Source organism: Squalius cephalus (assembly GCF_949319135.1).
Source record: "Squalius cephalus genome assembly, chromosome: 2".
Taxonomy (NCBI): Eukaryota; Metazoa; Chordata; class Actinopteri; order Cypriniformes; family Leuciscidae; genus Squalius; species Squalius cephalus.
In genome coordinates, this window is record NC_137123.1 from 4,619,367 (window position 1) to 4,763,545 (window position 144,179).

General features: G+C 36.5%; 4 protein-coding genes across 4 annotated transcripts; 2 read left to right on the top strand and 2 right to left on the bottom strand.

The window, feature by feature from the left end:
* Positions 1-12,656: 12,656 nt before the first annotated feature.
* LOC307154476 (polymeric immunoglobulin receptor-like) lies at positions 12,657-23,577 on the bottom strand. Its single transcript, XM_079864462.1, has 10 exons — positions 23,351-23,577; positions 22,935-23,252; positions 22,056-22,391; positions 21,639-21,944; positions 21,227-21,541; positions 18,113-18,415; positions 17,745-18,044; positions 14,453-14,548; positions 14,248-14,294; positions 12,657-14,143 (listed from the first exon to the last, which is right to left on the bottom strand). Exons 1-10 carry the CDS (start codon positions 23,406-23,408, stop codon positions 13,895-13,897), a joined length of 2,328 nt encoding a protein of 775 aa, XP_079720588.1. The 5' UTR covers positions 23,409-23,577; the 3' UTR covers positions 12,657-13,894.
* A 15,784-nt stretch (positions 23,578-39,361) lies between these two features.
* Positions 39,362-43,165, top strand: LOC307154529 (polymeric immunoglobulin receptor-like). Its single transcript, XM_079864542.1, has 6 exons — positions 39,362-39,985; positions 40,578-40,928; positions 41,040-41,342; positions 41,488-41,802; positions 42,379-42,438; positions 42,604-43,165. The coding sequence occupies exons 1-5, from the start codon at positions 39,943-39,945 to the stop codon at positions 42,405-42,407; spliced, it is 1,041 nt and encodes a 346-aa protein (XP_079720668.1). The 5' UTR covers positions 39,362-39,942; the 3' UTR covers positions 42,408-42,438; positions 42,604-43,165.
* A 6,245-nt stretch (positions 43,166-49,410) lies between these two features.
* LOC307154574 (glutathione hydrolase 1 proenzyme-like) lies at positions 49,411-78,254 on the bottom strand. The gene is made up of 14 exons (XM_079864577.1): positions 78,128-78,254; positions 77,593-77,679; positions 76,017-76,190; positions 75,771-75,901; positions 73,308-73,397; positions 71,402-71,591; positions 70,811-70,977; positions 69,803-69,952; positions 65,154-65,284; positions 62,898-63,085; positions 56,276-56,391; positions 56,027-56,154; positions 51,539-51,646; positions 49,411-51,295 (listed from the first exon to the last, which is right to left on the bottom strand). The coding sequence occupies exons 2-14, from the start codon at positions 77,601-77,603 to the stop codon at positions 51,152-51,154; spliced, it is 1,728 nt and encodes a 575-aa protein (XP_079720703.1). The 5' UTR covers positions 77,604-77,679; positions 78,128-78,254; the 3' UTR covers positions 49,411-51,151.
* Positions 78,255-95,294: 17,040 nt separating this feature from the next.
* Positions 95,295-97,297, top strand: LOC307150359 (uncharacterized protein). The gene is made up of 8 exons (XM_079857528.1): positions 95,295-95,323; positions 95,456-95,487; positions 95,559-95,606; positions 95,859-95,976; positions 96,142-96,203; positions 96,312-96,403; positions 96,492-96,607; positions 96,713-97,297. The coding sequence occupies exons 4-7, from the start codon at positions 95,911-95,913 to the stop codon at positions 96,596-96,598; spliced, it is 327 nt and encodes a 108-aa protein (XP_079713654.1). The 5' UTR covers positions 95,295-95,323; positions 95,456-95,487; positions 95,559-95,606; positions 95,859-95,910; the 3' UTR covers positions 96,599-96,607; positions 96,713-97,297.
* The last annotated feature ends 46,882 nt before the right edge of the window (positions 97,298-144,179 follow it).

A 144,179-nucleotide genomic window follows, 5' to 3' on the forward strand; every position in this document is an offset into this window, starting at 1 on the left:
CAATCAGACATGGAGTCATTATGTTACGTTAGTGGAGAAGAAAGGTACGTGTGACACTTTATAACTTCCTACAGCAATTATTTATTATAGTACTATTAAAGGTGCAGTACGGAAGATTTTGAGTAAAAATTAACAAAAATGAATTACTGAAAAAAAAATCAAAACAGTTTCCATGCCTTACAAAACGGTCAGATTATAATAATAATCCATAGTTTGAACTGTCAGGTTTGATTATGCAGGGAAAATGTCAGTTTTAGGTTTTATGTCTTTGCATGTTCATGTTTCCTCTGTAAAAAGAAAAAAATATATGTAACTTATTAATTCAATTACATTAATTAATAACTAATTAATTCTTATTAATTTATCTGTTCAGACATTTTCAGATGTGTGTTTTTCTGTCAGTATGTCTTGACGTAGGATGTCACTGCTCTGATCTCAGGCAACTATAAATATACCTAAAAACAACCACAATACACATTAAAAGGAAAACACTGCAAGGATCATGACGTTGTATGTTTCACACAGAGATGGCGATAGAGAGGCCAAAGTTCCCTAGTGCACCTTTAATAACACTAATAATATTTTAGATTTAAGTTCATGTCACAAGGTTTTGTTGAAATCATTTTCAGAATCTCGTTGTGGAAAGTCTGTTATCCGGGACGGGTATCTTGGACAAAAGACGATCACTTTCCGCTGTGAATATGATGAGAAGTTTAAAACACACACCAAAGTTTTCTACAGACTGAACGAGGATCCTGTCCATGTTCTGAACAGTTCACGATCATCACAATCATCTGAGGAGAAGTTCAGTCTGTCTGACAGTCATGAAGATCATTTTACTGTGACCATTAGAGATATTTCTGCAGAGGACGGTGGAGTTTATTTATGTGGAGTGGAGAGAGACGGATCAGATCATCGACCTTCAGAAACATCAATTACTCACATAACCTTCATTAAAGAGATTCAGCTGAATGTTTCAGGTGAGTTTAGTTTATTTTAACTAAAGAATCATTACAGCTCTAAATAAGAAATGTAAATCCCTCCTGACTTTTAATAATGTAATAAATTAAGAAATAAATCTTGTTTTGCAGGTCAAACGTCTGTCCAGGTTCAGGCCTACTCCAGTAAATCAGTCTTCATCACGTGTAAATTTCCACAAGAATTCAAAGGAAACAAGAAGTTTATCCAGAAAGATCCACCACAGAAGATCTTCGTTGATGGACAGAATCAGTTGGTTCATCGTGATAAAACGCACATGTTTGATGATTCCAGTGAAGGACGTCTGAAGGTTTTCATCAGTGGTTTAACCGCGGCTGATGAAGCGACGTACAGATGTGGAGTGAATATCTCTGATCATGATCTGTTCACTGAGATTAAACTGACAGTAAATCAAGGTAAAGAGCTTCTGGGAGGACCTTCATTTTAGAGACTTACAGTATAAGAAAGATACGTATTTTTATATTGTATATTTTTCATTGTTTTGTGTGTATAGTTGATCATTTTCCTGCATCAAGCAACGCATCTGCTATTATTGGTGAAAGTGTGAAACTCACCTGCAATTTCCCCGAGAAACATGACGAGACCTTCACACACATCTGCAAAGAGAACAAGGAGAAGATCTGTGAAAGCATCAGTTCATCAGAGGAGAAACGCTTTGAGTTTTCTGCCGGTCCAGCAGGAGTTTTCACAGTGAGCATCAGTAACGTGAGCGTGAGAGATGCTGGAGTTTACTGGTGTGGAGCCGAAACCAGAGACACTCATCTGACTTCTGTCTCGCTCACCAATCAACATCAACTCACTCCAACTAGTACGTACAGCGACCATAAATCAAATAACATATGCATATATTACAGCATATAAATACTTCTCCTTTTCTTTGACTATTAGTGCCTCCAGTGGTCAGACGTGAAGGAGATTCATCTCAGATCAAATGCCCTTATGATGAAAACCATTCAACAGAAATAAAGCATCTTTATAAAGGAAAGTGTTTCACTAAAGATGCTCAACATATCATTCGATCCGATGAATACCATGTTAATAATCCAAAGATTTCAGTAAAGGACGACACTGACCTCAATCTCTTCACTGTGACCTTGAGTCACCTGAGAGCAGAGGATGCTGGGATATACTGGTGTGCAGTGGGAGAAGCGTTTAACCTTCCCATTAAGCTCATGATCGTCCTGAAAGATGGTGAGAGTGTTTTCTGGGGATCATCTCAATGTTTTCTGTCATCATCCTCATGTGTTTGTTCTCTCCAGCGCCCATCACTCATGAAGCGTCTGTCGGAGGATCGGTGTCCATCAGCTGTAAGAACATCAGGAGTCAAACACAGAGGCTTTTCTGCAGAGGAGATCAGCCCAACATCTGTGTCCGAGACGGAGTTCGTGTTTCATCCGATACGAGAACAAACGGCCGATTCTCTCTGACGGACGAAGCCTCAGCTGGAGTCTTTACTGTGAACATCACCAATCTGACAGAAGAGGATTCTGGGAAATACTGGTGCGCAGAGGAGACTTCTGGGTCGTTCGTATTCACTGAAGTTCATCTACATGTGACTCAAGGTAAAAGATTGATTAAACTAATAATCACAATTGTTTTGCTTAAAAAATATATATAACTGCGATCATTTGTCACGATTATTCTAATTTCAGAAATGTATTTTTTACATTTAATCACATTTATTGCACACACAAGTAAGCAAAAATCATTTCTCACCTTTCGCCGCTTCTATCCTTTCGGGTAGCGGGTTTCTGCCTGATCTTCATCTCAACCAGACACCTCCATCTGTCGCGATCGTCTGTATCTTCCTTCTCTAAGCCACACCACTCCATGTCTGTCTTTATGGTGTCTTTCCAACGGTGCTTCGGCCTTCCCCTCTTTCTCTTTCCTCCTACTTGCATCTCCATGGCTCTCCTTATGTCCGCCTCTTCATCTTTCCGACACACGTGTCCAAACCACTGTAGCCTTCTTTTCCTCATGAGATCTTGTATTGGCATTACTTGTGCTTGCTTTCTTATCTCTTCATTAGTTTGGTGTTCCTCTAGACTTATTCCAAGACAGTACCTCAGCATCTGCATCTCACAGGATCCAATCTTGTCTGCCAGGTTTCCTGTTATGGGCCATGTCTCACTTCCGTATAATAGTGTCGGTCTTATAGCTGTCCTATAGATGAGTGTTTTTAACTTTGTTGGTATTTTCTTATCGCACAGAACTCCTGTCAGCTCCCTCCATCTATTCCATGCTTTGCTTATTCTCGACTCTACCTCTTTCCCGCAGCCTCCATCTTGGTGGATGGTAGTTCCCAGGTATTTGAAGGCTGTTTGTAGGGGAAGATTTGCGTGCTCTGTGCTGCCGTACTCTCTCAGTCTTATTCGCTCTTTTTTTCCCGTAGGTGGCAGGTGTTCGGTCTTGCTTCTGCTCAACTTCAGTCCAGCTTCTTCTAGTTTTTCCCTCCAAATCTCCAGTCTCTTCTCCAACTCCTCTCTATCCTCATCACTTACAACAATGTCATCTGCAAACAGCATTGCCCATGGTGTCTCCTCTCGTATTTCTTCCGAGATCACATCCATGATTATTATAAATAGTAGTGGGCTCAGTGCTGAGCCTTGATGTAGTCCAACCTCAATCTCCATCTCCTCTGTCTCTCCAACATTGGTAATAACCTGCGTCGTACAATCCTTGTACATATCTTTGATTATGTCAATGTATATCTCTGGGACCTGTCTTAACCTTAGGCAGTGCCAAATCAGCTCTCTTGGTATAGTGTCATATGCTTTTTCCAGATCTATGAACACCATGTGTAGCTCCTTGCTAAATTCTCTATATTTCTCCTGCAACATCCTCAGGCAGAACATGGGCTCGGTGGTCGATTTTCCTTTCTGGAATCCATATTGGTTGTCGCTGATCTGGACTACACATCTTATTCTTGCTTCTATCACCCTCTCCCATAGCTTGAGAGAGTGGCTAAGAAGCTTAATTCCTCTGTAGTTTCCACAGTTTAGGGGGTCTCCTTTCTCCTTGTATATGGGTGTGATCTTGCTTTTCCTCCATTCAGATGGTATGCCTGCCTTTCCAAATTCCCTCAAACAAGATGTCATCCATTTAACCCTCTGGGGTCTGAGCTGTTTTCTGGGCCCTGGAGGTGTTCTGACATGCTCTGACATTTGTGGTTATTTCTGTTACTTGTGACATTTTCATGGCTAAAGTCTGATTACACTGTATTCAGCACAAACTCTGCTACAATAATATATCAACAGCATGTATGTAAAAGTTTGTAGTTTTGAGATAATTGCATTTATGCGTGGTTTGTGAAAATACAAAAATAAATTCTCACTGAAATAAGGTCATGAAACCCCTACTGATTATTTCTTCACAAGACTTTTGAAAATTGTATCACGTAGCCTAGAATATTTGCTCTAAAACTATGTGAGAATCACCCTGACTGCTCATTCAGAGAAGACAATATATTGATTTAAAAATTTTACGACGTGTTTTGTGTTAGAAAGCAATATGCGAAGGGGCGGATCATCTCATTAATATGAAAGCTTTCCACACCTGAGAAAGACAAAGAACCTCCCTAATGGCCCTATTAGGAGCTTATCAGGGCCCATCATTCTGACCACCCTTGCACAAAGAATGAGGAGATTTAAAAAAGAATGGCTTTTAAAATTGTTTGGATTTATTTACAACACAACATAATCCAAAGATACACAACAAAAAAGCACTTATTGAAGAAAGAGACCTTTGTGCCATTCCTAAAAACATTGTACATACCTTTCATTTTCACTTTACCATGTTCATGTACAGAGACATGTACTGTGAATGTTGAAGTCAGCAGGACTCAGTGGCATCTGGGCCCTGAAAAAAAAAAAAAGAAAAAAAAAGTGACCATACTGATATCAAGAGAAAGGCCTGCACGATTTTGGGAATACATTTTAGATTTTTCTTGTTAAAATTGCTTTTTAAAAATCACAGAATACACACACACACTCACACAAATGTTTCCAACAATATATAATGAACACCAGGTTTGTTGTGCCTTGTAGGTATAGGCTATGCGCAGTGCTGCATAAAATAATAACAATATAGCAGCCTATATATATTTTCAAAAAGATTTCAGTAACAACTAAGCTAGAGAAAAATATATTGATTATCATGTTACTTCAAATGTTTCCATTCGTTATGATGATATGAAATGAGATAATAGTAAAAACATGAAGCCGTTTGGAGCGTTTTGCTTTTCCAAAATATGATACATTAAAACGCGATCGCGATCAAAAATATGATACATTAAAACGCGATCGCGATCAAAAATATGATACATTAAAACGCGATCGCGATCAAAAATATGATACATTAAAACGCGATCGCGATCAAAAATATGATACATTCAAACGCGATCGCGCTCAAATATAAAACATTATGGTTAGGCCTACCATATTCATATCTACGTTTGAGCAGATATCCACAAACACAGTAACAGTAAACACGGGTCTAAATATTATAATATTCACCATATATCTAGCAACAGTTCAACTGCAATGTGAAATTTATGCAACAATAGCAAACTAATATGTAAGAATTTCTTACCTTATCTTTCTTGTCTTCAAATATCGTTCTTCTTCTTCTGATGTAAATCCAATGTAAGCTCAGGCACGTCTTTCAAACTCGACGAAAAGTGAAGTGAAGTGTTTTGTTGTTGAGGTAATGAGGGCGATCGCGTTCCATGTGGAGATTTGCATGTGAATATCTTTTGCGCGAGTGGGCGTGGTAAATTAAAAAATAATTAGGAAGCGTTTGAGAAGCTGGACATCTTGTTGGTTTTATACAAATTACTTAAACAGAGAATATTTGTTTTCGTTTTGAATCCGATCATTTAAAAGTACACACTTAAATGTTTATAAAGGTGTATGGCTCATAAATGTGTGACAAGTATTCGCTGAGTTTTGTTTCAGTTTATAGACGTGCTCAAGAAAAAAAAGTTCACCGCGACGGAGAGGCAGAACGCACACCCTGTTTATTTTCTTTATTTTACAAAAGCACAATGTTTTGATTTGATTGGAAGTGGACACATACAAAAGTAGAAATACCACAGATTCTTTTTTTATATTTCTTTTTTCTGTATGACCATAAATGACGGAGAAATTTAAGTTTATAGTGCTACAATGTGGAGAAAATCCAGCAAAACGCGCCGGCGCGTTTGTCGACCTCAGAGGGTTAATCCCTGTTTCTTTCAGCATTTTTACTAGCTCTATCGGGAGTTCATCTAGTAAGCAAGCAAAAATCATGATTTATTATATTTATCATATACATTAACACTCTCAAAGCCTTAAACATTGAAATTCCTAATAATAATAATTCCAAATTATGCTAATATTGCACTTTGTATCGTCACACAGAGATGAATATAAGTGCATTTATTCAGCAGCCACAATCACAAACAATAGAGTCGAGATCCATTTGTATTTATTACAATTCATCAGTGAAGGTTTGATCGCAGATTAATTCTCACAAGCGGCTCGTGACAGAGCAGACTGACTGAACGACACTTTCATCTAACAGAATATCTCAAATGGAGATCGAGAAACTCCAGCTTGTCTGTCAGTGTTTTCAGATCTGGGATATACAGCTGTCGATCACAGTGTAGAGAGTGTGTGTGCCAATGGTTGACAGATTGCAAAGATAACGTAAAACTAAGACATAAAATGTTTCCTTTTTAAGAGGAAATGTTTGGGGATTTAAACTCTTGACATCTGGCAACCGCAAGCATGAACGACTGTGAAGGCTTGTTACCAATGCAAGATAACTGAATGTAAAAAATAAATAAAGTTTTCAGAATAAATAACAACGGCCCAATATTGCAACAATTATTTTTAGAGAAGCAGAAATCGTAATCATGATACTTTCTACAGCTTTATTTCTTCAAAAAAAGAAAGAAAAGTTTGATCCTTTTTGTATGTACTGTGTCTTTAAAGCATCATGTGTGGGAAAGTCTGCAGAGTCATCTTCACACCAGCTGAAGACCACAGACAACATGACGCATCAAAAACCTGCTTGTTTAAGTAAAACTGGCTGCGGCTTTTGTGTAGTAAGTGCTGTCTACAGAAGTGTTTAGATCTGCCTGACTGTGTGTTGAAGCTTTTTGTCTGTGTGGAGCACAAAGGATATTTTCTGAACATTCACGCAGATCTTATCTATAGGATGAAAATACAAAACTGATCCAAATTTAAATCGTTATGCACTGAAAAGCTTAGGTCTGGACAGGTCTTCTGACCGATGATAGCATGTGTATATGATGCACAAGAGATTTTAATGATGAATTTGTGTCCGTTGTTTCGTCATATTATACTGCTTCACAAGACATGAAATAAGTCACATGGGCAGTTCTGTGGTGCTTTTTTAAAGCTTAAAGGAGAACTCCGGTCAATTTTAACATTGAGCTCATTTTTTTGTACATTTGGAGTGCTGTCAATACAGAGAACAACGACAAAAATCGGTGTTGCCTACACCGAGTTATTCTATTTTTAAAATTTGCACCCTGTTGACTTCAATGGGGCAAGTACTAAACCTGCTTTTAGCCTCTTAACATCCTTGATGTGTCATTACAAGTGCACAGAAAATGTGAGTGATTCCTTCTGAGTGAACACGAGTGAGTCTGACTGCAGTAGATGTGAAAGATATGTATAAAAATGATGTTATTTAAGCCAGCGCAAATACCTTTGTTTACATCCTGTTTTTCGGTTGAAGTCCAAAGTAGTCGATTGCCGAGTTCACGCGCGTGATCATAGGTATTAAACCTATGCGTGTGAACTCTGCAATCGACTACTTTGGACTTGAGTCCCCTTTAAGGAGTTCTCCTTTAACAGCCCCTTTTTATACTCTGCTTTTGTAGGACATTATTGAATGGAAAAAGGAAAGTCTGGTAAGATCCAACAGATCCGTTGCTCAGTTTGAGTTGTGATCTGAAACTAGTGTTTGATGTACAGTGTGTGTATGAATGCTTGTACATGATGTCATAGTCTCACCTTGACAATCCCTTTGTGTGTTTTCAGGCTTTTCTGGTTTCTGTTTGAGGGCTTGATCCGGCTGGCTGAAATACAGCTGTTACCATGGTGAGATGCACACACACACACACACACACACACACACACACACACACACACACTCTTGTACATCTATCTTTATGAGGACATTAATTGACACAATGCAATCTCTAGCCCCTTACCCTAACCTAACACATTCAGTTTAACCTCGCATTTTCTCTGCTCTTGTTCACATAGGAATCGTTTCATCATGTGGATCGACTCCAGTCCAGTTACCCACAATCCCCTCTGATGAGCTCCTGTACACGTCTGTCAGTTTCCAGAAGCATGAAGAGTCTCTCAGTGAAGCATGATCTATATGCAATTTAAATACATAAATCTTATGTTTAGACATTTTTTTTTTTTTTTTTGAGTGTGTTCACGTTGGCCTAATTGGATTAAATTGACATTTTTAATGTTTTTGTTTCGTTTACACTTTCATAGAGGACATCACAGCAAAATAACTATGTAGGGCTAGCACAAGATGGGAAAAGTTTTATTAATTCTTGTTTACTTGTGTTCATTTAATTTATTTTTATTTTAGAGCATTTAATGTGCTTCTTAACAATATTTTATTTATTACACACAAGTTAATATATATATTTTTTTTTTACCCATCAGCCCTCTGTGTCTAAATAAGAAATGAAAGTCCCAGAGTTAAAAAATGTGTAAAACGAGCCTGTGTGTGACTTGGTATGACTTGATGACTAAGTTGCGACTTGACTTGACTTGACAAAGTGTATGACTTGACTTGACTTGACTTGATTTGACTTGACCCTTACAACAGAATGACTTGGCTTGACTTTGACTTGCAATGTTAAGACTTGGACTTGACTTGAGACTTGAATTTAGTGACTTACTCCCACCTCTGGCTTTAGCACTCTCTCGATTCCCAGTAGGCTACAGATATTTTCAGTCAGAGAAACAGAGGAAGCTCCCGAAATAAAAGTTGCTTTATTTTATGATAGTCCGGTATAAAGAGACGAGATGTAGGCTACTGACAGATACAATAAAAACATCATTGTGATAGCCATTATGATTGGTCTGATTTCTTCTTACCATGTTTACTATGGTAATGGTTACCGTGCATAGTCTTTTGCATCGGTATAAATATTTCTACCTTATACGGTGATCAGAATCCACATCAGATCACAAACAGAGGTTATTCAAACATGAAAGTGAGTTTTGAGGTAAACTATTTTAAAAGTCTTCAATGCTGATGTTAGCTGACAGAATCATCCGGCGCTGGCGTCTCCAGACTCAGGTAAACTCCGCCTCTGTTCGTAACCACTCCTCTAGCCCGAGCTGGCCCGCTGTGGACCAAGGTATTCGACGGGCCAGAAGATCCTGGCCGTTGTGTGCCGTGCTGCTTATATTTATCACACAGTAAAAATTACGTGAACGTCATCCAAAACGTAAACGTAGCCCATGCCTGTAATGTAAATTGAAATATCTGAAATGTGTTTAAAAATCATATCACCGTTATTGAAAAAAATTATATCGCGATATATATTGATATTGAATTATTGTCCAGCCCTATAATATCTGTTATTTAACAGTTGATATGGTTCTTTAATGCTGATCTAACTAGCAGAAAACACTTGTCAGGTTTAAATCCCAGTTGCGCTGGAGGGAAACATTGTAACACTGCGTTACAATGAGCCCCTATTAGAAATATGCTATTCTATTCTATTCCATTCTACAGTATTCTATACTTTTATGAATTCATTTGAGAAACCATGAGAAAAAGATGAATAAAGACTGAGTCAATGTTCAGAAATTATTCATTATTATTTTGTTTTGAACTATGCTGTATAGCTGTGTTTTGCGGTGTGTTTGATTGTCACAAAAATATTTTATTTTTAATGATTTAAAAAATACCATTATATGAAGAAGTTAAGAATTGTATTTTATTGACAAAATATTTGAGTTTATCTTGGATATGTTTTTTTTATTTTATTAGAGCAGATAACATTTTAAGCTGTCACATGGTCATGTTACAATGTGCCCTTCACATGTTAGGTGGGGCATGTTGTCACATTTCATTTCCATTCTTTCGGGGTATATCAAGAAAAAAGTATACACTGTATTAATGAAACAAAACCACATAATTGTACTAGACTTGTGAAATCAATGCAGGGAAAAATAAATACTCTGAACACTAAGCAGGTTTACACAAACTGAGAAAGTCAAAAAGTGTTAGGTTGTGGCCCGATCTCTTTGGCATTGATTATTATAAACTTGTAATCAAACCAAGACCTATTGAACCTTTAAATCTGGATACCAAGAGTGATCGATGAAAACGGCGGCGGGATTGCATAAATATACATTTATTCAGCAGAGATCTTTATTGAAAATGATGAGAATAATACAGACATATTGCTAAATCAAAGCAGAACACAAGCACAATCATTTATACAAGTTACTAACAGTATTTTAATTTGTTCTTTTGAAGATTGAAATGTATTCTGCTGCTCAGTATTAGCAAGTTACAATGTAATTAGTTACTTTTTTTAGTTTAAAAGTAATGTAATTAAATTTTTTAAATATCTATTACTGCCTTTCAGGCACTTCACTTGAGTTTCACATTTCTAAAATACATTTAACCCTCAGGTGTTCTTCGTTTCGGAATCCCACTTGTTATCTTCCCGGTCAGAAGTGACCGGACACCTAAAAATGAAACATCCTCCACCCCAGTAAAACCAATGCAATTTATTTTTGTTCAATAATATTTTTTCTTTTGTATTTTGAGAGGATTTGATGGTAATTATTCATATTTATGCAATATTTATGGTTAATTTTTGCCATTGAAAATAATACACAATTTTTTTTTTTCAATTTTTTTTTACAATATTTATTCAATTATTGCAGTATTTCAGATTAATATAGAGACTGGGCCTTTTAAATATATATTTTTTGAAGTCAGATTAGCGCCACCTGTTGATAAAAATTAAATATTACATGTTATTGCATGGGTTTACCACTAGATGCCTGTATAGCTCTCTATGGAGAGGTTTGTGAATTCTCTAGTTGTTTTGGGACCAAATTATTACTTTTAAGATGTGGATTTGAATGTATTTTTTAGAAATTCTCAAATAATTTTTTTTGCCAAGGTTTATACATTTTTTTTTTTTTATAAATTTGAATTTGTTTTTTTTTTACAGTCAGACCTGAGTACAGAGAAAGCATTTTGTTACAGGTAACATTACGATTCGTAAAAAAAAATTATACAGTAATATATTCATTATAATTATTAATTATGTTATGTTTTTCACTATTGATGTTTTAGAGTGTCACCCCTTCATTGCTGAGCACTTTTATTCTGCATCGTGGCCGATTTGTAGTGATTTTGTGTTTTTGTCAATTTCATTTTTGACCAAAGAGCACAAGTGTGACAAATTTTTTTACGACCACCTATCCTGCTCGAATCATGTTTCGTAACATTCCGATGAAGCTGTGATTTAAAAGATTTATTTTTAATCACAATTCATTGGTGTGTATGTGTATAAAAGTGTGTTTGTATGTGTGTGTGGGTGTGTCTGTTTTGCACTCTTGATATTTTAGAGTGTCACCCCTTCATTGTTGAGCACTTTTTTTCTGCATCATGGCCGATTTGTAGATTGTACACACACAAATTCTCAGAATTTTGTGTTTTTGTCAATTTTCCATTAATATCCTATGGTCGATCATTTTTGACCGAAGAGCACAAAAGGAACTACATTTTTTTACGACCACTTAGCATGCTCGGATCATGTCCTCAATGTTTTTGTGTGTTCACATATCTAATGCCATAAAAGTCACCAAGTTTCATAACATTCCGATGAAGCTGTGATTTTTAGAAATTCAAAACAGAACATTTTTCGGTCAGAAATGACAGAAGAGCACCTGAGGGTTAACCTGTTAAGCTGCAACGCCACTTTTGAAAAATCCCCAGAAATGACATACCCAAACTGAAACAGATACAGTTCATGAACCCTTTGTACTAAAAGCACAAGTATGATCTCGTTTGAAAGCTGACACCTGGCAGTTTATTGTAAATGTAGAATTAATTATTGTCGTAATGACAAAAATTGTTATAAATAGCTTCAAAGTTTTGTAAAGTTATTAGAAATTATTTTTTATGAAACATCCTCATGAAAATAAAATTGAAGTTGGCACTGGAGCAATCTAGAAATGCACTACAGCTAAAGCCACATGTCTAAACATTTTATGTTTAAAATCTGAAGATAATAAGCCCAAAACTCTGTATTTAGTTAAATGTTTTTCAAGACCATGTCATGTGACTAACAGTTAGGGCTAGCTAGCATGTTAGCTTAGCACACCATCAATACACGACAATATATGAGATTAAAACCATGTTTATGCTCAAAACGTACTTTATAACTCAAGCCGAATGTTTTAAATAATCTTCTGTGATCTAATTTAGCTTCAGATAAAAAAATCAGACAGAAAATATATTATTTGATAGTATTATGCACAATGATGAAGTCTATATAGATTAGCATTACATTATAAATATAATCTTTTATTATGAAAATACCTGGCATGGCTTGAAGAACACAGGCAAATCAGATATCATTGCAATCATGTTTATTGTCTTCAAAACATCTGTATCTGCATTTTACAGCGCGAACTCTGTAGCTTTGTGTGTGTTCGAGGCTTCCTGGAATGTCACATGATCATGGCTCTTCTTCATGTTTCATATATGGACTATATTACTGTGCATATAGCGCCCTCAGGCTATTGGTATGAATTGAAAACACTGTGAATTAGAATACCAAACGCTCATAAAGATTACATTGACGCATTTGGGTATAAATTCAATAAATATTATTCCTGTCTATAGAAATATGATGTAAATCTAAAAGAATCTATCAATATTTCTCCAAATCTGCACATTTTTGAGCTAAAGCCCTGAGGGACGTTGTTTTGTGTATCGCTGTCATGACGACAGCACGGGAGTTTATTATGAATGGGAGCGGCTGACGCGCATAATTCATATTAAAGGTATCGACTCATTTTTTCATTTCATAACTCCTGACACAAATTAAGACATAACTGTCACTATGAGTTTCTCAGAATACAATAGTGGTCAAATACTGAAACTTGAGTCTTATATCTTTTTAATGATGTATAGTTTGTCAAGGTATAACATTAAATCTGATAGTAATTTTGAATTAAATAAATAAAAAACGCTTCAGTGCGCCGACGCACTGGTGAAGCTTAACAGTGGAGAAGGCTTCTGCATGATAGACATCCCATTAAAACACTGACATTTATGACATCAAGTACATTTATAATCGTTATGAATATTGTCTTGCTCTTCCTCCGAGCTGATGTGCTCATCACAGATTGGCTTATTGCTCACAACATAATGCGCCACTTTTGGTGACTGATGCTGACAAAGATTAAAGATGATTTTTAAAAATAAGTTCTGTCATCAGTTTAACATTTTCAGGAGAAGTCAATGTTTCCTTGTGTCTCTGAGAGAAACATTTCAGCTTCTTTCCCAACAGTGACCTGTAAGTGTCACAACTGATCCATAACCTGTTCTAATAACTGATCCAGAACCTGTTCTAATAACTGATCCATAACCTGTTCTAATAACTGATCCAGAACCTGTTCAAATAACTGATCCATAACCTGTTCTAATAACTGATCCAGAACCTGTTCTAATAACTGATCCAGAACCTGTTCTCATAACTGATCCAGAACCTGTTCAATGACACTGAATTATTGCACGTGGCTCAGTCATTATTCTCAGTGACTGACACGGTTCTAGATTTGAGTAAAACACAACTCTAATGGTAAGTTTAGTTTGGTGTGTTGCTGTGTTTGACAGATGCATAATCAGAGTGAACCTCGTTCTTGCTGAAGGAGACTGTAGCGTTGCTGAGAGACTCTTCATGCTTCTGGAAACTGACAGATGAGTAAAGGACCCTGTCAGAGGGGATTGTGGGTAACTGGCCTGTCGAGTAAAGTGGATTCTGTGAATCAGAGGGGATTGTGGGTAACTGGCCTGTCGAATATAGAGGAGTTGATGTAGGATCTGAGTCTTGAACCTGTAAGAGAAGCAAAATCCCCCAAACATGAAGTCTCAGTTCAAAGGTACAGCAAACATGCCCACTTATCTGACATCATGAAGTAGATCAGCTCTGAAACTCACCATTTCATGATCTCCGGTCTCTCTTCTGTCTGATGATGAAATGATGCCTGTGTGAACAAGAGCCACATCTCAGACTGAGACAATGAGAGATCATTTAACTGTGTGTGTATTTCAGAACAGCAGAGGGCGACACACTCAGATGTACTAAATCTGCAGTGGTGTGTGTGTGTGTGTGTGTGTGTGTGTGTGTGTGTGTGTGTCTCACCATGTTTACGGTTGTATTTTATTTTGAGCAACATGAGCACTAAACACACAGCCAGCAGGATCAAACCCACAGATACAGCAACTATCACAGGGGAACCTGAAATCACACAAAGGGATTTTCACAGAGAAACAAGGTGAGAATGTTACGTTCAACTACATTCTTACACATGCTGTACTTTAAATGCTTGTTTATATCATGAGATAACTTTGAACTCAAAATGCGAAACGGATATACCAGACTTATCCTGGAATGTTTCTCTTTCAGGGTCATGTGACATTGTTTCTAAAAATACACAATCATAGCGCGCTGTTGGTCAAATTTATTAGAGAAACAAATTCAGTCATTATTTACTCAGATCATCTGTGGAACACAAATGTGATTATCTGAAGAATATTTTCTGTAGCAGACAGCAACTAGTCAAGCTCCCAAAAGGACAAAAAAAAAAAGCCATAAAAGTGCCCATGTGACGTTTCATTTCAAGTCACATTTATTAGGCTAGTGCTTTGCTTTGAGAGATTTATTGTCTTCTTTTATTTGCAGTTGATTTCAGGCTGTGTGGCTTTAAGTCAGTTGTAATAGTTGAGTTTCATTTTCTGAGAGTGCAAACATGACGTTGAACCAACATCACATTGTAACAATGATTCAACACCATTACCATTGATTTATGGATGAAAAAAAAAATCCACATTAATTGCTGGAGCAAAAGAGATGTTGATTCAATACAGTTAACATCGACACATTAACATTATTTTGATGGTTGCTGTCTATCTGGGACCCTAATCAAACACACCTGAACCAGCTAATCAATGTCTTCAGGATTACTAGAAAGCTACAGACAGGAGAGTTTATCAGGGTTGGAGCTAAACTGCAGGACAGTGGCCCTCCAGGACAGCAGTTGCCCATCCCGCTGTAGGAGAATGGTGAGATGTCACTGTGATCATGACCCCAAGTGTTGACTGGGAAGGAAACATCTAAATGTGTCTGGTGTTGGGACATCTGCTAACAGTTTATCACTGCAAAGGTATTTCAGAATTCTTTTTACCCTTGAGCGAAGACAAAGTTGTCACATTCACCGTCTGTCATCGTCCTGTCTGCACTACAGTTCCCAGAATCCTCCTTGTTTCCACACCTGAACTCACTCCCTTCATTACCCGCCTGTTCGTCATCATCATCTGCATCACCTGTCTTGTGTTCATCTGTCTGTGTATTTAAGTTCCTTCTGTTCACTCATCACTTGTCGGTCAATGTTTAATGTTAGGTTATCTTTGTTCTGAGTGCACGCTCCCTTTTTGTTTGTATTTGTTTATATTTAGAATTAAAACCTTGGAATTCATCATCTTCGTGTTCGTCTCCTACTTCAGCCTACCCAAGAAGCCTGACAAAAGTAGTATGTTGCAATGATTATATGAGGGCCGTAAAACAGCTTTATAAAGACAATAGAGTCAGTATTCAGCTCAATTCTGTTCAGTGTTGATTCAGTTCAACAACAATGTGAATGTTCAAATGTATGATTAATTGCAAATACAGTGCTATGCATAAGTTTAGAAACTAGTGGTGGGCATAGATTCATTTTTTTTAATCTAGATTAATCTCACTTGTAATCTTGGAATTAATCTAGATTAAAATGGCTCATTTGAATTCTGCAGAAGGCATTCAGAAGATGTGTGCTACCCAAATAATGACAAAAGGGCATGTGTCATTTAAAAGAACTTGTGAACAAATGCCAGAGATTTTTTTTATTTTTTTTTATTAAAACTAACATAAAGTACGATTTTTTTTTTTTTTACTTTGAGCGATGATGGAGCTATAATAGACTCTTCTTATGAGCATATAAAACAAAACAGCTCCTTGGAAAAAATTAAATGTAGCCTAATATTGTAGTAGTTATAAACAAAGGTCTATTTTTAGTTCAGATTAACATTTGAGGGCAGCAATTTTATTCATAATGTCAAAATAAAACCAACGTAATGTTACTTGAAAGCATTATAGCCTATTCCTGCCAAACTTCCATGGTTGCAGTGAGTGTTACTACAGTAAATCCATGGTGAATGTTGCAGATCTGTGGACACTGGATAGTTCGTTCATGACACAATGTTTGTTCCTGGCTTCCACGCACTGTTTGATCTGTTAATAACGGAGAAATGAGAATGTTTCTCACTAGATCTCGCAGCGATGTTATTACTTCTGTGGCGAATTCAAATGCTTTCTTTACTGGATCTCTTATTAGCGCTGTGTAGTAACAGTGTCGCATGATCACGATCGGCTCGCGCTGCACTGGTCCAAACTGATAAACAACGGTCCGTCAACCACACAATAACGAGCAGTTTCGTTCCGCTTGCATCACGTTTGCCATTTGATGTCGGACAATGTTGTGGTCGCGCCAGCGTCTCTTGAGCGCGCTTGTCACTTGTCAACTTTAGCATGGGTGTCTAAACTTATGCATAGCACTGTAGCAAATTCGTATCCGATGATATCAAGTATGTGCCAAGACATCTTTACAGTGCATAACAATTTTAATTCAGATAAACTTATTTCAGTGTATGGAAAAGAGCAGCAAGAATGTTAAAAAACATATTTTGTGCTACAAAAAAACAAAAAAGTGTGTTTGAAATGACAGTAAGGTGAGGGTTTTGCACATCTGTAAACAGAAATGCTTTCTCTGTGCTAAACTAAAAAAAAACTAACACACAAGTTGTACTATGGTTTTGGTAGCTTCCGGTTCTCTGTGGTTTTCATGTTCATCAGGCTGAATCTGCAGACTTTACCACAGCATGTTGCTTTAAAGGGACAGTTCACCCAAAAATGAACACACTGTAAGAAGAAAAGCTGCAGAGAACCGTGTGTGACTCAAGCATGATCTATACGGAACAAAAATATATGGGAATATACTGCAAAATATAATGTGATATATTTACATAATACATTTACATATATGGGAAACTAGTGCATGTTTTTCAATATACTGCAATATGTTAATACATATAAGGCATTTATAAATTAAGACAAAAACAGCATTACATGTAATAATCAGAAAGTTTTATCCTTTATTGTGTACATGTATTGCACATTCATATTCCCATCAATTCTAGTTCCCAGCATGCTTTGCTTCTGACTGTTAAAGGAGAGTATGTTAAAATTAAGAGTTATTTAATGTTTTTAAATAATGTTTTGCTCAATATTAATATAGGGGGAGATTTGTTAGTGTTTCATTTTCTATTATTTTGGAATTTAAAAGGTTTTCTGGTATGTCTGAGTTTTTTCTTGGTCGCCATTATGCTGAAAGATGTTTTACCTTCAGTCACACGTAGATGAATTTCAGTGAATACGAACGACCCAGAAGTCTCCTCTGCGCACCAGTATTTCCCAGAATCCTCTTCTGTCAGATTGGTGATGTCCACAGTAAAGACTCCAGCTGAGGTTTCGTCCGTCAGAGAGAATCGGCCGTTTGTTCTCGTATCGGATGAAACACGAACTCCGTCTCGGACACAGATGTTGGGCTGATCTCCGCTGCAGAAAAGCCTCTGTGTTCGACTCCTGATGTTCTTACATCTGATGGACACCGATCCTCCGACAGACGCATGAGTGAAGAGCGCTGGAGAGAACAAACACATGAGGATGATGACAGAAAACATTGAGATGATCCCCAGAAAACACTCTCACCATCTTTCAGGACGATCATGAGCTCAATGGGAAGGTTAAACGCTTCTCCCACTGCACACCAGTATATCCCAGCATCCTCTGCTCTCAGGTCACTCAAGGTCACAGTGAAGAGATTGAGTTCAGTGTCGTCCTTTACTGAAATCTTTGGTTTATTAACATGGGCTTCATCGGATTGAATGATATTTTGAGCATCTTTAGTGGAACACTTTCCTTTATAAAGATGCTTTATTTCTGTTGAATGGTTTTCATCATAAGGGCATTTGATCTCAGATGAATCTCCTTCACGTCCGACCACTGAAGGCACTAATAGTCAAAGAAAAGGAGAAGTATTTATATGCTGTAAGTAGGGCTGGGCGATTTAAATCGCTATATTGTTATGCGCATCTCGTCAGTAAAGCCGGTTCCTTGATTAGTAGTAAATCGCCATCACCTGCTTTCAGATGAAGCGGCATTTACTACAAAGAGCCGTAGTTAACTGACAAGCTGAGCCATATCGCATTAATATCGCGGACGTATCGCCAGCAATAATTAATGCGATATGGCTCAGCTTGTCAGTTAACTACGGCTCTTTCACAGCAAAAACTCCAGTGTTAATTTAACACTCCTGGGAGTGTATGAGTCCACACTCAAGAGTGTTTAAGTTAATGAGATAATTAAGTGATTAATTTAGTGATGATTGAGCATTATTGAAGACACCTGATGTTAACAAGCAGAATCACTGAAGGAGAAAATCACAAATTGTAAGTTACCGTTATGACGATCAATGGTTGCTTTAGTTGGACTCTAGACCCATATATTATTAACTTTAGATTTCGTTTGTCTGTTGTTTCTGAATTATAATCACCAGTTGAACAAAGAAAAAAGTGATCTGATGGTGTTGGTTATATTATGACAATCATCATTTGAACTTGGTCACTGAACTCATTAAAATCCTTCTTTCTGACTTCGATTTATGTTGTTGGTTAGTGAATCTGCATAAATGCCCAGCATTTTTTATATAATATAAAGGATTTCTTAAAAGTTGTTTAAAAAAATAAAAAAAATTATTTTAGACACACACAGATGTCAAGATTCAGTCTATGCATCTCAACAATGGTGAGGAGCAGAATATTCAATTAGGAAAAGTAAATTACATAGACCAGGGGTGCCCAATCCTGCTCCTGGCGATCGACTGTCCAGCACAGTTCATCTCCAACCCTAATCAAACACACTGACAATTCAGATCATAATTTATTCATACCGCAATGTAGGGCTGCAACAAACGATTATTTTGATAATCGATTAATCTAACGATTATTAGAACGATTAATCGACTAATCGTCGATTATTTCGCCGACTAATCAGTAAGATTGGAACGATTATTCAGCTTTTTCAATTAGTTAAAACACTGAGTTATACATATTCTAACTATAATATAAAAAAAGAAAATCACTTCAGCTTTTGAAATGGTTGTTTTAATGAACTTTGAGCAACTAAACAGGTCATTCTCTTTAAGTTTTCAGATTTCTGTCCAACTCAAATCACGCACAAATGCTCTAAGCATTGGTTAAATATTCTGTTCTCTTTCAATAGAAAAAACTAAACAAAAAAATAATAAGCTGCATTACAGAAAAACTTAAACTGCAAACAATTATTATAAGAATAAAAAATGACATGACAATTGAGCTGAGCTGACAGAGACACTCATTCACCTTTTAATTTAGAGAATAAAAAAGTAACTGACATGATATTCTTCATAACATCTCCTTATGTAAGTCTTAATGAATATAGAACAAAATACAGGCAAGTGATAAGACTGTAATACCTAATAGAGTTACAATAATAAAAACAGCCCTGACTCCTAAGCTCGATCAAGCTTTATTCTATGCAAAAATGAATCATCACATTACTGTAATTATATTATTATTGTTAATATTATTGCTAGTATTAGTAGTATTGCATTCTCTAAAAAGAGATTTACTGCTAGTTATTTAACTCCAGCTGGAGAACATTCACCTCTCACTGGCTCGTCTTGTGCCGGGGTGTTTCCTCTTTAAGTGCTTTAACATGCATGTTGCGCTCCAGTGAAAAGCAAGTTTTGCCTTGCATGTATTACACACGACAGTATTCTTGGTTTGAAGTTTTGTGAAACTTTCACACACCTTGCTAGTTCGGATTCGTTTGCACTCCGTCATAATTCGCGCTGTGTTTTCTTCTACCGCAATAGCATTTGTAACGGCTGCATTACACTCTAGCGCTACAGCGCCGTAGCGGTCAAATCACGATATTGCAGGCCCTTACATTAGGTCACGTGGGATCAAACGACTACTCGACAACAAAGATATTTGTCGACAATTTTTTATTGTCGACGTTGTCGACAATGTCGACTAATCGTTTCAGCCCTACCGCAATGCATGATGGGAGCCATTAATGAGTTGTGATTGGTGGCAGCCACTGCAACATGCTTTATTATTGTCACCATTGTTGAGATTCACAGGCTGATTATTGATGTCTGTGTTTTAAATGCATTTATCTGAATGTCTTTTGATCAGAACAATGTTTATTAAATATTTTGAATTATAAGTAAAGTAGCCTACTGATAATCATAGGCTGAAGAATCACTAAACTGCTGCTAACAAGTTAAACCAAACTATCTCAATAAGTTTCCTTTTTCAGATCACAGCATGATTATGTCAAAACATAACCAACACTATAAAATAACATTTTACTTTGTTCATTTAACTGTTATAAATCAATAACAGCAGACAAACAACAGTAAATATTAAAGTAAACATATAATGGTCTAGAGCCCAACTAAAGCAAACACCCATCAACTTAATGGTAACTTACAATTTGTGATTTTCTTCTTCAGTGATTCTGCTTGTTATCATCAGGTGTCTTCAATAATGCTCAATCATCACTAAATTAATCACTTAATTATTTCCTCAGCCCTAAATGCCGCTCCATCTGAAAGCAGGTGATGGTGATTTACTACTAATCAAGGAACCGGCTTTACTGACGAGATGCGCATATCAATATCGCGATTTAAATCGCCCAGCCCTACTTAGTTTAAAATAAATATTTATATGCTGTCATATATGCATATGTTATTTGATTTATGGTCACTGTACGTACTAGTTAAAGTGAGTTGATGTTGATTGGTGAGCGAGACAGAAGTCAGATGTGTGTCTCTGGTTTCGGCTCCATACCAGTAAACTCCAGCATCTCTCACGCTCACATTACTGATGCTCACTGTGAAAACTCCTGCTGGACCGGCAGAAAACTCAAAGCGTTTCTCCTCTGATGAACTGATGCTTTCACAGATCTTCTCCTTGTTCTCTTTGCAGATGTGTTTGAAGGTCTCGTCGTGTTTCTCGGGGAAATTGCAGGTGAGTTTCACACTTTCACCAATAATAGCAGATGCGTTGCTTGATTCAGGAAAATGATCAACTATACACACAAAAAATATGAAAAATATACAATATAAAAAAAGCTATCTTTCTTATTTCAAGTCTCTAAAATGAAGGTCCTCCCAGAAGCTCTTTACCTTGATTTACTGTCAGTTTAATCTCAGTGAACAGATCATGATCAGGGATATTCACTCCACATCTGTACGTCGCTTCATCAGCCGCGGTTAAATCACTGATGAAAACCTTCAAACGTCCTTCACTGGAATCATCAAACATGAGCACTTTACCATGATGAACCCACTGATTCTGTCCATCAACGAAGATCTTCTGTGGTGAATCTTTCTGGATAAACTTCTTGTTTCCTTTGAATTTTTGTGGAAATTTACACGTGATGAAGACAGATTTACTGGAGTAGGCCTGAACCTGGACAGACGTGATTTTACCTGCAAAATGAGATTTATATGTTGATTTATTACATTATTAAAAGTCAGGAGGGATTTACATTCCTTATTTAGAGCTGTAATGATTCTTTAGTTAAAATAAACTAAACTCACCTTGAACATTCAGCTGAATCTCTTTAATGAAGGTTATGTGAGTAATTGATTGATCTGACCCGCCTCTCTCCACTCCACATAAATAAACTCCACCGTCCGCTGCAGAAATATCTCTAATGGTCACATTAAAATGATCTTCATGACTGTCAGACAGACTGAACTTCTCCTCAGATGATTGTGATGATCGTGAACTGTTCAGAACATGGACAGGATCCTCGTTCAGTCTGTAGAAAACTTTGGTGTGTGTTTTAAACTTCTCATCATATTCACAGCGGAAAGTGATCGTCTTTTGTCCAAGATACCCGTCCTGGATAACAGACTTTCCACAACGAGACTCTGAAAATAATTTCAACAAAACTTTGTGACATGAACTTAAATCTAAAATATTATTAGTGTTATTAAAGGTGCACTAGGGAACTTTGGCCTCTCTATCGCCATCTCTGTGTGAAACATACAACGTCATGATCCTTGCAGTGTTTTCCTTTTAATGTGTATTGTGGTTGTTTTTAGGTATATTTAAAGTTGCCCGAGATCAGAGTCGTGACATCCTACGCCAAGACATACTGACAGAAAAACACATCTGAAAATGTAATCTGAACACAGAAGTTACATATATATTTTTTCTTTTTACAAAGGAAACATGCAAAGAAGAATGACACAACATAAAACTGACATTTTCCCTGCATAATCCAACCTGACAGCTCGAAATATGGATTATTATTATAATCTGACCGTTTTGAATCAGTGTAAGGCATGGAAACGGTTTTAAAAAAATTTCAGTAATTCATTTTTGTTCATTTTTACTCAAAATCTTCCGTACTGCACCTTTAATAGTACTATAAATAATTGCTGTAGGAAGTTATAAAGTGTCACACGTACCTTCACTCACCACTAACGTAACATAATGATTCCATGTCTGATTGTTTCCACATGTATATTCCCCATTATCCTCTCTGCTGAGGTTCCTGATAAACACTGTGAAGAATCTGCTGTTTTCATCATCATACAGAGCGAATCTCCCGTTATAAACCCATCGCCTCTGAACATCAGCACTGATGCTGCTGATCTTACAGCTCCTGTCTCTGCAGAAACACTTCACTTTATGTTGATCATCTGTCTCTCTCTGGTTTGAGATCATGCACTTGAACATTAAACTCCCTCTAGTGCATCCAAACACTCTGAAACAAAGTACTTGACCTGCCAAACACAAGATCATTTGCTCTGGGTTATTATATATCATCAATCTGGGTAATATAGTGTATTATTTGACCCAGACTGAGCAGTGAAGGACTGACCTGAGATCAGGCAGAGGGTGATGAAGATGAAGATGAAGATGATGATGGCAGCCTTCATTCCAGATTGACTTCAGTCTCAGATATCCAGAGAAAAACCAGATCTGATCCCGATCTAGTGAAAGCAAGAACTGATCAAATGTGTTTCTTGAATGTGATGTAAGTCACTATCATTAGAAGTGCACAGATCCTCCGTCAGTCTTTCTCTCGTTTCTTCTTCCTTATTCTCTAACGGTTCCACCCAGATCTGCACTGCTAACAGGGCGGAGAGTGTTGAGATATGTGTGAAAGACAAGCAGAGCAACACAGATGACAGAGGACACATCCGTATATTAATATAAACATATACATTAGAGTGACAGAAGGGTGTAAAGACTTCATCCGGCATTCATCATGAAAACCACAGAGAAACTGACGTGTGTGAAACAGTTTTAGTGGACCTCAATCATCTTCAAACATGCCAACATTTCCGGTAATTGGGCATACAGACGCACTGTGAGGATCTAATGTGCTTTAGATGTTGTGAAAGATCTCTAAGAGATTACTCCTGATATAAGAGCACTTCTAGGCCTGGTTTCACAGACAGGGTTTAGATTAGGCCACGATTAGGCAGTGGTTAAATTAGGACATTTAAAGGGATAGTTCACTTTGAAATAAAATTTTGGTATGTTTTAGCTTACCTCAAGGGCATCCAAGATGTAGGTGTCTTCTTTTCCGCAGTAGTTTCAATTTTGATATTTTTAGGTCAAACCGTTCTTGTCTGACAGTCATATAATGCAGGTCTGTGGTCACTGTCTCAAAGAGCATGCACAGAGTCCAAATTAAAACAATTCCCCATCGTCCAAATTAAACAATTCCCCATCGTAAGTACACATTGATGGCCTAAGACACGAAATGAGCGGTCTGTGTGAGAAAACGAACAGTATTTATATCGTTTATACCTCTTGTAACACAGCCACGTCCAAGTGATCTCAGGGCGCCAGACACAATAGCGTTTATCCACCTCTAAATAGCCAATAGTTCCTAAGCCATTTTAAATTTAGCTTATGTCGTGTTAGTTTTATATTGTTCATTATTAGTTTCATAGGTTGTTAAACCTAAGACGAAGTCTTTCATATTATGCTGCATTACTGCATCAGTGCGATATCATTAGTTTGTAAAGCTGTCAATCAACCACGTGAACCACATGACCATAAGGCTGTCCTTCTGCAATAACGCTGTCTGCGTATACTTCCTCATTCTGAGCTACGAGACAAGCAAAACTAAACACATCTCTTCATCTGATTCAAGAAGCCAATAAATGCAGGATTCAAGTATATCAAGTATATCTGGTTTGTGTGTGTGATTTCTGTTCGATTTTGGTTATTTTATAGGAACAAAGAATGTTTACAGTATGCATGCTAGTAAAGATAGCCCCTAGCTTAAGGATCACTTTAAGCCCCTAGCTTAATCCTCAGACAGTCTTCGTTTCGGAGTCACACCCTGGGCCTTCCCGGTCAGAAGTGACCGGACACCTAAAAATCAAACTTCCTCCATCCCAGTAAAACCAATGCAATTTATTTTTGTTCTATAATATTTTTTCTTTTTTAATTTTGTATTTTATTGAATTTATTATATATATATTATTATATATTATTTATTATAATATTTATGCAATATGTATGGTCTATTTTTGCCATTGAAAATTATAAAAAAAATGATATATATATATATGTATTTATTTTTTATTTTTTTTTAATGCAGTATTTTAGTTTAATATAGAGTCTAGGCCTTCAAAAAAAAAAATGTTTTAAGCAGATTAGCACCATCTGGCGAGAGTATGGAGAAGCACCTGGCTGCAGCCTGCAGATTTGAGCGGGGGTGCACCTGGGGCGGGGCTGCACGTCTCTTCCCGCCAACATCTCTTCTCATTGGATAGTGGCGTGAAGTCATGACGTCGATTCTAGCATGTTTTCATTTCCGATGTTCATCGCTGCATGGTGAGTAATTTTACCAATTTTAATTCTGAAGTGACGTTTAGTGTGATGTTAAAATGAAGTGGTGTAAAAATGAGATTGTGTAACTTTACTCATCATATCACACAAATAACTAGGACAGCGTAGGTCTAAGTGTGTGTGTGTGTGTGTGTGTGTGTGTGTGTGTGTGTGTGTGTGTGTGGTGTGGGTTGGTGTGTGTGGTTTTGGTGGGATTAGGATATAGTGTTAAAACCATAGGTTAAAACAAGGCCCTTAAAAAGAAATACAGTGGCAAAACTGAACCAGGAGAAGAAATATAGGATTTAAGAGTTAATAGTAATATAAAAATACAAAAATGGTGTGCACATCCCAAACACCCAGATTGGGCGCAGGTGCAGGACAACTAAATAATATAGACAAAATAAAGAAGTGTGAAGTCCGCACACTGAAAAATAATGCTCCAAAAGAGTTTATTTTAGCAACGTTTCGACCCTCAGGTCTTCATCAGGCTCAGTGTAAATGTAGTAATGAAGACAACTTTAAATAGACACAGGTGATCACCTTAATCAGGCACACCCAAGAAATCATGACAAATACAAGTCATGTATGTCATGTGACAAATACAGCTTAAAAGGCTTTTCCCTACCTCCACGGATGACAAGTAGCAACCAGGGGATACGTTAATGAACTTCTCAGATAAGTCACTTTCAAGTTCTTGTATGACTGCTCTGAGCAAGGGACTTTCCTTTATTCCTACCACTGAAGCTAATGATTTTGACACTATGATTGACTTTCAAAAATTTTTCAGAACCCTGAGACTTCGGGAGTTCTTCGGCAGAAATGAACAGTCGTTTCCATCTAATGATGTTTCACCCGCTACCACACAGCGCAGTGTTACTCTTGAACAGTCTATTACTCGTCTCCCTTTCAAAAGAAAATCTACCTTTATTCCATCTAAGAATAGAAATTCATCTTTAGATACTTACTGTAGACTTGTGGAATATGATGTAAGAAATGTACTTAAGAATAAAAGGCAATATAAAGTCTACAATAACATGTCAAAAATGGAGAGGGATGCTTTACTTGATCTTAGCAAAGACAATACGGTGATAGTGCGTCCTGCAGATAAGGGTGGAGCGATTGTACTTCAACGAGCTTCAGATTATGAAAAAGAAATTCGCAGACAGTTGAATGATCATGCTTTTTATAAATCCTTACCTGCTGATCCTACTAACAAATTAAAAGCATGCATTGATTCTAAGTTACTGTCACACTTTGAAAGGTGAGTTTAGTAAAAATGAATATAAATTTCTGAAAGTAGATTTTCCAATTACACCTATTATATACACTTTGCCTAAGGTTCACAAAGGACTAGACACCCCTTTGAAAGGCCGTCCTATTGTGAGCGGTATTGGTAGTCTTACTGAGAACATTTCTTCTTATGTGGATTTTTATATCAAACCATTTGTACCCACGTTGTCATCTTATGTAAGAGATTCTATGGATTTTATTGAATCATTATATGGTGTTGACTTTGCTGTTGATGATGTGCTTCTTGCTACTTTTGATGTTCAGAGTTTATATACCAATATCCCTCATACTGAAGGTTTACTTGCTTTAGAACAATTTTTAACACAAAGATCTGTGGATGTAAAACCTAGTACAGCATGCTTATTGGATTTAGCAAGTACTGTCTTAACTAACAACTTTTTTCGCTTTCAGGACGATTTTTATTTACAAGTTAAAGGTACTGCAATGGGTAGTAAAATGGCCCCTAACTATGCTTGCTTGTACATGGGAGTTTTTGAAAATGACTTTATTTTAAATGAGTCAAATTCTTTTTTCCCTAAGATCTTGCTTTACAAACGGTATATTGATGATATTTTTATGATTACTAAGGCCACACCTGCAGAGATGTTGACGTTTTTAAATGATCTTAACTCAAGGACTGAGCATGTGAATTTCACTATGGAATGTGATCCAGTAAGCATTAGTTTTCTTGATTGTTCGAGTATATATATGTGACGGGAAACTCCATACCGATCTGTACCGAAAATCAACGGATCGCAATACCATTTTAAGAGGCGATAGTTTTCCATCCTAGACCTCTAGTTAAGAGTCTACCTATCAGTCAATTTAAGCGTGTGCGTAGAGTTTGTAGCACGGATGAATCTTACACTCATCAATCTAATGATTTAACTAAAAGATTCTTGAATCGTGGTTACCGTATTGAATGGATCGAAAATGCCAAAAAGAAATTCAACGAGACATCCTAAATGCAGTGTTTGCGAACAAAACATAATAAAATGCAAGTTCTTAATGCTCCCATTTGCACGACGAAGTACTCCGCATTCACAGCAAAATCCCCAGTGTTAAATTAACACCGAAAAGTGTGAATTATATAAACTCTGAGCAGAGTGTTAAATGAACACTGAAGCAGTGTTAAAGTTAATGAGATAATTAAGTGATTAATTGAGTGATGATTGAGCATTATTGAAGACACCTGATGTTAACAAGCAGAATCACTGAAGGAGAAAATCACAAATTGTAAGTTACCATTGTGGCGATGGGTGTTTGCTTTAGTTGGGCTCTTGACCATTATAAGGTTACTTTAGTTTTTGTTTGTCTGCTGTTATTGATTTATAACAGTCAGATGAACAAATAACTAATATGATCTTATGTTGGTTATGTTTTAACATAATCATGTTGCGATCTGAAAAATGAAACTTAATGATAAATTTGGTTTAACTTGATAATTATAGCAGCTCTGTGATTTTACAGCAGCATATAATTTTCAGTATTTTTAATATAATCCAAAATAATTAATAACATTGGTCTGATCAAAAGTCTGTAACACAGACATCAATAAACAGCCTGTGAATCTCAACAATGGTAACAATAACTTTTCCTTTGGCTGCCACCAATCACAACGCATTAATGGCTCCCATCATGCATTGCAGTATGAATAAATTATGAACTGAATTATCTTGGTAATTTCCTTTTCCTAATTGTATATTCTGCTCGTCACCATTGTTGAGATGCATAGACTGAATCTTGATGTCTGTGTGTGCCTAAATGAAAGATTTTTTTTTTTCAAAATAGAAATTCTTTGTACTATATCTAAAATTCTAGATATGCAGAATCACAGTTATGCTGTAATCAACAACATAAATCTGAAAATCAACATAAGTCAGAAATAAGGGTCTCAATGATTCAGTGAATCTAATCAAGTTCAAATGATGATTGTCATAACATCACTTTTTTTCTTTGTTCATCTGGCTGTTATAAATCAATAACAGCAGACAAACAAAATCTAAAGTAAACATATAATGGTCTAGAGCCCAACTAAAGCAAACACTATTCTCCATAATGGTAACTTACAATGTGTGATTTTCTCCTTCAGTGATTCTGCTTGTTAACATCAGGTGTCTTCAGTAATGTTCAATCATCACTAAATTAATCACTTAATTAGCTCATTAACTTTAACACTGCTTTAGTGTTCATTTAACACTCTGCTCAGAGTTTATATAATCCACACTCTCAGTGTTAATTTAACACTCTCAGTGTTAATTTAACACTGGGGGATTTTGCTGTGTTGGGTGCGGATTTTCGTAGAATCCTAAATAAACATTGGCATATGATTTCAAGTGATCCTAAATTATCAGGTGTCTTTAAAAATGGTCCGAAATTAGTCTTTAAACGTCAAAACAATCTTCGTGACTTGCTTGTAAAATCTGAATATCCGTCAAGTAAAAAACAAGGTATTCCAACTCTTTCTCCAGGTAATTATCGGTGTGGTAAGTGTGCTCAGTGTGCTTTTACACACAAATGCAAATCGTTTAGTCATCCACGGACTGGTCGTGATATTCCGATACGTGGTACCATTACCTGTGCTTCTACTCATGTTATTTATCTAATTCGTTGTCCTTGTGGTCTTGCATACGTGGGTAAAACATTCAGACAATTACGCACGCGTATTAGTGAGCATCGCAGTAACATTCGAACTGGAGATATGCGCAGTCCTATAGCGTCTCATTTTAGACAAGTAGGCCATAATGTCAGCGTTTTGCAGTACATTGGTATAGAAAAGGTAACAAAACCCTCAAGAGGAGGAGATTATGAGAAGAAATTATTACAGAGGGAGTGTTTTTGGATTTATACCTTAAATACTTTGTCACCTTTAGGGTTGAATGAGGATTTTGATATTAAGCCATTTTTATAGTTTTTTTTTATTTTTTTTTTATTTTTTATTATTATTATTAATTAATTAATTAATTAATTTATTAATTTATTTATTTTTTGGATTTGTCACATGAGCTGTATTTGTCACATGACATACATGACTTGTATTTGTCACATGAATTGTATTTGTCACATGATTTCTTGGGTGTGCCTGATTAAGGTGATCACCTGTGTCTATTTAAAGTTGTCTTCATTACTACATTTACATTGAGCCTGATGAAGACCTGAGGGTCGAAACGTTGCTAAAATAAACTCTTTTGGAGCATTATTTTTCAGTATGCGGACTTCACACTTCTTTATTTTGTTAATAGTAATATACTAATATATATTGTAGGATTTTTTTTTTCCTATGAATAAATTGATTAAATGTATTTTGATATTATTGTTATTAATATATATATATATATATATATATATATATATATATATATATATATATATATATATATATATATATATATATATATAAGGTTATGAAAACCTTCAAGCTTTTAAAACTATTTCAAACTTTTAGGATAGGCTTTCTCAAGCCAAATTAAAGTTAGTTAAAACTTTTTTAACTAGTTTGTTGTTCATAAACAAAGTCTCTAAGGTACTTTACAGACAAAGCCAATAACACTCAAGCATATCTTGTCTAACATTTTCCTATAATATGTTTAAAATGTATTAACAAGAAATTCCTTGTATGACTGTACTATGTTAATGCCTCTCTTCAAAATTATTCAATATTGTTTGTTCTGTATTTTATCTAAATTAGGTGTTGTGAAGTGTGTTGTGTTCTGTGTAATTGCACTAGAGGGCACTAGTGAGTTCAAGTGCAGAGAAGAAAAAGAGAGAAGAAGAGAGGAAGGAAAAAGTAGAGTACTGTTTCTACTAATTCTGCTTCAGTCCACAGTGTTGCAAATACTGAGCCCGTGGGGTGTGTGAAAGGCTTCATGCATAAGGTCAAAGCTCGTGATGATGCGGTACCAGTTCAACAAAAACTCCGTCGACTTCCCTTTTCTGTACGTAATGCAGTCTCAGAGGAACTACAATCTCTGCTGAATCAAGGTATTATCGAGCAAATTGATGCTTCTCCCTGGGTTTCGCCAATAGTAGTCACTACAAAAAAAGGAGGAAAAATTCGACTTTGTGTTGATCTTCGTGAACCGAACAAAGCCCTACTAGTTGACAAACACCCATTACCCCATATGGAGGAACTATTGAGTGAGTTGAGGGGTGCAGCTATATTTTCGACTATTGATTTAACATGCGCGTACCATCAACTACCCTTACATGCTGACAGCCGTGACTTAACTGCCTTCATCACGCATGATGGTCTTTTCAGATTTCGTCGTGTTCCTTACGGACTAGCTTCTGCTCCTTCAGCTTTCCAGAAAATGATGGAGACGGTTCTAAAAGGTGTTCCAGGTGTAAGAAACTATTTGGACGATATAATAGTTTACGCCGCTTCACAGATTGAACATGACAAAACCCTTCACACTGTCATTCAGAAATTGGCAGATGCTGGGTTGACACTGAACATGCAGAAATGCACATTCAACAAGACCTCCCTCAAATTCTTGGGTCATGTGATCTCAAAAGAAGGAATCTTACCAGATACTGCTCACATCGAAGCTATAGTCGATGCTCCTACTCCACACGACTTATCTTCTCTTCGTTCGTTCCTTGGATTGATCTCGTGGTACAGTAAATTCTTCCCAAACTTTGCCACGGAGGTGGAACCATTACGTGCTCTTTTGAGAAATGCTCCTGAAACTTTGTTTGAATGGACTGCAGAAGCAGACCGATGCTTTAACAAACTGAAAGCTATACTGGTGGAGAGCCCAGTGCTTGCACTTTTTGACCCTTCTCTTCCTACGATCGTATCAACTGATGCTTCGGACTATGGCCTTGGGGGAGTTCTGACACAACTCCATGCAGATGGTGTAGAACACACTGTCGCTTTTGCCTCACGTACGCTTAGCGCGGCCGAGAGAAAATACTCTACAGTGGAAAAAGAGGCTTTAGCTTGCGTGTTCGCTGTAGAGAAATGGCGCCCGTACTTATGGGGTCATCACTTTACGTTACGTACTGACCACAAAGCATTAACTACTTTGCTGGCTACAAAAGGAATTGGACGTGCTGGAATGAGAGTAGCCAGGTGGTCGGCTCGGTTACTGTGTTTTTCGTATGACATTGAATACCGCCCTGGTGCTCAAAACCAGGCCGCAGATTGCTTGTCAAGAATACCCTTACCGGTGACAACTGAGCACATTGAGGAACCAGAAATGGTTGCCGCAGTCCTTGCAGGGTTACATTCAGTATCCATGGAGGATTTCACAAAGGCTTCCGAATCTTGTTCTGAGCTGAGTTTACTTAGAACGCAAATACTGAATGGATGGCCACACAACAAGACGGATGTAGACCCAGCTCTATCATCATTTTTCTTCATTCGGGATGAACTGTCTGTATACAACGGATTGATCATGCGAGGCGAACATCGTGTCGTTGTTCCTGTTTCTCTTCGTTCAACCCTGGTTAAGCTGGCTCACGAAACACACCAAGGTTTGGTCAGAACCAAACAAAGGCTACGTGAACTTTACTGGTGGCCAAAAATGGATGCGTTAGTTCACTCAGTAATTTCAACCTGTCTTACTTGTCAACTGAACGATAAATCTGCAAAGACAGCTCCTGCTCCATTACAGCCTGTAGATTTGCCGGATGGACCTTGGCAAAAACTGGGTCTTGATATCGTTGGACCTTTCGAACATGCTGTATCAGGTTGTCGTTTCGCAATTTCTTTGGTGGACTATTACAGCAAGTGGCCAGAAGTTGCTTTTTCTTCACATGTCACTACTGAGGTTGTTACGTCTTTCTTACACTCTGTGTTTGCACGAGAAGGAAACCCTTTGTTTGTGGTTACAGACAATGGACCTCAGTTTCTTTCTTCAGTTTTTTCGGATTTCCTTTCTGAACGTGGTATCAAACACCTGCGTACAAGTGTGTATCACCCGCAGGGAAATGGTGCAGTTGAACGTTGGAACAGAGTACTGAAAGAGTGTATCTTATCGGCGGAACAAATGAGAAAAGCTTGGAGACCGTCAGTAGTTGAGTTTCTTCAGAGTTACCGTGCTACTCCTCATGCTACTACCGGTGTATCCCCATCTGAACTTTTGCATAACCGGAAACTGAGAACGAAGGTAGACATTTTTCCTGTGAGAGAGAAAAGTGACAAATGTGCTGATGTACAAGAGGCTGTCAAAGAAAGACAGGAGAAAAGTAAGAAATACACAGACAGTAAGAGGAGAGCCAAACCGGTTTCTTTCAAGGTCGGGGAACAAGTAAGAGTCAGAAAGCCAGGTCATGCTCCTAAAGGAAGTCCTAAGTATACCTTACCTTTGTCGATTCGTGAAAAGATCGGACCAAGTTCATTTGTGCTTAGCGATGGAAAGAAATGGAATGGACTGAGACTGACAAAATTCCCAGATCAAACTGAAAAAACTGTTCAGGGATCCAATCTGCCTGCTCAAAATCACCCAGTCACTCTCAGAAGGAGTGAAAGAGTTGTTAAACCACCAGTTTGGATGAAAGACTTCATAACGTAGTGAAGTCAAAAGACAACATGATTGTGAAAGAAAAAAAAAAAAAAAAAAAAAAGTTGAAACCACATGTACTTGTTCTTTGGTGTTAAGGTACTTGATTGGTATTTAGAATGGTATTTCTAAATAATACTGCTTAGGTTAATCAAGAGGTTTAAATAATGACTCACAGTGATGCAGAATGTTAAGAAGTGTTACTATAGTATTGCTGATGTCTTAAAACATACGGCCTTATGGGTTAAATACTGAATAAGTCACCTACTGACTTTATGTAAGGGGGGAATGTTGTGTTCTGTGTAATTGCACTAGAGGGCACTAGTGAGTTCAAGTGCAGAGAAGAAAAAGAGAGAAGAAGAGAGGAAGGAAAAAGTAGAGTAGTCATGGTTGATATGAGTTTGTGAAGTAGTGTAAAATAAAGAAGTTAATTCATTCTACTCACCTCGTCTCTACGTTGCTGTTCTAAAGTGAACTGTTTACATATTGCTGAACTAAAATACAACAAAGTGGAGTGCATTTTCCAGACAATATAGGCAAGAGTTCCGGGTGCCCTACTCGCTGACTCTGTGCTTGCACTGCACTGAAGTACACAAGGACTGCCCACCTGGGTCTGTGGGTGATGGCCGAAGGGGAGTCCTGCGGGGACTTTATTCTGAGAAGGAGGCTGAGGGCTGTTGCTCGGTTGACTGTTTTTTTTCTTTCAGGCTGAGTAGATTGTGTGTGTGAGTGTACGTACGTATGTGTGTGAGTGTACGTACGTGTGTGAGTGTACGTACGTGTGTGTGAGTGTACGTACGTGTGTGTCAGTGAGTGTGAGTGTTTGTACGTGTGTGAGTGTACGTACGTGTGTGTGAGTGTACGTACGTGTGTGTGAGTGTACGTACGTACGTACGTGTGTGAGTGTACGTACGTGTGTGTGAGTGTACGTACGTGTTTGTTTGTGTACGTACGTGTAAGTGTACGTACGTGTGAGTGTACGTACGTGTTTGTGAGTGTACGTACATGTGTGTGAGTGTACGTACGTGTAAGTGTACGTACGTGTGAGTGTACGTGAGTGTGTGTGTGAGTGTGATTGTACGTATGTGTGTGTGTGAGTGTACGTGAGTGTGTGTGTGTGTGAGTGTACGTACGTGTGTGAGTGTACATATGTGTGTGAGTGTACGTACGTGTGTGACTGTACGTACGTGTGTGAGTGTACGTACGTACGTGTTTGTGAGTGTGTGTGTGTGTGTGTGTGTGTGTGAGTGTGTGTGAGTGTACACGTGTGTGAGTGTACGTGTGTGTGAGTGTACACGTGTGTGAGTGTATGTGTGTGTGTGTGTACGTGTACGTACGTACATGCGTGTGTGTACGCACGTGTGTGTGTGTGTACGTACGCGTCTGTGTGTGTGTGTACGTACTTGTCTGTGTGTGTGTGTACGTGCACGAGTGTGTGTGTGTGCACGCGTGTGTGTACGGTTGATGTACGTGATTATCTGTATGTGTGCATATCTCTTTTTACACAATTATTTTTGTTTTGAAATAAAAGTTATCACTGGTATGAGTTTGGTTTTTTGAGTTGGCATGCATAATATGGGATACAGAGATTGACAATGTAGTTAGTTTAACTTCAAACTACTTTATTGGCATAAATGAGGTTTTCTAATAACCTAATGCACAAAAATAAACAATAACTATTACAGAGGAATGATTAAAATAAGAAATATATAAGGTAATTTACACCGTGAAGTGCAACAGAATGTGAAAAACTTTTAAAATACTACACAGATATTTCACAATATATAGTCTACTCTGTAATTCCTTATGTTTACCTTAGATCAGGCATAGTTAAAACTATGGATATGCGCTCTACCAATTTTTGCTGCTTTCATTATTACTTTAGAGTTGTTTTAATACTTTATCATTTTATTAAAGTATTATTTCAAATTTGCACATGCGTTTTCAAGACGCGTGACGTCACCACTTAACGCAAATACGGCGCATGCGCTGTCAACGCGATATGGCGAATGCGTTTTCAACCGCATTTCCTGTTTACCGTGGCGTCGACGTCATTACTGTGCCACTAACCAATGAGAAGCACCAGGTGCGGCCCCGCCTCGATCGACGTCATCACTTTGCCCCTAATCAATAAGAAGCGTTATGGGTGGGGCTGCACATGCAGCCCCGCCCCAGGTGCAGCCCCGCCCCGATCTGCAGGCTGCAGCCAGGTGTACTTGAGAGTATGAAGAGAAAGCGTAGAACCATGGTGTAACCACTAGATGGCATCTACAGTTCTCTGTGGAGAGGCATGTGAATTCCCCAGCTGTTTATGGACACATTTACTTTTTTTTTTTTACAGAATTTGTAACAAAAAATGTAATTCATTCAATTATAACACTTTATGTAAAATAATATTTAAAACATTTTTTTTGGGGGGGGGTTTGTCAATTTCCCATTAATTTCCTATGGGGGTCATTTTTGACCGAAGACCACAAGTGTGACTATTTTTTTTACGACGACTTAACATGCTCGGATCATGACCTAATTTTTTTTGTGTGTGTTCACATACCTAATGCCATAAAAGTCACCAAATGTTTTAACATTCCAATGAAGCTGTGATTTTAAAAAATTCAAAACAGATTTTTTGTAATCAAAATTTATTGGTGTGTATGTGTATAAAAGTGTGTTTGTATGTGTGTGTGTGTGTCTTTTTTGCACTCTTGATGTTGTAGAGTGTCACCCCTTTACAGCTGTATACTTTTTTTTAGGATTGTGGCCGATTTGTAGATTGTACACACAAAAAATCAGAGATTTTTTTTTTTTTTTGTCAATTTCCCATTCATTTCCTATGGGTCGGTCATTTTTGACCGAAATACCAAAATCGTTACTATTTTTTTTACGACCACTTAGAATGCTCGGATCATGACATCAATTTTTTTTTTGAACACTCTAAAAAGAGATGTGTTAATAAACAACACACATCATGTGTTGATGGTATTTTGACACATGTTGTGTATATTTTAACACACAATGTGTGTTAAAATGTAACTCTAGAATAGCACTGGGTGGAGGAGAGTTTGTGTTTATGAAAAAAATTATAGGTATATTTTATATGGTATCCCATAAAATACTCTAAAATAAATAAAGCAATACATTCAAATACATAAATTAAATCTTAATTCATGAAAACTTAAAGATTAACGGGTGTTTTTTGGCAGCCAATCACATCATGCCTCTTTTTCAATGTCTTTTTCAAATGCTGCTTTCACTTGTTATTAATAACCAGATTAACTTTATTTCTGTCAGACTCTACAGAAGCTCTTATTGAGAATTAACAGGTTTTGGTGTTGACGATTCATTGAATGTTTCATTTAAAGTCACCAGAATCGTGATTAGTGTCAGCTTTATTTGGGCTCTTGACCCTTGACTCTTTAACATTATTTTTCTCTGATTGCTGTAAATGTGTATTTATTTTAACACATTTGAAACAGCAGAAATAATCATGAGAAAAATATGCTCAGATGATAATATTATCATCATGGACATGTAAGATTGATAAGTTCAGCAAGAGTTCATTATTTGAAAGATGAGTATTATAAATTAAAGATAATTTTTAAAAAGATTAACATATTGCAATTGAAGGGTTAGTTCACCCAAAAATGAAAACTCATGTCGTTCCAAGCCCGTAAGACCTCCGTTCATCTTCGGAACACAGTTTAAGATATTTTAGATTATGTTCGAGAGCTTACTGTTCCTCCATTGAAAGTCAATGGACAGCATACTGTTCACGTCCAGAAAGGCAATACAGACATCATCAAAGTAGTTCATGTGACATCAGTGGCTCAATCTTAAGTTTATCAAGCGACGAGAATACTTTTTGTGCGCAAAAAGTAAACAAAAATAACGGCTTTATTCCACTATTCATTTCCTTCTCTCTGGTCTCGAGCTATTTCACGTAGTGTAACTGCGTAGCGCGTCTGTGTTGTACGTCACACGCATCACACATGACCAGCGTCGGCCAATAGTGAGCCTCAAAAATGACCGACCCATAGGAAACGAATGGGAAATTGACAAAAAAAAAAATTCATTCTCTGAATTTTTGTGTGTACAATCTACAAATCGGCCACAATCCTAAAAAAAAAGTATACAGCTGTAAAGGGGTGACACTCTACAACATCAAGAGTGCAAAAAAGACACACACACACACATACAAACACACTTTTATACACATACACACCAATAAATTTTGATAACAAAAAATCTGTTTTGAATTTTTTAAAATCACAGCTTCATTGGAATGTTAAAAAATTTGGTGACTTTTATGGCATTAGGTATGTGAACACACACCAAAAAAATTAGGTCATGATCCGAGCATGTTAAGTCGTCGTAAAAAAAATAGTCACACTTGTGGTCTTCGGTCAAAAATGACCCCCATAGGAAATTAATGGGAAATTGACCCCCCCCCCCCCCCCCGAATTTTGTTACAAATTCTGTAAAAAAAAAAAAAGTAAATGTGTCCATAAACAGCTGGGGAATTCACATGCCTCTCCACAGAGAACTGTAGATGCCATCTAGTGGTTACACAATGGTTCTACGCTTTCTCTCCATACTCTCGCCAGATGGTGCTAATCTGCTTAAAACAGATGAAGGCCTAGACTCTATATTAAACTAAAATACTGCATTAAAAAAAAAAAATACATATATATATATATCATTTTTTTATTATTTTCAATGGCAAAAATAGACCATACATATTGCATAAATATTATAATAAATAATATATAATAATATATATATAATAAATTAAATAAAATTCTCTCAAAATACAAAATTAAAAAAGAAAAAATATTATAGAACAAAAATAAATTGCATTGGTTTTACTGGGATGGAGGAAGTTTCATTTTTAGGTGTTCGGTCACTTCTGACCGGGAAGGCCCAGGGTGTGACTCCGAAACGAAGACTGTCTGAGGATTAAGCTAGGGGCTTAAAGTGATCCTTAAGCTAGGGGCTATCTTTACTAGCATGCATACTGTAAACATTCTTTGTTCCTATAAAATAACCAAAATCGAACAGAAATCACACACACAAACCAGATATACTTGATATACTTGAATCCTGCATTTATTGGCTTCTTGAATCAGATGAAGAGATGTGTTTAGTTTTGCTTGTCTCGTAGCTCAGAATGAGGAAGTATACGCAGACAGCGTTATTGCAGAAGGACAGCCTTATGGTCATGTGGTTCACGTGGTTGATTGACAGCTTTACAAACTAATGATATCACACTGATGCAGTAATGCAGCATAATATGAAAGACTTCGTCTTAGGTTTAACAACCTATGAAACTAATAATGAACAATATAAAACTAACACGACATAAGCTTAATTTAAAATGGCTTAGGAACTATTGGCTATTTAGAGGTGGATAAACGCTATTTCCGAATTTTGGGAGGTGCGCAAACGGCGTTTACGTGCGTTTAGTCTCCACTACATTCCTGGTAACAACGTCCACCGGTGATCTCAGTCATGTTGTCTGGCCTTGAATGTGAGGTCGTAACACTCAGAGGACACAGAGAATCCCTAGACATCCTAAAGTTTTCACGCCTCTCCTCGGGCACGACAGTCACACACACAAAGTTATCCCAAAATCTCCGCTCGAGTTTCGCCGCTGAACAACAACTGCGAGTAAACCTCCGTCTCCTTTGAAGAAAAGCTATATCTGCAGAATGTACAAACTGACATCACTCTTTAACAAGGCTGGCAAAGCGGAGAGCAGCAAAAAACAACTCCTGTACGATGTCGTCCACCATCTTGGCTGAATTGGTCACATGACTGCATCACATGACTAGAAATGCGTCATCGTCTTCAAAAAGCCTCCGTTTTCACAGTCATCACACATGGTGATGGAAAAACTGTGTTTTCAAATTCATCAAATTTGGAGAGTGTTTTCAAAACACTACGTTTTCGTTGACTCAAAACACCGACTCAGTGTTTCGACGTGACTCCTTTTTTTAAAAACAATTGTTCGCAAAATGATAGTCAGCGATTCAAATTTCGTGCATTTCCTGTAAATTAACAAGTACATTATTAAATAAATGAGTAAATAAACAAGTATTCACATATTTGGATGTGTCGCCTGCCTTAACGTCTGTTTTTAAATGAAACTTGCGCTGGTTTCTCTGCTTGTCTTTCACACATATACATTTCACACACATCTCAACACTCTCCGCCCTGTTAGCAGTGCAGATCTGGGTGGAACCGTTAGAGAATAAGGAAGAAGAAACGTGAGAAAGACTGACGGAGGATCTGTGCACTTCTAATGATAGTGACTTACATCGCATTCAAGAAACACATTTGATCAGTTCTTGCTTTCACTGGATCGGGATCAGATCTGGTTTTTCTCTGGATATCTGAGACTGAAGTCAATCTGGAATGAAGGCTGCCATCATCCTCTTCATCTTCATCACCCTCTGCCTGATCTCAGGTCAGTTCTTCATTGCTCAGTCTGGGTCAAATAATATACTATATTACCCAGATTGATGATATATAATAACCCAGAGCAAATGATCTTGTGTTTGGCAGGTCAAGTACTTTGTGTCAGAGTGTTTGGATGCACTGGAGGGAGTTTAATGTTCAAGTGCATGATCTCAAACCAGAGAGAGACTAATGATCAACATAAAGTGAAGTATTTCTGCAGAGACAGGCGCTGTAAGATGGGCATCAGTACTGATGTTCAGAGTCGATGGGTTTATAACGGGAGATTCGCTCTGTATGATGATGGAAACAGCAGATTCTTCACAGTGTTCATCAGGAACCTCAGCAGAGAGGATAATGGGGATTATACATGTGGAAACAATCAGACATGGAATCATTATGTTACGTTAGTGGTGAGTGAAGATACGTGTGACACTTTATAACTTCCTACAGCAATTATTTATTATAGTATTAAAGGTGCAGTACGGAAGATTTTGAGTAAAAATTAACAAAAATTAATTACTGAAAAAAAAATCAAAACAGTTTCCATGCCTTACAAAACGGTCAGATTATAATAATAATCCATAGTTTGAACTGTCAGGTTTGATTATGCAGGGAAAATGTCAGTTTTAGGTTTTATGTCTTTGCATGTTCATGTTTCCTCTGTAAAAATAAAAAAATATATGTAACTTATTAATTCAATTACATTAATTAATAACTAATTAATTCTTATTAATTTATCTGTTCAGACATTTTCAGATGTGTGTTTCTCTGTCAGTATGTCTTGACGTAGGATGTCACTGCTCTAATCTCAGGCAACTATAAATATACCTAAAAACAACCACAATACACATTTAAAGGAAAACACTGCAAGGATCATGACGTTGTATGTTTCACACAGAGATGGCGATAGAGAGGCCAAAGTTCCCTAGTGCACCTTTAATAACACTAATAATATTTTAGATTTAAGTTCATGTCACAAGGTTTTGTTGAAATCGTTTTCAGGGTCTCGTTGTGGGACGTCTGTTATCCAGGACGGGGATCTTGGACAAAAGACGATCACTTTCCGCTGTGAATATGATGAGAAGTTTAAAACACACACCAAAGTTTTCTACAGACTGAACGAGGATCCTGTCCATGTTCTGAACAGTTCACAATCATCACAATCATCTGAGGAGAAGTTCAGTCTGTCTGACAGTCGTAAAGATCATTTTACTGTAACCATTAGAGATATTTCTGCAGCGGACGGTGGAGTTTATTTATGTGGAGTGGAGAGATACGGATCAGATCATCGACCTTCAGATCAATCAATTACTCACATAACCTTCATTAAAGAGATTCAGCTGAATGTTTATGGTGAGTTTAGTTTCTTTTAACTAAAGAATCCTTACAGATCTAAATAAGGAATGTAAATCCCTCCTGACTTTTAATAATGTAATGAATCAAGAAATAAATCTAATTTTGCAGGTCAAACGTCTGTCCAGGTTCAGGCCTACTCCAGTAAATCAGTCTTCATCACGTGTAAATTTCCACAAGAATTCAAAGGAAACAAGAAGTTTATCCAGAAAGATTCATCACAGAAGATCTTCGTTGATGGACAGAATCAGTGGGTTCGTCATGATAAAACGCACATGTTTGATGATTCCAGTGAAGGACGTCTGAAGGTTTTCATCAGTGATTTAACCGCGGCTGATGAAGCGACGTACAGATGTGGAGTGAATATCTCTGATCATGATCTGTTCACTGAGATTACACTGACAGTAAATCAAGGTAAAGAGCTTCTGGGAGGACCTTCATTTTAGAGACTTACAGTATAAGAAAGATACGTATTTTTATATTGTATGTTTTTATCTTTTTTGTGTATAGTTAAAAAAATTCTGATATTACATATTTTTCATATTTTTTGTGTGTATAGTTGATCATTTTCCTGCATCAAGCAACGCATCTGCTATTATTGGTGAAAGTGTGAAACTCACCTGCAATTTCCCCGAGAAACACGACGAGACCTTCACACACATCTGCAAAGAGAACAAGGAGAAGATCTGTGAAAGCATCAGTTCATCAGAGAAGAAACGCTTTGAGTTTTCTGCCGGTCCAGCAGGAGTTTTCACAGTGAGCATCAGTAATGTGAGCGTGAGAGATGCTGGAGTTTACTGGTGTGGAGCCGAAACCAGAGACACACATCTGACTTCTGTCTCGCTCACCAATCAACATCAACTCACTCCAACTAGTACGTACAGTGACCATAAAAAACCTGCTTGTTTAAGTAAAACTGGCTGCGGCTTTTGTGTTTTAGCTTTTTAGTGTAGAGACAGAACTGTCTACAGAAGTGTTTAGATCCGCCTGACTGTGTGTTGAAGCTTTATTCTGTCTGTGTGGAGCACAAAGGCTATTTTCTGAACATTCACGCAGATCTTATCTATACAATGAAAATACAAAACTGATCCAAATCTAAATCGTTATGCACTGAAAAGCTCAGGTCTGGACAGGTCTTCTGACCGATGATAGCATATGCGAGTTATGGATATGCATGATGATTTTGTGTCCGTTGTTTCGTCATACAGTATTAAACATGAAATACACGTGCAGTTCTGCTTTTTTAAGCTTAACAGCCCCATTTTATTCTCTGCTTTTCCTCTTTTGTAAGACATTATTGAATGGAAAAAGGAAAGTCTGGTAAGATCCAACAGATCCGTTGCTCAGTTTGAGTTGTGATGTGAAACGAGTGTGTGATGTACAGTGTGTGTATGAATGCTTGGACATGATGTCATAGTCTCACCTTGACAATCCATTTGTGTGTTTTCAGGCTCTTCTGGTTTCTGTTTGAGGGCTTGATCCGTCTGGCTGAAATACAGCTGTAAACATGGTGAGAGACACACACAAACACACACACACACACACACACACACACACACACACACACACACACACAAAATACTGTACATTATGTAAATCTGAGTTTGTCACCCTCTGCTGTTCAGAAATACACATTCGTTTTAACCTCGCATTTTCTCTGCTCTTGTTCACATAGGAATCGTTTCATCATGTGGATCGACTCCAGTCCAGTTACCCACAGTTACTCCGTCAGCAACGAGGAGATTCACTCTGATTACACCACGGTCATTTACCACATCATGCCGAATTAATATTATTATACGAAGAAACTCTGGGGTTGCTTTACACCTCCACACTGATGCCAATACATGCTTTCCCTTAATATCTGCTGTTAGAAATCAGTCCTGCTGTTTTATTCTTTCTGAACAGAGCTGGCGACACCTAGAGGCACTGTTGGGTAAAAGCTGAAATGTTTCTATCACTGACTGACTGCTTTAAATCTGTCAAATCTTTACGCAGAAAGCTATCAGAAAGCTAATATAAAACTAAATGGCGCTCTGTGGCGCGGCAGAATTTTGAAAAAGGGCCTGAGCCGTTGCTGGGAATAGAGAATAATGTGTTCAAATTTTAAAAGACATGGTGATGTGTGACCCCTTTAAGTTGTAATGTGGACTCATGCATTTTCTGTAAAGCTGCTGTGAAACGATGTGTATTGTGATTGTGAAAAGCGCTATACTAATAAATATGAATTGAATCATAATGAACTTACACTGATTTAAACCCAAAATTACTTATTTATGATGAAGGAGAACAGAACTACACAGAATAAGAAAATAATTGCAATTTCTGAGAATATTAATACACCGGTAGATATCAATTACAGATATAAAATAAACATATGATTAGGCGCATTTATGTTTAAATTCTTTACCGTAAGTATATCATTACAACACATTACCAATATCTAAAACTTAAATTTAGCTGCTTGATTAAAACAAATTTCAGAAATTAAACATGATAATGTGATACTTGTACTCGTAAGCATCATTTAAGTGTCCAGCATTGAAAATTAAACAGGTTGACTATGGTTTTATTACAACTATCACAGTAAAAACACAGCTGCTGTAGTATGTAAGGGATAATGTAGAGCGAGGCAGTTGTTATAGCGAATACAACCCCGACAGGCTGATCAGGACACCGATGCGAAGCGGAGCTTGAATCAGCCTGAAGGGGTTGTATTCGCTATAACAACCGCCTCGCTCTACATTATCCCACTTATTACATGGCTACTCACCAAATAAATCAATAATTTGACACAAAATATTGTTTTAAAAAGGAGTTTATTGTTTTAGAAACGACTGTATTGCTTCCGCTAAAGAAAATAGTCTGTACCGTCTCTATGGTTAGAATCCTGCGTCCATTGCAACGCTCTGTTTTTCATGGCAACAGTGAGTTACCCTTAGCAGCGGACTGTTATCAAGAAATAACACACCGCATAGAATTCAACCAAGCCATGTAGTTAGGGAAAGTTAGGATTTTTTTTGCCAATCTGCAAAAAAATTTCTTACCAATAGCTTTTTTTACCATGTGTTCCTATAGGTGTCTAGTAACACCTCCCAATTTATCCACGGCCAAATCCTCGGGGAAACGCCTGGAGAGGCAATCAAAGTTGGGGTGCCCAGACGGCCTGGGTAAAAATAATTACCTTTTTTTTTTATTTTTTTTTTATATATTACCTTTTGAGATGTCTAACTAGGGGTTTTTAGGGGTGCCGAATCTCTCCCAGCTATTAGTTTTGAGTAAAAATGACTCCAAGTCCATACAAAAACCACATAAAAATGGTTTTATTGAACGATTACAAAACAAAACTTACTAAATCGGTTTAAGGCCAGACACTACAGGAAACTTTCCCACACTCTTAAAACGGATGTGTTAAAAACAACACAACCTGTGTTATATCTTAACACACCTGTGTGTCTAGTTAAGGACAACACATTTTGTGTTACTTTTAACTCAACCAGTGTGTTATTGTTCTTAACACAGTGAGTGTGTTAAAATATTTAACACACTAATGTGTCATAAATCACACAATTTGTGTCATAGATGTGCTATTTGTGACCAATTAAAACACTCTTAAAATGAATGTGTTAAAACAACACAACCTGTGTTATATCTTAACACACCTGTGTGTCTAGTTAAGGACAACACATTTTGTGTTACTTTTAACTCAATCAGTGTGTTATTGCTCTTAACACAGAAGTGTGTTAAAACCTTTTACACACTAATGTGTTATAGTTACACAACTTGTGTCAGATATGTGTCACATCATGTGACTGTAGTCGGTGTGTATTTGCCAGAGTCACTTTCTGTGTTTTTACAACTGAGTGTTTGGATGAAAACTGAAACGTATTGTTAACTTGTATTTCTGGAGTCCAGTGACGTTTAATAAAGAGTTTGTTTGAACATTTGGATGTTTTACTGTGCGTTCACACCGGACGCGAATAGCGCGTCAAATTCGCGCCTGCCGCGTCTATTTATACGCTTGACCACTTTGTGTGCATTCGCGCGCATCAAGAGCGAAATTGACGTGCGTAAAATCAAAAGTTTGTAGCGATATTTACGCGCGTCAGAGGTGAAAGTTTCGAAAAGTGTTGGCGGCCATCTTTTTTTAGATGTTTATCGAGCATTAGCATTAGCATTAATCGAGAGAGTCACCGCTCGTATATGCTCTGGAGAGCAGAAACAGCTGCGTTGGGGACATCGTGGCTGTACTCGGGTCCACCAGACCCTCCGGAGGGTTTCAGGAGTTTCACAATTTGCTCCAGGAGGTAGGTTCGGTGGACCTAACGATGAGGACGCTGACGAGGACAGCGTAGGCCGTATAAGCCTCGGCCTCGAGTGGTCGCTGCCTGACGAGCCCACGCTGTACAGCCCGGCGCGAGGTTCACCCTCTCCCGCACCTAATCTGTCATTTATTTTTGTTTTGATAATAAATGGAGCCAGCCTTCAAAAGTGAAACCTGTCCTGTGATTTTGTTGTTGTTTTTATACACTAAATTGTGTTTGTTGTCTTTACATTAGATTAATAATGTCTCATATAATCTAGAATAGATATGGAATAAATAGCATTCAATACAAAATGAGTATCTCTCATATTGAAATCGAGTTTTATGTTTTTATTTGCTTTATTGTGCATTTTAGTCATATTACAAAATAATTTATTGAGGCCAAACATAAAATAACATTATAAACTGTCACTTCACCATGTGACAGCAGCATGCAAGCAGGCTCCTGATTGGTTAACGCGGCGCGAATTGACGCAGAAATTCAGATTTTTCAACTCGGGCGGCAGACGCGAATTCGCGTCAAACACGTGAATGCACAAATAGCACTAAATAAAATCATTCGCGCGTAACGCGCTTAACGCGCCAGACGCTCAATTCACGTCATTCGCGCGAACTTGACGCGCGAATGAGGCGAATTCGCGTCTACCGCGCCGCGCTAAACGCCTCATTCGCGCCGCAGGAATTTTTTACGCGCTTAACGCGTCTTTGCATTGACTTAACATTGAAATCACTCGCGCCTGACGGGCTATTCGCGTCCGGTGTGAACGCACCATTAGACATCATGAATCTACATAGACAAACTCTTATTGAGAATTAACTGAGGTTTAGATGTTGATGTTTCACTGAATGTTTTATTTGAAGTCACCAGAATCGTGATTAATGGCTCCTTTATTTGAACTCTTGACCCTTTACTCTTCTTTTAGTTTTTCTCTGGCTACTTTTACTGTATTTTAATAAAATACATTTATTATGGCAAGAGATAATATGATCAGATGTTTCTTGATGATGTCATAATGAACAAGTGCAGCTCTGATCAAGTTTATAAATATATGGATGGTGTGCATTTAATTTATTTATGTGCTGTTGTTTATAGCAATCTTGTGACACGACATCATGCTATCCATCATATTAACAAATGTTTTCCAAAAATTGTAATCTGCAGCAGATACTAGACAAATACAGACCTCAAGAATCAGCACATGAATCTCAACAGTGGTGACAAACGAAAAGCTTCATGCCGCAATGCATGCTGGGAGTCATGGATGAGATGTGTACTATGGTGGCACCCAGCATGCATTGCGGCATGAAGCTTTTCATTTGTCACCATTGTTGAGATTCATACTCTGATTCTTGAGGTCTGTTTGATACCATAGTCTGTAAAGTCCTCTACGAACGATTTTTGAAAACAATTTGAAGCTAATTGTAATATGATAATCCTTTAAAAGTACATTAATCTTTCAAATATTTAACTCTTGCTTATCTTAACAATTAAACATGTTCATGGAGATAACATTATTATCTGAACATGTTTTTCTCATGATTATTTCTGCTGTTTCAAATGTGTTAAAATAAATACACATTTACAGCAATCAGAGAAAACTAATGTTAAAGAGTCAAGGGTCAAGAGCCCAAATAAAGCTGACACTAATCACGATTCTGGTGACTTTAAATGAAACATTCAATGAATTGTCAACACCAAAACCTGTTAATTCTCAATAAGAGCTTCTGTAGAGTCTGACAGAAATAAAGTTAATCTGGTTATTAATAACAAGTGAAAGCAGCATTTGAAAAAGACATTGAAAAAGAGGCATGATGTGATTGGCTGGAAAAAAACACCCGTTAATCTTTAAGTTTTCATGAATTAAGATTGAATTTATTTATTTGAATGTATTGCTTTATATATTTTAGAGCATTTTATGGGAGACCATATAAAATATACCTATAATTTTTTTCATAAACACAAACTCTCCTCCACCCAGTGCTATTCTATCCAGAGTTACATTTTAACACACATTGTGTGTTAAAAATATACACAACACAACATATGTCAAAATACCATCAACACATGCTGTGTGTTGTTTTTTAACACATCTCTTTTAAGAGTGCAGTTGATTACCTATATTAAGATGAGAAATAAAATGTATTACAAGTTGTCTGTAATTTAATGTTTAAATATGCAAATTAGGCAATATCTAATTAAATATGCGCTAATTTGCATATCTTTAAAAAAAAAAAATCTGAGTATTGGATAAAGCCAGGTTAAAAATTATTTTTTCATTGTGTTCACATATTAGATGGGAAAAAAATTACAGAGGGATTTATGGATATCTACTTTTGTTATCCTGTAAATCAGAATATACTGTCAATAGCCTTAAAAAAATTATTTTCGCCATGTTTTTTGGAATAAAATTTTATATAAATCAGGCTAGGAATAATATATCTACAAATCCCTCGGTATATGTCTTCATAATATAACTAGGTACAAGACTGGAGAGTTTGGTGTATATCGGTGCTACTGAAGTGGAGATTTCAGAGAGAAAAGTCATTTTGAGAAAACGGGCTTTAAAGATTTATCATCAGCCAATGAGATTGCGCATTCAGCCCTTTTACTTTCAGATTGGTTGCTGATAAAAAGGAAATGACCATATTTGGATCTGACAGTTGGATTAGAGTTACACCAAACTCTTCAGTCTTGTACCTAGTTATATTATGAAGACATATACCGAGGGATTTGTAGATATATTATTCCTAGCCTGATTTATCTAAAATTTTATTCCAAAAAAACATGGCGAAAATAATTTTTTTAAGGCTATAGACAGTATATTCTGATTTACAGGATAACAAAAGTAGATATCCATAAATCCCTCTGTAATTTTTTTCCCATCTAATATGTGAACACAATGAAAAAATAATTTTTAACCTAGCTTTATCCAATACTCAGATTTTGTTTTTTTTTAAAGATATGCAAATTTAATTAGATATTGCCTAATTTGCATATTTAAAAAATTAAATTACAGAAAACTTGTAATACATGTTTTTTCTCATCTTAATATAGGTAATCAACTGGGAAAGTTTCATGGTGATATCTGCTAGTTAAAAATTTGACTCTATTCACCTGTAGTGTCTGGCCTTAAACCGATTTAGTAAGTTTTGTTTTGTAATTGTTCAATAAAACCATTTTTATGTGGTTTTTGTATGGACTTGGAGTCATTTTTACTCAAAACTAATAGCTGGGATAGATTCGGCACCCCTAAAAACCCCTAGTTAGACATCTCAAAAGGTAATATAAAAAAATAAATAAAAAAAAGGTAATTATTTTTACCCAGGCCGTCTGGGCACCCCAACTTTGATTGCCTCTCCAGGCGTTTCCCCGAGGATTTGGCCGTGGATAAATTGGGAGGTGTTACTAGACACCTATAGGAACACATGGTAAAAAAAGCTATTGGTAAGAATTTTTTTTGCAGATTGGCAAAAAAAATTCCTAACTTTCCCTAACTAATGTAATAATCAACGGTAAATGTGTGTTTACAACTACAATTATACTATTATTTAATATTACAAATACCCAGGCTTAACTATGGTTACTGTGGTAAAATCATGGCTAATTCATTTTTTTAAATGATAAATGCAAACAAATAGTTAATTTAAAGCTCATTAAAACACTGCAGACCGAAAATTAACAATCACACAAACAGTTAAAAACAACACACCTCAGTCTGAGCCATAGACAGTAAAAGAAATGGACACAGCGACCCCATAGACTTCAGTGGAGAAAAGTGAAGTCAATTAGAAGCTCTCACTTCCTGATGGCTGAGCGTACTGCGCAGACTCAAACTGAGCTTGATGACGTAGATGTGACGTGAGCAACCCGTCTGACAGTTCCCAGTAAACAAAATTGTCCAAAAGACGTCTTTTCAAAGTCTTTGTCACAAAAGCGTATAGGCCTACGTTAAAAAATCCATTGATGAGCCATAATGAAAGTTTTTATGACGTCTTTTTTTATGTGTTCTGCACGTCTGATATAGACGTTCATCGAACCTCCATATATAGGGTTAAAAACTGGTTCAGATGTGGCCATTGTGGATATATTTTGATCATTTATGGTCTCATTTAGATATATTTTATACTGTTTCTGGACCAAATAAATACTCTCAGGATGCATTAAATTAAAACTCACGTTTATTTCAATCAATGTTATTTCCTTTTAAAATTGCAAATCAACACACAGACAGTTTGTGTTTGCCCAAAAATCATGAACATAAAAGACACATCTGTAAATCACACATCAGACACTTGTGCTGAACTTATTCACAGACATAAAATACAGATACTTTGATTATTTCTGTCAGACATCTCCAGAAGATCTTAGTGAGAATTAACAGAGGTTTAGATGTTGATATTTGTTTCATTTGAAGTCACCATTGTGGTGATCAATGTTTGCTTTAGTTGGGCTCTTGGTTTGTGTTAGCTTTTCTGAGGCTGCTTTAACTGTGTTTGTAAAACACATTTGTTGTGGCAGAAAAAGACAATATAAAGCTAGATCAGCTGTTATCAGCAAAATCTTTTCAGATGTTTTGGCATTTATTGCTGCCTATTTTGTGGAACTGCAATATTGGTACCAATAGAACATAAATGATCACTTTTTTTTTAGAAGTGGATGTAAAGCATGTCCATACCATGTTTTTAACAAGTGTATCATATAGTCACACAGACATCAAGATTTTGCACATGATTCACAACAATGGTGACAATAAAAAAAAAAAAGCACCATGCTGCAATGCATGATGGGTAGCTTTCAAAGTACAAAACTCATTCTTGATTCCAAATCTTTTTTGTTTTGATTGTCACTGTTGTTGTGATTCATATACAAAATCTTGATGTCTGTGTGACTACGAGAAATATTTGCTCCAAACATTAGCACATGCTTTTTATACACCTTCAAACAAGTGATCATTTTAATGCTCTGCAGTTATAAACGCAAAACATAATCACAAATCTTTAAACATAACATTATGTCATCGTCAACAAGGAGCTGATAACACCTGATCTGACTTTTTCTTTGCTTTTTCTGCCATAACAATTGTGCTATATAAACACAGTTAAAGCAGCCTCAGAAAAGCTAACACAAACCAAGAGCCCAACTAAAGCAAACACTGATCACCACAATGGTGACTTCAAATGAAACAAATATCAACATCTAAACCTCTGATAATTCTCACTCAGATCTTCTGGAGATGTCTGACAGAAATAGTCTTTTTCTTTTTCTTTCATTTTTTTTTTGACAGAAATAGTCAATTTCTGTCAGACAATTGTATACAGATACAAAAGTATCTGTATTTTATGTCTGTGATTAAGGGCTAATCTAAATGAGACCATAAATGATGTTGAAAATATGTCCACAATGGCCACATCTGAACTAGTTTTTAACCTTGTACGAAGGTTCGATGAACGTCTATATCGGACGTGCAGAACACGTCAAAAAAGACGTCATAAAAACTTTAATTCTGGCTCCTGAGTGGACGTCTTTTCAACGTCAGACTTTTGTGACAAAGACTTTGAAAAGACGTCTTTTAGACAATTTTGATTAGTGGGATATATTGAGTATATAGCAGATATAAAAATGCTAATGATAGCAATAGATAAACTAAAATAAATAAAAAAAAGGTACAAGCTGGAATACTAAGAATATTTGCAGTATTTTAATGAGCTGTGTGATATCATAATGCAGGATGGCTGAAACAATGTTATGAATAGCTTTTTGCACGTTCCCTGCTCAAGATTTATTGGCACCAATAAAACACCCCAACAAAGTCATCTGAATCTGTCACTAGACAACGCTTTTACTTTTGCTGGATCAAACACAGATTTGACAACATCAGCATGAGCACAGGAGCAGTTCTCAGTATCCAGCAGGACGACCGCCATTCCTCTCGTCAGATTCAGCACAGAGTTTGTCCCCCTCTCGCACAACCGCCTGGACCGCTGTTAATTCAGTATTTACACAGATTTCATGTTTCTTCTCCTTCAAGCCTTTAATTACATCCTGAATTCATAAACACAGAGAGAAAATTTAATATTTCTCACTTTGTGAATCTATTTTAGATGTATGCATTTACCCAATGCAACTTCCATTGCATTTCAAGGTACACCTTTACATTCTTATCAGTTCTTGCTTTCCCTGGGAATCGATCCCATGACCTTGGTGTTGCAAGCACCAACGCTCTAGTGTTTGAGCTACAGGAAAGCTGTATTTAGATGACAAACGTTTGTTGTGTAAGAATCCTACCATATCAAAATAATCATCTACATTTGTCTCCTTCATCTGGGTCTGAACTCTGGGGTCTTTAACAGCTTTCTTCAGGTCATAATCAAAGAATAGATAGTTTAGGATCACCTGAGATGAGAGAGACAGAACAGAGAGAAAAGTGTTTTTAGATAAAAGACAAATACATTTAAAAATCACACAAACTATTAGTGGCAGGGTGCAGCGGGAGAACGAGTGCGGAGACGAACGGGAACAAGGAAGTCAAGTGCATGACATGTGTCTCTAATGCCTGGCTCACACTACAGGGGTTTTAGGCAGATTTATCCCCGATTATCCCCTCCCGAGAATATGAGAAAAAATCTTGTTGATGACCTCGATCGGTTCCGATGTTCGGCGCAGATTATCTGGTAATGTGAGGCATTCACAGATTGAATCTTGCAGCTCCCGATCTGCTCTCACACAAATCAGGCTCGCCCCGATCATATCAAACATGTTTGATATTTAGGATTTTAAATTGAGCAAGACTGAGATTACGTCAGTACTGTCAAAATAGCCAAGAAACAAGAAGGGCTGTCGTGGTAAAGGAATTTCCCTTGAGGTAATTTTGAATGACTCAACAGCGCGATATGTGTTTTAATCTCCATTTATTCACAGCAAACTCCCCAGTGTTAAATTCAGAGGTGGAGAGTCCAGGGGTCAGAAAGTAAAAGTCCTGCCATATGTTTATTCCACACATGAACTCACACAGCAAAAACTCCAGTGTTAAATGAACTCTCCTGGGAGTTTATTTGGCTCCAGACTCAAGAGTGTTAAAGTTAATGAGATAATTAAGTGATTGATTGAGTGATGATTGAGCATTATTGAAGACACCTGATGTTAACAAGCAGAATCACTGAAGGAGAAAAATCACAATTTTAGTCACCATTATGGAGATCAGTGTTTGATTTAGTTGGGCAGTTGACCTTCAAATGATTATCTTTAGATTTTGTTTGGCTGTTGCTCTGAGTTATTACAGCCAGATGAACAAAAAGAAAAGTTGATCATGGGGTGTTGGTTATATTTTAACGTAATCATAATTTGATCTGAATCACTGAACTCATTTAGAGCCTAATCTCTGACTTAAATGTATATTGGTCATTACAACATCACAGTGATTCTACAGAATAAGATTATCTTGATCTAAGATTTATCTTGTCTTCAATAATGTTCAATCATCACTCAAACAATCACTTAATTATCTCATTAACTTTAACACTCTTGAGTCTGGAGCCAAATAAACTCCCAGGAGAGTTCATTATAACACTGGAGTTTTTGCTGTGTGAGTTCATGGGTGGAATAAATATATGGCAGGACTTTTACTTTCTGACCCCTGGACTCTCCACCTCTGGTTAAATTAACACTCCTCAGTGTACATATAGATCCAACTACAGCCTTTATTCTCAATTCCAGTCCTCGTGACCCACTGCTCTGCACATTTTGTATGTCTATCTTATCTGACACACTCAGTTCAGTTCATGGAGTCTCTCCTAACGAGCTGATGATCTGGTTCAGGTGTGTTAAATAAGGGAGACATACAAAATGTGCAGAGCAGTGGGTCACGAGGACTGGAATTGAGAACCACTGAACTACAGAGTGTTAAAATGAACACTGAAGTAGTGTTGAAGTTAATGAGATAATTAAGTAATTAATTAAGTGATGATTGGCCATTAGTGGTGACACCTGATGATAACAAGCAGAATCACTGAAGGAAAGAGAAACAATAAGAACAGAAAAAAGAGAAACACAAGAATTACTGACTTCGAGACATTACACATTATTGCTCTTAATATTACCAGATGGCCTTTATTTCTGTCATACATCTACACACGCTCTTATTTAGATTTAGAGACGCTTAGATGGTAATGTTTAATGGAATGTTTAGTTTCATGTCACCATTATGGTGATCAGTGTTAGCTTTAGTTGGGCTCTTGACCCTTTCCTTTTTGACATTAGTTTTTCTCTGTTTGCTTCTCTGTGGTGGTTGCTGTCTATCTGGGACCCTAATCAAACTAGTGATGGGAAGTCCGGCTCTTTTCCGCGAACCGGTTCTTTCGGACAGTTCGTTTCAATGAACCGGTTCAAAAAAACGGTTCACCAGTTCTTTTACGTCATCACGTAATGACGTCAATTCTATCATCCCGGCGGATAAATATACATTCAAATAAAGGCATTTGTAATCATAACTTCAGTTAAATAATAGTACTCATCGTCATAATCATCTTGGATAGGTTTCTTACATTTACGTTTTGAAAATGAACCCTGTAGTAGGCATAAGGCCATGCGCAAACGTGGATGTTTTACATGTCTTAAAGTGAATAAACTGGTCTTCATCATTTTTATTTTATTTGTAATTAAATAAACTTACATTTCGCCGTATTCGGCCCCTCATTCAAGTCCTTGGTTCACCTGTGCTCATGTATCAGCACGGCACATAGACAGTGTAAACACAGCATCAGTTAGCCAAAAGAAAGTTCGGTTCAGAGACGGTGCTATCACGCATGCGCAGTCTCTCCAGCTCATCGGTTCTCCGTATCGAACGTGTCCGAAAGAAACAGTTCTCGGTTCTGTACTGGTGATCCGAGAACTGCTGCAACAACCAGTTCTTGACGAGAACCGTAGCATATGCCTGTGTGTGAGCTGAAAACTGCTGAAACTTTACTATAGCATACAGTCGACAAAACTAAAGAGTCGATGCATGTCTCCAGTATTTTTAATACGTTATGTTTTGATTAACACATTATAAACATTTACTTTGCACCCTTTAAAACCTTGGCAAGAGTTTACGTCAAAAATGTATATCAACTTACTTAGAAATTAAACAATCTGTTCCAGAAAATAATGTTTTAGTATAATAATAAATGTTTAGTTTTACAATCCATTCATTGTGTTTCCAATCTTTAAAATAATACAGTGAAAAGGCAGTAGCCTATGTGATAAACATGTTTCTAACATGTTTTATTTTGTTACACTTATTAATGTTCAATAAAATACTCAAGAAACATGCATTTCGTCCCTCTGAAAGAATTGCACGCATGCTCAGCTCATCAGCTCATCGGTTCTCCGTATCGAACGTGTCCGAAAGAAACAGTTCTCGGTTCTGTACTGGTGGTCCGAGAACCGCCGTACCTGTACGTTCGGTAGTGCGCGCATGCTCAGTATCAACTGCTCGTGCTCATCACTTCTCTCAGCACAACATGTCTCAGTTCAGTGAACTGTTGGATTTACTGGAGTAACGTATGTATGCCTACTCCAGCATATTGGTTTATTTTGAGTCGAAGAGACTGTCAGGACTTAGGCATGTCCGAAAGTGAGTAACTTTAGTAACTTGTGGATCAGTGCTGACGAAAGACGCGAACTGTTTCGAACGATTCAGTCCGATTTAGTGTACTGGTTCGACCAGTTCACTAAAAAGAACCGGTTCAAAAGAATGATTCGTTCACGAACCGGACATCACTAAATCAAACACACCTGAACCAGCTAATCAATGTCTTCAGGATTACTAGAAAGCTACAGACAGGAGAGTTTATCAGGGTTGGAGCTAAACTCTGCAGGACAGTGGCCCTCCAGGACAGCATTTGCCCATCCCTGTCCTAGAGTTTCTTCTAATGAGCTGATGAGTTGAATCAGGTGTGTTTGATTAGGGAGACAAAGAAAATGTGCGGTGTTGGGGGTCCTTCAGGAGCAGGGTTGGCAAACACTGCTGTAGTTGGACATATATGTACACAGAGGAGTGTTAATTTAACACAGGGGATTTTGCTGTGTTTCTTGCTAATAAGCATTACGCTGTGGTCAGCTGGCACAAAGACGAGTACATGTTCAGTAATGAAACCGAAACTAAAAAGTGTGTTAAAACGAAGTGGAGTAAAATGAAGATACAATGTCAAAATAAGGGTCGGGTCCACATAATATAATAAACACAACATAAACCTGACAATGAGCTTGTTAGGCCATTGTTATATCAGTTAGTTCCTCAAATCTCACTTTATGAGAGGCTTTCTGCTGATATTTCACCAGGCATTTAAAGTCTCTGCGCATTCTAGACAAGCTGTCACTCAGTCATTAAACTGTTCATTCAACGGAAATGTAAAAATGAGGATGCATTCAAAGATAGATGTAATGAAACAAGATGTTAATTATTTTAATATTTAATTTAAACTTTGAGCTCCACTTTACAAGGCTCAGCTGAGCAGCAACGCTAAAGCTGATGTGTCACTTCATGCTCAATGGCATTGATTCATTGTTTTGACCAGCGCTGACGCCATTCATTAGACATATCCTTAAAAGGATGATTTTTGAAAGATTTCACTTTCCTTGGTCACGGCTACCTTTTCACAAATATGACTTGATATGAAGGACAGATATTGTGTTTACATGCTTTTACGCTTCAGATCTGCTGCGTGAGATCACGTGAGACGTTGTTAAATTGAGCAAAGTTTTAATTGTTCATCGTTCATCAGTGTGTTTTGTTACCTGAGCAGTTGCAGTGGTGATATTTGTCCCACCTGAACCTCCAACCACCATTCTGACTTTTTCCTCATTTTGACTTCTGTTTTTGTCTAATATTATTGTGGGACACATTGATGAAGGTGGCCATTTACCTTGTCAAAACAAATAGTTATATATCTTACATGTGAACTTTTATATTTATATTGGTGGTTTTACTTGTTCTTAACATTGTAACTCATTTAAACTCAAGCCAAGGCATGCCATTTTCTTTACCTGGTTTAATTAGGTAGTTTTTGTTAACTCCATTTTTCCCCTTAGGATCGATGAAATCCCTCATTTGGTCATTAAATATAATGCCTGTTGAGGGTGATATCACTCCAGAGCCAAACCTGTGAGGACATAAAAAAGATCCAGATAACAAGATTGAGAACAACAGCAAAGCAACAGTGCTTCATAAACTACACTGTTAGACCTTACCAGCCTTATGTGTTGCCAGTAATTTACTGTTAACTGTACAGTTCTTTAATATAATCTAATCTACAGTATGTTACTGTAAAAATACCATGCACTAAATTAAAATTTGAGTTAACTAATTTCACTTGCAGAAACCGACTGCCTTAAATTGACCAACTGTCATTTAAATGGATTAATTAATATTTATAACGCACTGACAATGTGAGCTAAAAATACTTCTCATTCAGTTTAATCCAGCATCAAAAATGTTACTTCACCACCACTGTGAAACTACAGCAACTAATTACAATGATGAATTGTATGCACACTAGGGCTGTGAGATATATCGCACGATATTGTTATGCGCATCTCATCAGTAAAGCCGGTTCCTTGATTAGTAGTAAATCGCCATCACCTGCTTTCAGATGGAGCGGCATTTACTACACAGCAAAAACTCCAGTGTTAAATGAACACTCAAGAGTGTTAAAGTTAACGAGATAATTAAGTGATTAATTTAGTGATGCTTGAGCATTATTGAAGACACCTGATGTTAACAAGCAGAATCACTGAAGGAGAAAATCACAAATTGCTTTAGTTGGGCTCTTGACCTTTATACATTCACTTTAAATTTTGTTTGTCTGCTGTTATTGATTTATAACAGTTAAAATGAACAAAGAAAAGTGTGATCTGATAGTGTTGGTTGTGTTTTGACATAATCATGCTGTGATCTGAAAAATGAAACTTATTGAGATTGTTTGGTTTACCTTGTTAGCAGCAGCTTTGTGAGTCTACAGCATATGATTATTAGTATATTTCTTTTAACCCATAATATTTAATAAACATTGTTCTGATCAAAATACTTTCAAATTTTTTTTTAGAAACACAGACATCAATAATCAGTCTGTGAATCTCGACAATGGTGACAATAATAAAGCATGTTGCAGTGGCTGCCACCAATCACAACTCATTAATGGCTCCCATCATGCATTGCGGTATGAATAAATTATGATCTGAATTGCCTATGTAATTTACTTTTCCTAATTGAATATTCTGCTCCTCACTATTGTTGAGATGCATATACTGAATTTTGACATCTGTGTGTGCCTAAAAGAAAGATTTTTTATTTTTTTTAAACAACTTTTAAGAAATCCTTTATATTACATCTAAAATTCTGGATATTTATGCAGAAAAACAGTTATTCTGTGGTCAACAACATAAATTTAAGTCAGAAATAAGCAAATAAGGAGTTCATTGATCAAGCTCAAATGATGATTGTCATTATATAACCAACACCATCAGATCACTTTATTCTTTGTTCATCTGGCAGTTATAATTCAGATACAGCAGACAAACAAAATCTAAAGTAAACATATAATGGTCTAGAGCCCAACTAAAGCAACTACCCATCACAATAATGGTAACTTACAATTTGTGATTTTCTCCTTCAGTGATTCTGCTTGTTAACATCAGGTGTCTTCAATAATGCTCAATCATCACTAAATTAATCACTTAATTATCTCATTAACTTAAACACTCTTGAGTGTGGACTCATGCACTCCCAGGAGTGTTAATTTAACACTGGAGTTTTTGCTGTGTACAAAGAGCCGTAATTAACTGACAAGCTGAGCCATATCACATTAATTATCACTGGCGATACATCCGCAATATTAATGCTATATGGCTCAGCTTGTCAGTTAATTACGGCTCTTTGTAGTAAATGCCGCTCCATCTGAAAGCAGGTGATGGCGATTTACTACTAATCAAGGAACCGGCTTTACTGACCAGATGCGCATAACAATATCGTGCGATATATCTCCCAGCCCTAATGCACACACACAAAAATTGAGCTTCACTGCTTTATAGAAACACAGAGATATCAGCACATGAATCTCAACAATGGTGGCAAAAAAAAAAAAGTTCACAATGTTTTAATGCACTAGATGATAACTGATTACAGAAACATTTTTAGATCTCATGCTGTATTCTCAGATATAGGATTAATAAATATTAAATAACTCTAAATTCAAAGCTTAGACACAGAATGAGATCAGAATATCAGAATGTCCAGAATGATTATGGCATAATCACAACAGGCACAAACAACTGATTAATTAAAATGGCTTTTTCTTGCCATAACAAATGTGTTTTATAAACTCACAGTTACAGCAGCATAAACTGCATAAAATATAAGCAATAATGGTGACTACAAACTTTATTATTTTCAATAAAACATCAACAAATAAATATCTGTTAATTCTCAACAAGAACATTTGTTTAAATTAACACTCTCTGTGTTCATATGAGTCCAGACTCAGAGTGTAACCAGAGGTGGAAAGTCCAGGGGTCATAAAGTAAAAGTCCTGCCATATGTTTATTTCATCCATGAACTCACACAGCAAAAACTCCAGTGTTAAATGAACTCTCCTGGGAGTGTATTTGGCTCCAGACTCAAGAGTGTTAAAGTTAATGAGATAATTAAGAGATTGATTGAATGATGATTGAGCATTATTGAAGACACCTGATGTTAACAAGCAGAATCACCAAAGGAGAAATTTTTTTTTTTTTTAAGTTACCATTATGGTGATCAGTGCTGACTTTAGTTGGGCTCTTGACCCTTAAACTAATAACTTTAAATTTTGTTTGGCTGTTGTATCTGAGTTACAACTCTCAGATGAACACCAAGGAAAGCTGATCAGGTGGTATTGGTTATGTTTTGACATAATCATCATTTGACCTGAAACACAAAACTCATTTAGAGAGTTAGGTTTACCTTGTTGATTGCAGCAAGCCGTAATTCTGCAGTTTACTATTTTGAGCATTTTCAATATTACCCAAAAGATTGCTTAAAACTTGTTCTGATCAAAAAACTTTGCAAAAGTATTTAAATTGGACACACAGACATCAAGAATCAGCCTGTGATTCTCAACAATGGTGACAATAATAAAGCATGTTGCAGTGCATTCTGGGTGCCACCAATCAAAACTCATTCATGGCTCCCATCATGCATTGTGGTATGAATCAATTATGATCTGAATTGTCTTACTAATTTCCTTTCCCTAATTGAATATTCTTTTTGTCACCATTGCTGAGATTCATACACTGAATCTTGATGTCTGTGCGTGCCTTAAAGAAAGTTTTTATTATTAGTATAATATCAGAACAACTTTTAAGAAATCTTTTGGATTATATTGAAAAATCTGGATCTTATTCTGTAGAATCACTGTGATGCTGTAATGACCAATATACATTTAAGTCAGAGATTAGGCTCTAAATGAGTTCAGTGATTCAGGACAAATGATTATTGTTAAAATATAACCAACACCACCTGTTCACCTTTTCACTTTGTTCATCTGGCTGTTATAACTCAGCTACAGCATCCAAACAAAATCTAAAGTTAATAATATAAGGGTCAAGAGCCCAACTAAATCAAACACTTATCTCCATAATGGCGACTTAAAAATAGTGATTTTCTCCTTCAGTGATTCTGCTTGTTAACATCAGGTGTCTTCAGTAATGATCAATCATCACTCAATTCATCACTTAATTATCTCATTAACTTTTTATCACTGGAGTTTTTGCTGTGTATGTTTTAGGAGAACATTCTGGGAACCAAAATAAAACTACCCGCTGAAAACATTATTAGAACTTCATGGTAATGTTCTCAGAACGTTTTTAGAACAAAACATTTCTAGCTGGGACATCACTTATTAATAATTTATGAACGCATAGTGATGTTTCGTAAATAATTAGTTAATCATTTACTAATCACTTGTAAATGACTTGTAGTGGAATTTACAAAACATACATAAAATGTTAGCATATCACTTGCTAATCATTTATGAATGTTTTGTAAATGGTTAGTTCATCATTAACTAACCATTGACTTATAAATGACTTACAACTGAACGTTATTATAAAGTGTTACCAAGACATCTGATGTTAACAAGCAGAATCACTGAAGGAGAAAATCAAAACATTTTGGTGTCACAATTGACCATTATGGTGATCAGTGTTTACTTTAGTTGGGCTAATTACCATTAAATCATTACACTGTAAACCCTAACACTTAAAAAAATAACTTGGTTTGAGTAGGACAAACTTAAATTCAACTAATAAGTTCAGTCCAATTAACTTGTTTGAGTATTTAGCACTTTCTTTTTCTTTCAAGTTCACAGAACTGATATATTTTATGTAAACTGAACTGTTTCATTGTTTTGAGTTTTATGAAATTATTTATTTTAATTTAGACAAACTTAAGTTTAACTGAAATGACTGGGATGTCTATTTCCCAGCATGCTTTGCCGATGGCACTAGGAAGGGGGAGTAAATGCTAAAATTAAGTGTAATATAATGTTTTTTGTGTGTGTGTGTGTGTGTGTGTGTGTGTGTGTGTGTGTGTGTGAGAGAGAGAGATTAATGTTAAATGTGAGATTTAGTAGTGATTAATGTTTTGTTATGCTAATTTAGAAGAATTTCTGTTAATGTTGGCTTTACACTGTAAAAAATCAAATCTTAAAAAAACGGTCAATGACTGTCAGCTATGGCTGCCAAACAAAAACCGTAAAAATAAAGTAAAATATCCTTATTTAAATGAAGTGCAAAAAACTTTTACAGAAATTTTCCTTCAATGTTTTACAGAAAAACACTTATTTAACAGCTATTTGCTGAATTATTACGATCAAACACCTTCACTGTAAAAAAAATCCCATAAAAAAACAGTCAAATGACTGTCAGCTACGGCTGCCATACAAAAACCGTAAAATTAATGTAAAATATCTTAATTTAAATAAGTGCAAAATATTTTTACAGAAAGTAAGTTTTCTATATATTATGTAATCTAACCCAATATAATCATGCTTGACTAACAGATCAGCAAACCAGATTGTCATATGATGATTACAACTTCACCATCAACTGACCAAGATCATCTGATATGTTCTCACACATTTATTGCTATAACAAATGTGTATCACACACACAGTTAAAGCAGCCAGAGAATACTACAGTTAATAACTCAACGGTCATGAGCCCAACTAAAGCAGACACTGATCTCAATCATGGTGACATCAAATTTATTTTAAAGTTTTTTACACTTTATTTAAATTTGCATATTTTACTTTAATTTTATGGTTTTTATTTGGCAGCCGCAGCTGCCAGTCATTTGACCCTTTTTTAACAATTTTTTTACAATGAAGGTATATGATCATAATAATGCAGGAAATACCTGTGAAATAACAGTGTTTTTCAGTTTATTTAAATTAGCATATTTTCATGGTGACAAAGTGGTGCATGCTGCTTGATTTAAGAGCAAATAATTCCTTTACATTGTTGCGCTCATACAGCAAGTGATTCTGTATAACATACTATTGTTAATATGTTAGCAAATTAATATGTTAGCAGATTAGCTTTTAAAAGCTAAATTTATACTAATAAAAGTGTTCACATTGAGATTAAATGAAAGTTATAAATTTAATGTATGAATTAATGTACTGTGAGTTTCAGAACTTAAACAAATTTGAGGCAATTGTCAACTTATTCGGGTTTACAGTGTACTTCATAGATTTGAGTTATGTTAATTGAATGGACTAAGTACTAATAACTTTATTTATCCAAGTTATCTTAACAACAAGTTATTGAGTTACTTGGACACAAATCAAATATTTTTTTTTATGCTTAAATTGTTTGAGTTAATAAACTTAAATGATTTAAGGCAATCGGTTTCCTCAAACGGTTTGAGTTGAACTAACTCATCAGGTTTTACAGTGTAGCAGTAGATGTTGTTTGGCTGCTGTAACTTAGATGTAACTGCCAGATGAACAAGGCAAAAAGGTGATCTAATGGTGTTGTTTGTGTTTTTATATAATTATCATTTGACCTGAATCATCGAGCACACATAGAGCCTAATTTCAGCGTGAGAGTTATATTGTTGATTACAGCGTTGATTGCTGTGATTCTACAGCATAAGATCCAGCTTTTGCAAAAGAATACAAAGGATTTCTTAAGTTGATGATACACAGGGCAACTTTTTGAACAATGTTGCTGGGCAATGTTGCCGTCAACGGGCAACCAGATGAGACACAGGGCCCACGACTGATCTAAATGATCTAGATAGAAATGTATTGCCCAATTTTAATGGGAATGTGCTCAAGCAACAATCGCTCAGCAAGATTGCCCAGCAACATTGCTCAAAAAGTTGCCCTGTGTATCATCACCTTTAAACATAAGAATTAGACTCTAAATGAGTTCAGTGACCAACAAAAACACAACCAACATCAGATCACCTTTTCTCTCTAAAATCCAAGGAGAGTTAATTTAACACTGGAGTTTTTGCTGTGGGTCTGTGTGTGTGTGTGTGTGTGTGTGTGTGTGTGTGTGTGTGTGTATTAGATCAAGACCAAGATTAAGAAACCTTGATCTCTTAGTCTCTTTATATTTCCCTTACTCGTTATTGATACTGCTGGTGACTGCCACTGCACTCCCATCTTCTGCGATAATAGACAGGTGAGATGTGCCATGGTCATCAGGCACTGTATCAATGTCCTCATCACCATAGCTGGTTTGTTTGATGTCATCTTTAATCTTACTCCTGATGTGGTCCGCAAAGCTTTCTGAGGTCATATTTTTGACCAACTGTGAAAAAAAATTGACTAAACACATAAATATAGAAACAGGGAAAAACTTTAATAAAATGACGTCTTCTATAATCACAACATGATCGATCACGATGATTCAGTCGCATCAGTTTGATGTCACTAACTGCAGGTGTTTTCAGATCTTGTGTGTGTCATCCCAGCGGGCATCTTGATGTCAAAATTACGTCAAGAAATAGGTCAAAAATGAAAGTCAAATTGACGTCAAAGTGTTGATGTCAATTTGATGTCAAGATTTGACCTCTGCTGATGTCATTTTGCAAAACAAAAAGGTGAAATGCATGACCGTACACTTATTACCAGCTTCACTTAAACTAACCAGATTTACTTTATTTAATTTCCGGTTTAAATAAATATAATATTTAAATAGTTTAAAATATATTAAACATATTTTGATGACACCATGATGGTGGTTAGCGTTAGCTTTAGTTGTGCTCTTGACCCTTGACGCTTTAATATAAAATTTCTCTGGCTGCTGTAATTGTGTTTATAAAGCACATGTGTTGTAGCTAAAAAAGCCATGAAAAAATTAGATCAGGAGATGTTGGCTGTTTATTGAAAATGATGATATTATCAGTGTCTGATGTTTGATTATATAGGACTTGTGATTTTAATGTTGTATTATAATAGAAGCCATTTCATTTTACAGCATGAGAATAATTTTTTTAATTAATAAAGGATTTTAAAAACATTTAATGCATTTAACTCAACATTATTACTTAGCTATCAAGAATCAGTGTATGACTCTCAACAATGGTGACAATCAATGAAATGCTTCATGCTGCAGTGCATGCTGGGAACCACCAATCAAAACTCACCCATATCTCCCAGCATGCATTGCGGCTTTAATAAATTATGCAGCTGGAGTTGATCTGATTATCTGGATATTTTGTTTGATTGTCACCATTGTTGAGATTCATATGCTGTTTCTTGATGTCTGTGTGCAAATAGATGTAATGCCATAGATGAAACGTTTTTGTGCACTAAATAGTTATTAAAAACCAAGTATATTATTTGATAACATTGATAGACATGCTGTAGAATCAAATTACTTTTATCATGAATAAAATCGCTTTTATACCACAAGTCCTACATAATCAAAGCATTAGACACTAAATAAGCTCAGAGATTCAGGCAGTTACATGATGATATCATCAATAAACAGCCAACATCACCTGATCTCAGTTTCTGATGGCTTTTTTAGCCTCAACACATGTGCTTTATAAACACACAATTGACAAGGGTCAAGAGCCCAACTAAAGCAAATGCTAACCACCATCATGGTGACTTTAAAATACAAAATATGATTTCATTAAACTGGAAATTAAAGAAAGTAAATCTGGTTAGTTTAAGTGAAGCTGGTAATAAGTGTATGGTCATGCATTTCACCTTTTTGTTTGGCAAAATGACATCAGCAGAGGTCAAAATCTTGACATCAAATTGACATCAACACTTTGACGTCAATTTGACTTTCATTTTTGACCTATTTCTTGACGTAATTTTTACATCAATTTGATGTCATATTGATGTTAAATTGACATCAAATGCCCACTGGGATGTCACTGCTTACATCACATTTGGTTCATATGAACATTATCAGTGAATTAACACGTGATTTTCAATCTGCTTCTCACACACATCTATTGTATGGATTCGACATTTGAAAAAAAAAGTGGACAAGTCATATGGAGCATTTAAATGGTACATTTTTCAAGTACATTTTTGGTCTTTTATTCCTTTATTAAACAGGACAGTGGAGATGAGACAGGAAACAATTGGGCAGAATGAGTGGAACAGGATCGGCAAGGACCTTGAGTCTGGATTTGAGCAGCGGTCGTGCTATACATCAGAATGCTATTACGTCACAAGGCTTTTGATCCAACATCTGTGGTACATATTTGATGTGTTTGGAGCTTGAAAGGGTCACACTGAACTGCTATAGTATGTAGGGAAAAGTTTCCCCATCTTGTCTCATTGGGGTCCCAGAACTGTTCTTTTTTGTTGAATGATCTCTTTAAAACCATAAGAATCCATAAAGTTGAACTCACCTCAGTGATGTTTTCATAATGTCCCAGTTTTCTCTTTTGGACATCAGCGAAGCGGAAGGCCTCTATCATACGATGATACATCAAAGTCTTGTTTTCTCTTGTGGACACACTGCTGCTTGAGATGTTGTAACCTGCAATTACAGGGTTTTTTTCAACTGCTTACAATCAAAATCCTTATTTGTCACACAATTTCTGAAACCTCAAACACCAGAACCACACATCAAATCTGCAAAACCATACACTAATTCTCGGCCTTCGACTCACTTTTCAATTTCATAAAACACTTTTTGCAAACCACAACACACAATTCTTTATATGTAACACAAAAATCTAACAAGAAGTCTCTTGTTTTGCTTTTTAAACACAACCTATCAAAATGCCACAGTAATTCATCAAAGCCTCACACACACTCCTCACACACACACTCACACATGTGCAATCACTCATCGCTTTACTGAACACCAACCAATCATGGCTTTAGAATAGGCCTATAAAAGGTCAAAGGTTGAGTTATAGGTCTTTCGGACTGTGTAATACTGTATTCACAACCACAAATGCTTACAGTAAAAAAGAAAATAGTTTGGTTTCAATCTTGCTTTTGTGTTAACCGCAAATTTTTCAACATCTCTGCTGATTACTTTCAATCTTGTACAGAAATGTACATATGAGCTCACGAAAGAAGAACTTTAGGTTTTGAATAACCGAGTGCATATGATATATCCAAATATGTAATATTATGGCAAAGGTGTTTGCAAAACAAATGTTTGCTTTTGAGATGTTTGTGATATTCTGAATGCAGTGCATCATTTAGCAAGAGATGTGATGCATTTTCCATTTTGTGTGCAATTCTTGGATTTGTGTGTAAAGTTTTGAAAAAAAAAAGAGGCAAGGTTTTGAAAATGTGTGAAAGCAGTTGAAAAAAACTCACAGTCAACACATTGATCTCACAGTGATCTCTCCATATGACCACAATGTGAGTTCACAGTGAGTTAAAAGTGTAACCGCACAGTGCTCTCACTGTGTGCTCATATTATGGACACAACCCAGTCAACACGTTGATCTCACAGTGATCTCTCCATATGACCACAATGTGAGTTCACAGTGAGCTAAAAGTGTAACCGCACTGTGCACTCACTGTGTGCTCATATTATGGACACAATGTGAGTCACCCCAGCTAGAAATGTAATTGGACATGGATGGACACAAATTGTAAGTTACCATTAAGGTGATGGGTGTTTGCTTTAGTTGGGCTCTAGACCATTATATGTTTACTTTAATATTTACTGTTGTTTGTCTGCTGTTATTGATTTATAACAGTTAAATGAACAAAGTATAATGTTATCTTATACTGTTGGTTATGTTTTGACATAATCATGCTGTGATCTGAAAAATCGAAACTTATTGAGATAGTTTGGTTTAACTTGTTAGCTGCAGTTTAGTGATTCTTCAGCCTATGATTATCAGTACTTTACTTATAATTCAAAATATTTTATAAACATTGTTCTGATCAAAAGACATTCAGATAAATTAATTTCAAACACAGACATCAATAATCAGCCTGTGAATCTCAACAATGGTGACAATAATAAAGCATGTTGCAGTGGCTGCCACCAATCACAACTCATTAATGGCTCCCATCATGCATTGCGGTATGAATAAATTATGATCTGAATTGTCTATGTAATTTACTTTTCCTAATTGAATATTCTGCTCCTCACCATTGTTGAGATGCATAGACTGAATCTTGACATCTGTGTGTGCCTAAAAGAATGATTTTTTTTTTTTTTTTACAATTTTTAAGAAATCCTTTATATTATATAAAAATTCTGGGCATTTATGCAGATTCACTAACCAACAACATAAATTGAAGTCAGAAAGAAGGATTTTAATGAGTTCAGTGATCAAGTTCAAATGATGATTGTCATAACATAACCAACACCATCAGATCACTTTTTTTCTTTGTTCAACTGGTGATTATAATTCAGAAACAACAGACAAACAAAATCTAAAGTTAATAATATATGGGTCAAGAGTCCAACTAAAGCAACCATTGATCGTCATAACGGTAACTTACAATTTGTGATTTTCTCCTTCAGTGATTCTGCTTGTTAACATCAGGTGTCTTCAATAATGTTCAATCATCACTAAATTAATCATAATTTCTAAACATCGAAACTTCCCGCTATAACTGTCTAAGAATGTTAGGGGGGATAATGTTCTATCAATGTCATCACTAAACATGTTTGAAATGTTTATAGAGAGTGTTATCCTACCTTTTAGGAGAACATTCTGGTTACAAAAATAAAATTAGCTACAGAAAATATTACAAGAACATAACATAACCCAGTGGGCATTTGATGTCAATTTAACATCAATATGACATCAAATTGATGTCAAAATTACGTCAAGAAATTGGTCAAAAATGAAAGTCAAATTGACGTCAAAGTGTCGATGTCAATTTGATGTCAAGATTTTGACCTCTGCTGATGTCATTTTGCCAAACAAAAAGGTGAAATGCATGGCCGTACACTTATTACCAGCTTCACTTACACTAACCAGATTTACTTTATTTAATTTCCATTTTAATGAAATCATATTTTGTATTTTAAAGTCACCATGATGGTGGTTAGCGTTTGCTTTAGTTGTGCTCTTGACCCTTGACTCTTTAATATAAAAATTTCTCTGGCTGCTTTAATTGTGTGTTTATAAAGCACAATTGATGTAGTTAAAAAAGCCATCAGAAACTGAGATCAGGAGATGTTGGCTGTTTATTGATGAAATCATCATGTAACTGCCTGAATCCCTGATTATGTTCAGTGTCTAATGCTTTGATTATATGGGACTTGTGGTTTAAAAGCGGTTTTATTCATGATAGAAGTAATTTGATTCTACAGCATATCTAGCAGTGTTGTTTATCAAATAATGTACTTGGTTTTTAATAACTATTTAGTGCACAAAAACCTTTCATCTATGGCAGTACTTAGACGCACACAGACATCAAGAAACAGCATATGAATCTCAACAATGGTGACAATCAAACAAAATATCCAGATAATCAGATCAACTCCAGCTGCATAATGTATTAATGCCGCAATGCATGCTGGGAGATATGGGTGAGTTTTGATTGGTGGTTCCCAGCATGCACTGCAGCATGAAGCATTTCATTGATTGTCACCATTGTTGAGAGTCATACACTGATTCTTGATAGCTAAGTAATAATGTTGAGTTTAATGCATTAAATGTTTTTAAAATCCTTTATTAATTTAAAAAAACGTTATTCTCATGCTGTTAAATTAAATGGCTTCTATTATAATACAACATTAAAATCACAAGTCCTATATAACAAAACATTAGACACTGAATAAGATCAGCAATTCAGGCAATTACATGATGATATTGTCATCATCTTCAATAAACCGCCAACATCTCCTGATCTCATGGCTTTTTTAGCTACAACAGCTGTGCTTTATAAACACACAATTACAGCAGCCAGAGAAAATTTTATTTTAAAGAGTCAAGGGTCAAGAGCACAACTAAAGCAAACGCTAACCACCATCATGGTGTCATCAAAATATGTTTAATATATTTTAAACTATTTAAATATTATATATTTATTTAAACCGGAAATTAAATAAAGTAAATCTGGTTAGTTTTAAGTGAAGCTGGTAATAAGTGTACGGCCATGCATTTCACCTTTTTGTTTGGCAAAATGACATCAGCAGAGGTCAAATCTTGACATCAAATTGACATCAACACTTTGACGTCAATTTGACTTTCATTTTTGACCTATTTCTTGACGTAATTTTGACATCAAGATGCCCGCTGGGAATGCTCTCAAAACATTCATAGAACAATAACATTTCTAGCTGGGATGAGCTCATATTGTGGTCATAGTTTGAGCACACAGTGAGAGCGCTGTGAGGTTACACTTTTAGATCACTGTGAACTCAGATTGCTGACGGTGTGACCACATGGTGACATCACTGTGAGATCATAGTGTTGACTGGGAATGTGAGTCACCCCAGCTAGAAATGTTATTGGACATGGACTCCAACATCGTTTAGACGTCACATTTTGGTTTCCACACATATGACAGAAATAAAGTCTGGTTAGTAATAGCCTAAGTAAAGCTGGTAATGCTGTTTGTGGAGTTGTTTAATGATGTTGGAGTCTGACATCATGTTTAGACGTCAACCCAGTTTTCATTTTCAACCAGAGTTTGACGTCTGAGTGATGTTGGAGTCCATGTCCAATTACATTTCTATAATATATATGAGCATACAGTGAGTGCGCTGTGCGGTTACACTTTTAGATAACTGTGAACTCACATTGTGATCATATGGAGAGATCACTGTGAGATCAAGTTGTTGACTGGGTGAACAAAGTAATAACAAGGATGGTGACCATAAAACTGAAAAGTCGTATCACGTTTGACACAAAAACAATCCAATCGCGCTGCGAGTTCATCTGTTCATTAACCGGCAGCAACTTTTATATCTGCGTGGAGAATGGAGCATTTGAGTCATGCACAGAACACAAAACACAAAACTGAATTATGTGTGACTAACCTTATTAAGGACTGAAATATAGGACTGACAACCTTATTCTGGTTCTGTGTGAACTTTGTCATAAGACACACACACACTGACCTTTGAGTATGTTGAGTATCAGAGCGAGTACAGGTCCACCGAATGGAGCATCAGGAGCAAGAAATGTGTATTTCCCCACAGTAAAGTTTAATGCATACTCAGTCACCACTGGCTTATAATCCAGTAGGTCCTCACGTGTTATAATGCCTCCTGTGTAATGAAAGATCACAGTTGTTTTCACACTGCAGGATTATCTGGGGAACATTCAGTCACTGCTGTGTTCACACTGCACGATGGATCGGCAACAGGAGGTTTCACACTGCATGACTTTACATAAGAAAGAATCGCAGACAACTTCTGCTTCTGGTCTGCAAACTACGTTTCACAACCAAACACACGTGAGAAGTGATCAGGAAATAACGCAAGATCACGTGTGCGGGAGACAGGAGTTCTCGCGCAACACTGAAATTGTTATTAAAAATGATAGCCTGCAAGAAGTTTGTGATCCAAATTGTCTGTGTGCTGATTTGCAGCGAAAAGGAGGAAGTAAAAAAAAAAACAGATTATGGAGGAGGGAATGGTTGGGGAGACGAGGGGAGCAAGGATTGTGTTTCAGCAAAGAGAGTCGGGGTAAATAAATAATTTTGCAATGTGCTGATGTTCAAGCAAATGGTTCTGCTTTGTTTCTGATTTATATATTTGTAAATATATCTATTAAAATACTGATATTCTGGTCTATAACTCCGAACTCCCCGCTGCTCTGTATCTTGCTCTGATTGGCCATCATCGCCGATGTAGTTTTCAGTCAGAACAAATTCACACAGAAGGATTTTGAATCGCCGACAGGTCCAGATATTTAGCATGTCAAATATCTTGCGTCTTTGATAACTCACACTGCGTGAAATTTTTTAGTGATTGTCACTCCGTGAACGAGCACTGATTTGCCTATGATTTCGGGCATTTGTCGGGGATCTCGCAAAACCGGTTGGCGAGTGAAAATCGGGCCTAAAATCGTGTAGTGTGAACTCGACATTAGATGAATAAAGTCAAATTTAAGCATGAAATAACCTGCAGCCTTGATATCATCCACTATAGTCTGAGTTAATGACCCATTATAAAAGACATCTGCTGATCCATTTGCAATCTTCTCATAGGTGTCAGCTAGTTTGGGAAGTCTTAGAGTGTCATTTTCCTTCAAGAGTGTTTTATTATCTGATTTAATGCAAAACACTTCCCTGGAAAGAAGAACAAGAAGAACAGAAGATCATTCCATACATTAAAAAGGCTAATGCTTTAGGGAACATGCTGTAAGTAGAGATATATAATATCATAATAGTGTCAGATCTGCTTTGTAGTGTCACTGAATGGCTGTTGCAAGGAAGTGCACAACGAATGAGAATACCAGGAACACAGAAAAACACAGAAAAACAACCACTCAATGCTGACGAGAAAGAACAAAGAAATAAACAAAACAGGGAGTACTTATACCAGAACTAAACGAGGGAACTTATGAGTTGAATGAACAACAGGTGAACTGAATGAAACTGAGAAATGATGTCAAGTGAAGAACAAACACAATGAAACAGAGCATTCTCCTGACAATAGGATATTTGCCATTGAGAAAGTTTTTACGGTTGTTCACAGTTGACTTATTCTTACCACAATGCTGTATTATTCAGAACTGTCTCACAAGTCTCCTTGATGGCAACAGCCAAGGCCTTGCCAATGTGAAAACCCTTCTTTGTCAGATTTATACTGGGCTCAAACAGCTCCTTCCATGGCAGCCTCCCGTGTCTTTGGTGTGCCTCCCAATAACCACGTAGTTCTCCTGGCACAGCGATATACAACCCTGGCATGAGATTCATATAAAACAAACATTCATTCAAACAGACAGACAGTCAAGTCATTCAATGGCCACAAAAAAAAAAAAAAAAAAAAAAAAAAAAAAAAAAAACAGAGACATACCTTAGCTGTTTTAATGTTTTAATGTGTGGATGAATGTGCTTATACTAAATCTGCTTTAAAACCATAACGGAGGCTGAATTTGGAGATATGTAGATTTTAGGGCTGGGCGATTTAAATTGCGATATTGTTATGCGCATCTCGTCAGTAAAGCCGGTTCCTTGATTAGTAGTAAATCACCATCACCTGCTTTCAGATGGAGCAGCATTTACTACAAAGAGCCGTAGTTAACTGACAAGCTGAGCCATATCGCATTAATATCGCGGACGTATCGCCAGCGATACTTAATGCGATATGGCTCAGCTTGTCAGTTAACTACGGCTCTTTGTACACAGCAAAACCTCCAGTGTTAAATTAACACTCCTGGGAGTGTATGAGTCCACACTCAAGAGTGTTTAAGTTAATGAGATAACTAAGCGATTAATTTAGTGATGATTGAGCATTATTGAAGACACCTGATGTTAACAAGTAGAATCGCTGAAGGAGAAAATCGCAAATTGTAAGTTACCATTATTGTGATGGGTAGTTGCTTTAGTTGGGCTCTGACCCTTTTATGTAGACTTTAGATTTTGTTTGGTGGTTGTATCTGAGTTAAAACTTCCAGTTGAACAAAGAATCAAAAGTGATCTGATGGTGTTGGTTATGTTATGACAATCATCATTTGAACTTGATCACTGAACTCATTAAAATCCTTCTTTCTGACTTCCATTTATGTTGTTGGTTACAGCATAACTGTGAATCTGAATAAATGCCCAGAATTTTTGATATAATATAAAGGATTTCTTAAAAGTTGTTTTAAAAAAAAAATCATTCTTTTAGGCACACACAGATGTCAAGATTCAGTCTATGCATCTCAACAATGGTGAGGAGCAGAATATTCAATGAGGAAAAGTAAATTACATAGACAATTCAGATCATAATTTATTCATACCGCAATGCATGATGGGAGCCATTAATGAGTTGTGATTGGTGGCAGCATCTGCAACATGCTTTATTATTGTCACCATTGTTGAGATTCACAGGCTGATTATTGATGTCTGTGTTTTAAATGAATATGTCTGAATGTCTTTTGATCAGAACAATGTTTATTAAATATTTTGAATTTTAAGTAAAGTACTGATAATTATAGGCTGAAGAATCAGTAAACTGCTGCTAACAAGTTAAACCAAACTATCTTAATATGTTTCATTTTTCAGATCACAGCATGATTATGTCAAAACATAACCAACACTATAAGATAACATTTTACTTTGTTCATTTAACTGTTATAAATCAATAACAGCAGACAAACAACAGTAAATATTAAAGTAAACATATAATGGTCTTGAGCCCAACTAAAGCAAACACCCATCACCTTAATGGTAACTTACAATTTGTGATTTTCTTCTTCAGTGATTCTGCTTGTTAACATCAGGTGTCTTCAATAAAGCTCAATCATCACTAAATTAATCACTTAATTATCTCCTCAGCCCTAAATGCCGCTTCATCTGAAAGCAGGTGATGGTGATTTACTACTAATCAAGGAACCGGCTTTACTGACGAGATGCGCATAACAATATCGCGATTTAAATCGCCCAGCCCTAGTAGATTTATGGTGGTTTACCTGGTTTTTCTTTCCCAGTGTCATTGCCAAACATGTTCTGTGAAGCATTCATTGGAGCGATTTCTTTAGCATTAATTGTCTCCACCTTTCCTGAAGGTAAAAGCATGAAACTTTAAATTTTAACACAAAGATGGGGCCCAGTGGCAGAGGTGGGTAATCCAGGGCCAAAGAGTAAAAGTCCTGCGATATGTTTATTCCACCCATAAACTCAGTCATCTGATTTCACTAATTAGTTCTTTCTCCTGCTGAATTAGCAAATCCAGGTGATTGGAACAAAATACTGAGGAGGACTTTTACTTTCTGAACCTGGACTCTACACCTCTGCATAGCAACGCCACATGTCAGCCAAGAGTAAAGAAATAAACCAGAACTGGACCTTATCGTAGCCAAAATAATCTGTGTATATTAAACATGGAGTAATTTCAGCCACAGCCTCAGATGAAATCAACTGAAGAGAAAAGAAGACATTAAATCTGTGAAGATCTCAGCAGAGGAGGATTAAACAACTCCACAAACAGCATTACCAACTTCACTTATTACTAACCAGACTGACTTTATTTCTGTCAGACGTCTACAGAAGTTTTATTGAGAATTAACAGAGGTTTAACTCTAATGTGTTTCATTTGAAATCACCATAACAGTGATTAGTGTTTCCATTAGGCTCTGAACTCTTATTATACCTTTTGTCTTTTTTGGCGGCTGTGACAGTGTGTGTGTTAAACATATTTGCAGCAGCAAAGAAAGCTAAAGTGAAATGAGATCAGGTGATGATGGTTACCTGTTGATGGTTTTATAATCATCATGAAATAGACTGATTCACTGACGTCTTTTGAATCTAACAATTATGTTATCACATTAATATTTTTTCACAACACAAACCCTGTGTTACTGCAGCATGAGATCCAGCAATATTATTACAGTAAGTTAGAAGACTTTAACAGACATGAGCACAAAAAAGTCAGCTTAATATGACACACACAGACATCAACAATCAGCGTATGAATCTCAACAATGGTGACAATCAAAAGTACTTTGCTGCAATGCATGCTGGGTACCAGCATAGTACAAAACTCCCAGCATGCATTGCAACATGAATAAATTATGCAGCTGAATTGACCTATAATTTTGTTTGACTCTAAATATGTGCTTTTATTTTTTTGCTGTTGTTTTTGTTGTGAATTAGTAGCTTTTCAGTGATGTTCTGAATTTATCTGTTTATCTGAATATTTGTGATTGTCACCATTGTTGAGATTCATACGCTGATTGTTGATATCTGTGTGTGTCAGCAAAAGCTAATTTTTTAATTTCATGTTTGTTAAAAGATTTAAACCGATTGTTATATTGCTGGATCTCATGCTGCAGTAACACAGGGTTTGTGTTGTGAAAAAATATTAATGTGATAACATAATTGTTAGATTATAAAGACATCAGTGAATCAGTCTATTTAATGATGATTATAAAACCATCAACAGGTAACCATCATCACCTGATCTCATTTCACTTTAGCTTTCTTTACTGCTGCAAATGTGTTTGACAAACACACTGTCACAACGGCCAAAAAAGACAAAAGATATAATAAGAGTTAAGAGCCCAACTATTGGAAACACTATTCACTCTTATGGTGACTTTAAATGAAACATTAGAGTTAAACCTCTGTTAATTCTCAATAAGAGCTTTTGTAGACGTCTGACAGAAATAAAGTCAGTCTGGTTAGTAATAAGTGAAGCTGGTAATGCTGTTTGTGGAGTTGTTTAATCCTCCTCTGCTGAGATCTTCACAGATTTAATGTCTTCTTTTCTCTTCAGTTGATTTCATCTGAGGCTGTGGCTGAAATTACAATTTTCTTTGCTCTTGGCTGACATGTGGCGTTGCTATGCAGAGGTGTAAAGTCCAGGTTCAGAAAGTAAAAGTCCTCCTCAGTATTTTGTTCCAATCGCCTGGATTTGCTAATTCAGCAGGAGAGAGAACTAATTAGTGAAATCAGCTGACTGAGTTTATGGGTGGAATAAACATATGGCAGGACTTTTACTCATTGGCCCTGGATTACCCACCTCTGCTCAGTGGTCAAGAGGTTGCAGTGATTCGGCCAGATAGGACACTGAAGAATTAAAGGATCTAACTTGAGATCTTTAATAGCAAGATGGGCTCCTATTTTAAAAAGGGCAGTCATACACAGTACTGTATGTTGCAGGAAGCCACATCTTCAATGATTCATTGTATCTGCTGAATGGCAAATAACATCTGCATCACCTTAAGTTTGTTTAACTAAGGGCACTGTTTTTCAGCTCAGCCCAAGACAATCTTCAGAAACTGCACATAAGAAAACATATAGTAGCTCAAGATGTGCTTTATAAAGATGAACACTCATAGGATGTATGTTTTTTTTTTGTTCCTTGATATGTAGCCGTTGTGGGAGATTGTTGTAGGAGTCTGATTTAAGTCTCTCAAAGCCCATATCTGTACCTGTTGATGCATTGTATATGGTGAAAACCACTCCTCCTCCGATGCCCATGCTGTGGGGATTAACCACACTCAGACACAGCAGAGCAGCAATAGCAGCATCAACTACTGAACCATTACGCTTCAACATGTCCCTGCAAAACAAAGAGCTCTGTGTAAAGTCAAGTGAACTTCATATTATTAATGCAGACTAGGGTTGTAAAATTTCTCCCAGAAACATAAATGTGTCTCTTTGTAATCGTTCTGTACCTCCCGATCTTAGAGCAATTCTCAGCATCCGTTGCCACTGCTGCTCTATCATAGCAATTACCAGTGGATGTCGCATTAACAGTGGATGTCGGAGTGGGTCTCTTAGTGAGTGTCAGAGAGAGTGTCAGAATGAGCACCAGTAAAACCACTGCAATCACGATGGCAAACCAATATCTGAAAGTAAACCACCAGAGTACAGTTTGAGAAGTGTCATATTTATTCATTACACACACACACAAAACAAAACTAATGTTTTGTGGTATCATTTTATATATTTTGTAGGCTGAGATTACCTTATCTCTTACTTTAAGAGATATTATCAACTGGCATACCTGACCAAATCATGTCATGCAAATTATTCAATGACAATAGATTATTATTATTATTATTATTATTATTATCATGGAATACACTACATCCTGAACCTCTACACTGTTAGACCTTACCAGGTTTTTTACACTAAAAGACTGGTAACACTGTTGCCAGTAGTTTACTGTTAATTGTACAGTTCTGTACTGTAATATACAGCATGTTACTGTAAAAGTGCAATTAAAACTTGAGTTAAAACTCTTTCACTTGCAGAAACTGACTGTTTTAAATTGAACAACTGTCGTTTAAATGTATTAACTAAAATGTATAATGCATCATTAACGTGAGCAAAGTATTATTATGAACTTATTTCATTTGAGACCACTAAAAAACTTTGTACATAAAAAGATGTCCACTGGACCAGCAACTACACACTAGCTATCAATGTTTGTAGATCTTCTCCTGGACTGAAGCACAGGCTCTACTCTTCTGCACAACGGTGACCCAAAAAAAAAAGAATTTTACAGTAAACTACTGGCAACAGTGTTACAGTATATACCTGTTTTATAACTTACAGTTTATTACTGTTAAAATACATTTTGTGGGTGTGACTTTTTATCTTACACTGTTAACCCTTTCAACCCCACAGGGAAATCCACACTACAAAGAGTAAAAGTAACGTTGAGACAGTGTTGAAGTGAGATAATTAAGAGAATATGTAAGTGTTGTTGAGCATTAGTGATGAACACCTGCTGTTAACAAGCAGAATCACTGAAGAAAAGAGAAACACAAGAACAGAAAATAGAGAAACACAAGACCTACAACTGACTTCCAGCCATTACACATTATTACTCTAAAAATGAATTATTATGCATTATTACATTATTAAAAAAAAATGATTAGTAGAATTTACTAATTTTTTTATGGTAAGTGGTTCCACACAATTGATTTTAGCTACATTTAAACAAATGCATTAAGTTTAACTAAAATGTAGTAAGTTCAACTTAATGCATTTGTTTAAATGAAGCTAAAATCAATTGTGTGGAACCACTTACCATACATTTTTTTTTAGTAAATTCAACTCTCATTTTTTTCAGTGTTGATTTTCATTTCACTTCTCTATTAAAGCAAACATTAATGTAGGCTTATTTCAACAGGGTTGGAATTGATCCATATTAACATAAACATGGAAAGAGATTCACATATTGGTAGGGGTTTCACATGAATCTAAATAAACTAAATCAAATTAAATTTGCAAACAAAATACCTGTTTCTCATGATGTCCTAAAACTGATTTTCTCTTCTTGTATAGATGGATTTATATATGTAGAAAAGTGGACTGGACTGATATAATCTGTAGAAAAAAACAAACAAACAAAAACAATAATAAGGGTTTTAAATCAATTTAAACTTAAAATTTGATAGTGATTGACCAGACAAACAAGATCGTCCTTCATATTTGTGTAACCTGTAATTAAACCCTGTTTTGAGCTTTTAAAAGTTAAACAAATGTAATCTCACCACATTCTACCTGTTATTCTAGAACAATGCATTTCTTAAATAAAAGTTTGCCAAAACAATAGCATGTGTTACAAGAACATATTTGTGTGTGTCAGCGGTATCTGTTACATACATTTAGGAAATATTTTAGCAATATGTATCAACAATCTACACAAACAAATAGGAGTCTTTAATTATACTTTGTGTGAATCAGAAGGACACAAACTACAAGAAGAAGAAAAACAAGAACAAGTGTGTTATTCTAGCAAACAATAATATATGTAGAAGCTAATATATCTTACTTGTGTCTTTTATATCCCAAGTGATCTTTAAGTCAAAGTGTTGTAATCCATGCAGAGCAGAAATAACAAGAGGACATGTAGACTTCCTCCACAGGCTATGTATTTGTATAAAAGGTACTTACGGATTACACTCCCTATCCGGTTTGTGCAGTCTGATCCTGTTTAAAGTAATGTGACAACAGACTTATAAAAAAGGTTTCACTTACGTTGTCAGTTCTGTTCTAGCAAGCAAAATACATTACTGCACTTCTCAACATTGCATTGTGGTTGAATTACATTATTTTGCAGTAATTTATTATGTTCTCCTAAAATGAAGGATAACACTCTCTAAAACATTATAAACATGTTTAGTGATAAAATTGATAGAACATTATCCTCCAACATTCTAAAGGTTTAGTGGGAAGTTTCCCAGCAGACACAGGACTGAACCTCTTAAAAGAGTTTGTTTGAAAGCAATAGTTTGGTTTGGTCACCATTGTGGAGGTCAGTGTTTGCTTTAGTTGGGCTCTTTGGCCTTGACTATTTGATGTTAGTTTTCTCTCCTATAAGTTTTGTATTATAGTGAGAAAAAAATGTGATTTACTAAGTTGCCTTATTGTAGATAACAGAGAAATTATCATAATATATTTCCTGACTTGTTGCATGTCCTGAACAAGGTGAGCGGTATTTTAGAAGTATTTGAAAGTCTGAAACTTAAAATAAACTTTATGGTTGAAAACACTAGTTGTGATTTATGTCACAACGTTGAGAGCGTCTGTCTCTCTGGCTCAGCGCCAGCCCACGCGCAAATGCAGATTTGAATTTAGAAGTTGATGATCACGCGATCTGAACGTTCTAATCACAGCGGTGTGAATGATCGCTAATTAACTAGCGATCACATGCAGTGATGATGCTTTCGTCCATTTCGGAAGATGGAAAATATTTCAACCGACAGCTGACGAGCTGAGGCATTTGAGTGGCGCCGAAATGAGGCACCGAAATCTGCGTTTTGATTCGGTCTGGTTCCATAGGTAGGCTACTGGTTCCATATCGGTGCCTGCCTGGTTTCTGTACCCAACCCTAACCGTACCAATTGCAGAAAGCATTGCGCCTTTTTTGACACGGTCAGATTTTTACCATGTCATTCGGGGTGGTGAAATATCTATATACGTGCTAGCCTACATATCGCAGTTGATGCGTGATCCGAAGGGACCAGCTGCCCCACGGTTCGGCACGCATGTGATTCACAGATTAACTACTAAATTTAACCATCATAGAGTGAAAGTTTACCATTTCGACGTGTTTTGTCTTGCTAATTTACACATTCAAACAATCTTAAACGCAGAAGAACAGGCGAAAATCGGGACTCGCGCGTAGGTCTGGGTATCGTTCAATTTTTTTTTGATACCGATACCTTGATTTCAATACGAGTACATGAACAATACTTTTTCGATAGCAATTTTATGAAATCCATTTTAACAAGATTACATAACACATTAGCTCAGAAAAACTTTGGTTTTATTCTTTCAGTTTGATGCTCCTTAGCCAGTGCACAAAGGAACAAAAAAAAAAAGCACAAAGGAACAATTTTTTATATAAGAGCTCATGCTCAGCAAAGCTGAATTTGTTTGATCAAAAATATAGTAAAACTTGTAATATTGTGAAATAGTATTACAATTTAAAATCTGTTATTTTATTTGAATAAAATTTATTTGTCAAAGCTGAATTTTCAAAAGCATTACTTCAATGTCACATGATCCTTCAAAAATATGCAAACAGTTTGCTGCTTAATATTTTGGAAACTATGATACATTTTTCTCATGATTCTTTGATGAAATGTTTTTTCAAAAGAACAGCATTTATTTGAAACAGAAATCTTTTGTAACATTACACATGTTTTAAGGTCACTTTTGATCACTTTAATGCATCCTTACTGAAAAAAAAATTCTGACAAACCAACACATTTTTGAACAGCAGTGTAGGCTACATTCAGTAGGTCATTATTGCAAAACACTGTCAGACTGATCAACAAGATATCTCTTCATTTACCAGTCGAAGACGGAACAACTTTCTGCTCTAACCGGTATGTTTACTCCGTGCACTGTCCCCAGTGGGCATTTGATGTCAATTTAACATCAATATGACATCAAATTGATGTCAAAATTACATCAAGAAATAGGTCAAAAATGAAAGTCAAATTGACGTCAAAGTGTTGATGTCAATTTGATGTCAAGATTTTGACCTCTGCTGATGTCATTTTGCCAAACAAAAAGGTGAAATGCATGACCGTACACGTATTACCAGCTTCACTTAAACTAACCAGATTTACTTTATTTAATTTCCAGTTTAATGAAATCATATTTTGTATTTTAAAGTCACCATGATGGTGGTTAGCGTTTGCTTTAGTTGTGCTCTTGACCCTTTACTCTGTAATATAAAAATTTCTCTGGCTGCTTTAATTGTGTGTTTATAAAGCACAATTGATGTAGCTAAAAAAGCCATGAGATCAGGAGATGTTGGCTGTTTATTGATGATATCATCATGTAACTGCCTGAATCCCTGATTATGTTCAGTGTCTAATGCTTTGATTATATAGGACTTGTGGTATAAAAGTGATTTAATTCATGATAAAAGTAATTTGATTCTACAGCATGTCTAGCAATGTTATCAAATAATATACTTGGTTTTTAATAACTATTTATTGCACAAAAACGTTTCATCTATGGCATTACTTAGACACACACAGACATCAAGAAACAGCATATGAATCTCAACAATGGTGACAATCAAACAAAATATCCAGATAATCAGATCAACTCCAGCTGCATAATTTATTAAAGCCGCAATGCATGCTGGGAGATGTGGGTGAGTTTTGATTGGTGGTTCCCAGCATGCACTGCAGCATGAAGCATTTTATTGATTGTCACCATTGTTGAGAGTCATACACTGATTCTTGATAGCTAAGTAATAATGTTGAGTTTAATGCATTAAATGTTTTTAAAATCCTTTATTAATTAAAAAAATTATTCTCATGCTGTAAAAACTAAATGGCTTCTATTATAATACAACATTAAAATCACAAGTCCTATATAACCAAACATTAGACACTGAATAAGATCAGAGATTCAGGCAATTACATGATGATAATATCATCATTTTCAATAAACCGCCAACATCTCCTGATCTCATTTTTTCATGGCTTTTTTAGCTACAACAGTTGTGCTTTATAAACACAATTACAGCAGCCAGAGAAATTTATATTAAAGAGTCAAGGGTCAAGAGCACAACTAAAGCAAACGCTAACCACCATCATGGTGTCATCAAAATATGTTTAATATATTTTAAACTATTTAAATATTATATTTATTTAAACCGGAAATTAAATAAAGTAAATCTGGTTAGTTTTAAGTGAAGCTGGTAATAAGTGTACGGCCATGCATTTCACCTTTTTGTTTGGCAAAATGACATCAGCAGAGGTCAAATCTTGACATCAAATTGACATCAACACTTTGACGTCAATTTGACTTTCATTTTTGACCTATTTCTTGACGTAATTTTGACATCAAGATGCCCGCTGGGTCAAGGGCTTCATCATATTTGTCGTGGACGTGGTAGTGGTAGGCTACTGGTCTTTGCAGCAACTATTTTACCGCAAATACTGCATCACACGCTGTTGGCATCGAGCCTGGAGAAATGAAGCCACACTTTTGATCGACTTTTCCACATCTTTAGGGTATTGTGTGTGTGTGTGTGTTTGTGTGTGTGCGCTCACATCTCATATGTGTTTGTGTGTGTGCGCTCACATCTCATATGAGTATGTGCGCGGAGAGTTTGTGTGTGTGTGTGCTCGCGTCTCGTTTGAGGATGTGCGCGGCGGAACTCGTCTCGTGTGTGTAGAGTTTGCGTGTATATATGCGTGAGTGACTTTAGGTGTGTCGTTGTGCATTGTATTTGTTTGAGCATTCAGCCGTATTATATGTGTGACTATTTATATATGTGTATACATGTGTGCGTGAATGAAGTTTGATTTAGGCCCTAGACGGCACCTCCGATTAGGGGGCAGGGATGCTTACACACGCGAGCCACGTCTCTGGGCATAACCTTGTAAACTTTTTTTTTAGTGCTTATTGGCTCACTGACGCTGACGAGTTAACCTCTTAGGTATCGAAATCTGGTACCGAACAACAAGTCATTTTTCGATACTCGATAGTATCAAGGCAGTATCGGTAAAAAGTATCGAACTCGGTACCCAGCCCTACTCGCGCGTTATCCGCACGCACCCGAAGCGCACACACACAGAGAGAGAGAGAGAGAGAGAGAGAGAGAGAGAGAGAGAGAGAGAGAGAGAGAGAGAGAGAGAGAGAGAGAGAGAGAGAGAGAGAGAGAGAGAGAGAGAGAGAGAAGGCCGCAGACCTCGAAGCATACAGCCTATGCGTCCTTTGAAGGACATATCATAGCCTTCGTACACTGAAAAAAATGTGGAGTGACATTTGCTTAAAAAAAGCTAGGCAACTCGTTCCACACAGAAAGTGCTTGTAATCTTTACTCGGGCTATTTCAATTAGTAATTAATTGTAAAAGTAATTAAATTGAACAAATTATAATTGAGTAATAATTAATCAAATTAATTCCTTAAAACTTAACCATTTAAAATGTGTAAAATGTACAAAATATCTTTTATTGCCAACATTGAAGACACCTGGTGTTAACAAGCAGAATCACTGAAGGAGAAAACTATAATTAAAGTCACCATTGTGGAGATCAGTGTGTGTTTTAGTTGGGCTCTTGACCCTTAAATTATTATCTTTCATTTTCGTTTGGCTGCTGTACATGAGTTATAACAGCCAGATGAACAAAGAGAAAAGATGATCTGATGGTGTTGGTTGTGTTTTAACATAATCATTATTTCACAAGAATTAGACCTGAATCACTGAACTCATATAGAGTCCAATTTATGAGTTAGGTGAACTATATTAATTATAGCAGCGTAATATTTTTAGCCTGTTCAATGTAGTGATGTTACGTTCGTGAACGAATCGTTCTTTTTGAACGAATCTTTTAGGTGAACGAATCGTTCTCGTTCACGTAATCCATTGACTCATATTTCTCGTTCACTGAAATTCCTCCCTCCACCGCCGCGCGGCGCTATTGCAGCGCATGCGCAGCTCAGTGAACTGGATAGCTCTGTGTTTTCAACCTGTCAAGAATGACTAAACCTCAAGCCAATAGCGTTCGAGTATGAGATGTGACGGAGCATGTGATTTGTTGGATGTAGTGAACGAATACGCCCTTCACTGACTGACCGAGTTGCTTTTGTTTTGAGTCTGAACGAGAGAGAGATCTTCTCGTGAACGAACTGGTACATGTCGTTCGTGAACGAAAAGAACCAGTTGTTTGAACGATAATGGTGGCGAACCGATAGAGCTGGGTTTGTGTAGTCAGCATATTTGCATCAAAGAAGGAAATTAACACTTTACCATTGTAATGAAAACAGTTTAATAACGCAAGCATGGTTAAATATAACAAAGACAAATTAACATTGTCATTTTGTACTTGACGGTTTACTTGATTTAAATTTACACTTCTCTTTACCTGCTTTTCTTTTCTTTTGTCTGTGTGTTTTAGACTTAGTTTTGTGGTATTTTGCACTTTGAAAAATGTACTTTACTACTTGTGTTCATTTTGTATGATCAAAAATGAATTAATTACGTTTTATTCATGTCATATGCACTTCTCTAAAAACTAAAACAAACCAAAAATATGACAGTATTGGTTAGGTCTCATTTGCGTAACGTTAGCAAATAACATTTCAGTTAGGGCTGTGAAGGGGCATGTAATTGGTTGGATCTAATGAACGAATACGCCCGTCACTTTGAGATCGCTCTGTTTCGAGTCTGAACGAGAGAGAGATCTCGTTCGTGAACGAATTGATCAAACTGGTACTTTCGTTCGTGAATGAGAATACTGGGTAGATCGGTCATTTAGCATGTGATTCAATCTCATTCAAAGCGCAGTTATAGGTGTGCGCGTATAATTGTTTATCATATTTAACATACATAACATAACTCAACGTTTAATATAATCCCAGATTTATGAATGTGTATGTCTGACCAAACAATTAAAATGTTAATTATGCAAGAAAACCTTGTTTTGGTCATCTGAACCTCTTATTTAGACTTATTTTATTAATTTAGTAAATAAGGCACAAATTTTAACAAAGCCAAATCAGTTTTTTTTAACAAGTAAATACGTTCGTTAAAACATATCATAAAATACACTCTTTTTCGCCACCTGCTGCAGTATTTATGAAGAAATTGTCACTGAACGAATCAGTGAACGAGTCTGAACGAATCATTTTGGTGAACGAACTGAAAATGAACGAGTCTCTGGAAAGAATCAAAATTTCCACCACTAGTTCAATGCAATCCAAATGATCAAATCAATAATAAATAAAATTATATATATATACTGTATACATATTTTTAGGCACACACACACACATCAAGATTTTGCGTATGAATCTCAGCAATGGTGACAAACAGATCACCTCTGATCATAAGCTCATTATTTATTCATGCAGCAATGCATGATGGGAGCCATGAATGAGCTTTGATTGGTGGCACCCAGAATGCACTGCAACATGCTTTATAATTGTCACCATTGTTGAGATTCACAGGCTGATTATTGATGTCTGTTTGTCTCTTTTTAGCATAAGAGAAACTTTTTGGAAATTATTTTTGTTTACATTATAAAAGTTACAAATATTCTGCCGTACAAGGACAGTGCTGCTATAATTAATATAGTTCACCTAACTCATATTGGACTCTATATGAGTTCAGTGATTAAGGTCAAATGATTGTGAATTAATGATTATGTTAAAACACAACCAACACCATCAGATCACCTTTTCTCTTTGTTCATCTGGCTGTTATAACTCATGTACAGCAGCCGAACAAAACTTAAAGTTAATAATTTAAGGTCAAGAGCCCAACTAAAACACACACTGATCTCCACAATGGTGACTTTAATTATGGTTTTCTCCTTCAGTGATTCTGCTTGTTAACACCAGGTGTCTTCAATGTTGGCAATAAAAGATATTTTGTAAATTTTACTCATTTTAAATGGTTAACTTTTAAGGAATTAATTTGATTAATTATTCCTCAATTATAATTTGTTCAATTTAACTACTTTTAAAATTAATTATTAATTGAAATAGCCCGAGTAAAGATTACAAGCACTTTCTGTGTGGAACAAGTTGCCTAGCTTTTTTTAAGCAAATGTCACTCCACATTTTTTTCAGTGTATGATTTCCTTGTTGTGCAACCAGGTGTTCCCGATCACCGCTCCTGGCGCCAAGCAAAGGTGTGAGAGGACAGCTGATAATGCATTTGATATAATTGAGTAAACAGCTATGGAGCCAGCTTGGCTATTGTCATTTTTATGTTTTATATTTTACTGGAGGAAATGGTGAGGATGTTTCAGCCCCGGCGCTGCCAGGTCATGTATTTTCGGCTTAGCCAAGACCATGGCCTGCTAAATTAGGCTGGTTTGCTGCGTCCCAATTCAGAGGCTGGGTCCTGAATTGCCGGATTACACTTTAAATTGTTCAAGTATTGGGTCTTAACTTACGTAAATAATGTAATGATATATGAAAAGAAAACTTAAATAGGCCTCTATATATTCAAAGGTTCCAATGTTCAGTTATATCTTACCTTGATGCGATTTTGTAGGCTGGTGTATTCTTTTTATTATGTACACAAATGGACCATGATGAACATATTTACACAGGTTTTCAACCCTGTTTGAATATAAAACCCAGGTGAATATTAAAAAGTCCAGTGCAAACATTACTCCCGCTCGTCATTGGCAGCTGTCACAGTTGACAATCCTCCGTAGGCTAGACCAGTCCGAGCGCTTCAGATGCGCCCCTTTCATATGGGACGCAGATGTAGTTAGCAACAATTTGTTAATATTGTGACAATAGGCCTACATTTTGTTACTTTAATTTTCGGAACTACATACATCTTTAAGTATTCACGTACAAATGTGAAGTAACCTACACTGTAAAAAAGAATACATTGATTTCATTGATATCTAATCAATAAAATTGAGGCAACAGATTACAAGCAATATTATTAATTAAATTTAACAAATTAGAATTGAGTAATAATTAATCAAATTAAATCCTTAAAAGTTAACCATTTAATATTATTATTACTATTTTACTGCAAATAAAAAAAACTGCATCACGCGCTGTTGGCATCGAGCCTGGAGAAATGAAGCCACACTTTTGATCGACTTTTCCACATCTTTAGGGTATTGTGTGTGTGTGTGTGAGTTTGTGTGTGTGCGCTCACGTCTCATATGAGTATGTGCGCGGAGAGTTTGTGTGTGTGTGTGCTCGCGTCTCGTTTGAGGATGTGCGCGGCGGAACTCGTCTCGTGTGTGTAGAGTTTGCGTGTATATGCGTGAGTGACTTTAGGTGTGTCGTTGTGCATTGTATTTGTTTGAGCATTCAGCCGTATTATATGTGTGACTATTTATATATGTGTATACATGTGTGCGTGAATGAAGTTTGATTTAGGCCCTAGACGGCACCTCCGATTAGGGGGCAGGGTGCTTACACACGCGAGCCACGTCTCTGGGCATAACCTTGTAAACTTTTTTTAGTGCTTATTGGCTCACTGACGCTGACGAGTTAACCTCTTAGGTATCGACATCTGGTACCGAACAACAAGTCATTTTTCGATACTCGATAGTATCAAGGCAGTATCGGTAAAAAGTATCGAACTCGGTACCCAGCCCTACTCGCGCGTTATCTGTGACCACAGCCGCACGCACCCGAAGCGCACACACAGAGAGAGAGAGAGAGAGAGAGAGAGAGAGAGAGAGAGAGAGAGAGAGAGAGAGAGAGAGAGAGAGAGAGAGAGAGAGAGAGAGAGAGAGGTGAGTTTCAGATAACAGCTGTGTCCCAATGTGAAGGCCGCAGACCTCGAAGCATACAGCCTATGCGTCCTTTGAAGGACATATCATAGCCTTCGTACACTGAAAAAAAATGTGGAGTGACATTTGCTTAAAAAAAGCTAGGCAACTTGTTCCACACAGAAAGTGCTTGTAATCTTTACTTGGGCTATTTCAATTAGTAATTAATTGTAAAAGTAATTAAATTGAACAAATTATAATTGAGTAATAATTAATCAAATTAATTCCTTAAAACTTAACCATTTAAAATGAGTAAAATTTACAAAATATCTTTTATTGCCAACACTGAAGACACCTGGTGTTAACAAGCAGAATCACTGAAGGAGAAAACCATAATTAAAGTCACCATTGTGGAGATCAGTGTGTGTTTTAGTTGGGCTCTTGACCCTTAAATTATTAACCTTAAGTTTCGTTTGGCTGCTGTACATGAGTTATAACAGCCAGATGAACAAAGAGAAAAGGTGATCTGATGGTGTTGGTTGTGTTTTAACATAATCATTATTTCACAATTATTAGACCTGAATCACTGAACTCGTATAGAGTCCAATTTAGTTAGATAAAGTGCATGCTGGGAGTTTTATAGTATCCTGGAACCCAGCATGCATTGCGACATGAAACTTTTGATTGTCACCATTGTTGAGATTCATGTGCTGATTGTTGATGTCTGTGTGTGTCTGAGTCAAGCAGGAGTTCAAAATGTTTTAATGCACTATATGATTACGATACTTTTCAGAATATTAAATGCCCATAAATTCAAAGAATATATACAAGAATGATCTGAAAATCAGACAAGTCCAGGATGATTGTGACATCATCACAAAATCCATAAACACCTGATCATCTTCCTCTTGACTTTTCTTGCCATAACAAATGTGTTTTATAAACTCACTGTTACAGCAGCCAGAGGGAGATGAATGGTAAGAAGTCAAGGGACAAGAGACCAACTAAAGCAAATACTGATCTCCATCATGGTGACAACAAACTTTATTATTAACTATATCTCTGTTAATTCTCAACAAGAACTTTTGTACATGTATGAAAGAAATAATCGTAAACTGGTTTCACACTCAGTGTTCCTGGAAGTCAGTTGTAGTTTTTGTGTTTCTCTTTTTTCTGTTCTTGTTTCTCTGTCCTTCAGTGATTCTGCTTATCAGGTGTTCATCAGTGTCTCAATTCACTCACTTCTTTACATTCAAGGGGACTATATTAGTGAACTCTCTGAGTGTCGACTTTGAGCGCTGTTAATTCACAGTATATTCCTGTAGGCTAGTTTTGTTTTCTACGGTATATTACTGTTTTAATGCTAAATGGTATGATATTGTCAGAATTTGGCCTTTTTTTACAGCAAGGGTTCACAGTGTAGTTAAACAGCAAAATCCCCAGTGTTAAATCAACTCTGCTCAGAGCACATGGTCCCACTCTAAAGATTGTTAATGAGATAATTAAGTGATTAATTAAGTGATGATTGAAAACTAGTCATGACTAACTAATAACTAGAGAAATATAAAGAGACAAAGAGGTCAAGGTGACTTAATCCGTCTTGATCAAACACACCCAGTTTCAGTTATTGAGCACTCCTCCTCTATTTACACTGACAACATCCCCATCAAACACAGTATGTTGGCACAACATACCCAACTGTCTAACAACCACTGCATGAAAAGACTCAAATCCGGCAAAATACGGGCATGGTAAACTCCTGTGTAATTTGATGTTTGCCGGATGTATGTGGGAAAAAGCGGATCAGAGTAACATGGAACAGTATATTTCCAGATAAACCCGGAAACCTCACATATGCGGACATATACAGGAATCCGTGAAATTTCACGGACATATACAGCTGAAACACTGCTGGGTGTGAGAGGACTGACAACTGTTAGGTGTGAAGACCTTTCATATGTTAATGACTGACACAGTGCTGGCTGTTCTCAGAGGGAGGGGTGGCCAGGGAGGACTTCAGGATTGAATTATCTCTGGACTACTAGGTTAGGCTACAGCAAACAAGCTTTTTGTACAGAAAAATAAATAAATTCTTAAGGCCCTGAAACACAAAACCGACGTCAAAGAACTAGCAATGACTAAAGCCGACTCTAGGGTTGGCTCACGTCGCCTGTGTCAGGGCCTTAAAACCACTGCATGAAAAAAAGTCTCTTAATCAAATATTTTTTATAAAATCAGGACAAAATAAACACCCAGTCTGAACATATACGTTCACAAAAACATCTGAATATTTAATGAAATAAACAAAGGAATTTAATTAGTGCTGGGAAAAAATTAATCGCATCCAAAATAAAAGTTTGTGTTTGCATAATATGTGTGTGTACTGTGTATAATTATTTTGTATGTATAAATACACACATATGCATGTATTTATTTAAGAAATATTTGCATGTATATACTGTATATACATTTATACATAATTTATATTATATATAAATATAAATAATTTATATATATAAATAAATAAAAATCTTAAATAAATACATGCATATGTGTGTATTTATATATACAAAATAATTATACACAGTACACACACATATTATGCAAACACAAACTTTTATTTTGGATGCGATTAATCGCGATTCATTTTTTCCCAGCAATAAATTTAATGGAACAAATAAAGAAAAATGAACCAAACATTTCAGAATATCTAAAATTTTATTGTGAAGTTTTACAAATTGCAGACAACAACATTTGTCACATTTTTCACAATTGGCTTTTAGCTTGCTTAGTTGGGGACATTTAATTTAATATTCAACAATATTATTGATCTGCCTGCGTTGACACTATTATATGAGATCTGAACTGAGCTGGACGATGATATCACGGTTTTCTCCAAAGTGGCTATACCCACTAAGCAAAATGATGTCCGAAAGACGTCTTTTCAACGTCTTTGTCACAAAAATCGGACGTTGAAAAGACGTCCACTGAGGGTCTAGAATGAAAGTTGATATGACGTCTTTTTTCGACGTGTTCTGCACGTCTGATATAGACGTTCATCGAACCTTCGTACAAGGTTAAACACTAGTTCATATGTGGGCATTGTGGACATATTTCAACATCCTTTATTGTCTTATTTAGACATTATTACTTTGACTATTGCTGTCAGATGATCTTAGTGAGAATAAACAGAGGTTTAGATGTTGATATTTGTTTAATTTGAAGTGTCACCATTGTGGTGATCAATGTTTGCTTTAGTTGGGCTCTTGGTCCCCTTTCTTTATACTTTAATTTTCCTTTGACTGCTGTAACAGTGTGTTTGTGTAACACAATTGTTGTGGCAGAGAAAGCCTAGAAAAAGTTTGAGTGTTATCAGCTCAATGTTGATGGTGACATAATCATCACAAAATGGGCATCTAATTGTGTTTAAAGTTTTGTATTTATATTTGGGATTAATAACCACCATCCTTGTGGAACTGCAATATTGGTGCCAAAAGCATTAAAATTATAACTTTTTTGGTGGATAAAAATCATGTGCACATGTTTTGAGCAAGAGTATCATATAGTCACACACAGACATCAAGATTTTGGATATGAATCACAACAACGGTGACAATCAAAACAAAAAAGCTTGAGAATCAAGAATGAGTTTTGTACTATGAAAGCTACCCATCATGCATTGCAGGATGAAGCTTTTTTTTTTTTTTTTGTCACCGTTGTTGTGATTCATATCCAAAATCTTGATGTCTGTGTGTGACTATTTGATACATTTGCTCAAAACATCATGTGCACATGATTTTTATCCACCTTCAAATAAGTGATAATTTTAATGCTTTTGGCACCAATATTGCAGTTCCACAAGGATGGTGGTTATTAATCCCAAATATAAACACAAAACTTTAAAACAATATTAGATGCCCATTATGTGATGATTATGTCATCATCAACATTGAGCTGATAACACTCAAACTTTTTATAGGCATCCTCTGCCACAACAATTGTGTTACACAAACACACTGTTACAGCAGTCAAAGGAAAATTAAAGTATAAAGAAAGGGGACCAAGAGCCCAACTAAAGCAAACATTGATCACCACAATGGTGACACTTCAAATTAAACAAATATCAACATCTAAACCTCTGTTTATTCTCACTAAGATCATCTGACAGCAATAGTCAAAGTAATAATGTCTAAATAAGAAAATAAATGATGTTGAAATATGTCCACAATGCCCACATATGAACTAGTGTTTAACCTTGTACGAAGGTTCGATGAACGTCTATATCAGACGTGCAGAACACGTCGAAAAAAGACGTCATATCAACTTTCATTCTAGACCCTCAGTGGACGTCTTTTCAACGTCCGATTTTTGTGACAAAGACGTTGAAAAGACGTCTTTCGGACATCATTTTGCTTAGTGGGTATATATACACATTTAAATGTATTTATTTATTTATACAACAAAATGAATCACCACTGAACTGACTTAAGCTGGACTGTGAAGCTATTTTCTTCTGGAAACAAACTTTCTTGCATTATTTTCCTGTTATCTCTGTAAAGCTACTTTGAAACAATCTGTATTGTAAAAAGTGCTGTATAAATAAAGGTGACTTGATATTTATTAAAAAGGTAGAAGGAACCTGAGCTTTTCTACTCCACTGAATTGAAGACCGAGGTCACTACAGTTAAAATCTCTTGCTGAGTTAATCCACCTTTAAACTATTAATGTCTATGAACAAATATGTAGTTTTATGTTTGTGTGCCTCAGCATTTCTGAGTGAACACCGCTGGTTTACTCACTATTTTTAAGTGTACTGTCGATCACGTGATATGACGTCATGACGTGCGGCCCTAACTGACGTTACCTGAAAATCTATCCAAGATGGCTACCCTCTCGAGCGACGTGTATCAAGAATGAAACAACTTGTAAGTAAACCAAAACACTTCAAAACTACTTTGCTTGTTGTAATATTGTAAGAATATCATATTACACGTGATATTTGACTGTTAGACGAGGCTATTTTTAATTTGCAAGCGCGGTGCCGCGGGCGCGATTGCCGTCAGTCCGCCTGCTAGTTACAGAATATCCTGTGTAACGTTAGCAGCTACTGTTGATGTCGTGGCAGGGCAATAATGTTAACGTTAGTCAATAACTCTTTTCAGCAAGCGATAGTCCTTCTGTTTTTGATTGTGTTGCTGCTGTTTGTGTTAAGCGCCCTGCTCTAGCAAGTTCAATGTGATGTTATTCCTACATGCACCCAAATGAGCTAGTGGCTAACGTTAGCAGTTATGTTAACTTTTACTCAAACAAAGTTAAGGTTATGGACATAATAGTTACCGAATGAATAGGGCTGGGCGATTTAAATCGCGATATTGTTATGCGCATCTCGTCAGTAAAGCCGGTTCCTTGATTAGTAGTAAATCGACATCACCTGCTTTCAGATGAAGCGGCATTTAGGGCTGAGGAAATAATTAAGTGATTAATTTAGTGATGATTGAGCATTATTGAAGACACCTGATGTTAACAAGCAGAATCACTGAAGAAGAAAATCACAAATTGTAAGTTACCATTAAGGTGATGGGTGTTTGCTTTAGTTGGGCTCTAGACCATTATATGATTACTTTAATATTTACTGTTGTTCGTCTGCTGTTATTGATTTATAACAGTTAACTGAACAAAGTAAAATGTTATCTTATAGTGTTGACTACGTTTTGACATAATCATGCTGTGATCTGAAAAAGGAAACATATTGAGATAGTTTGGCTTAACTTGTTAGCAGCAGTTTTGTGATTCTTCAGCCTATGATTATCAGTACTTTACTTATAATTCAAATTTAATAAACATTGTTCTGATCAAAAAGACATTCAGACATATTTATTTAAAACACAGACATCAATAATCACCCTGTGAATCTCAACAATGGTGACAATAATAAAGCATGTTGCAGTGGCTGCCACCAATCACAACTCATTAATGGCTCCCATCATGCATTGCGGTATGAATAAATTATGATCTGAATTGTCTATGTAATTTACTTTTCCTCATTGAATATTCTGCTCCTCACCATTGTTGAGATGCATAGACTGATTCTTGACATCTGTGTGTGCCTAAAAGAATGATTTTTTTTTTAAACATCTTTTAAGAAATCCTTTAAATTACAGCAAAAAATGCTGGCCATTTATTCAGATTCACAGTTATGCTGTAACCAACAACATAAATCGAAGTCAGAAAGAAGGATTTTAAAGAGTTCAGTGATCAAGTTCAAATGATGATTGTCATAATATAACCAATACCATCAGATCACTTTTTATTCTTTGTTCAACTGGCAGTTTTAACTCAGTTACAACAGCCAAACAAAATCTAAAGTACACTTAAAAGGGTCATAGCCCAACTAAAGCAACTACCCATCACAATAATGGTAACTTACAATTTGCGATTTTCTCCTTCAGCGATTCTACTTGTTAACATCAGGTGTCTTCAATAATGCTCAATCATGACTAAATTAATCACTTAGTTATCTCATTAACTTAAACACTCTTGAGTGTGGACTCATACACTCCCAGGAGTGTTAATTTAACACTGGATGTTTCGCTGTGTACAAAGAGCCGTAGTTAACTGACAAGCAGAGCCATATCGCATTAAATATCGCTGGCGATACGTCCGCGATATTGATGTGATTTGGCTGAGCTCGTCAGTTAACTACGGCTCTTTGTAGTAAATGCCGCTAGGGCTGTGCGATATATATCGTGAGATTGTTATGCGCATCTCGTCAGTAAAGCCGGTTCCTTGATTAGTAGTAAATCACCATCACCTGCTTTCAGATGGAGCGGCATTTAGGGCTGAGGAGATAATTAAGTGATTAATTTAGTGATGATTGAGCATTATTGAAGACACCTGATGTTAACAAGCAGACTCACTGAAGAAGAAAATCACAAATTGTAAGTTACCATTAAGGTGATGGGTGTTTGCTTTAGTTGGGCTCTAGACCATTATATGTTTACTTTAATATTTACTGTTGTTTGTCTGCTGTTATTGATTTATAACAGTTAAATGAACAAAGTAAAATGTTATCTATCTTATAGTGTTGGTTATGTTGTGACATAATCATGCTGTGATCTGAAAAAGGAAACTTATTGAGATAGTTTGGTTTAACTTGTTAGCTGCAGTTTAGTGATTCTTCAGCCTATGATTATCAGTATTTTACTTATAATTCTAAATATTTAATAAACATTGTTCTGATCAAAAGACATTCAGATAAATTCATTTAAAACACAGACATCAATAATCAGCCTGTGAATCTCAACAATGGTGACAATAATAAAGCATGTTGCAGTGGCTGCCACCAATCACAACTCATTAATGGCTCCCATCATGCATTGCGGTATGAATAAATTATGATCTGAATTGTCTATGTAATTTACTTTTCCTAATTGAATATTCTGCTCCTCACCATTGTTGAGATGCATAGACTGAATCTTGACATCTGTGTGTGCCTAAAAGAATGATTTTTTTTTTTTTAAGCAACTTTTAAGAAATCCTTTATATTATATCAAAAATGCTGGGCATTTATGCAGATTCACTAACCAACAACATAAATCGAAGTCAGAAAGAAGGATTTTAATGAGTTCAGTGATCAAGTTCAAATGATGATCGTCATAATATAACCAACACCATCAGATCACTTTTTGTTCTTTGTTTATCTGTCAGTTATAACTCAGATACAGCAGCCAAATAAAATCTAAAGTACACATATAATGGTCTAGAGCCCAACTAAAGCAAACACCCATCACCTTAATGGTAACTTACAATTTGTGATTTTCTCCTTCAGTGATTCTGCTTGTTAACATCAGGTGTCTTCAATAATGTTCAATCATCACTAAATTAATCACTTAATTCTCATTAACTTAAACACTCTTGAGTGTGGACTCATACACTCCCAGGAGTGTTAATTTAACACTGGAGTTTTTGCTGTGAAAGAGCCGTAGTTAACTGACAAGCTGAGCCATATCGCATTAAGTATCGCTGGCGATACGTCCGCGATATTAATGCGATATGGCTCAGCTTGTCAGTTAATTACGGCTCTTTGTAGTAAATGCCGCTTCATCTGAAAGCAGGTGATGGTGATTTACTACTAATCAAGGAACCGGCTTTACTGATGAGATGCGCATAACAATATCGCGATTTAAATCGCCCAGCCCTACGAATGAACTATGCAAGTTTTTATTAAACCTTTACAAACGTCTTTTTTACTATAGGTTTAAGTGGAAGGAGTGCAGTGAGCATCCCCAAAATCAAGGTGACTCAAATGTTAATTTAGGCTGTAACTATTTTTCACCATTTCTTTTATTTGGAGCCTAATTCATTAGCATCAATCAAACGTCTCTTAAAAATTAAATATCTTGCTGTCTGTTTTTGTGTGCATGTGCAGACCTACATTGTCACCAGAGAGCAACTTTATCGGTATCATTAATTTGTAAAGAGGTTGATTGCATAATTTGACTGGTTTCATATTGATTGTTTTATCTGTGCAGGTGAAGGACTTCTTGGGGAAATGGCCGGCTCTTCGGATTGAATCACAGGTAAAACAGACTCACTTCTCTTTTCTGCCACTCTTCACACATATTTCTATGCCAAATTTTTAATATGTATCACATTCAAATGGAACAGCAAATGCCACTATTCACTGTGTGTAAGAACTATCACTTTGCATGTGACCATGTTGCTCAACAATGTATTTTAACTGAACATGTTGCATCACAAATGTGTTTTCTGTTGCAAATTGAGTATTAGTCTTTTTATATAATTATTTTTGTTTGTTTTTGTTTTTGTAGCTTTGTGCTGAGTTCCAACGCATCACAAACGTCAACATACGGAACCAGTTCTATGCTGTGCTTGACCAACATACACCTGCACTGGTGGCCTTGTATAGGCAGAAGGCGGCACGAACCGGTAAGATATCAGAGGCGCTGCATGACATCTTAAAGATTTATGAGCTGATATGTTTTGTCTCTTATGTTTACTGTGATGGCCAACTTATTCAAACTAAAAATTTAGTTTTGTGGTTCTTGCAGATTGTAAATCCATTTAAACGCTTTTTAATTTCAAACTTTACAGGAATCTGTAAGGTGCCTCCATAATTCAGTGAACAACCCACACAAATACGATCCACAAACCGGGTAAGACTGCGTATTGTATACTTTAAATGTTAGTTTAATCTAATATTATATGGATTTGAAATACCAAAACTGAATTTCATTAATGATGCCTGCAACTTTTCCCCCCAGAATAAATTCATCACATAACCTGGCTGTGACCACTTACCTCTTCGAAGAATTAAGGACAACTTTTACAGACGTTGACCCTGAATGTGCAAAAGGTAATCTTAAAGATGTTTTAATCATTTTAATGTCCTCTGTTTTACTTAGTTTTATTGGCATTACATTTATTTATGATTTATTCAACAGGTTCCAAGACGTATTTTGAGACTTTGCGGAGGAAGTATTCTTTGGCTCAGCCTGAAAAGGCCCAGAAAAGAAACACTATGAAGAACACTGCAAAGAACCGTCAATGAAAGAGACGGGTAAGTTAAGAAACTGGTTAAGCAAGTTTTTTTTTTTTTTGTTTTTTCTTCAGAATGTAACTGTCCTCCTCTCTGTTTTAGTGGTTAAATTACTATGTTTTGCAGATGCTGGAGACCAGGTCCAGTGTTGTACAAACCAACACAGAAAGGGAACTGTGAAAGACTGCAACAATAGAACTGATGTCTGATGAAGATGCTATTGTTGATGGAAGGCCAGTGTGGATGGTGAGGTCTCCACCAAATAGAACCACAGAGTTATCGGCTCTCTGCCAGGTACTACAAACCAGACTAGAGGCTGACCCACGCTACGTCACACCACCAGTGCATCATGGCAGTTTGAAAAAATGAATATTTACATATATTTTATATACACTTTAATTTCTATATTTCTTACTTATTGATCTTGTTTTATATTGTATACTTTGTACAGTATATTTGTTCCTTTTTGATGTGCATGTTGCTTATCTCCACGTTTTGTATTTTTTTCCTTTACACCTTTGTTCACATTTCTTTTTCCCCATTCAATTTAATGTATGTTTATAATGTTCTTTGAAATGTTCATGTTATATTTGTTTTTGTTCCTTTACATTTTCATCCCTTCAAATATTTTTGTTCCCCCATTCCTTTTTAATGCTTGTTTATAATGCTCTTTGGAATGTTTTATTTACCTTAATAAAAATGTCAGACTTTCTCATTGTTCTTTGTGTGTGTTTTTAAAATTATATTTGAATGTATTAAAATTGGGGTAAGGGGGGTTTAGTGTATACTGAGCAATATCTGCATAGCTGGCCTATAGGGACATCCCGCGTGACGTCACGCCATTTGGAGCAGCCATTTTGACGGAATAGAAAATGCTAAACCGCCGGTGATACTCATAGACAGTATAAACAGAGACGGGCTCTGGTATAAACTACATTGATCCTGCAGCTCGTCGCGATATTCTATCATGCCCGAGCGATGCTGTGCAGTTGGATGCGATCAGATACGTGATCATACTAAAGGAATAGGCCTATCTTTATACCGTATCCCGAAAGAAACAAAACGGAGAAACAAGTGTTGGCGGCAATATACAGGCAAAACGCTGATGGTGGTGCTTGGCTTCCAACTGTTTGTGATAGGTACAAGAAGAAAAATGTAACAAATAATAAAAGTGCATGTAAAATATACAATAAAGTTGAGATGAAATTAGACAAGGTTACTTGACTTTTTACGTCTATTCAGTTTTTGTAACATGTCCATGACAACCGATAGCCTGCTTTTGTATGCTTTTAATGAAGCTCTGGTGTAGCGTGATGGGAAGTGAATAAGGTAACGTCAGCTGTAAATGTCACCGAACTCAATGTCAGGAAGTTTTTCTACACATTAAATGCCTGTAAAAAGAACTTGCGGTGCTTCATATGGATCTATGATTCCTATCTTCCTCTTGTATACTTGATATATATTTGTGTGATGCTAATAAGTGCGATGACATGACGTGAAGAGTTAGCTGAAGCTAATAATAGTGGTGGAGGAAAACTCGATTCTGTTCAGTATCGAGATATTTTGCGCACGCAATTATATCAATACTGTAGCGCAAAGTATTGCAATATTTAGGCTAATTATAAAACAATTATACTAATAATTATATTATTAGTATAATAATATACTCCCTAATATATTACCCACCCCTAATAATAGATCTATTGCCATTAGACAGTCCATAGACAGTATAGCCAATGTGAGTAGCTGACGGATGTATACCGTCAAAATGGCTGACACACGGCTAGGGGTCACGTGACTGGGAGATCCCTATAACCAATCAAATCACTGTGCGATAAGGCCTAGGGTGGGCTATGTTCTAAAAGTAACCAATCAAATCACTTTCCTGGGTTTTCAATGTGTCCTGTCCTCCAATAGTGGTCTGGGTAATGGGAGTGGTTTTAAAAGAAAAGGACCAATAGGGGGGAAGGCCAAAAGGTGCACAAAGGTGTGAAAATGTTCTCTTGAAAAAACCTTTGAGGGATTACTTGCCATGGCAACAAATGGCTGTAGCACGGAAATATACGTCCACAACATACATCCGATTTGGTATCATTTCGGATGTATACGGATATATACAGACCCATGGAATTTGAGCTATCCGGCCAGTATACTCCTGGATTCTTCCGAATTTCAGCAGTGTATACAGGAGTATACTGGTCCGGATACACCTCTTTTCATGCAATGAACGTTTTATCAACATGGCCAAAAGGTTGCTATAAATACGTTGTGTGGTGAAGGTTGTTACAGCGTTGTCACAATGTTGACATTAAACCACCGTTCAGGGCCATTGCTTAAGGTTGTGCCAATGGTGCCTTAACCACTGGACTACATATGTACTCGTCACTGCCCTGAAGCACGAAATCAGACTTTTAAATTTGAAAAAAGGGCTCATTGTGTGTTGTCTCATTCTTCATCGAGCAAGGATACGTGAGTATTGCGTTTATTTTAGCCTATCTCAGCAAAATAAGATACGTAATTATTCAAACACAACCTACAACTTCATTTTCTAATGTGACTAATGTAGCCTGTCTGCTATTAATACTATTTATATTTAGTCTCATTCGTTTCTTTGCTCCTCTGGATTTGTGGATGTTTCCTGGAATGACTCTGGTTACCGAACTTTATCGCCCGGCTTTCGACTACTGTCTGCCATGTACATAACACGGTTTTGTTCATTAAATGTTCTCATCTTTCTTTTTATGTTTTATTTATTATACTTAAAATAAAGTTGTATATTCATATATTTCTTCTTTTTTTTTTTTCACAAATGTATGACTTTTGGAAGTGCAATTTGATTACCATATGCAGTTTTAATAAAGTTGAATTAACATAACCTTCTGTCATTTTTACTTTTCAAAGTGTACACTTGCAGGTGTTGACTATAATTACACTCTCAGAAAAAAAGGTACAAAAGCTGTCGCTGTGGTGGTACCTTTTCCAAAGGTGTACTTTTGTATCTAAAGAGTACATATTAGTCCCTCAAAGGTACATATTAGCAGAGGTGGGTAATCCAGGGGCCACAGAGTAAAAGTCCTGCCATATGTTTATTCCACCCATAAACTCAGTCATCTGATTTCACTAATTAGTTCTCTCTCCTGCTGAATTAGCAAATCCAGGTGATTGGATCAAAATACTGAGGAGGACTTTTACTTTCTGAACCTGGACTTCACACCTCTGCACAGCAATGCCACATGTAGGGCTGGGCGATATATCGCACGATATTGTTATGCGCATCTCGTCAGTAAAGCCGGTTCCTTGATTAGTAGTAAATCGCCATCACCTGCTTTCAGATGGAGCGGTGTTAAATTAACACTCCTGGGGCTGGAAGTGTATATGAGTCCACACGTGTAAAGTGTTAAAATATGAGTGTTAAATTAACACTCAAGAGTGTTAAAATTAATGAGATAATTAAGTGATTAATTTAGTGATGATTGAGCGTTATTGAAGATACCTGATGATAACAAGCAGAATCACTGAAGGAGGAAATCACAAATTGTAAGTTACCATTAAGGTGATGGGTGTTTGCTTTAGTTGGACTCTTGACCCTTATATGTTTACTTTAAATTTTACTGTTGTTTGTCTGCTGTTATTGATTTATAACAGTTAAATGAACAAAGTAAAGAGTGATCTGATAGTGTTGGTTATGTTTTGACATAATCATGCTGTGTTCTGAAAAATGAAACTTATTGAGATAGTTTGGTTTAACTTGTTAGCTGCAGTTTAGTGATTCTTCAGCCTATGATTATCAGGACTTTACTTATAATTCAAAATATTTAATAAACATTGTTCTGATCAAAAGACTTTCAAATGAATTTATTTAGAAACACAGACATCAATAATCAGCCTGTGAATCTCAACAATGGTGACAATAATAAAGCATGTTGCAGTGGCTGCCACCAATCACAACTCATTAATGGCTCCCATCATGCATTGCGGTATGAATAAATTATGATCTGAATTGTCTATGTAATTTACTTTTCCCTAATTTAATATTCTGCTCGTCACCATTGTTGAGATGCATAGACTGAATCTTGATGGCTGTGTGTGCCTAAAAGAAAGTTTTTTTTTTAAAAACAACTTTTAAGAAATCCTTTATATTATATCAAAAATTCTGGATATTTATGCAGAATCACAGTTTTGCTGTAACCAACAACATAAATCTAAGTCAGAAAGAAGAATCTTAATTAGTTCAGTGATAAAGTTCAAACGATGATTGTCATAATATAACCTACACCATCAGATCACTTTTCTCTTTGTTTATCTGGCAGTTATAACTCAGATACAGCAGACAAGCAAAATCTAAAGTAAACATATAAGGGTCAAGAGTCCAACTAAAGCAATCACTATTCTCCATAATGGTGGCTTACAATTTGTGATTTTCTTCTTCAGTGATTCTGCTTGTTAACATCAGGTGTCTTCAATAATGCTCAATCATCACTAAATTAATCGCTTCAGGAATTTACTTATATTTAATATACAGTTAACACTGAGTGTTCAGTGGACGAACTGGTTAGTTGACTGTGGTAATAATTCTTCAACATCAAGTTAATTCTTACAGCTGATTTCAATATTTATAATTAATTATAACTATTTATACTTAATTATTCATATTTTCTTTTTGGGCTAATTATTTATTCATATATCATTTCAGAAGTGAGGGGGACAGAAATGTCAATACCAATTTCTTCTGAACTTTGTCAAAAAGCTTAAAGAAAACAAATACACGGCTGAACAACAACCAATAATTTGTGTTCTATAATATTTGTTCCTATATTTTCCTAATGGCAATTTTATGATTGGTGTATGTGTGGCCCTCAGTGTTTATTGACAGTTTAAAAGATACAGATAAATATCCCCAGTTCGGAATGAGTGAGCTCTGGTGTTACACGCAACGGAGAGTGTTTCCAACATAACATGTCTTTATTATCTATTTTTCCAGGTAAGCTACAATAATAAGTCATTTAGTAAGACACAACAGTATTATGTGCTAATAGAACTGTAGTTTGTGCCACAGATATTAAGAGATGTCGAACTTTACGGTGGTTAAGAATGTTTACACTTAAAATGGCGGGCGATAGTAAAAGATCGTAACTTTCAGTATGAGTGAAAATTTTCAACAAAGGAAAGAGAGAAAGGAGAGAGAGGAAAGCCAAAAGAAAGGGATATATTTAAATATATTGTAAATATTTTATTTGTATTTAGCCTTCATACAAACAAGAATTGTGAAATCACGTCAAATAATAATAATAAGACTCAACTTATTAATATTAATATCTTTAACTTTAAACTATAGGCTAACATAGGTTGATTATATTATTCTTATAGATTGAAAAAAATGCTTCAGCTAGGGCTGCACGATACTGGGAAAATATGCGATATGCGCTAATTATTGTTGAGTACACTGTAAACCCGAATAAGTTAGCAGAACTCAAAAAATTTTAAGGCAATCGATTGCCTCAATTTTTTAAGTTTTGAAATTCAAAGATTAAGTAAGCAGAACTGGCAGATTTTAAGTTTGTACTTAAACATTTCAAGTTAAGAACAATTAAACATTTAAAGTTAAGAACAATTAAACATTTCAAGTTAAGAACAATTAGTGAACAAACTCCATCGCACACCTGCAGGTGATAGGGTGCGTAGGATAACAAGACCAATTAGGTAGGTCGTTTCAGCAGATAAGGAACTGATGAAGGTCGTGTGACCGAAACGTTGTGTTAATAAATATTCATTTTAATTGCAAGTTAAGAACAATCAAAATCAGAGTACACTATCTCATACATTTAACTTAAAACCTTCATGTAATCTCAATGTGAACACTTTCATTAGTATTAACTTACAGTTTTAACAAGCTAGTTTGTTAACATACTATTATGTTATCATGCTAACAATAGTATGTTATACAGCACTTGCTGTATGAGTGCAACAATATAAAGATTTTATTTGCTCTCAAATCAAGCCGTATGCACCATTTGTCACCATGATGGTAACTATCATAAAACCAACATTAACAGAAATTCTTCCAAATTAGCATAACAAAACTTTAATCAATACTCAATCTCCCACTTAACATTAATCTTGCACTTAATTTTAGCATTTACTCTCCCAATCAAGTGCCATCGGCAAAGCATGCTGGGAAATAGACATCGCAGCCATTTCAGTTAAACTTAAGTTTGTTTAAATTAAAATAAATAATTTCATAAAACTCAAAACAATGAAACAGTTCAGTTTACTTAAAATATATCAGTTCTGTGAACTTGAAAGAAAAAGAAAGTGCTAAATACTCATAAAAGTTCATTTGACTGAACTAATTAGTTTAATTTAAGTTTGTCCTACTCAAACCAATTAATTATTTTGAGCGTTAGGGTTTATATTGCGATATCGATATTTCTTGCGATATAACTTTTCCCTAGAGAAATGCTATTTTTATTACTTTTTTTTTATCATTTATATATGTAATGCTAGGATAAAGAGTATAAAACGTGCTCAAAGTTGCTGCAGAAAAAAAAAAAGTGAGCAACAACAAAAACACATGTTGCTGAGGGACATTTTGAGTGTTGATGACGCCTGAATTCAGTCCGATTGATGAATCTGAAGAGCCGCGTTTCCACTGTCGGGCCAGTGCGAGCCAGGGCTTTAAACGGGCCGTGCCGGGCTAATACCCACACAGCAAAATCCCCAGTGTTAAATTAACACTCCTCAGTGTTTATATGTGTCCACACTACAGGGTGTTAAAAATTAACACTGAAGCAGTGTTGAAGTTAATAAGTTAATTAAGTTAACACTGAAGCAGTGTTGAAGTTAATGCGATAATTAAGTGATTAATTAAGTGATGATTGGCCATTAGTGGTGACACCTGATGATAACAAGCAGACTCACTGAAGGAAAGAGAAACAAGAACAGAAAAAAGAGAAACACAAGAACTACTGACTTCGAGCCATTATTGGACTTATTATTTTACCAGTTTGACTTTATTTCTGTTATACATCTACACACGTTCTTATTTAGATTTAACAGAAGTTTAGATGGTAATGTTTTATGGAATGTTTCGTTTCATGTCACCATTATGGTGACCAGTGGTTGCTTTAGTTGGGCTCTTGACACTTTATTATTTAACATTAGTATTTCTCTGGCTGCTCCAACTCTGTGTTTATAAAGCATATGTGTTGTGGCAAGAGAAACTATGATTTTAGCTGTGTTTCCTGAAAACATCGCAAGCCTAATTTGATCGTACAGACCATTTGTTGCAGTTGGTCTGCAATCAAGTTAAGTTTAAGATGCTTTTGGAAATGCAGCCCTGGTTATGTTTTAATGATAAAATTACTAGTGACCTGATTCAATGATGTCACCCAGCATTATAAACTGATTATATAATTGTTTTATTAATTTTTCAATACAGTAATTACTTCCAGCAATGTTTTAAAGATCTGAAAGATTTAATATCACACACAGACATCAAGAATCTACATATGAATCTCAACAATGGTGACAATCAAACAAATGCTTAATGTTGCAATGCATGATGGGAGCCACCAATCAGAACGCATCAATGGCTGACATCATGCATTGCAGCATGAATAAATTATGCAGCTGAATTGTCCTGTAATTTTCATTGTTTTTTCTGTTGGCTTTTATTTTGCTATTGTTTTGTTCTGACTTTAGTAGCTTGTTTTGTGATGTTCAGAGTTTATCTGTTTGTCACTAGTTTGTTTATTGTCACCATTGTTGAGACTCATATGCTGATTCTTGATGTCTGTGTGTCTAAACACAATAACTTCTTTGCTCAAAGTATTTTCAAAATTTTTGATATTGCTGTTGGATGATTGGATCTCAAACTGTAGAATCTCAGAGCTACAACCACCAATACTAAAACAAGACATCAAGCATATAGTCAAAAAGTTAGACTCTGAATCAGTGAATCAGGACACTACATGATAATGTTTTTATCATCAAATCATATTGTAAGCAGGTCATGTTTTCTCTTGCAGTAACAAATGTGCTTTATAAACACAGTGTTGTAGCAACCAGAGAAAAACTAATATAAAAAAATGAAAAGTGTCAAGAGCCCAACTAAAGCAAACACTGACCACCAAAATGGTAACTTGAAAAGAAAAATTCCATAAAATATTACCGTCTAAACTTCTGTTGAATCTCAAGAACTTTTGTCGATGTATGACAGAAATAAAGTCAAACTGGTAATAATAAGTGCAACAATGTGTAATGACTCGAAGTCAGTAGTTCTTGTGTTTCTCTTTTTTCTGTTATTGTTTTTTCTCTTTCCGTCAATGATTCTGCTTATTAACATCAGGTGTCACCACTAATGGCCAATCATCACTTAATTAATCACTTAATTATTGCATTAACTTCAACACTGCTTCAGTGTTAACTTAATTATCTCATTAACTTCAACACTGCTTCAGTGTTAATTTTTAACACCCTGTAGTGTGGACACATATAAACACTGAGGAGTGTTAATTTAACACTGGGGATTTTGCTGTGCACTAAGCAAAATGATGTCCAAAAGACGTCTTTTCAACGTCTTTGTCACAAAAATCGGACGTTGAAAAGACGTCCACTGAGGGTCTAGAATGAAAGTTGTTATGACGTCTTTTTTTGACGTGTTCTGCACGTCCGATATAGACGTTCATCGAACCTTCGTACAAGGTTAAAACTAGTTCAGATGTGGGCATTGTGGACATATTTCAACATCATTTATGGTCTCATTTAGACATAAAAAAACGTCATAACAACTTTCATTCTAGACCCTCAGTGGATGTCATTTCACCGTCCGATTTTTGTGACAAAGATTTTTTTGCAAAATCGTACATATTTTACGAATTGCCCAATCATACGAATATCATACGAATGACCTACCCCTGACCCCTGACTCCAGCACTATTATATCTGTTATTTCAACAGTTGATATGGTTCTTTAATGCTGTGCTAACTAGCAGAAAACACAAACCAGGGTTTAAATCCCAGTTGTGCAGGCGGGGCATGTTGTAACACTGCGTTACAATGAGCCCTATTAGAAATATGCTATTCTATTCCATTCTACAGTATTCTATACTTTTATGAATTATATTGAGAAACCATGAGAAAAAGGTGAATAAAGGCTGAGTCAATGTTCAGAAATTATTCATTATTATTTTGTTTTGAACTATGCTGTATAGCTGTGTTTTGCGGTGTTTGTTGTCACAATAATAGTTTATTTTAAATTATTTAAAAAATGCCATTATATGAAAAAGTTAAGAATTGTATTTTATTGACAAAATATTTTAGTTTATCTTGGATAATTTTTTTTATTAGATCAGATAACATTACAATGTTACAATGTGCCCTTCACATGTTAGGTGGGGCATGTTGTCACATTTCATTTCCATTCTTTCGGGGTATATCAAGAAAAAAGTATACACTGTATTAATGAAACAAAACCACATAATTGTACTAGACTTGTGAAATCAATGCAGGGAAAAATAAATACTCTGAACCCTAAGCAGGTTTACACAAACTGAGAAAGTCAAAAAGTGTTAGGTTGTGCCCCGATCTCTTTGGCATTGATTATTATAAACTTGTAATCAGCAAACCAAGACCTATTGAACCTTTAAATCTGGATACCAAGAGTGATCAATGGAAACGGCAGCGGGATTGCAAAAATATACATTTATTCAGCAGAATTTTTTATTGAAAATGATGAGAATAATACAAACATATTGCTAAATCAAAGCAGAACACAAGCACAATCATTAATACAAGTTACTAACAGTATTTTAATTTGTTCTTTTGAAGATTGAAATGTATTCTGCTGCTCAGCATTGGCAAGTTACAATGTAATAAGTTACTTTTTTTAGTTTAAAAGTAATGCCTTTCAGGCACTTCACTTGAGTTTCACATTTCTAAAATACATTTAAATCTCAGTGGAGAAGGCTTGTAAATGAGGCTTTTCCTCTGCATGATAGACATCCCATTAAAACACCGACATTTATGACATCAAGTACACAGCAAAATCCCCAGTGTTAAATTAACACTCCTCAGTGTTTATATGTGTCCACACTACAGGGTGTTAAAAATTAACACTGAAGCAGTGTTGAAGTTAATGAGATAATTAAGTTAACACTGAAGCAGTGTTGAAGTTAATGAGATAATTAAGTTAACACTGAAGCAGTGTTGAAGTTAATGAGATAATTAAGTGATTAATTAAGTGATGATTGGCCATTAGTGGTGACACCTGATGATAACAAGCAGACTCACTGAAGGAAAGAGAAACAAGAACAGAAAAAAGAGAAACACAAGAACTACTGACTTCGAGCCATTATTGCACTTATTATTTTACCAGTTTGACTTTATTTCTGTCATACATCTACACACGGTCTTATTTAGATTTAACAGAAGTTTAGATGGTAATGTTTTATGGAATGTTTCGTTTCATGTCACCATTATGGTGACCAGTGGTTGCTTTAGTTGGGCTCTTGACACTTTACTATTTAACATTAGTATTTCTCTGGCTGCTCCAACTCTGTTTATAAAGCATATGTGTTGTGGTAAGAGAAACTATGATTTGGGCTGTGTTTCCTGAAAGCATTGCAAGCCTAATTTGATCGTATAGACCATTTGTTGCAGTTGGTCTGCAATCAAGTTAAGTTTAAGATGCTTTTGGAAATTCAGCCCTGGTTATGTTTCAATGATGAAATTACTAGTGACCTGATTCAATGATGGCACCCACATTATAAACTGATTAACTAATTGTTTTTATTAATTTTTCACTACAGTAGTTACTTCCAGCAATGTTTTAAATATCTGAAGGATTTAATATCACACACTGACATCAAGAATCTACATATGAATCTCAACAATGGTGACAATCAAACAAATGCTTAATGTTGCAATGCATGATGGGAGCCACCAATCAGAATGCATCAATGGCTGACATCATGCATTGCAGCATGAATAAATTATGCAGCTGAATTGTCCTGTAATTTTCATTGTTTTTTTCTGTTGGCTTTTATTTTGCTATTGTTTTGTTCTGACTTTAGTAACTTGTTTTGTGATGTTCAGAGTTGATCTGTTTGTCACTAGTTTGTTTATTGTCACCATTGTTGAGACTCATATGCTGATTCTTGATGTCTGTGTGTTTAAACACAGTCACTTCTTTGCTCAAAGTATTTTCAAAATGTTTGATATTGCTGTTGGATCTCAAACTGTAGAATCTCAGAGCTACAATCACCAATACTAAAACAAGACATCAAGCATATAGTCAAAGATTTAGACTCTCACATCAGTGAATCAGGACACTACATGATAATGTTTTTATCATAAAAACATATTGTGAGCAGGTCATGTTTTCTCTTGCAGTAACAAATGTGCTTTATAAACACAGAGTTGTAGCAACCAGAGAAAAACTAATATTAAAAAATGAAAAGTGTCAAGAGCCCAACTAAAGCAAACACTGACCACCAAAATGGTAACTTGAAAAGAAAAATCCCATAAAATATTACCGTCTAAACTTCTGTTGACTCTCAAGAACTTTTGTCGATGTATGACAGAAATAAAGTCAAACTGGTAATAATAAGTGCAACAATGTGTAATGACTCGAAGTCAGAATTTCTTGTGTTTCTCTTTTTTCTGTTATTGTTGTTTCTCTTTCCGTCAATGATTCTGCTTATTAACATCAGGTGTCACCACTAATGGCCAATCATCACTTAATTAATCACTTAATTATTGCATTAACTTCAACACTGCTTCAGTGTTAACTTAATTATCTCATTAACTTCAACACTGCTTCAGTGTTAATTTTTAACACCCTGTAGTGTGGACACATATAAACACTGAGGAGTGTTAATTTAACACTGGGGATTTTGCTGTGTACATTTATAATCGTTATGAATATTGTCTTGCTCTTCATCCGAGCTGATGCGCTCATCACAGATTGGCTTACTGCTCACAACATAAACCTTCTGGTAAACTGATGATTACAATGTACATATAATAACTGATCCATAACCTGTTCAGTGACACTGAATTATTGCACGTGGCTCAGTCATTATTCTCAGTGACTGACACGGTTCTAGATTTGAGTAGAAAACAACTCTAATGGTAAGTTTAGTTTAGTTTGGTGTGTTGCTGTGTTTGACAGATGCATAATCAGAGTGAGTCTCGTTCTTGCTGAAGGAGACTGTAGCGTCACTGAGAGACTCTTCATGCTTCTGGAAACTGACAGATGAGTAAAGGTCCCTGTCAGAGGGGATTGTGGGTAACTGGACTGTCGAGTAAAGTGGATTCTGTGAATCAGAGGGGATTGTGGGTAACTGGACTGTCGAGTAAAGTGGATTCTGTGAATCAGAGGGGATTATGGGTAACTGGACTGTCGAGTAAAGTGGATTCTGTGTATCAGAGGGGATTGTGGGTAACTGGACTGTCGAGTAAAGTGGATTCTGTGAATCAGAGGGGATTGTGGGTAACTGGACTGTTGAGTAAAGTGGATTCTGTGAATCAGAGGGGATTGTGAGTAACTGGACAGTTGAATATAGAGGAGTTGATGTAGGATCTGAGTCTTGAACCTGTAAGAGAAGCCAAATCCGCCAAACATGAAGCCTCAGTTTAAAGGTCCAGCAAACATGCCCACTTATCTGACATCATGAAGTAGATCAGCTCTGAAACTCACCATTTCATGATCTCCGGTCTCTCTTCTGTCTGATGATGAGATGATGCCTGTGTGAACAAGAGCCACATCTCAGACTGAGAAAATGAGAGATAATTTAACTGTGTGTATTTCTGAACAGCAGAGGGCGACACACTCAGATGTACTAAATGTGCAGTGTGTGTGTGTGTGTGTGGGTGTGTGTGTGTGTGTGTGTGTGTGTGGGTGTGTGTGTGTCTCACCATATTTACAGCTGTATTTTATTTTGAGCAACATGAGCACTAAACACACAGCCAGCAGGATCAAACCCACAGAAACCACAACTATCACAGAGGAACCTGAAATCACACAAAGGGATTTTCACAGAGAAACAAGGTGAGATTGTTACGTTCAACTACACTCTTCCACATGCTGTACTTTAAATGCTTGTTTATATCATGAGATAACTTTGAACTCAAAATGCGAAACGGATGTACCAGACTTATCCTGGGATGTTTCTCTTTCAGGGTCAGGTGACGTTGTTTCTAAAAATACACAACCATCTTTATCTTTATGTCATAAGATCACTTTCAACTCAAACTGAGCAACGGATCTGTTGGATCTTACCAGACTTTTCTTCATCCTGGGATATTTCACTTTCAGGGTCAGGTGACGTTGTTTCTGAAAATACACAATCATAAAGCGCCGATGGTCAAATTTATTAGAGAAACAAATCAGTCATTATTTACTCAGATCATCTGTGAAACTCAAATCTGATTGTTTAAAAATATTTTCTGTACATTGAAAGTAGGGGTTGGAACGGTCCACAGAAGTCACGGTTCGGTACAATGGAGGGAAAAGCAAAACAGAAATGCAGAAGGCTTGTGCATGTCTCAGGCTGTTCCACCAAAGGAAAATAAATTACTTAAGCCTTGTATTTTTTTAAATATGTTTTAAAAAATACAGCCTGCTTCAGAGCTAAGGTGGGGCTACAGATTAGGTGTCCTAAAGCACCCGCGTATCTAACAGTAGTTCTGCATTACAGTAATTCATTTGCACACAAGTTTTATTTATTTTTATACCGTGTATTCTCGTGTAAATTTATGCACCAAACCGTGACGCCCGTATCGTTTCGGTTCAGTACGAATACATGTACCGTTCCACCCCTAATTGGAAGCGGACAGCAACTAGTCTAGTCTTGATGTTGTCGTGTTGCCATCCGACATGCGAGTCTTATCATTGCAACATTTGCAAATAACTGTTGTTTGTGCCATTGTCTGTTGTGGAAAATCCAAACCATTTCCATATTACCGATGTTGCATTTTTTTTAGGGACCAGTTCCTCAGTGTTTTCTTCCATCGTCACTGTGTTGCTAAATCTCACGAGCAATGTATATGATCTTGTTAACACGCCGACATCTAGTGTGCACACCCCAATTCACTCTAAAAAATGCTATGTTGGCTTTAACTTTTTTATGTCAACAGGTCCCACATAACTAGGTTATGTTGGATTTATGTAACATTATTTATTTCAATTAACTTAAGTTAATTACATAAGGTTAATCCAATGCCAAAACAAACAACCAAAACAAATAATCCATTTTCACACAGCAAAAACTCCAGTGTTAAATTAACTCTCCTGGGAGTTTATTTGGCTCCAGACTAGGGCTGTGCGATATATATCGTGAGATTGTTATGCGCATCTCGTCAGTAAAGCCGGTTCCTTGATTAGTAGTAAATCGCTATCACCTGCTTTCAGATGAAGCGGCATTTAGGGCTGAGGAGATAATTAAGTGATTAATTTAGTGATGATTGAGCATTATTGAAGACACCTGATGTTAACAAGCAGAATCACTGAAGAAGAAAATCACAAATTGTAAGTTACCATTAAGGTGATGGGTGTTTGCTTTAGTTGGGCTCTAGACCATTATATGTTTACTTTAATATTTACTGTTGTTAGTCTGCTGTTATTGATTTATAACAGTTAAATGAACAAAGTAAAATGTTATCTATCTTATAGTGTTGGTTATGTTTTGACATAATCATGCTGTGATCTGAAAAAGGAAACTTATTGAGATAGTTTGGTTTAACTTGTTAGCCGCAGTTTTGTGATTCTTCAGCCTATGATTATCAGTATTTTATTTATAATTCTAAATATTTAATAAACATTGTTCTGATCAAAAGACATTCAAATAAATTCATTTAAAACACAGACATCAATAATCAGCCTGTGACAATAATAAAGCATGTTGCAGTGGCTGCCACCAATCACAACTCATTAATGGCTCCCATCATGCATTGCGGTATGAATAAATTATGATCTGAATTGTCTATGTAATTTACTTTTCCTAATTGAATATTCTGCTCCTCACCATTGTTGAGATGCATAGACTGAATCTTGACATCTGTGTGTGCCTAAAAGAATGATTTTTTTTTTAAGCAACTTTTAAGAAATCCTTTATATTATATCAAAAATGCTGGGCATTTATGCAGATTCACTAACCAACAACATAAATCGAAGTCAGAAAGAAGGATTTTAATGAGTTCAGTGATCAAGTTCAAATGATGATTGTCATAATATAACCTACACCATCAGATCACTTTTTTTTCTTTGTTTATCTGTCAGTTATAACTCAGATACAGCAGCCAAATATAATCTAAAGTACACATATAATGGTCTAGAGTAGAGCTGAAGATCTTTGCCCGAACCCGACGGGACCCGACGGGTTTGGTCGGGTTCGGTCGGGTTCGGTCTTAATTTCTATTATTTTACACGGGCTCGGGCCGGGCTCGGGCTCGCGCTTTGGGTTGCGTGGTAAATGAGCGGTCAGGTGATGTGTTTAGATTAGCGTGAAAATGGATCTTGAGGAGGTGAAATGGAGGCTGGTCTCTGAAGGACTTATTTTATTTCTTTGTTACAACTTCCAAGTGGCCTCTAGCTCCGTTAGTCATGAATAAATGATGTTAAAAAATGTATAAATTACTCTTTTTTTTTACGAAAGACAAAGGTGCTGCTGTGTGCGTGCGGCGCAGTCTCTTTTTTTCTTTCTCTCCCTTTTCCGCCGAGTGGTGCGTGTGCCGGCTCGCGGTGTGAAGCGCGTGTCCGCGCTTTTCTCCGACACTCTTATCACTGCTGATAGACGGCCTTTTGGACAGTCGGGCTGTAAACGGGTTCGGGCTTTTAAAAAGCTGTCAATCAAAATGTACTTGTCGGGCTCGGGCCTTTTCGGGCCGAACTTTTAAGGCCCGATTACAGCTCTAGTCTAGAGCCCAACTAAAGCAAACACCCATCACCTTAATGGTAACTTACAATTTGTGATTTTCTTCTTCAGTGATTCTGCTTGTTAACATCAGGTATTTTCAATAATGCTCAACCATCACTAAATTAATCACTTAATTATCTCATTAACTTAAACACTCTTGAGTGTGGACTCATACACTCCCAGGAGTGTTAATTTAACACTGGAGTTTTTGCTGTGAAAGAGCCGTAGTTAACTGACAAGCTGAGCCATATCGCATTAAGTATCGCTGGCGATACGTCCGCGATATTGATGTGATTTGGCTCAGCTTGTCAGTTAACTACGGCTCTTTGTAGTAAATGCCGCTCCATCTGAAAGCAGGTGATGGTGATTTACTACTAATCAAGGAACCGGCTTTACTGACGAGATGCGCATAACAATCTCACGATATATATCGCACAGCCCTACTCCAGACTCAAGAGTGTTAAAATATGAGAGTTAAATTAACACTCAAGAGTGTTAAAGTTAATGAGATAATTAAGTGATTGATTAAGTGATGATTGAGCATTATTGAAGACACCTGATGTTAACAAATAGAATCACCAAAGGAGAAAATAAAAAATAAAATTAATCACCATTATGGAGATCAGTGTTTGCTTTATTTGGGCTCTTGACCCTTAAATCATTAACTTTAGATTGTGTTTGGCTGTTGTATCTGAGTTATAACTCTCAGTTGAACAAATAGAAACGTTGATCAGGTGGTGTTGGTTATGTTTTGACTTAATCTTAATTTGACCTGAATCACTGAACTCATTTAAAGTCTAATCTCTGACTTAAATGTATATTGTTGATTACATCATCACTGTAATTATATAGCATAAGATCCAGAATTTTCTAAATAATCTAGAGGAGTTCTTAAAAGTTGTTCTGATAAAACAAATCTTTCTTTTAGGCACACACAGACATCAAGAATCAGTGTATGAATCTCAACAATGGTGACAACAGAATATTCAATTAGAGAAAATAAATTACTAAGACAATTCAAATCATAATTTATTCATACCGCAATGCATGATGGGAGCCACAAATGAGTTTTGATTGGTGGCACCCAGAATGCACTGCAACATGCTTTATTATTGTCACCATTGTTGAGATTCACAGGCTGATTATTGATGTCAGTGTGTCTAAATTATGTAAATTTCAAAGTCTTTTTATCTGAACAATTTTTAAGAAATATTTTGGATTATATTGAAAATGCTGAAAATAATATACTGTAGATTCACAGGCTGCTATAATCAACAAGGTAAACCTAACTCTCTAAATGAGTCACATCAAATTATGATTGTCAAAACATAACCAACACCACCTGATCAACTTTTCTCTTTAAAGGAGCATTGCATAGGTTCTGAAATTTCTAACAGTTATCTGACACCAGTGGCCGTTAGAGGAACTGCAGGCAGTCTTATGCTCGTTCTCGGTGCGCACCTATTTTTTTAGTCTATGGTGCGCACATCAACCAGGGTTGCCGCAGCAACCACTGACGGCTCATCGAGATTGACCAGCATAATGTTTGAGGTAAGAAAACACCATTTGAAAACATTACCGATTGCCGCTGCTTACTAATAATGGCTGCCGTGCCGTACGGATGTAAGCCCAAGTAGACGAGAATGCGCATGACGTCACATTTTGTGAATTTTCGCGCTGATTCGGGCCGACTCCTCCACACACAATTGAGCCTACAGGCTGATAGAGGCAACCGTGGTGGACAGTCAAGGTGTCATTCTTTTTATTACATCATGGTCACTCAGATACAACAGTCAAACAAAATCTAAAGTTAATGATTTAAGGGTCAAGAGGCCAACTAAAGCAAACACTGATCACCATAAGGGTGTCTTAAAAATTTGATATTCTCCTTTGGTGATTCTGCTTGTTAACGTCAGGTGTCTTCAATACTGATCAACGACGCGAGGCGTGATCGGTTGATGTGCGTTTTATCATTGCTAAGAAAATACCCGCTCCTCCGTGAGAGATAGAGATAGACCAGTGCATCTCACAGGTGTCGGTCATCAGTAATCATGCCACCGGCCTCGCGCCGTTCTCCCGCGGCCCTAGTCTCGTCCTGCTCACCACAGTAAACATGATGAATGGCGAGTGAAGAACGCAAAAGCCGAATCCCGGACATATTGTGCGATCTCAAAAACCCGGGCAGACTCACGGAGACTAACGTTAGTAGCTTAGCTTTGTTGTTTACAACTGCTCTCCAACCGGTAGGCGTGGCTTGGGAGTGGCCTAGTAGAGCAGTGAAGCAAGTGCATTCTGGGAGTTGTTTTCTTTCATCCACATGAGCCAAAAATAAATTTTCTGGCTTTTCTCAGTCTAGAAGGCTCCAAATTCAAAAATAATTTCACATTTCTACTACCTAAATGACCCAATTTAAATACACATTCATCTTTCCAGAGGTGAAGTATCCCTTTAAGTTAATTGATATAATGTTACATAAAACCAACGTAACCTAGTTACGTGGAACCTGTTGACATAAAAAAAATAGCATTTTTGAGTGTTTGTTGCGTACTTGCATTGCATGTTGGGACGTTGGTGAAAGGAATAGAACTGCAACCGATAGAACGTGCACTGTTGCACGAATCACGATACAACGATATTTCCGAAAAAGTGGATCGTGGAGACATTTTAATTGTTCACGATCAAAAATCGTCATATCGCACACCCCTAAGGCCCAGATCACACCTAACGCGTTTTTCAGGTTCGAAAAAAACACATCTGTACAGTGCATATAATGATTTAAATTCAGATCTGATCAGGAAAAAAACAACAAAAAGTGTGAAATGACAGTAAGGTGAGGGTTATTTCTGCACATCTGTAAACAGAAATGCTTTCTCTGTGAACCTTACTAAACTAAGAAAAACTAAAACACAAGTTGGACTATGGTTTTGGTAGCTTCCTGCTCTCTGTGGTTTTCATGTTCATCAGGCTGAATCTGCAGACTTCACCACAGCATCCCAGCCAGCACAGCCATGTGGGGCCCAAATGGGTTTGACTTGGGCTGTCTAACTGGGACCCAGACAGTTTTGTCCTCGGTTTCCATGTAGGCCCCACATGGGTTTGCCCAGATGAAATGAACACTGCTTAGTGTGCACAGTACAGGCTGTTTAATGTAACACTGAATCAGTGTTGGAGGTAATGAGATAATTAAGTGATTGAATAATGATAGTGCATTAATGATGAACACCTGCTGTTAACAAGCATAATCACTGAAGGAAAGAGAAAAACAAGAACTACTTCCAGCCACAACCTTGGATGAAATCAACTGAAGATAAAATACATTACATCTCTCAAGATCTAATTAAAACAACTCCACAAACAGCATTACCAGCTTCACTTATTAGTAACCAGACTGACTTTATTTCTGTCAGACGTCTTCAGAAATTATTATTTAGAAATAAACAGAGGTTTAGATGTTGATTACTTGTTTGAAAGTAATAGTTTGATTTGATGTTACCATTGTGGCGATCAGTGTGTGCTTTAGTCAGGCTCTTGACTTTTTAACATTAGTTTTTCTCAGGCAGCTGTGTCTGTTTGTTATGGTGAGAACAGCAAGAGAAAAGATAATCAGATGCTGTAAGCTGATTGATGATAAGAGTATAATCATCATGTAGTGGCTTAGCTCATTGATTATGTGTGAGGTTTATATGGGTAGTATGTCATTCATTTTGTTTTATTGTTGTGATTCTACAGCAAGAGAATAATAGAATTTAATCAGAACGTCAAATGATTTTTAACACACCATTTACATATTTTGGGCTCCTGTGAAATTTACTCGCACACAGACATCAAGAATCAGCATATGGATCTCAACAATGGTAACATGCTTTATGGTGCAATGCATTCTGGGAGCTATGGATAAGTTCCGTATGATGCACTCAGAATTAGGGCTGGGCGATATCGCACGATATTGTTATGCGCATCTCATCAGTAAGGCCGGTTCCTTGATTAGTAGTAAATCACCATCACCTGCTTTCGGATGGAGCGGCATTTACTACAAAGAGCCGTAGTTAACTGACAAGCTGAGCCATATCGCATCAATATCACGGACGTATCGCCAGCGATAATTAATGCGATATGGCTCAGCTTGTCAGTTAACTACGGCTCTTTGTACACAGCAAAAACTCCAGTGTTAATTTAACACTCCTGGGAGTGTATATGAACACTCAAGAAGTTAATGAGATAATTAAGTGATTAATTTAGTGATGATTGACCATTATTGAAGACACCTGATGTTAACAAGCAGAATCACTGAAGGAGAAAATCTCAAATTGTAAGCCACCGTTATGGCGATCATTGTTTGCCTTAGTTGGGCTCTTGACCCTTATATTATTAACGTTAGATTTTGATTGGCTGTTGTATCTGAGTTATAACTGCCAGATGAACAAAGAGAAAAAGTGATATGATGGTGTTGGTTATGTTATGATATCATCATTTGAACTTGATCACTGAACTCATTAAGATCCTTCTTTCTGACTTTGATTTATGTTGTTGGTTACAGCATAACTGTGAATCTGCATTAATGCCCAGAATTTTTTATATAATATAAAGGATTTCTTAGAAGTTGTTAAAAAAAAAAAAAAAAAACCCTTACTTTTGGGCACACACAGACATCAAGATTCAGTCTATGCATCTCAACAATGGTGACGAGCAGAATATTAAATTAGGAAAAGTAAATTACATAGACAATTCAGATCATAATTTATTCATACCGCAATGCATGATGGGAGCCATTAATGAGTTGTGATTGGTGGCAGCCACTACAACATGCTTTATTATTGTCACCATTGTTGAGATTCACAGGCTGATTATTGATGTCTGTGTTTCTAAATGAATTTATTTGAAAGTGTTTTGATCAGAACAATGTTTATTAAATATTTTGGATTATAAGTAAAGTACTGATAATCATATGCTGTTAAATCACAAAGCTGCTGGTAACAAATTAAACCAAACTATCTCAATGGTAAATGGTAAATGGACTGCATTTATATAGCGCTTTCACAGACCCAATGGCCACCAAAGCGCTTTACAATATTGCCTCACATTCACCCATTCACTCACTCATTCATACACCGACGGCGGTGTCAGCCATGCAAGGCGATCCAGCACGTCGGGAGCAGCTGGGGTTAGGTGTCTTGCTCAAGGACACCTCGACACTTGGTCAGGTGGAACCGGGGATTGAACCACCAACCTTCCGGTTTGTAGACAATCTACATGAACCACTGAGCCACTGCCGCCCAATAAGTTTCATTTTTCAGATCACAGCATGATTATGTCGAAACATAACCAACACTATCAGATCACACTTTACTTTGTTCATTTAACTGTTATAAATCAATAACAGCAGACAAACAACAGTAAAATTTAAAGTAAACATATAAGGGGCAAGAGCCCAACTAAAGCAAACACCCATCACCATAATGGTAACTTACAATTTGTGATTTTCTCCTTCAGTGATTCTGCTTGTTAACATCAGGTGTCTTCAATAATGCTCAATCATCACTAAATTAATCACTTAATTATCTCATTAACTGTAACACTTTTGAGTGTTAATTTAACACTCATATTTTAACACTTTACACTCTTGAGTGTGGACTCATACTCCCAGCCCCAGGAGTGTTAATTTAACACCGCTCCATCTAAAAGCAGGTGATGGCGATTTACTACTAATCAAGGAACCGGCTTTACTGACGAGATGCGCATAACAATATTGTGCGATATATCGCCCAGCCTACTCAGAGTGCATTGCAGCATGAAGCATGTCACCATTGTTGAGATTCATATGCTGATTCTTGATGTCTGTGTGCAAGTAGAATTTTCAGTAGTCCAACATGTGTAAATGGGGTTTTAAAAATAATTTGATGTTCTGATTAAACTGTGCTGGATCTCTTGCTGTAGAATCACAACAATAAAACAAAATGTACAAACCTTACACAATATATCAGTGAGTTAAGCCACTACATGACGATGCCTATATTCTTATCATCAATCAGCTTACAGCATCCAATTGCATTTTATCTTGCTGTTTGTCATAACAAACAGATACAGCTGCCTGAGAAAAACTAATGTTAAAAAGACAAGAGCCTGACTAAAGCACACACTGATCGCCACAATGGTAACATCAAATCAAACTTTTACTTTCAAATAAGTAATCAACATCTAAACCTCTGTTAATTCTCAATAATAATTTCTGAAGACGTCTGACAGAAATAAAGTCAGTCTGGTTACTAATAAGTGAAGCTGGTAATGCTGTTTGTGGAGTTGTTTAATGAGATCTTGAGAGATGTAATGTATTTTATCTTCAGTTGATTTCATCCAAGGTTGTGGCTGGAAGTAGTTCTTGTGTTTCTCTTTCCTTCAGTGATTATGCTTGTTAACAGCAGGTGTTCATCAATAATGCACTATCATTATTCAATCACTTAATTATCTCATTACCTCCAACACTGATTCAGTGTTACATTAAACAGCCTGTACTGTGCACACTAAGCAGTGTTCATTTCATCTGGGCAAACCCATGTGGGGCCTACATGGAAACCGAGGACAAAACTGTCTGGGTCCCAGTTAGACAGCCCAAGTCAAACCCATTTGGGCCCCACATGGCTGTGCTGGCTGGGATGTTGCTTTAAAGGGACATTTCACCCAAAAACGAACAAATGTAAGAAGAAAAGCTACAGAGAACCAGAAATGGTGCTGTAATTTTCTGCCAGGACATTGTTCATTAAAGGGGTCATATACATGCACTTTTACAAGTTGATTGTACTGAAATGTGTGTTGGCAGTGCCTGTACACAACCATCATAAAATGATAAAAATCCATCCAGTGTTTTTTTTATTAAATCTCCTTATATGTTTGACCCTCTCTGAAATCAAGCCGTTCGATTTTGTGACGTCACAAAATCGACGCCCCTCCCACGATTGTGATTGACAGCAGCGTTTCAACACAGACCCGCCCTTGTGAGCGTGGGGTCGTGTCATCATAGTGCATTGATATGCTGGAGAAGAATGGCGTCGTCTAAGCGATTGTGGCGTTCTGTTCTTGGGTGTAATAAGGAACACAGCAGTCATTTTGATGTTTTGATGGAATATTCCCAAAGCATTAACGCGGGGATTCCCTCTCGGGGATTCCCCACGATCAACGTCCATGCTTTCATGTTTGCACATTTCACCAGACTGCTTTACAAAGGAGGATCAGTATAAAACTGGTTTTGCTAAGAAGCTGCTCCTGAAAAAAGGACCGGTTACCAACTATTTGTGTTCCTGCTGCACCTCCAGAAGAACTGAAGTGAGTGTAACGTTTTATTAACCTTTATATTAATCTTTATATTACTCTTTGCAAATCGCTTGCTGCACGCTTCACGATGAATGCGGCTGTTTACACTCAGGGTACATTATGGCATGTTTTCTATGTACGACGTTCTCAATATAATTCATAATCCCACGTTTATAATGAACAACGCGTTATGGTTACTGTGTTACAAATGGTGTATGCACAGAACAGAGGGGTGGGGTGAGCAAAGCTCATTATCATTTAAAGACGTATGCACTGAAACGGCGTGCTGAAAACAGATGTTTTTGACCAGGTAAAATGAGTGTTTTCTTACAATACTAATGAGAATTTTTAATTAAAGTATATTACAAACTTTTAATTTATACCCTAAAGAATCATATTAGCTTGTACAAAAATGGCATTATATGGCCCCTTTAAGCTTACAGACATTTCCTTTAACCTTAAAACATTAATATGTAAAATAATTTATTAACAGTAAATTTGGTCAATATTTTTACACTGTAAAATCTAATGTAAGTCTAATGCTGTGTTCACACCAAAAGATAATCGGGCTGATTTTGGGCCGATTTCCCCCCTTCCGACAATCCTAGCTGTGTCCCGATTATCTTGATGGTTCGACAGTTTATTTTATCTGATTTTCCCTTGGTGTGAGGTGTGTCTAAGACTGTGGCTGAAGTCAGTTGTAGTTCTTGTGTTTCTCTTTCCTTCAGTGATTCTGCTTGTTAACAGCAGGTGTTCATAATTAATGCTCAATCACCCCTTAATTATCTCATTAACTTCAACACTGCTTCAATGGTACTTTAACTCTGTAGTGTGCACACATATGAACACTGAGAAGTGTTATTTTAACATGGGCGTTTTTCTGTGTACTATTACATAAATCTTACCCGTTTCATCAACATGACATCATGACTTTGCGTAAACATACACGCCACTTTCAAGTCAAGTGGCGTGTTATTTATATGCATTTTGAGCTTTCCGCGTGTCCACGCGCGTGTATGTGTACGCCGTTAAACGTCAGAGTGATTCCGCGTGTATGTGTACGCCGTTAAATGTCCGAGCGAAACGGAGGAAAATGTATATCTACATCTGGGGAGCAATATTTTTTTTCCTAGGATGGTAGGGGAACACTCATAAATGGTATTAACCCGAGTGATGGGTAGGTTTAGGGACGCGGTTGGGGTAGGTCATATATATTTATATACAGTAATGTAACGTAAATCAACGGCGTTGATAAACACGCTGAAAAGCGATTATGCGTGTTGATAACACGCCAAAAATGGAAATACGAATTGGCGTGTCATACATACGCCATTTCATGAGATCAGTCTGGTTTCATTTACATATGACTGACATAAATGAATCACATTCAGTTTATTAATACAATTACATAAATCTTATCTGTTTAATTTATATATGACTTAAAAATATGAATTACATTCAGATTATTAAAGGGGCATTTCACCCATTTGAACATTGTTTTTTATTGAAAGTGGGTAATATATGTAGTCGAAATGTAAAATAAATTTTGAATTTGGTGCCTTTGTGACCGAGAAAAGACAAAAAATAACTTCAGGACGCATTTGTATGAAAAACAACAACTCCCACAATGCACCACATTGCACAGCTCCGCAAGCCACTCCCACTAATCCAGAAAGCGCATATCTACCTATAAGAGAAATCACTCTTCCGTCTACAAGGCTAGCTACCACCAGAGCTTGAAATTCATTTCACATTCACACAAAATGTCTAGTTAGTTGGCGAACTCATTAGTGCATTACTCCTCGTTTGTATTTCTTTCGAAAAGGTGAATTAATGCATGGTACCTGGATGTTCAGTCAGAACATATGCGGTGCGAAACTAGGATAGTTCTCAACACAAACGTCCGTGTCCTCGTCTGATTCAGAGATTTCGTCCAGGAGAAATTGTCATCGTTGAAATTCTTTGCCGCAGACGGACTCTATCTCTGTGTTCGTACACAGCAAAATCCCCAGTGTTAAATTAACACTCCTCAGTGTTTATATGTGTCCACACTACAGGGTGTTAAAAATTAACACTGAACAGTGTTGAAGTTAATGAGTTAATTAAGTTAACACTGAAGCAGTGGTGAAGTTAATGAGATAATTAAGTGATTAATTAAGTGATGATTGGCCATTAGTGGTGACACCTGATGATAACAAGCAGACTCACTGAAGGAAAGAGAAACAAGAACAGAAAAAAGAGAAACACAAGAACTACTGACCTCGAGCCATTATTGCACTTATTATTTTACCAGTTTGACTTTATTTCTGTCATACATCTACACACTGTCTTATTTAGATTTAACAGAAGTTTAGATGGTAATGTTTTATGGAATGCTTCGTTTCATGTCACCATTATGGTGGTCAGTGTTTGCTTTAGTTGGGCTCTTGACACTTTATTATTAAACATTAGTATTTCTCTGGCTGCTCCAACTCTGTGTTTGTAAAGCATATGTGTTGTGGCAAGAGAAACTATGATTTGGGCTGTGTTTCCTGAAAACATCGCAAGCCTAATTTGATCGTATAGACCATTTGTTGCAGTTGGTCTTCAATCAAGTTAAGTTTAAGATGCTTTTGGAAATTCAGCCCTGGTTATGTTTCAATGATGAAATTACTAGTGACCTGTTTCAATGATGTCACCCATCATTATAAACTGATTTATCCAATTGTTTTATTAATTTTTCACTACAATAGTTACTTCCAGCAATGTTTTAAAGATCTGAATGATTTAAAATCACACACAGACATCAAGAATCTACATATGAATCTCAACAATGGTGACAATCAAACAAATGCTTAATGTTGCAATGCATGATGGGAGCCACCAATCAGAACGCATCAATGGCTGACATCATGCATTGCAGCATGAATAAATTATGCAGCTGAATTGTCCTGTAATTTTCATTGTTTTTTCTGTTGGCTTTTATTTTGCTATTGTTTTGTTCTGACTTTAGTAGCTTGTTTTGTGATGTTCAGAGTTGATCTGTTTGTCACTAGTTTGTTTATTGTCACCATTGTTGAGATTCATATGCTGATTCTTGATGTCTGTGTGTTTAAACACAGTAACTTCTTGGCTCAAAGTATTTTCAAAATTTTTGATATTGCTGTTGGATCTCAAACTGTAGAATCTCAGAGCTACAATCACCAATACTAAAACAAGACATCAAGCATATAGTCAAAGATTTAGACTCTGAATGACATCAGTGAATCAGGACACTACATGATAATGTTTTTATCATCAAAACATATTGTGAGCAAGTCATGTTTTCTCTTGCAGTAACAAATGTGCTTTATAAACACAGAGTTGCAGCAACCAGAGAAAAACTAATATTGAAATATGAAAAGTGTCAAGAGCCCAACTAAAGCAAACACTGACCACCAAAATGGTGACTTGAAAAGAAAAATTCCATAAAACATTACCGTCTAAACTTCTGTTAAATCTCAAGAACTTTTGTCGATGTAGAAAATAAAATAAAGTAATAAAAGTCAGTTTGACAGAAATAAAGTCAAACTGGTAATAATAAGTGCAACAATGTGTAATGACTCGAAGTCAGTAGTTCTTGTGTTTCTCTTTTTTCTGTTATTGTTTCTCTTCAATGATTCTACTTATTAACATCAGGTGTCACCACTAATAGCCAATCATCACTTAATTAATCACTTAATTATCTCATTAACTTCAACACTGCTTCAGTGTTAACTTAATTATCTCATTAACTTCAACACTGTTCAGTGTTCATTTTTAACACCCTGTAGTGTGGACACATATAAACACTGAGGAGTGTTAATTTAACACTGGGGATTTTGCTGTGTAGTTACATCTTACAGTCTATGAGTTGCATAGTGAGATCACCGGCGCCACCGGTCCGCCCTAACTCGAGCCAGTCCGGGCTCCCCGTCCGCGGCAGGCAGGTCTTCTGCCTCGGCTGCTCTTCGCTATAATGCGGCTTGTAAAGGTAGCCACAAACACCTGATTCAAGCATCAGACTTCCGAAATCCTCTTCTTCTATATCATATTGAGCACTCTACTCCGCTATTGTCATAACTGTACATCTGTCTCCACAGCGCCTGTTAGCTTAGCTTCAAACAAGATGGAGGATATTGCTTTCAGTTTCAGAGAGTAAAGTCCCACCCACTGATCTGTAATAGGTCTGTAGCGTGAGCGGGTCCCGCCCCCTGGGAAAGATGAGGAACGAGTGCTTGTAGTCTCAACAGAAATCCCCCCCTCTTACACTTCCTCCTACAATGACGCAAAATGACGATTTTTGCGTCATTGTAGGAGGAAGTGTAAGAGGTAAATAACAGATTTCTCCCGTCTCAGGGGAAAATGAGAGAGTGTTGCACGACCATTCAATAGTATGACTGGGTTTCTAACAATGCAAAGCTTAATGCAAATGGGTGAAGTGTCCTTTTAATTGGTTTATGTTAAAACTATGTAATGGATGGAAATTCTATATGCAATTTAAATACATAAATCTTATGTTTAGACTTTTTTTTTTTTTTTTTTTGAGTGTGTTCACGTTGGCCTAATTGGATTAAATTGACGTTTTTAATGTTTTTGTTTCGTTTACACTTTCATAGAGGACATCACAGCAAAATAACTATGTAGGGCTAGCACAAGATGGGAAAAGTTTTATTAATTCTTGTTTACTTGTGTTCATTTAATTTATTTTTATTTTAGTGCATTTAATGTGCTTCTTAACAATATTTTATTTATTACACACAATTTTTTTTATTTTTTTTTATTTTTTTTTTTACCCATCAGCCCTCTGTGTCTAAATAAGAAATAAAAATGTGTTTTAATGAAAATGAGTTAAATAAAAATGAGTTAAAAAATGTGTAAAACGAGCCTGTGTGTGACTTGGTTTGACTTGATGACTAAGTTGCGACTTGACTTGACTTGACAAAGAGTATGACTTGACTTGACTTGACTTGATTTGACTTGACCCTTACAACAGAATGACTTGGCTTGACTTTGACTTGCAATGTTAAGACTTGGACTTGACTTGAGACTTGAATTTAGTGACTTACTCCCACCTCTGGTTCACTTACACAAGAGTTCTAGTAACTAAAAGAACTGAGAGTACTTTACTTTTCATTACTTCATTCATTCATTCATTACTTTTTCATTTACTTTAGGTTTACTCTTGACTTAGTGTAGCTACCAATGCTTTTATCATGGTTGTGTTTTGCATGCTGAATGTTGAAGTCTGTGTGACTCAAGCCTGATCTATACGGAACAAAAATATATGGGAATATACTTCAAAATATAATGTGATATATTACATAATACATTTACATATATGGGAAACTAGTGCTTATATTTTTCAATGCAATATATTAATACATATAGAGCATTTATAAATTAAGACAAAAACAGCATTACATGTAATAATAAAAAAGTTTTATCCTGTATTGTGTACATGTATTGCACATTCATATTCCCATATAAATGTGAATGTATGTTCACTGTTCACACACACACACACACTTATAAACACACATTCATGGAATGAGTTACAGCAGATTTCTAGTTCCCAGCATGCTTTGCTTCTGACTGTTAAAGGAGAGTATGTTAAAATTAAGAGTTAATGTTTTTAAATAATGTTTTGCTCAATATTAATATAGGGGGAGGGAGATTTGTTAGTGTTTAATTTTCTATTATTTTGGAATTTAAAAGGTTTTCTCGTATTTCTGAGTTTTTCTGGTCACCATTATGCTGAAAGATGTTTTACCTTGAGTCACATGTAGATGAACTTCAGTGAATACGAACGACCCAGAAGTCTTCTCTGCGCACCAGTATTTCCCAGAATCCTCCTCTGTCAGATTGCTGATGTTCACAGTAAAGACTCTAGCTGAGGTTTCGTCTGTCAGAGAGAATCGGCCGTGTGTTCTCGTATTGGATGAAACACGAACTCCGTCTCGGACACAGATGTTGGGCTGATCTCCTCTGCAGAAAAGCCTCTGTGTTTGACTCCTGACGTTCTTACAGCTGATGGACACCGATCCTCCGACAGACGCATGAGTGAAGAGCGCTGGAGAGAACAAACACATGAGGATGATGACAGAAAACATTGAGATGATCCCCAGAAAACACTCTCACCATCTTTCAGGACGATCATGAGCTCAATGGGAAGGTTAAACGCTTCTCCCACTGCACACCAGTATATCCCAGCATCCTCTGCTCTCAGGTCACTCAAGGTCACAGTGAAGAGATTGAGGTCAGTGTCGTGCTTTACTGAAATATTTGGTTTATTAACATGGGCTTCATCGGATTGAATGATATGTTGAGCATCTTTAGTGAAACACTTTCCTTTACAAAGACGCTTTACTTCTGTTGAATGGTTTCCATCATAAGGGCATTTGATCTCAGATGAATCTCCTTCACGTCCGACCACTGGAGGCACTAATAGTCAAAGAAAAGGAGAAGTATTAATATGCTGTAATATATGCATATGTTATTTGATTTATGGTCACTGTACGTACTAGTTAAAGTGAGTTGATGTTGATTGGTGAGAGAGACAGAAGTCAGATGTGTGTCTCTGGTTTCGGCTCCACACCAGTAAACTCCAGCATCTCTCACGCTCACATTACTGATGCTCACTGTGAAAACTCCTGCTGGACCGGCAGAAAACTCAAAGCGTTTCTTCTCTGATGAACTGATGCTTTCACAGATCTTCTCCTTGTTCTCTTTGCAGATGTGTGTGAAGGTCTCGTTGTGTTTCTCGGGGAAATTGCAGGTGAGTTTCACACTTTCACCAATAATAGCAGATGCGTTGCTTGATGCAGGAAAATTATCAACTATACACAAAAACAATGAAAAATATACAATATATAAAAAGCTATCTTTCTTATTTCAAGTCTCTAAAATGAAGGTCCTCCTAGAAGCTTTTTACCTTGATTTACTGTCAGTTTAATCTCAGTGAACAGATCATGATCAGGGATATTCACTCCACATCTGTACGTCGCTTCATCAGCCGCGGTTAAACCACTGATGAAAACCTTCAGACGTCCTTCACTGGAATCATCATACATGCGCACTTTACCATGACGAACCCACTGATTCTGTCCATCAACGAAGATCTTCTGATGTGAATCTTTCTGGATAAACTTCTTGTTTCCTTTGAATTTTTGTGGAAATTTACACGTGATGAAGACTGATTTACTGGAGTGGGCCTGAACCTGGACAGACGTTTGACCTGCAAAATTAATTTATTTCTTGATTCATTACATTATTAAAAGTCAGGAGGGATTTACCTTCCTTATTTAGAGTAGGGATGGGACGATTACCGGTTTCACTATAAACTACGATAAAATGTACTGACGGTTAGTAATATCGTTTAAAATTTAATTATCATTAAAACCGTGTTTGATTACCGCGATTTTAATAACTCACTATTAATCCTGTTCAGCCAGCAAAAATGTCTGATGAAGGCGTGCAGCGCGCAATGTTGGGTTTATTATTTTTATTCAAGAAGGCAGTGACCGTGCTCGGGAGATTTTTCAGCCTTTTAAGAGGACCAAATCTGCCCACATAGCAACATTGTGACGGCCCAGATCCGGCCCACATCTGGCACACGCGGAAAGATGATCTGGCCCACATGCAGCATGGACTTACGGCACTTGGGTGGGCCACTCCTGTTTGCCAGATCTGGGCCACAAGCAGGCCATAGCAATGCCACATCTCAGCCAAGAGCAAAGAAATAAACCAGAACTGGAGGATTAAACAACTCCACAAACAGCATTACCAGCTTCACTTATTACCAACCAGACTGACTTTATTTCTGTCAGACGTCTACAGAAGTTTTTTATTGAGAATTAACAGAGGTTTAACTATAATGTGTTTCATTTAAAGTCACCATTACAGTGAATAGTGTTTCCATTAGTTGGGCTCTTAACTCTTATTATATATTTTGTCTTCTTTGGCTGCTGTGACAGTGTGTTTGTCAAACATATTTGCAGCAGCAAAGAAAGCTAAAGTGAAATGAGATCAGGTGATGATGGTTACCTGTTGATGGTTTTATAATCATCATGAAATAACCTGTTTCACTGAGATAATTTGAATCTAACAATTGTGTTGTACCATTAATATATTCTCATCACAAACCCTGTGTTACTGCAGCGTGAGGTCCAGCAATATTATAACAATCAGTTAGAAGACTTTAACAAACATGAGCACGAATCATTACTGTTCGATCACAAACACAGACATCAATAATCAACGTATGAATCTCAACAATGGTGAGAATCAAAAGTACTTTGCTGCAATGCATGCTGGTTACCATCATTGTACAAAACTCCCAGCATGCATTGCAACATGAATAAATTATGCAGCTAAATTGTCCTATTAATTTGTTTAATTCTAAATATGTGCTTTTATTTTTTTGCTGTTGTTTTTGTTGTGGCATTTAGTAGCTTTTCAGTGATGTTCTGAATTAATCTAAAAAAAAAAAAAATATTATCACCCTTGTTGAGATTCATGTGCTGATTTTTGATATCTAAGTGTGTCACCATGGATTTTTTTTCGTGCTCATGTTTGTTAAAGTCTTCTAACTGATTGTTATAATATTGCTGGATCTCATGCTGCAGTAACACAGGGTTTGTGATGAGAATATATTAATGGTACAACACAATTGTGAGATTCAAATTATCTCAGTGAAACAGGTTATTTCATGATGATTATAAAACCATCAACAGGTAACCATCATCACCTGATCTCAGTTCACTTTAGCTTTCTTTGCTGCTGCAAATGTGTTTGACAAACACTCTGTCACAGCGGCCAAAGAAGACAAAATATATAATAAGAGTTAAGAGCCCAACTAATGGAAACACTATTCACTGTAATGGTGACTTTAAATGAAACACATTATAGTTAAACCTCTGTTAATTCTCAATAAAAACTTTTGTAGACGTCTGACAGAAATAAAGTCAGTCTGGTTGGTAATAAGTGAAGCTGGTAATGCTGTTTGTGGAGTTGTTTAATCCTCCAGTTCTGGTTTATTTCTTTGCTCTTGGCTGAGATGTGGCATTGCTATGGCCTGCTTGTGGCCCAGATCTGGCAAACAGGAGTGGCCCACCCAAGTGCCGTAAGTCCATGCTGCATGTGGGCCAGATCATCTTTCCGCGTGTGCCAGATGTGGGCCGGATCTGGGCCGTCACAATGTTGCTATGTGGGTGAGGTGTGGTCATTTTGGCTTTTACAAAAGTCCTGAGGGAAACTTAATCGAGGATGGTCACCCTGTCTGCAGAACATGCACAAGAAAAAGTCGCTGCAATACACTCTCAGAAAATAATGTACATAATTGTACCTTTAGGGGTACAATGGCTTGTCACTGGGGCTGTACCCTCAAGGGTACAATATTGTACCCTTGGTATAGGGTACATATTTGTACCCTTGTGATTTGTACCTTAAGAGACCAGTCTTGTACCTGTGGTGACAATTTTGTACCTTTATTTAACAGTACAAAAATGGACCCTTCAAAAATGGTACAAAATTGGCTATATATATATATATATATCCCTCTACTGCATAGCGTTGCCCCCAGGCAACGGAAAGTTTTCTTAAGCCCTGTGTTCAGTACATTTTTCTTTAAATGATTGCAACCAATTAGAATGTTTGAAAAAGTATCAAAGAACAGTCCAATAAGGTTTGGGAGTCACTATCAAGCACCATTTGAAGGCGGGACGTCCTTTTCTGACACATGGTCACATGAGCACATGGTGTGAGATGAAAGCAAGATTATTTGCTTTAGTAATCATATTTAAAATGACATGAACTGTACATAAAAAATATGTGTGTGTGTATGAAGGTGTAGAGAAGCCTTTTGGCAGGTTTTGTGAATTTTTTTTTATTTTGCATGTTCACAAATTCAGTTTTTCTTTTTGTTGCCTCAGGCCAACGTTATGCGATAAGGGGTACTTTTCAAGGATGTCTTGGACAATACCTCACAATGGCAAATAATGTGTTACAAGTAGGGAAGATGTAGGGTTCCTGGGTGCACAGGAACACCCAAAGTCACCAAAGTGACACTAATGTGCAGCATCCACAGTCATGTTAGAACAGAAAGGGGCCATCTACAAACTGTTCCCACAAAGTTGGGAGCATGAAATTGTCCAAATTGTCTTGGTATGCTAAAGCATTAGGAGTTCCTTTCAATGGACCTAAGGGGCAAAGCCCAACCCCTGAAAAACAACCCCACACCATAATCCCCCCTCCACCAAACAACCCCACACCATAATCCCCCCTCTACAAAACTTTACACTTGGCACAATGCAGTCAGGCAAGTACCGTTTTCCTGCCAAACCCAGACTCGTCCATTGGATTGCCAGTCAGAGAAGTGTGATTGGTCACTCCAGAGTCCAGTGGCGGCATGCTTTACACCACTGCATCCCACACTTTGCATTGCACTTGGTGATGTAAGGCTTGGAAGCAGCTGCTCAGCCATGGAAACCCATTCCATGAAGCTCTCTACAAAGTTTGGAGGTCTGTAGCTATTGACTCTGCAGAAAGTTGGCGACTTCTGTGCGCCTCAGCATGTACTGATCCCACTCTGTGGCCTAGTTGCTGTTGTTCCCAATTGCTTCCACTTTGTTATAATACCACTAACAGTTGACCGTGGAATATTTTGTAGTGAGGAAATATCACGAATGGACTTATTGCACAGGTGGCAACCTATCACCGCGCTTGAATTCACTGAGCTCCTGAGAGTGTTTGTTGAAGCATCTGTATGCCTAGGTTCTTGATTTTAAACAACTGTGGCCATGGAAGTGATTGGAACACCTGAATTCAATGATTTGGAGGGGTCCCAATACTTTTGTCATTATACAGTAGTGTATATGGGGTTGATTAGGATACATGAAGTACATGATATGACATGACGCACTACATGATACAAACCTATGTCTGTATCAAATCAAGTATATTGATGTGTTTCAAGTGTTTTTCCCTTTTTACTTAAATGATTTCTTGACATTTTTTTTATTATTTTTTTTTATTTTTGTATTGCTCTCTGAGAATTGTATAATGATCATTTTCTCTATGATTCTTTACCATTGTTGCATAACGTTGCCCTCAGGCAACAAAAAAATATTTTGGGGTGGGGGGGTTGGGGGAGGGACATTTTTCAATAAATCAATAAAATGTTCACAAATGAGCCAGGAAATGATGTGAAATAATTTTTATCATGTGTCATCAAAATTCATGCAGTAGAGGGATATATATATATATATAATTACACACACACTGAATTAAAATCAGAATTTATTAAATCCTTTTCATTTTCACATTTTCCAACATTTCATTTTAAACTCAATGTCTAACTGTGACATATAAATTATTATCATCTGAGTAAGGCCGTTTCTCAATATGTGTTCTTGCCTGTACTTGTGTTCTTGTGGACTTGTGAAGCGTCATCTAAGTACCGTCCCAATACACAAGTTTGCATTTTGGCAAGAACGGTTAAAAATCCTGGAAGTTTTCTTGACACGCCCATTTTACGGAGGATGCAACGGTTGGTAACTTGAGTGAACTTGACGGCAGAAATATCCCAGCATTCATTTCGGCATTCGAGGAAGGAGAGGCAGGTCAATACAAGTCGTTTTTCTACAATTTCATACGCTATTTCATCACTAAATTCACTTCTGAGAACATTTGATGCGAGAAATCAACTGTGTAGATTTCAAATATTGCCATTTTTACGACAATTTATGGCGAATCGAAAATGTGCTCGAGCGTTTTCGGAAGTGAGAATCTCCATAAGAATAACGGCCAATAATAACGTCAATAATTCTCGTTATGTTTGGGTAGCCTACTGCAGACGGCGTCTGTGCGGGGGTATTATTGCGCAATACCAGCAAGAACACATCGTCTCAAACTGTCAGCGGCGTTCTGTGTGCTCGTCACCTTGTGAGTTCATTCTTCCAAGAACAACTAGCAAGAGCATTCTCCCCAAGAAAACAAGTCTGTTTTTTGCATTCTTGGTTTTGAGAAACACCCTAAGTGTCATTTGCCTGAAAGTCCATTTCATGTCCTTTCATCTCGACGTCGGTTACTTCTATGCCTGCTTCTGATATTTTCTGAAGGACCTCCTCGGTTGAACCATGAGTAACTGTGCTATGACTTCTTCTCCACCGATGGCCAAAAAGAAAGAAAGACCGCGAACTGGACGTTCTTTTAAATTGAGATTCAAGCAGCCAATCAGGGCTGGCTCTACATACACTCTCAGAAAATAAAGTACATAATTGTACCTTTAGGGGTACAATGGCTTGTCACTGGGGCTGTACCCTCAAGGGTACAATATTGTACCTTTAACCTTTAAAAGAAACGGTACATATATGTAACTTTTAATGCTTTTTGATCCTCAAAAAAGTACATATATGTACCTTGAGATCCAACAGCAAAAACTCCAGTGTTAATTGAACTCTCCTGGGAGTTTATATGACTCCAGACTCAAGAGTGTTAAAGTGTTAAAATATGAGTGTTAAATTAACACTCAAGAGTGTTGAAGTTAATGAGCTAATTAAGTGATTCATTGAGTGATGATTGACCATTATTGAAGACATCTGATGTTAACAAGCAGAATCACTGAAGGAGAAAATATAATTTTTTAAGACACCGTTTTGGAGATCAGTGTTTGCTTTAGTTGGGCTATTTACCCTTATATCATTAACTTTAGATTGTGTTTGGCTGTTGTATCTGAGTTATAACTGCCAGATGAAAAAAGAGAAAAGTTGATCAGGTGGTGTTGGTTATGTTTTGACATAATCATAATTTGCCTGAATCACTGAATTCATTTAAAGTCTAATCTCAGACTTAAATGTGTATTGTTGATTACAGCATCACTGTGATTCTATAGCAAAAGAATTTCAGCATTTTCAATATAATCCAAAAATTCTTAAAAGTTGTTCTGATCAAAAGACATTGAAATTAACTTTATGAAGAAACACTGACATCAATAATCAGCCTGTGAATCTCAACAATGGTGACAATAATAAAGCATGATGCAGTGCATTATGGGTGCCACCAATCAAAACTCATTCATGGCTCCCATCATGCATTGCGGTATGAATAAATTATGATCTGAATTGTCTTACTAATTTCCTTTCCCTAACTGAATATTTTGTTTGTCACCATTGTTGAGATTCATACACTGATTCTTGATGTCTGTGTGTGCCTAAAAGAAAGATTTGTTTTATCAGATCAACTTTTAAGAAATCCTTTAGATTATTTCAAAAATTCTGGATCTTATGCTGTGGAATCACAGTGATGCTGTAATCAACAATATACATTTAAGTCAGAGATTAGACTCTAAATGAGTTCAGTGATTCAGGTCAAATTATGATTAAGTCAAAACATAACCAAAACCACCTGATCAACTTATCTCTTTGTTCATCTGGCAGTTATAACTCCGATACATCAGCCAAACAAAACCTAATGTTAACAGTTTAAGGGTCACAAGACCCAACTAAAGCAAACACTGATCTCCACAACGGTGTCTTAAAATATATATTTTGTCTTTCAGTGATTCTGCTTGTTAACATCAGGTGTCTTCAATATTGCTCAATCATCACTCAATGAATCACTTAAATTAGCTCATTAACTTTAACACTCTTGATTATTAATTTAACACTCATATTTTAACACTTTAACACTCTTGAGTCTGGAGCGAAAGAAACTCCTAGGAGAGTTCATTTAACACTGGAGTTTTTGCTGTGTCATAATGATTTAATATCAGTAAATTGACTTACAAAACTTTTATTTCCTTTATTTCAAGGCTACTCAAATATAGTGATAAGTTAAAATCTACCTTAAATGATTAAGGTATCATTAAAACCTTAAAAAAAAAAAAAAAAGAAAAAAGAAATTACTAAGCAGAGGCTGTCTTTTGATATTGTACCTTAACCTTTAAAAGAAACTGTATATACTTGTACCTTTTAATGCTTGGGGAAATATATGTACCTTGGGGGACAGAAATGGACTCCTGCTGTACCCCTATTTCTGAGAGTGTAGAAACACTTCAAATCTGCCGAGTCGTCTTTCCAGTCAACACTATGATCTCACAGTGATGTCACCATGTGGTCACAACGTCTGCAATCTGAGTTCACAGTGTTCTAAAAGTGTAACCGCACAGCGCTCTCACTGTGTGCTCAAACTATGACCACAATATGAGCTCATCCCAGCTAGAAATGTTATTGTTCTATGAATGTTTTGAGAGCATTATGTTATGTTCTTGTAATATTTTCTGTAGTTAATTTTATTTTTGTAACCAGAATGTTCTCCTAAAAGGTAGGATAACACTCTCTATAAACATTTCAAACATGTTTAGTGATGACACTGATAGAACATTATCCCCCCTAACATTCTTAGACAGTTATAGCGGGAAGTTTCGATGTTTAGAAATTATGTTTAAGAGGTTTACATGTTGAAGTTTGTTTGAAGAGTTTGGTCACCATTGTAGAGGTCAGTGTTTGCTGTAGTTGGGCTCTTTGGTCTTAGGGCTGGGCGCTTTAAATCGCGATATTGTCATGCGCATCTCGTCAGTAAAGCCGGTTCCTTGATTAGTAGTAAATCACCATCACCTGCTTTCAGATGGAGTGGCATTGACTACAAAGAGCCGTAGTTAACTGACAAGCTGAGCCATATCGCATTAATATCACGGACGTATCGCCAGCGATAATTAATGCGATATGGCTCAGCTTGTCAGTTAACTACGGCTCTTTGTACACAGCAAAAACTCCAGTGTTAAATTAACACTCCTGGGAGTGTATGAGTCCACACTCAAGAGTGTTGAAGTTAATGAGATAATTAAGTGATTAATTTTGTGATGATTGAACATTATTGAAGTCACCTGATGTTAACAAGCAGAATCACTGAAGGAGAAAATCTCAAATTGTAAGTTACCGTTATGACGATCAATGGTTGCTTTAGTTGGGCTCTAGGCCCATATATTATTAACTTTAGATTTTGTTTGGCTGTTGTTTCTGAATTATAATCACCAGTTGAACAAAGTATAAAGTGATCTGATGATGTTGATTATGTTATGACAATCATCATTTGAACTTGATCACTGAACTCATTAAAATCCTTCTTTCTGACTTTGATTTATGTTGTTGGTTAGTGAATCTGCATAAATGCCCAGAATTTTTTTATATAATATAAAGGATTTCTTAAAAGTTGTTCAAAAAAAAAAAAAAAAAAAAAAAAATCATTCTTTTAGGCACACACAGATGTCAAGATTCAGTCTATGCATCTCAACAATGGTGAGGAGCAGAATATTCAATTAGGAAAAGTAAATTACATAGACAATTCAGATCATAATTTATTCATACCGCAATGCATGATGGGAGCCATTAATGAGTTGTGATTGGTGGCAGCCACTGCAACATGCTTTATTATTGTCACCATTGTTGAGATTCACAGGCTGATTATTGATGTCTGTGTTTTAAATGAATTTATCTGAATGTCTATTGATCAGAAAAATGTTTATTAAATATTTTGAATTATAAGTAAAGTACTGATAATCATAGGCTGAAGAATCACTAAACTGCTGCTAACAAGTTAAAACAATCTATCTCAATAAGTTTCCTTTTTCAGATCACAGCATGATTATGTCAAAACATAACCAACACTATAACATAACATTTTACTTTGTTCATGTAACTGTTATAAATCAATAACAGCAGACAAACAACAGTAAATATTAAAGTAAACATATAATGGTCTAGAGCCCAACTAAAGCAAACACCCATCACCTTAATGGTAACTTACAATTTGTGATTTTCTTCTTCAGTGATTCTGCTTGTTAACATCAGGTGTCTTCAATAATGCTCAATCATCACTAAATTAATCACTTAATTATCTCCTCAGTCCTAAATGCCGCTTCATCTGAAAGCAGGTGATGGTGATTTACTACTAATCAAGGAACCGGCTTTACTGACGAGATGCGCATAACAATATCGTGATTTAAATCGCCCAGCCCTAGTGTCCATAATATGAGCACACAGTGAGTGCACAGTGCGGTTACACTTTTAGCTCACTGTGAACTCACATTGTGGTCATATGGAGAGATCACTGTGAGATAAACGTGTTGGGTGGGTTGTGTGACCATCACCCACTGTTGTATAGCGAACGCAAGGCAAGTTAACTTTGACCTCAATACCAAAACTACGTCTGGGAAATAATTGGGCATAAAGTGTTGTTTTAAGTTGAACTATTTTATATCAATCACTTGAAATAAACGTGAAGCTTCCGCAAAGAAGTTCGCAGCAAGTGGCTTTGAGCCAAAGACGAACAAACAAGTTCAAACCAGACAGAGTGACATTTAATGGATAATAGTGTATATTCATTATACACTTATTAGACCGATTTTTTTTTTTTTTTTTTACCACATAATTACGAGGACATTGAATTGAGATTAATGTTTTAAATCTTACCTCTTTATAAATCCATTATGTACAGCGTACAAAACAATCGTCCAGACAAGATGATCACAAAAATATTATCAAACCCTGTAAACAATAAATCAACTCTGATTTCATTTTCAATACAATTAAAAACGGAGAAGTTATAGTTGAATGAAACGAGAGAGCGCGTCCGTTGTCACACATGAAAGTGCACCGTTATAATGCGTTGCTATTGACGACGGTCATTATAAGGAAGGAAATGCCACAGAATAGAATCTTGCTTTAAAATGTGCATAGACCCACATAGCAACATTGTGACGGCCCAGATCCGGCCCACATCTGGCACACGCAGAAAGAGGATCTGGCCCACATGCAGCGTGGACTTACGGCACTTGGGTGGGCCACTCCTGTTTGCCAGATCTGGGCCACAAGCAGGCCATAGCAATGCCACATCTCAGCCAAGAGCAAAGAAATAAACCAGAACTGGAGGATTAAACAACTCCACAAACAGCATTACCAGCTTCACTTATTACCAACCAGACTGACTTTATTTCTGTCAGACGTCTACAAAAGTTTTATTGAGAATTAACAGAGGTTTAACTCTAATGTGTTTCATTTAAAGTCACCATTACAGTGAATAGTGTTTCCATTAGTTGGGCTCTAAACTCTTATTATATCTATTGTCTTCTATGGCGGCTGTGACTGTGTGTTTGTCAAACACATTTGCAGCAGCAAAGAAAGCTAAAGTGAAATGAGATCAGGTGATGATGGTTACCTGTTGATGGTTTTATAATCATCATGAAATAACCTGTTTCACTGAGATAATTTGAATCTCACAATTGTGTTGTACCATTAATATATTCACATCATAAACCCTGTGTTACTGCAGCGTGAGGTCCAGCAATATTATAACAATCAGTTAGAAGACTTTAACCAACATGAGCACGGAAAAAAACCCACGGTGACACACTTAGATATCAAAAATCAGCACATGAATCTCAACAAGGGTGACAATATTTTTTTTTTTTAGATTAATTCAGAACATCACTGAAAAGCTACTAAATGCCACAACAAAAACAACAGCAAAAAAATAAAAGCACATATTTAGAATTAAACAAATTAATAGGACAATTTAGCTGCATAATTTATTCATGTTGCAATGCATGCTGGGAGTTTTGTACAATGATGGTACCCAGCATGCATTGCAGCAAAGTACTTTTGATTCTCACCATTGTTGAGATTCATACGTTGATTATTGATGTCTGTGTTTGTAATTGAACAGTAATGATTCGTGCTCATGTTTGTTAAAGTCTTCTAACTGATTGTTATAATATTGCTGGACCTCACGCTGCAGTAACACAGGGTTTGTGATGAGACTATATTAATGGTACAACACAATTGTGAGATTCAAATTATCTCAGTGAAACAGTTTATTTCATGATGATTATAAAACCATCAACAGGTAACCATCATCACCTGATTTCAGTTCACTTTAGCTTTCTTTGCTGCTGCAAATGTGTTTGACAAACACACAGTCACAGCCGCCAAAGAAGACAATAGATATAATAAGAGTTAAGAGCCCAACTAATGGAAACACTATTCACTGTAATGGTGACTTTAAATGAAACACATTATAGTTAAACCTCTGTTAATTCTCAATAAAAACTTTTGTAGACGTCTGACAGAAATAAAGTCAGTCTGGTTGGTAATAAGTGAAGCTGGTAATGCTGTTTGTGGAGTTGTTTAATCCTCCAGTTCTGGTTTATTTCTTTGCTCTTGGCTGAGATGTGGCATTGCTATGACCTGCTTGTGGCCCAGATCTGGCAAACAGGAGTGGCCCACCCAAGTGCCGTAAGTCCATGCTGCATGTGGGCCAGATCATCTTTCTGCATGTGCCAGATGTGGGCCGGATCTGGGCCGACACAATGTTGCTATGTGGGGAGCTGCTTGTTTTATTTGTTGTTTGATTTTCAAATATAAAACTTGTTGAAATGTCTTCAGTGTGAGCATCAACTCTTTTTGAACACTTTCATCTCGTTTTAACAAAACCGTGATAATATTGATAATCACGATAATTTTGGTCACTATAATCGTGATATTAAATTTTCATACCGTCCCATCCCTAATTTAGAGCTGTAAGGATTCTTTAGTTAAAAGAACTAAACTCACCAAAAACATTCAGCTGAATCTCTTTAATGAAGGTCATGTGAGTAATTGATTGATCTGATCCGCCTCTCTCCACTCCACATAAATAAACTCCACCGTCCGCTGCAGAAATATCTCTAATGGTCACATTAAAATGATCTTCATGACTGTCAGACAGACTGAACTTCTCCTCAGATGATTGTAATGATCGTGAACTGTTCAGAACATGGACAGGATCCTCGTTCAGTCTGTAGAAAACTTTGGTGTGTGTTTTAAACTTTTCATCATATTTACAGCGGAAAGTGATCGTCTTTTGTCCAAGATACCCGTCCCGGATAACAGACTTTCCACAACGAGACTCTGAAAATGATTTCAACAAAACCTTGTGACATGAACTTAAATCTAACATATTATTAGTGTTATTAAAGGTGCACTACCCAGTCAACACGTTGATCTCACAGTGATCTCTCCATATGACCACAATGTGAGTTCACAGTGAGCTAAAAGTGTAACCGCACTGTGCACTCACTGTGTGCTCATATTATGGACACAATGTGAGTCACCCCAGCTAGAAATGTAATTGGACATGGACTCCAACATCACTCAGATGTTTAATTAAGTGATTAATTTAGTGATGATTGAGCTTTATTGAAGACACCTGATGTTAACAAGCAGAATCACTGAAGAAGAAAATCACAAATTGTAAGTTACCATTAAGGTGATGGGTGTTTGCTTTAGTTGGGCTCTAGACCATTATATGTTTACTTTAATATTTACTGTTGTTTGTCTGCTGTTATTGATTTATAACAGTCAAATGAACAAAGTAAAATTCTATCTTATAGTGTTGGTTATGTTTTGACATAATCATGCTGTGATCTGAAAAAGGAAACTTATTGAGACAGTTTGGTTTAACTTGTTAGCAGCAGTTTACTGATTCTTCAGTCTATGATTATTAGTATTTTACTTATAATTCAAAATATGTAATAAACATTGTTCTGATTAAATTAATTTAAAACACAGACATCAATAATCAGCCTGTGAATCTCAACAATGGTGACAATAATAAAGCATGTTGCAGTGGCTGCCACCAATCACAACTCATTAATGGCTCCCATCATGCATTGCGGTATGAATAAATTATGATCTGAATTGTCAATTTACTTTTCCTAATTGAATATTCTGCTCCTCACCATTGTTGAGATGCATAGACTGAATCTTGACATCTGTGTGTGCCTAAAAGAATGTTTTTTTTTTTTTTTAACAACTTTTAAGAAATCCTTTATATCAAAAATTCTGGCCATTTGTGCAGATTCACTAACCAACAACATAAATCAGTCAGAAAGAAGGATTTTAATGAGTTCAGTGATCAAGATCATAACATAACCAGCACCATCAGTCACTTTTTTGTTCAACTGGTGATTATAATTCAGAAACAACAGACAAACAAAATCTAAAGTTAATAATATATGGGTCTAGAGTCCAACTAAAGCAACCATTGATCGTCATAACGGTAACTTACAATTTGTGATTTTTCTCCTTCAGTGATTCTGCTTGTTATCATCAGGTGTTTTCAATAATTATCAATCATCACTAAATTAATCACTTAATTATCTCATTAACTTCAACACTCTTGAGTGTGGACTCATACACTCCCAGGAGTGTTAATTTAACACTGGAGTTTTTGCTGTGTACAAAGAGCCGTAGTTAACTGACAAGCTGAGCCATATCGCATTAATTATTGCTGGCGATACGTCCGCGATATTAATGCGATATGGCTCAGCTTGTCAGTTAACTACGGCTCTTTGTAGTAAATGCCGCTCCATCTGAAAGCAGGTGATGGCGATTTACTACTAATCAAGGAACCGGCTTTACTGATGAGATGTGCATAACAATATCACGATTTAAATCGCCCAGCCCTAATCAAGACCAAAGAGCCCAACTACAGCAAACACTGACCTCTACAATGGTGACCAAACCAAACTCTTCAAACAAACTTCAACATGTAAACCTCTTAAACATAGTTTCTAAACATCGAAACTTCCCGCTATAACTGTCTAAGAATGTTAGGGGGGATAATGTTCTATCAATGTCATCACTAAACATGTTTGAAATGTTTATAGAGAGTGTTATCCTACCTTTTAGGAGAACATTCTGGTTACAAAAATAAAATTAGCTACAGAAAATATTACAAGAACATAACATAATGCTCTCAAAACATTCATAGAACAATAACATTTCTAGCTGGGATGAGCTCATATTGTGGTCATAGTTTGAGCACACAGTGAGAGAGCTGTGAGGTTACACTTTTAGATCACTGTGAACTCAGATTGCTGACGTTGTGACCACATGGTGACATCACTGTGAGATCATAGTGTTGACTGGGTAGGGAACTTTGACCTCTCTATCTCTGTGTGAAACATACAATGTCATGATCCTTGCAGTGTTTTTTTTAAATGTGTATTGTGGTTGTTTTTAGGTATATTTATAGTTGCCTGAGATCAGAGCAGTGACATCCTACGTCAAGACATATTGACAGAAAAATGCACATCTGAAAATGTAATTTGAACAGGTAAGTTACATATATTTTTTTCTTTTTACAAAAGTGGCATGAACATGCAAAAGATGAATGACATAAAACATAAAACATTAATTTTCCCTGCATAATCCAACCTGACAGCTCTAATTATGAATTATTATTATAAAGTGACCGTTGTGAATTAGTGTAAGGCATGGAAGTAATAAATTTTTGTTCAATTTTACTCAAAATCTTACGTACTGCACCTTTAATAACACTATAATAAATAATTACTGTAGTTATGGTGAGTTCAAGTCCTCCTGGGAAGTTCCTATTTACGATGTGGGAAGTCGTGTTTACGACGTCATGTGCAATCAAGTCACTTTCGTTGGAGTAAGATGGCGATGTACTTTCTCTTAATTAATTACACAAAAATACGGCATGGTTCTTAAACTCTACTTCTAGAACATGAAGAAAAAGGAATGTGCATCAGATTTTTTATGATTTTTTATAGTTTTAGTTCATGAAGCCACTGTAAACTTTACATGTTGTAGTTATAATACACTCACCTAAAGGATTATTAGGAACACCATACTAATACTGTGTTTGACCCCCTTTCGCCTTCAGAACTGCCTTAATTCTACGTGGCATTGATTCAACAAGGTGCTGAAAGCATTCTTTAGAAATGTTGGCCCATATTGATAGGATAGCATCTTGCAGTTGATGGAGATTTGTGGGATGCACATCCAGGGCACGAAGCTCCCGTTCCACCACATCCCAAAGATGCTCTATTGGGTTGAGATCTGGTGACTGTGGGGGCCATTTTAGTACAGTGAACTCATTGTCATGTTCAAGAAACCAATTTGAAATGATTCGAGCTTTGTGACATGGTGCAGTATCCTGCTGGAAGTAGCCATCAGAGAATGGGTACATGGTGGTCATAAAGGGATGGACATGGTCAGAAACAATGCTCAGGTAGGCCGTGGCATTTAAATGATGCCCAATTGGCTCTAAGAGGCCTAAAGTGTGCCAAGAAAACATCCCCCACACCATTACACCACCACCACCAGCCTGCACAGTGGTAACAAGGCATGATGGATCCATGTTCTCATTCTGTTTAGGGCTGGGCGATTTAAATCGCGATATTGTTATGCGCATCTCATCAGTAAAGCCGGTTCCTTGATTAGTAGTAAATCACCATCACCTGCTTTCAGATGAAGCGGCATTTACTACAAAGAGCCGTAATTAACTGACAAGCTGAGCCATATCGCATTAATATCGCGGACGTATCGCCAGCGATACTTAATGCGATATGGCTCAGCTTGTCAGTTAACTACGGCTCTTTCACAGCAAAAACTCCAGTGTTAAATTAACACTCCTGGGAGTGTATGAGTCCACACTCAAGAGTGTTTAAGTTAATGAGAATTAAGTGATTAATTTAGTGATGATTGAACATTATTGAAGACACCTGATGTTAACAAGCAGAATCACTGAAGGAGAAAATCACAAATTGTAAGTTACCATTAAGGTGATGGGTGTTTGCTTTAGTTGGGCTCTAGACCATTATATGTGTACTTTAGATTTTATTTGGCTGCTGTATCTGAGTTATAACTGACAGATAAACAAAGAACAAAAAGTGATCTGATGGTGTTGGTTATATTATGACGATCATCATTTGAACTTGATCACTGAACTCATTAAAATCCTTCTTTCTGACTTCGATTTATGTTGTTGGTTAGTGAATCTGCATAAATGCCCAGCATTTTTGATATAATATAAAGGATTTCTTAAAAGTTGCTTAAAAAAAAAAAAATCATTCTTTTAGGCACACACAGATGTCAAGATTCAGTCTATGCATCTCAACAATGGTGAGGAGCAGAATATTCAATTAGGAAAAGTAAATTACATAGACAATTCAGATCATAATTTATTCATACCGCAATGCATGATGGGAGCCATTAATGAGTTGTGATTGGTGGCAGCCACTGCAACATGCTTTATTATTGTCACCATTGTTGAGATTCACAGGCTGATTATTGATGTCTGTGTTTTAAATGAATTTATCTGAATGTCTTTTGATCAGAACAATGTTTATTAAATATTTAGAATTATAAGTAAAATACTGATAATCATAGGCTGAAGAATCACTAAACTGCAGCTAACAAGTTAAACCAAACTATCTCAATAAGTTTCCTTTTTCAGATCACAGCATGATTATGTCACAACATAACCAACACTATAAGATAGATAACATTTTACTTTGTTCATTTAACTGTTATAAATCAATAACAGCAGACAAACAACAGTAAATATTAAAGTAAACATATAATGGTCTAGAGCCCAACTAAAGCAAACACCCATCACCTTAATGGTAACTTACAATTTGTGATTTTCTTCTTCAGTGAGTCTGCTTGTTAACATCAGGTGTCTTCAATAATGCTCAATCATCACTAAATTAATCACTTAATTATCTCCTCAGCCCTAAATGCCGCTCCATCTGAAAGCAGGTGATGGTGATTTACTACTAATCAAGGAACCGGCTTTACTGACGAGATGCGCATAACAATCTCACGATATATATCGCACAGCCCTAATTCTGTTTACGCCAAATTCTGACTCTACCATCTGAATGTCTCAACAGAAATCGAGACTCATCAGACCAGGCAACATTTTTCCAGTCTTCAACTGTCCAATTTTGGTGAGCTCGTGCAAATTGTAGCCTCTTTTTCCTATTTGTAGTGGAGATGAGTGGTACCCGGTGGGGTCTTCTGCTGTTGTAGCCCATCCGCCTCAAGGTTGTGCGTGGCTTCACAAATGCTTTGCTGCATACCTCGGTTGTAACGAGTGGTTATTTCAGTCAAAGTTGCTCTTCTATCAGCTTGAATCAGTCGGCACATTCTCCTCTGACCTCTAGCATCAACAAGGCATTTTCGCCCACAGGACTGCCGCATACTGGATGTTTTTCCCTTTTCACACCATTCTTTGTAAACCCTAGAAATGGTTGTGCGTGAAAATCCCAGTAACTGAGCAGATTGTGAAATACTCAGACCGGCCCGTCTGGCACCAACAACCATGCCACGCTCAAAATTGCTTAAATCACCTTTCTTTCCCATTCTGACATTCAGTTTGGAGTTCAGGAGATTGTCTTGACCAGGACCACACCCCTAAATGCATTGAAGCAACTGCCATGTGATTGGTTGATTAGATAATTGCATTAATGAGAAATTGAACAGGTGTTCCTAATAATCCTTTAGGTGAGTGTATATTGCATGTGC

Coding starts and splice junctions, on each gene's coding strand:
- LOC307154476 (XM_079864462.1), bottom strand. CDS start 23,408: ATGAAGGCTGCCATCATCATCTTCATCTTCATCTTCATCACCCTCTGC. Junction 14,295..14,452: donor AAAATACAACCGTAAACATG/GTGAGACACACA, acceptor TTGTTCACACAG/GCATCATTTCATCATCAGAC. Junction 14,144..14,247: donor AGACCGGAGATCATGAAATG/GTGAGTTTCAGA, acceptor CTTCTCTTACAG/GTTCAAGACTCAGATCCTAC.
- LOC307154529 (XM_079864542.1), top strand. CDS start 39,943: ATGTGGAAACAATCAGACATGGAATCATTATGTTACGTTAGTG. Junction 40,929..41,039: donor GATTCAGCTGAATGTTTATG/GTGAGTTTAGTT, acceptor CTAATTTTGCAG/GTCAAACGTCTGTCCAGGTT. Junction 41,803..42,378: donor ACATCAACTCACTCCAACTA/GTACGTACAGTG, acceptor GTGTGTTTTCAG/GCTCTTCTGGTTTCTGTTTG.
- LOC307154574 (XM_079864577.1), bottom strand. Junction 70,978..71,401: donor CTGAATAATACAGCATTGTG/GTAAGAATAAGT, acceptor TCTTCTTTCCAG/GGAAGTGTTTTGCATTAAAT. Junction 56,392..62,897: donor ACCAGCAGTATCAATAACGA/GTAAGGGAAATA, acceptor ATGTCCTCACAG/GTTTGGCTCTGGAGTGATAT.
- LOC307150359 (XM_079857528.1), top strand. CDS start 95,911: ATGCTGTGCTTGACCAACATACACCTGCACTGGTGGCCTTGTATAGGC. Junction 96,204..96,311: donor AAATACGATCCACAAACCGG/GTAAGACTGCGT, acceptor TTTTCCCCCCAG/AATAAATTCATCACATAACC. Junction 96,404..96,491: donor TGACCCTGAATGTGCAAAAG/GTAATCTTAAAG, acceptor TTTATTCAACAG/GTTCCAAGACGTATTTTGAG.